Here is a 126,022-nt window from a genome sequence, read left to right as displayed (position 1 = left end):
TTTGAAATCCCAGGGTTTCCAGTCCGCTGCCCAGTCATCATTTCCATTGGCTCACTCTTTACTGGATTGCCAGGAAGAGGCAAGGAAGATGTGCTGCACCCCACCATGGAGTAACCTGCAGCGCAACCTCCCTCCAGTGCATGATTTCTCTTCTGAGGGACCTGCCAAGGGCAAGACTCATCTGTGTGGGGGACATCTGACCCCTTTGTGGCAGCTTGTCACTAGGCTCCACAAATTCCCCAAGGTTCATCCTCTTCCTTGCTGAGTCTTGCAAAGCTGCTTGGGCTTGCAGGGTGGTCAGGCCAGCTGAAGAGCAGTTGCTTTCTCCTCTTGTCTTTCTCTCCAGCCCACACTCTCTGCTAATATAGGCAGCTCCCTCCTGTGCTGAGGTAATTTCCACAGGGTCAGGAAATATGAAAAGCAGAGAAATGGGAAACTCAGGATCCACTGGGCTCCCCTTGACTCAGCTGAGGGGGCCAAAATACGTGTGAGAGCTGTGGGTGGTCTGAATTTTGGGTGCTTGGTCTGAAGGCTTTGGATATTGGTGTGGATATCCAAGTTGCTTTGAGAAGACTTCAGGCTGAATGAGAAGTGAATTCCTTAAATCTCTCCCCTAGGGTCTCATTGACTTCAGTGGCAGTGAAAATTCTTCCTCAGAGACAACTCAGCAATCTTCATTCATCACATCCTCAGCAACGGTCTGCTATCGAGTTCCCTTTTAAAAGGTTTTTGTGCTGTAATCTGCTAGCTGGTTATTTAACTGGTACTGCTTACAGACCTCTGCTAGTTGTTGCATGTCTTGTAATTTTTAAGGGGTTTTCAGCTCCTTTTCGAAGCGTAAGGAAATGGATGATTAACAAAATTCTTGTCAGTACTTTAGAAGCATTAGTAAATATTGAATAAAGGGCAATCACATTTGTTTTCATGGCAACTGTGAAAGAAAGTAAGACTGCTAGATTAGATGCAATCCTGCTCTTAAAGTCACAATTCTTACACACTGTTTTTTGCACTTTGGTGCAAAAACTTGTGTGTAAGAATGTGTGCTTGTGTGCTTGTAACGAGACAAGTAATTCAGCACTGCAAGAATCCCAACAACTTTGTCTCCAAGCTGGTAATGAACATGGGCCTGGACACGTCCAACTGATTTGTTTGCCTGTGGAAACCATTTTGCACTATTTACAGTCAACGACAGCAATATTCTTCAAATGTTGACTTTGATGCAGTAAACATAAGTGCCACTTCTGCTTTGCTTCCTCTTCTTGCTGTGCCCTAGGCTGGTTATAGCTGTGCTCCTCTTTCTGTTACCTTGTCAGAGACACCCTGCATCTGGAGAAAGGCAAGCGGGGCAGCTCTGTTGGAGAACTTGTCAGTCCTCCAGCAGTTAGTCCATCCCTGTGCCTTGCTGCCCATTCGCATGGCCTCGGGACCTGAGCCAGTGCATTCCCAGCTGGCTGGGGTGCACCTGAGCAGTGCTGATGTCCCTGCAGCAACTGCTCGGAGGACCAGAGCAGTGTGGTTGAAGTGCAGATGCTTGCTGACATAGACGACTAGATTAACTGGTCAACTGGCTAAATATTGGTGGCAAAATAAGTTGTAAAGCTGCCTTGAAGAAGTGGGTCTCAGCCATGTCCCCACTGACTTTTGTGGTGTGCCCTCAAGCCTCATTTCCATTTTCTGGACACCCTCTACTTTCTGCTTTTCTGCTTGTTTGGCAGGAGATGCTGGCCAGTGGGTTGTGGCAGGCTGTCAGAAGTGGATGGAGACCTCCGTTGGATGAACAAAGCCTGCCCATTCTCTGTACAGCCCGAAAACCTTGCAGAAAGCATGGGACACCCAGTCATGGTCCTGTTGCTCATCTTTCAGTCTTCAGGAGATGATTGAAAGTGCACCCCAGGACATACCGCCCTGGAGGCATCGCCGTGAGACTCATGCAGCATGACCAGGGGGTCAGCTCATAGTTTTCAGATGAAGAGCACTCACGGCCATGGATGTGAGTACTCCCTCTAAACCCCTTCTTTTAATGCTTTCTGTTCAGATACATCTGAAACAGGTGTTATAGGGGTACACGGCTCCTGACACTCTCCTCCAGCAAGGCTGGGGGTGTGGGGCAGGTAATCCCCTCCTCTCTGAGGAGCTTCACCCACACATACTCCCTGAATGGTGGCAGGCTGGGCTGTTTGCAGAGGTGGCACGCTGACGATTTTTGCTTCTTGCTGTACACCAGTGAACCCTGGCTGCTTTCCCACTGACATAATGCACCACGCCAGTGGGATGTTGAGGTGACAGGGAGACAGCAGCTGCTGGGGATGACGGTAGAAACAGCTGACTGCTGCCCCAGCCCTGCTGCACAGGAGAGATGCTGGCCAGACAGGTGAGGGGCAGGAGGGGACAAATGCCTCCAAGAAGGAGCTAGGCCACCACGCGCATCTTCCTCCAAGGCCATCTGCCCCTGCTTGTCAAAGGCGATGTCTCCACGCTTTGACGCACGTAGGCAGATGCCAGTGAGGTTTAATCCAGCTGGCTCGGGCACTGGTAGGCAGGGAATTGCTGCCACAACCTTTAATCACCTGAGCAAGTAACATGTGAGCCTGAAAAACTCAGGCTGAAAATGGCGTTGTTGCAGCGAAAGGTAGAGGTTTTGTCCAGTGCTGATCCTGGCTGGCAGCTCCCTTGTGAGGGATGGGCTGCACTGCACATGGTCCTTCAGACTGCTCAGGCCACCCCTGAGGAGGACTCAAGGTCCTGATCTCTGAGGGGCTCCATTCTTGTCTTGAAGGAAGAGGAGCACTCGTCTGGGCCAGGGGAAATCCCGAGAGCCTTGAAGCATGTGGCCAGGTCTGCTCCTCTTCCAGTAGGTCCTACAACAACAGGAATATTGTACAAGAAGGTGACTTAGGTAGAATTGTGGGCTTTCACAGCACACAGGCCCCCATCCCCAACTGAAAATTTGCATAAATACCTTTCCAAGTAACACAGTTTTTCTAAATAGGTCCAAAATCACATGAGAGGCAGGGAGGGGTATTTATGGGAAAGGCAGGTCTGCTACACTGGGAGCTCATGTGAGAAATTGGACTAGTACTGTCCACTAAAGTTAGACCATGAATTTGGAAGGGCCTAGTTGAGGAGGCTCCTTAGCACAGCTGGGTTGACCTTGATGTTTTTAACCTGATGAAGTCAATTCATTCCAAGAAGCAGCTTCTGTGTGTGTAGCAGGGAGAAGAGACCATGAGACCCCATGACACCTCTTCAGAACACTTCCATGTGAGCCTAATGGACAAGAGAGATGGTATAAAGAAGGGTGTTGTTGAAAATTGTAACCCCAAAACCCAAGAGCCACCCTCATTTTGAGAAGGAGTTTGATGAGGTGGAGAGGAGGCAGGGGAGAAGCAAGTTCATTTAGAGTAATCCACTTACAGTCTTCTCCCCTAGTAGCATTCAGAACATTTTCCAGGGGACATTGTTATTCTTACTCTGGCTTTACCCATGGGGAAACTGAGGCACGCAGCAGTAAGGTGGCTGATTCATGGTCAGTGCAAAGCCCAGAGAAGAACCTTGCTCTTTTGGATTCCAGCCAGGTGATCACTACCAGTTAAGTTATAAGTGCTATAAAAATAGCTGTTATGTTCTCTCTATTTAGAAATCCCCATTTCCAGTGGGAAGCAGGTAGAGGGGGAATCGGTAAGCCCTGCTGCTGCTGCTTTTTGTTACTAGCCTGCCTGTCACTTCCCTTTTACCATTTTACATATGGTCACTTGATACCAGCAGCTGCTTTGGGACATCTCTATCTGTCACATCCTTCTTTTTATTTCAGTGTCCAAAGCTTCAGTGCTCCACAAAAAAAAAAAAAAAAAAAAAAAGGCATTAAAAAACCCACCCCTGGTAGCCGAGTTTCCTCCCAGGTTTGGTTCTAAACATGTCACTTTAATGATGTCTAAACTACGCAGTGCTTGATGAGCAAAACATTACTATCTTCTAGCCACATTTGTTTTCCCTGTCTCCCAGAGCATTATAGTCACCCAGGGAGAACTGCGTGTTCTACTTCACTGCTGTAAAGCTATTATGGGTATGAAAAGTTCCCATTAATCTGCTCCACACATGGATGTTTCTGGATAAAGTTCAGTAGCCAGATCCCTCTTTCTTTGTGTGCATCAAACGAAGCAGAAAAATGCCTCCAATTTAAAGACACCAAATGAATAACCAAATAGATGAGATTAATTTTTGTTTAATCCACGTGGGCAGCGAAGCCAATGGCCAGTGTTTGTATGTGGACTTCTCCCAGGAGTTCATTACCAGCCGAGTCTGTAATAAGTTAATGCAGAGATTCCGTGGAAATAGGGGGTTAATTATATGCAGAGGATGTTGGCTAATGTACAGCTTTGAACAACAAAAATAGCCCAAAGTCTTGTGTTTTGGATGTGGAATCAATTAACGAGGTCCACGACATGTACCAGAATTTGTTGAGACAGTTGTTGTACTATAAGGATGCTTTATTATTATTTTTTTTCTAAAAAGCTAAGAAAATAAGTGGATAATGGAAGGCAAGGGACAGAAAGACATGAGACTGGTAATAAAACACTGGACTTTGGCCTGGGGCCAAGGCAAGCTTTTCAATGGGTCTGAAGTTTGGATGACAGCAGAGTTTGAACTGGTTTTCACTAACTGTCCAAAAGGTTATACCGTAATAGACAGAGAGAAGAGGTTGCTTTTAGTTTACCAACTCCCTTCTCTCTGCTGGCAGGAGCGTTATGCTGCTAATATGCCATAGTCATTAGACTGACGGATATCAGCATGTGGCGCGGCGTGCTGCAGATTCAACTCCGAAGCTGAAACATAAAAAATTCTCTGCATTGCTGGTTGGCACAAATCTAATTTTTTCCCCCTTTCCACATCTGGTTCTAATATAAAATGTGTCTTTCTGCTTTTTTTTTTTTTCCTTCTCTTGCCACATCTTTAGAAATGGCTTCTTTCAAAAAAAAATAGAGTGCCCCCCTTTCCCCTATATTTCTAGGTTTTAGAATTAATTGTATGTATGTGTAGTAGTTTAATAGCACAGCTTGGGTACTGAATAGAGCACAGGACTGTGCCTTTGCAAAGGGATGTCGTTTCACAAAAAAAGCAGAGAAAGATGAGATTACTTTTACTTCCCTTCAGTGTTCAGAGCTGTGAAATGCACTTTTGGCTGTTACAACTTTTCAAGGAGCCCCTTAAACAGGTAGAATACAAATTTAAAAGAAAAAGGTCTGACCTATTTTCACACCGTTTCACTTTAGGACAAGCTCTGGCCATGCTCCAGGCATTTCTTAAGTCCCTCAGCTCCCACTGCTTTTTTTCTCACCCCCTTCCCCCAACTTGATTCCTAAAGCCATTAGTTTGTTCCTAGAAATTATCTACTTGTTTGTTGTGTTGGGTTTTGGTTTGTTTTTTGTTTTGTACACAGAAATTTGCAGGCCAAAGCAAACAGTACCTCAGAAAAATGTTGCAAGACAACCCAGTTTTGAGCCAAGTGCCCCTCATAATTTCTCGGCACCTTTGCTAAAGCAGTGGAGGCTGGGGCCGCTGTGTCTCCATAGAAATCACAGCAGGTAAGGTTTGTTTAACTAATTAGTGGTAATCCTGAGCGACTCTGTGGGCTGTAATTTATGGGGTTTCTACCAGGTTCTGTGTTCAGTTCCTCATGAAGAGGATGGACCCCTGGACATTTTAGCATGTGGACTCCTGGAGACTGTCTGGCACGGTCTGGAGATCTCAGAGGAGCCACCCAGGGCGAAGGGACATGGCTTGAGGTTGAGTGCCCCTGCAGTCCTCTGCCCCTGATGGCAGGCCAGCCCCATCGCTGGCCATTGTCCCAAAGGTACTCAGGGGGGATCCAGGATGCAGGCCAGAACAAGGGTGGCATGGACGCCAGTGGGGTTTACAACAGTGTGAGGAGGCTGACTGTACAAGGGACCTTGGTGGGCCATGCTGGAGAAATGGACTTGGTCAGCAGAAATGATGCAGGGACCACCCTGACCTCTCACCTGCTCGCCTGGCTGATTGGGGTTAAAGTGTTACCAGCGAAGGTGTCTGCAGCCTTTACACAGCAGATCTGGTGTGCCATCACCTCCCAGGGGCATCTGGGGACAAGGTCAGAGCAGCAGGAGAAGGTTATTTCTGTGGCAGCTTTTCAGGTAGACTAAAGAAGGGAAAGAGGTGGCAGGAGAGGTCAGGCAGGAGGATATGATAGCCTAGCTGAGATGACCAGCCTCGGGCTGTCAGGTCAATGATGAGACACAGAAGCTGTGGGGCTTGTTAGTCAGGGTCCCAGCCTGCCAAAGGAGCCAACAGTAATGAGTACAGTTTCTTAGATGTTGCATGGGTATGGGCAATGCCTTTATTTTGCCTGTAATACCAGGGATGGCTTCAGGCACTGTGTTACAGGTGCACTAACAATGAACACCGGTATGCAACTCCCCTATGGCCCCCAGTACCCACCAGGTGTTAGAGCAGGAGCAGGCTACATCTGCTCTCTGGATTGCCAAAATTTTGTCTGAAAAGGTATACCCCAAGTACCAGAGCACCACTCAACTCCCTCATTTATATCCTGCAACTGGTTCAGTTAGGGTCATAACCAAGTGAAATGGGAACGTCCAGCCCCATTCATGCTGTAAGTGTAAGAAAACAGCAGATTTTTTGTTTCCTGAATCATCTGGGGAGTGTCATAAGAGAGAGAGTCTGTACTGTCTCTGGATCTGTCGTTTTTAGTTCTTCCTTGTTTGGGACTGCTTCAGGATAGGGCAACCTGCTGCTGACACAGCTGAGCAGTGCCATGTCCCATGCCTTCGACTCAGCTGAAACTCTTCACAGAGCAAGAATGGATGATGGCAGCCTAATTCCTCTGTGACCAGTGTGAGCAAGGAAGTATAATTATGATAGTTATCACTGGGGGATGTTTCAAAGGGAATGCATGCTAGATACTCTGACTAAGCACTTACTTTTTTTCCATCAAATTACTTCCAGCCCAGCAGCTAGATCTACATACATGATAGCTCAATGAGGTCCTCCAGCTAAGGTCAACTGAGTACCTGCCCCAGGAGAGCAGGCCACAGAGCAGATGCAAGATGCCATGGTGTCACCTCATCCACTCCTTTTCCCTTCTGCTGCAGACCCCCACCCCACTGGCTAGTTGTCAGCATTTTGCCTTGTATAGTTTTAAATGAATCACGCTCCATCTGATTTTACTCTTAAACCACTCGATCATTTCCCTTTTAAAATTCATATTTTTGTTCACACTCAAATAAAAATACATATCAATATTTTATAATTTCTGCAGTGTATCCCCAGGCACAAATTATATTGTAATAATAAACTGGCTAGCTTGTTTTAATAGTTCCTGGCTTTTGGCCTTATGTAACACTGCAGGTGTGATTCTAGTAGCAATACTGTAGGTGTGAATTATTATGTTAGCGTAACAGGCTGTACTTTATTGTGCTTTATTGCTTAATTGGCTTCTTCCATAAGGATTCTGCAGTTGTTACTGGGAAATAATGCCAAGCTTTTCCATGAAAAGAGTGATATTCTTTTTTTGGTGTTTACTAAGGTCAGTCTGATTTCAGTGCATGACTGGGTTTGGGAAATGATGGAAAGATGTCACTAAATGAATTAAGAAAGTGCTTACTTAGTCCTTAATAAAAAGCAGAGCAGGCTAAAAGATGCTCCTTGTTATGTGTAGATACTTGTAGCCCCAAAGAGCCCTTTGGGAAAACAGCTGGCTGAGCTTTCTGGCAAAAGAAGCCCTCTCCCATGTTCGGGGGATTCCCAGGTGGTGGGCAATACCTCTGGGTGCTTACATGCTCTGTGATCTCCTCTTCCCTCTCTGATGGAAGGAGATCAAAGTTGTCTTCACAGCAGCGCACAGGCCCTGATCCCCTTGCCCCGCACGGGGGCACCTGCCTCCCCCAGCCACGCTGACCTGCCCGAAGCAGTGGGGATGCAGGCAGCCCTTCAGAGCACATGCAGGTCCTGCTACTGTGCCTGGGAATCAAAGGGGCAGGGAGAAGTCCCAGGGGTGCTCAGGTGCCCCACAGTCACCTCTGCTGCTTGGAACCTGAGACACCTCCAGTACATGCAGCCACACCGTGATGTGGCGACCAAGGACATTTTTAGATGGTTGGAAATAATGAAAGCTGCTACCCCTGTGAGTCACTCAAATTCCCACCATGTACTCTTACTAGATGATTTCTACCTCTGCTCCCCTGTGCTCCCCAGCAGTGTGCCTGCTCATGCTGCTGAAGTTCATTGTTGGCCTCTCTACTTTGTTTAAGCCTTTTTATGTTTGGAACTGCAGGTTTAGCAGAAGGATCTGTATGTGCTTTCAGCTGGGTGAAATGTTTATGCCTGGCATCTTGTTTGCAGGGACAGTGTGGTAGGTGATTTCCCAGGTGGGACCCTCATCATGCAGAATAGGAAACTTTTGATTTTTCCTTCTTGTAATGGTATTTTCCAAAACTATTAATGAAAAGAAGAGCTTTATTCTATAGCAAGAGCTATAGAATATGAACGCAGATCTAGATTTTGAAGGTGCAGGGTTTTGCTTGGTGAGGCTGTATGTGTGCTGAATGCTGTCTTGCCTTACCAGGGATTACACTGAAAATTTGCAGAGCTGAAAGCCCAATGAATGCACCATTAACTGTTGGGTTAACAGGAGTTAGCCATGCAACAGACTGTCCTTTTCTATGGCTGAGCCACAAAAAGTGTAGTCCAAAAGTAGACAAAAAGTGTCTTCCTTTTTCCAGGTCTCACCAGGTCTGACCCACAGAGGATGAGTGTGCCTGAGCTGTGTTTGCACTGTCTGCCTGTGAAGAGAGGACTCATCTCAGCCACAAAGGTCTCAGTGGGGTTTGTGCTGAAGTGGGTTTCCACCATCTGGGATCTACGCAAGAGCTACATCATACTCTCTTAGAGATAGGAAAACTTCATAAAGAGAAGACTTTGAATTAGGAATCCACTGTGCATTGCATCATTTATCATCATGATTCACATACCTCCAGTGTTACTACAAATCCGGGCAAAGTGTGAAACGATTCTCTCTCTTATCTTTGAGGAAATGCAACGTGCCCCAACCCTGCTGACTGTGAAAGCCAGCTCTGCCCAGTTTTGGTCCACATAAATTGTCAGGTTTATTGGAAAATCTCAACAAACCTCAACAGCATAATCTACCCAGGTAATTTTGAAGTACTTTGGAAAGCATTCAGTATTTTTTCTTTTCTTTTCACCTTATGCAGCTCCTAGAAACTCATGGAGTTCTGCAGGTACCTACCAAGTTATGAAGGAGCTGGAGGCACTTAAAAAGCTGGAACATGATTAGTAACTGTCAAATTACAGGGAACACTTTAAAATCCCTTAAATCTCTCCCCTTCCCTACTTTGTCCTAGGAACTAGGACATGAGCCTTTAGCTAGGCTGTCTTTCCCTGATGCAGTCTCTTCATTTGTGATGGCAGAGGATCTGAAGCCACAGGCAAGGCATTCAGAAACTTTAGGACAAAGTCCTGACATGGAAAAAAAGGGAGAATAAGTGAGCTGCAGCACAGACAATCACACGAGGGAGTAGCTGGTATGTGCGTGCCAGTGCCAGAGTCCTCAGACTCTTTCATCATGGGAACCACAGCTTGACTGCCAGATAAACCACCTCCTTTTGTATTCACAATTGCAAAATATCTCTGCAGCAGCTCTAGCAATTGCTCAGAGAGAAAATAAATAGAAAAACTTTTCTTGCATCCTTAGCATAACAGGTGTTTTTACAAGAAAATCTCCAAACTAACTGCATTTTTATTTGTCCCTTTGGTATATCTCTGCTCTGTGTCTGAAGCGTTTTCTTTGCCAAGGAGACAGGCAGAGGCAGTGAATTCTTTGCAGACCCCTGACAGTGGTTTTAGGTTTATCAATTTTAAGGTTGTTTTATACATTTCAGTATTGTCTTTTGTTTTAGATTGCATGAAGTGACTATATTTATTTTGTTGCCAGGCTGTCTTTTGCAGAAAAATTTAAGAAGTTTGTTTCTCATTCCTGTTTGCCATGGAGGCCTCAATCTCAGAGCAAATTATAGAAGAAACCCAGAAACAGTTAATCGAATGTTAAGCAAAATGAATGAGGCTTGTACGGTGCCCTGAAGGTCATTAGACTCAAGGTCTGAGCGGCTGCCAAGGGGAGTGAGCTCCAGGGCGGGAGCATTCATCTGAGAAATCCCCGTTGCTGGACGCGGAGGGGGTCGAACCTGGGAGCTGGCTGCAGGCGCCTCCCAGCTGAGCTCAGCTGCCATGGCTGGACGCTGGGTAGGACCTCGTTCCTTCTCATACTCCTGGCCCAGAGAGCTCTGCAAGTGGATGGGAGGGCATGTCCCACCCCATGGAAGGGCAATAGGGACTTGCCTATCACTCCATCTGGCCGGCTGCTTCCTTTACTAACTGTGGAGTGAGCAGGTAGCTCTAAAATCATAAAGACACGCAGTGGCTGGGAGTTAGGGCTGATGAAAGGGCCCATGGACCACTGCTAAAGTGAAAGTCTGGAAGTGGCACAGAGTCAAGGGGTGCAGCAGGCAACGCAGAGCGACTGGTGGTCAGCTACACATCCCCTGAGCCGCTCTCCATCCCACCCACGTCTCTATCTCCCCATCAGAGTGCGGAGGGGCTGCTGGTTTATCTTCCACTTCAGTCCTGTCTCTTTCCAACTTGGAGGTGGAAGCGAAACCACAGCATATGGAAACAGAGAGTCAGAGCATTGTGATGTACGTTCAACTTCAAAGTGTCTTCCAGTGTCTCTTTCTACGTTATAGAAGAATTTTGACTAAATAAAGTCATTATGTGAATATTATTATGTGCAAGGATGAAGATGTATCCGGGTACCTGTGCACTGTTGTTCATGAATGTTAAGCAGTATGTTAAGCCTTCCTATAGATCAGTTTGTGTATCTGTGGGGCAGTCCTGATATTTTATTCCTCATTCGTGCCATAATTGCAGGAATTCTTTATGCCAGTGTAAACACTGATCTCACTGCATGTTGGAATTACAAAGTATATAAGATGAGGAGAGCTGGAATAACAAGAATGTGTATTTTCCGAAAAAGTAGAAGGTTTCTGGAGGAGGAGTTTTCCCAAAGGGAGCTAAGTTTACAGATCTAACTCATTCAGGCGTTTTTGCTTCTGAAGCTGACACACACATGCACAAACACACATGGTCCAGTATCTATTTCATGGACACATTCTTCCCATCTCAGTGTGTAAAGGTCTTGAAAGCAATAGCTACTGGCAGTACCCCAATTCAAAATATCTAATAGGTCCTTTCCAGTTACAAAATCACTAAGGACACATGCCCAAATGAAAGAGGGGCTTAAACTACCTTGCTGTCAGAAGTAATGAAACAAACTGCGTGTCCTTGTGCGCTTGATTTGTGGGTTCTTTGTTTTTTCAGTCTTGGTTTGCTGACTGCAGCTCAAGAATTGTGTTGCTAGAGTGACTTTGCTAATGTCACTCCTGCAAGTTAACTCCAACAGTCTGCAGGACTTTTCAAAATCTAATAATAAACTGCAATGGGTTTTTATTGTTTTCCAAATTTTATGGATTAATAGGCTGCAGGTGGAAGGAAAAAAGGGTAGATTTGATTCTTTGCAAACTACCTCTGACTCCATGGATTTGCTCAGATTTAAGAGGGCATGCCCTGCCCACATACTTAAAGCAGATATTTTGGATCAGCATCAAATGGCCTAACTCTACTGACTTAAACAGCATTTCCAATTTACATCATCTCAGTCGGTGTTTGAACCTGATGTTACGTGTGCAGACATGTAATCAGAGGAGTGACACTACCTCCCTTCAGCTCAACATTTGACCTTCTCTGGGTTTGTGTGTTTGTATGCACTTATGAGTCTAGAGATATGGAAGGACATATCTGAACACAAAATACCTATGCTTTACCATGTTTTCCTGTCTGCTTAGGTCGGAAATCTTAGCTGCAGTAACTATTGGAGAAAACATTCTGATGCAAACAGCCATCGGAGGAAACAAATGCCTTGAAAGCGGTCCTTGTGGTTGACACCTGTTAAGGACATCCTGAATCTCGAGGCTAACAGGAACAGAATTCCTTAGAGGCTGACATGCATTTTCCAGGCCTAAATTTCTGTTAGGAGGTGGGTTTGTTTTGGTTTTTTTTTACATTGGCATCCCTCCTAGCAATTGTCCTGCTGCCTATTCATACTTCTTGGCCTAGAGGAACTCTGTCCAGGCTTTATCTTAGTGGTCTGTATTCCTATGGTCACCAAAACAGTTCAGGCTTATTCTTTTGAACAAAATTAATTATTGTTAGGTTATCTAGGATTTTGACTCAGACACTGTATTTCACTAATAAGCATCGTTTTGAAGACCTTGTGTTTAAAAAGAATTGTTATCTAATGCTTACTGACAGGTTTTGAATCTTATATCCCTGTTGAGATTGATTTCCTGTACATGCCTAATTACTGATGACACAGTAAGATATAAGCTAAAGAGCTATCTTGCAACTGCAAAAAAAAGCTTTAAGCCAAGTTCCCTTTGGGTTAAACAGAAGGAGGCTTCATTTTATTTCATTTAGTAAAGTCACCATGGAAGGATCCTCCTCCAAGAACTTGCAGCAATATAACAAGTGTATACAAAACAAGTCCAGACATCAAACAGGGCAACTCCCAAAATGTCTCTGCATTTGTAAATATGCTTCACATCTGCTCAGCTTTGCAATAAGCATGAAACATAAAACTTGGGATATCTGTCTTATTCATTTGCATGGATGCTAATTCAGGCTGCAGCTTGATGAGATGGAGGCTGCAGCTGCAGCTGGCTCAAGAAAGTGTTTTAAGAAAAAAAAAAAAAACACCCTGAAAAATTGAAGATACTTTTATTAAAAAAAAAAAAAAAAGATCAGTTGCCTCATCCGATTTGCAGTGCAGCTCTATGAATAGTTGTTGGAGCAACTGCCTAAGCACTGCAGTCACTGTTAGCCTTTTCCTGGGATCAGACAACAATCTTTGATCTGAATGATGTTCACTGATGATGAGAATGGGGAGGGCGAAAAGCTTCTGTCCTTTATCCCAGAGTATGTGTGAAAATGGCTGGGGAGTCTTTATTGGGATGTATATTGAAGTTTTGTGTAACCACCACAACTGCGGGCTAGCCTGCTTCAGCAGGTGTACTTTTCCAAATACCTAGTAGAAGATCTTTCAGTGAGAATGGGAGCGTAGTTATATGGATGTAGAGTGCGGCTTATCCCCAAGTTAGATAATATACTTTGTCAGTAAGAAGCAGTTTTGTACCAGCATAGGTACTTGCACAGCAAAGATAGTACTCTTAAAAAAAAATATAGTAGCATCCACATATATTTGGTACATAATTATAATGTGTGTAGAGTATATGAAGAGCAGGTCTGAGACATGTGTGCTGTAAAGTGAGTGGCATGAGATGACCTTCGTTCGTGGCCAGGCACTAAACAAGACTGTTTTAAATGTTAGTGTAATATTGTAGGCACTACACTACTAGTTAATATATCTTCTGGACCCAGCTGCTGGAAGAAGTTTTTGCCCACAGTTGCTTATCACGGTCCCTTCTCTGCAAGTTACATCTCTAAGGTTTACTGGCAGAGCTGCCGATCTGATTTGCCTTGTGCACTTCAGTCAAAATATCTACCTGCACATCTGACTATGAAGAAGAGTGTCTGTCCATAGCCTGAAGCTTTTGGCTTGAGGCAAACCATGTCAAGTACAACAAGAACGAGCTGACCAAGACTGATGTGGACTTTCGAGAGTTTGGGGATCTGAAATTAAAAGAACAGGGTCTTACAATTTTACAAGTTTCTACGCTAATTGAATCATGCCATCGTTGGACTACTTTCACACACTGGTTAGTACAACTATTTCCTCTCTCTCCTCAAGCCAATTTCTAGTCAGATATGCCGGCCAGGCATACTCGTTTCAAAGAAGAAATGCTCTTCTTTGTGTAAAGAATTTACACAATTTTTGTTGTAGAGACTGTAAATCTGTCACTAGTTAAACATATAAAGCACAGTTTCAGGAGTGCTACAACCTCCTGGAAAACCTTGGGCTTCACAATGTATATATTAAATACCATGTAGTGAGCACTCTGTGTGGATGTTGGTGGGGGAGAAAGGGGAAACTAAGGAACATCCTAACATGTAAGGTGATGTCTCCTCCTTAAGCATGTAAAAATGACTTGACCTTCTGTCTCTGGCAAAACTTCACTTTATACGTGCTCTGTGGCTTGTGTCACTCGGCCACGTCCCAACCTTAACTCTAGTGTGGCTACATTTCAGCAGTGTGGTGTGTGTAAGTGTCATGAATTATTATTTATATGACAGCAGTACCTACAGGCTTAAGTGAGAGCTGTAACCCATTGTGTTAGGCACAGAGCAAATACACTGTGAGAGACAGTCTCACTCTGAACATCTTATGGTCTTAAAAGACCGGCAAAAGAGCAGGGAGGGAAAGAGAAACAGAGAGCTGAAAAATTCATCCAGGGTTGCACAGTGTGGAAACAAGGCAGCAGAGTTTCCTGCTAATGGGTGGTGGCTGTTTTCATGCCTTCCCAGCAGCAAATGTTGTGTCACTTAATGCTGTAGAAGGTAACTTTTGGGTCACATCTACACACAGGGCTTTTGCAGGGCAGCTCTGGTGGCTTTTCCCACTGTGACAATCTAAGAGCATTTCTCATCCTGTATGACTGCCGTGTCCTACTGCCAGAGTGACTGTCCTAATGCCTTAGTGAAAAACAGGTACATGTGCCTACATAGTGGTTTTTCTGGGGCAGAATCCAGCCTTTGAGTTTCAAACTGCTTGTATACAGCAGATCATTGATATTGCTGGAGGTGGGCCTTAAGTATCTGGACTCCTAATGCCCACTAAACTCCACTGTATGCTTTGAGCTAAAAGGTGCTGTGCAGAGGATACGTCATATTGTTAATACAGCCAGTTTTCCAAGGGAGCTGTGTGTGAGAGGTTATTTTTGTTCTTTGTTGTTTTCCTAACTCACAAAAATGTCCGATGTTCTTCAGATTACAATAGACTTCATCCGCACTGCTAATGCTTATTTCTATTCATCTCCTTAATAGGATTGAGGGAGCAGTGACTGGTCACCCCCCTGCAATGTCACCATCCTTCCTGAACCTTCTGAGTGACTAGGCTGGTAGGAAATGACGGCAGAGTGCTGACAAGATTAGCACTTCTTAATCTTTAGTGTAAAAAAAACCCAGGACTAACTCATTCTTCAAGCTCCTCAGTGACTAATAGGTGTTTTATCATCCTTTCAATTAGAAAGCATTTATCAGCAATCTTTGCTAGCTCACTGCATGAATTGACCTGTCATTCACAGTCTCAGTCCTTGGAACTGGTAATTAAGTTTAGCAATCTGCCTCAGCAGCTCTGATTGAGATATGTGGTATGTTGCCATGTGAGTAGGCAGATGCTTTGGGTTTTCCTTTCCAAAAGGAAAGGGCTTTGAGAAGAGTGAATTAAGGGTCCCAGCAGATGCCTGGCTTATGTCAGGTACCTGCAACGGTCAAAACCTTGCAAGCAGAGCGTGGTGAGTGGCACGGAGCAACTTCACTGTGCCTGGGGGTGTGCTGCAGAGGGGTGGCACTGGGGCCGACCTGACTACCTCTGGCCCTGGGACTAGAGCAACTTTACTTTCAGTCGGTCAACATAAGGTGGGACCAACACACAGTGCTCTCTAGCCAAGTACTTGCTTAATCTCCAAACTTTCCAGGTTGCCTGCTTTTGGGGCTGTAAAGGAGATCTGTGCTTCATTCTTGATGTTCAGGTATGTCAACCTTGAAGTTTAGGCACAGATATGAAACTCTGACGTCTGGGTACCTCTTTGCATTGAGCAAGGGTTAAAGTAAAGCAATTGCAGTGAAGCATGTTATGTGTGACAAAATCCAGAGATCAAGTACACTGACATAGGTGCTACATCTTCTCTGGTACAGTTCTCCTCAATGCCATCAGAGGACATGTTTGGTTGACAATGTAAACAGCAACAAAAAAGTAAGCGGGTCTTCTGCTGAAGGAAGTTATTTAAGGAGTTAGACCCTACGGAAAAGGGACTGGACTGCTATGTTACCCCATGATTTGCTGAGTTAACTTGAAGGTAACACTAACAATGTCACAGGTATTGCTGACATTGAGGCTGCAGGTCTGGTTTTGTCTTTTGGCCTGTCCAGATATCATTTCATTTTTAAGGTGAGAGGAAATTTGCAGATCACTTACACTGAGACAATACTTCTAGTAAAGGAGCTTTTCCCCCTCCTTGCTTAAATCTTCAGTTGACACTAGTTGATAGAGGCTGATTATCAGTAGCTAGCCCACTGTTATTTTAAGCAAACTTTGCTCTGAAAAGACAGACCTCTTAAAAAAAACCACCCAACCTTCTTTACAACTGCCAGGGGGCACAGAAATGCCAACATCCCCACTACTTGCTCCAAAACCAGGTTCAAGTTGTCTGGTTTGGGGTTTTGGAGGAAACGCGCAATTTGCACAGTTTACTGAACCTCACAGAAGATTTGGATTTGAATTTGTCTGGAGCTGCCCTGAAATATTTCTTACTGTTCCTGAAATATTCTTTACTCTGTTTTACCACAGGAAACATCCTGAGGGGATTTTCTGCTTCTTCTTTTTCCCTCCTTTCACTACATCAGGCTCGTCTCCCTGCTGTCTTAAGGAGACCACCTACAATTTAAAGAAATAAAGACCTCCATGAAAAAATACAGGCAAACCTGATATTTAAGGGTCAGTTCCCTACAATATTTATCTAGTTGTCTGAGCTGGTCTAACCACAGAGGGGGGAAAAAAAAGCATTATCATGTGGTGGCTGGGAGGGTAACCTCTGTTAAAAAACAACAACAAAAACAATACCCAGCAACCTAAAAGTGGTGGGAAAAGTGCCAAGTAGAGGAAAGGAAAAGGACTCCGATATTTATGAGGTATAGCAAATAATAGCACTGGGAGGTAGCACTGCTTACAAAGTATGTGCTTGGTGAAGATAAAGCAGCAGACATACTTTAATTTTGGAGCAGAGAGAAAGGACCTTGCCTAACATAATTTATTTAAGAGGTTTCTCTGTGTTTCTAAGGGGAAGAAGCGGTCCTGGACATGAAAAAAAAAAAAAAAAAGGATGGAGCTTGGGCAGCAAAATATGCTTTCTTCCCTGAAACCACCCAGAGGTTCCTTACATCCTCCTGCTCCCTGAAGATCACGTGTGTTAACTTCAGACCCCAAAAAAAGAGAAGGAAAGAAACCCTTACAATTTGGAGCAAAGGCCGCCTTTCCTCACTGAGGCACTAAGCAGGGACATAAATTACAGGGTATCTGTTTCAGGCCCCTTTCAATATACGGCTCCTATAAGAGCTCCAGAGTAAGATAATCCTCTGGAGATCAGAGGCAGCATGTTATTAGCAGAAGCTCATAGGTTACATTTAGTGGTGTCTAGGGTACCTTTATGCTGAAGTGTTAGTATCAGCTAGAGAGCACATAATCTTCCTCCTGAGTCTAATTATATATTCATTGTGCAGGCAACAGAATATGCATATGTATTTAATTAGTCAAAAGATTATGCTTTAAACCCGCAAAAGCAAGGCAGTAAGAAGTAAGGATGAAAAGTCAAATAGCCCTTAAACTGGTTTTTTATCTAATCGCATCACTGACTGCCTGGGAGCCCCCAAGCCCCAGTGTGAAAGATACTGTAAAAACATTTAAATATAAAGCCATAGTTGAATAAGCTACAGCCAGAGCAAAAACCTAGATCTCTGTTACGTTTAATGGCTGATTGAATTCTTCCTGATTTACACCGGTTCATATGGAAATGGAAATGTGTATGGTTTGTGTCTGCTCAGCCCTTCAGTTGGATCACTTTGGTGGTGTGGGTGAAATACCTTCTGCTGTTTGTAAAAGTAGTTCGTTATCTGCTTTGGAAATTTCTCATTTACATTTTACAGAATATTAGGCAAAGTTCTCAAGGATTTACTTTAAGTTAGGTTAATAGCTTAAATAGGGGATTATATTTAAATATAAACTGTAAAGGCTTCACCCTTGAAAATAATACCATTGTTTTATCTTCTCATCCAAATTATCTTATTTTTTTCATTTTTTTGGTGTGGCAAGTTAACGGGATTTTGCAGGTGCTTTCTGAAATACAATGGTGACATACTTGTTATATAAAGTTACAGCAGTTAAGTTTTTAGCACAGAGCTTGTGGCTAAAGAAGACATCTGGGAATGGGGAGAACGGAGGCACCATTTGTCCTGCCAGTTCACTCGCTGCCTAGCCCTGGATGAGTTTTTTCAGCTGAGATTTTCAGGACTGGTCACTCAGTCCTGAAGCCTGTTGGAGTGGCATTATTTTTTTTAATCCATTGCTGAGTATCGACAGCCCACAAGGAGACTGTGCATCTCCGGTCAGGCGATGCCCCCCGATTCAGGCATCTCCAGGCTCCCAGGGGAGCCTCATGGCCCAGTTGTGCTCTGGGTCAGCCCAGCTTCATGCAGCATTGGCTCTGCTTCTCCCTGTTCAAGTAGTATAATCCCTTCATCTCAGAAACATTTCAGTTGGAGGGACACCTTCAAAGTAGGGCCATTTTCCAAGTTAGATCAGCTTTTCCCCTGGCCAGGACAGGGACCTGCAGATACGGGTTTTCCCAAGGTATGGTGTGCGGTATATGACTTAGTGCAAAAAGAATGCAAGATTGAAAGAAAAAAAATCCATGAAGCAAGCTAAAAAACCATCTCCTAGAATTAGAGGAGTTAAGGGGATTCAGTTCTGCCTTAACAGAGTTCAGACAATTAAAATAAGCCACTGCCATTGAGGATTAATCAGCTCAGTTGGGATGGGTGATAACAAATGTCCTTCAGTGGGCTGTGACCGTGCTGATGGTGCATCCACAGCCTGTCTTTTGGAAGCTGCAGACTTTCCTCAGAGAAGGGTGTCAGAATAAACCTGTTCAGTATCCCCAAACTGAAAATTTATGAAGGTTTCATCCGGGAAAGATAGGACCTCAGTGAAAGCAGAGTAGAAAATAGAGGACCTTTTCATGCTAAGCCCTGTCATACAGTATAGTTATTGTTTTATTTCATACATATAGGCTGGGAGCATTGCCCCATATGGATAGCATGAATCGGGATACAGTGGATTCATTCCTTTAGCAGTTTTTGAAACCATCTCATGCCTGTGTATGCAGCATGTGGAATTTGTCATGCAAAGACTTCTGTTTTTTTAAACACCCTTATAAAGGGTTTCAAAGGGATCTCAAAGAATGCAGGACATTGGGGGACTGATTGCAGATCTCTGTGTAGAGCATGGGACGAGGAGATGCAGCTCCTGAACTGTGGTTACTTGCTCTTGCTACAGACACTAACTGTAGGAAGCGTAGATGGCTGTACCTCCATGGTCTCCTCCCAGCTCTGCAAGTAAATACTAGGTAGGTTTTGACCAGCTGGGCAAACCTGGATCTTCAGAAGTATTTGGATACCTAGCTTGTCTTTGGTACTTTGGTGCAAATAAATGTCCTCCTGCGCTGACTCTTTAATAGAGAAGAGCTGTTCAAGCCAAACTTTCTCCCTTCTTACCCTCTGCAGCTCCCGTCATTTGGAGGTGTAGCTGGGGGCAGAGTTCGTGCCAGTTTGTCTTTTTTTCCTGAGGGTGCAATGACCAGGCTGTGGAAAAGGTGTTCAGAGGGCTGGAGCCATTGTGGCACGACTGGTCTCTTCTTCCCTGGAGCTGGTGGGATATTGAGGAGGAGGGAATGAGACTGCAGTCGTAATTGTAAGCACAATCTCTGGCTATAAATTTGATCAACTGGATGTTTTCTCGTCCTAAAACACCATCTACTTGCTACTGTTTATACTCCATGCCAACCCTTGCACATTCAGGCAAGCCCATGCTACTGGGACACCCATGGTCACAGCCAGAACATGGCCAGTCTTGGGAAACATGTGTGCACAAAGTGACTCCCAGGCACTGACAAACCAAAGCAGGCAGAGGTGGGGAAAAACCAGGGTGTTTTCAGTGGCTTGCCTGTTTCAGATATGCTTCTGCAGCTTAGGGGCTCAGGCTTCGGGGTTTATTTTCTCTCTTTTAAGAATGGGGGAAAAGAAATGGTATAACCAAGCTCTGAGAGGGTTATGCAGGGCCTCGGCTGCACGACCTGACTTTCAGGAGCCTTGACCACTCCTCACCAAAGCTGTCTTTCCAGCTTGGGAGGAAGGTGGCCTCTGTTTTCTTAGCACTTCAGGCTGAATTAACAGAAAATCGTCTGTGGTTCTGGGCACACTACTTCAAGTGATTATGCCACTTATCTTGTACCTAAAGATGGAGGTTTTGAAGACACTTTTTTCTTTTTTTCTTTCAGATGTTAATTTTAAAGTGCAGGAGCCTGAGATCATGGGAAAGTTGCACCAAGTTACCTCAAGGGGCTTTAAATTTTAGTTAGAGTGATGAGGGATACCTTCTGTATCATGTTAGCAAAACTGAAGTTCAGCTGGTACATTTTATGATAAAATTTTTAAAAAAAGGAAAGTCTGTGAACCTTGAGGACAGTATTACAAGCGAAGTGCAACCTTGCAGCTTCCCGTCATGCTCTTTCACTTCACTTTTCCAACCAGTCACGAGAGCTGAAGCAGATGGTGGCCAACTCTCCCCATCTCCCATCGCCCTTGCAGGTCCAGTGCTGTGCATCCTGCTGCGGGGGAGCCATCCCTGGTGTGAGTTTTGCTCCCCGACATGCAAGCACTGGTGGCACTCTGGGCAGTGGATCTGCTGCTGGATGGGCTAGGCGGATGACTCACAAAAGCTGGGTATTTGCCCTGCCGGCAGGCAGCAAAGTGAGCAGTGCTGCTGCGGCAGGGTGAAGTGAGACTCCCAGAGGCAGCCCTTAGTCCGTTGGTGGGAGGATGAGGAGGAGGTGTAAATCACAGCCAGGTTTTCACACAGTAACCTGCAGGCCTTTACCTCTGCACAGTGTTTTGCAATCAGCATGGCGGCCGAGAGATGACTGTGCTCGTACTTGTTTTCCCACCCGGGCTGGCTCAGTCCTTCATGAAAGTCAGTGGGCAGCAGGTTTCTTGGGTAACTGCTGCTTGGTGACACAGAATAAGAAAAAAAACAAATTGGAAAAGATGGGCTGTTGGGTTTTGCCTTGCTCATCCTTAAGGTCTGTGTGCAGGTGTGAAGCACCAAAGGTGAAAATCATAGAATCATGGAATGGTTTGGGTTGGAAGGGACCTTAAAGATCATCTAGTTCCAACCCCCCTTCCATTAGACCAGGTTGCTCAAAGCCCCGTCCAACCTGGCCTTGAACACTGCCAGGGAGGGGGGCAGCCACAACTTCTCTGGGCAACGTGTTTCAGTGCTTCACCACCCTCACAGAAAAGAATTTCTTTCTCCTATCTAATCTAAATCTACCCTCTTTCCATTTAAAACTGTTACCCCTCATTCTGTCACTACGCTTCCTGATAAAGAGTCCCTCCCTACCCTTCCTGTAGGCCCCCTTTAGGTACTGGAAGGCCGCTATAAGGTGTCCCCAGAGTCTTCCCTTCTCTGGGCTGAACAAGCCCAACTCTCCCAGCCTGTCCTCACAGGGGAGGTGCTCCAGCCCCGTGATCATCTTTGTGGCCTCCTCTGGACTTCTCGCTTGAGCAGGTCTATGTCCTTCTTATGCTGGGGGCCTCAGAACTGGGCCCAGTACTCCAGGTGGGGTGTCACAAGAGCAGAGTAGAGGGGGAGAATCACCTCCCTCTACCTGCTGGCCACAAAAGTCACAAAATCTCAGCTAATGCCATTAGCCATTAGCAATGGCTAATGCCGTTGACTTCAGTTTTCTTCCCCTTAATTTTTTATTTTCACTGTTGCAAGATGGGATGGGTCCAGCCTGTGGATGCCTGTATCCCATCGCTCCTTCACAGGATGCTTCCCAGCATCTTTGTTGGAATGAGGATGAGGGCTTCTTATGGGAATGAGGTGTGGCTCAGTCCATGGGACTCGTTACCACCTCTGGCATCGTTTGTGTGCTGAGGGGTGAGCGAAGAGGCTTTTGCAGGAGGAGCACTCACAGCTTGCCACTGCAAAAATCCCAAAGCAAAACAGCAGAAAACTGGCTGGATAAATGCAGAAAGCACTTGGAAATAAATACCCCACAGAGGCGCAGCCAAACTTTTCAAAATCTGTTTAAAGTGATCGGTGACTGAATCCTCCTCCATGTGGGTTGAGCCTTGGGGGGCAGGCTGGCATCCCCTGCGAGATGTGCAGGGGACACAGTGGGTCCCTCTCCTGTCCGGGAGCCTCTCTGGGGCTGTCACATGGAGATGTGACGTGGTACCACTAGCCGGTTGTGCTGGAAGCCAAAAACCTCCCTTCTCAGGGGCTGGAGCAAAGTTGAGGACATTGAGCAAGACGCAGGGCTGAGCCCGGTGTCCCCTGCCATTGGCAGGCGAGGGTGAGGGCATGGCGGGGTTGTGGGAGATGTCGTCCTGCATGCGTCTGCCTTGCTATGCTTTAAAGTGCTAACATGTTTTACGACGCGGTGCAAGCAAAACAAAATAGTGGCTCCTGGCTCCTCGTAACTTGTGTAAATTCCAGATGTGACAATCCTTTTACTGGCAAATGGAGCTGTTTATCCCCACACTCTCCTTGCGTAGAATTAGCTCCCGCTAGGAAGAGCTTGCTGAAAATGTGCCTGCCTTGCTACTAAACGGCTGCATAATTGTCTCTCTGCCCCTTCCCGGAGCTGCACATAAAAAGTGCAATCCAAATTCCTGGGCAAACCATGTAGGGCCCTGGAGAGCACTTCCCACCCCCCTTCAGGAATTGAATGTCATTCCTAAAGGATAATGCAGGATTAGGGCAAGGGGAAAACGAGTGGCTTAAACAGATCCAAACAGCAGCGAGGCTTGGCAAAACACGTCCTTCTTCCCGTCCCTGGCCCTCTCCTTTTTTTTTTTTTTAAATAAAATTTTTCTTTCTTGCAAGGGGAAGGAGGAAAGGGCCTCCAGATTGTGAAACGGGCAGAAGAGGAACAGCGTTAGTTCCCCGAAAGCCCCCAGCCCTGGCGGCAGGGCAGCCCTGCCCACTGCCACATGGCAGCGCACACGGAAAGCCTTCCCGGCCCTTCCCCACTCGTCCTCCCCCACCTCCTCCTCTCCCTGAACACACAGGCGCTAGTTATTAGGGATTAGGTGGAACAGATGCATGTAAGATGCTTACGGCCTTTTCCAGACACAAGGCCACTTTCCAATCAGCTCAGAGGAAACAGGGTAATTAGAAGGAGTCGTGGGCAGGGAGCAGGGGGGAATTAGCCTGTTACCCAACCAGAGACTGCAAGCCCACCTCTTCCCACTCCCCCTCCCTTTTTTCCTTCCCATTCCTCTGCTCACTCTGTGATTTCAAAGCTTTTTATTTTTTCTTTCCCTTTTCCAGGAGGCAGCTGATGCCGGCTGGCTGCTGCCAAACAGGTCAGGCCTCTGCAGCTGAAACTGCCCGTGATGCTTAAGCGGGTGATGAATCAGCTGTGTCCTTTAGAAAAGGCATCCTCTCTTGGACGTGCTGCTGGGATGTCGTGTCCCCCCCCTACTCCCCGTGAGTGTGCTCAGAGCTACTGGCAGATGACAGTGGGTGGGTCAATGAATTTGGGTTAACCCTTCCCCTTCCCCCTCCCCCTCATAAACCAGCTTCACTTGCCGGTGAACTTATTGCCCCTTATGATAGCAGTTATCGATGTCTCTGTGGAGGAGGAGTGCTGGCTTTTGAAGGAAAAGATGCCTTGCTGGTCATTATTAAGGCAGCTCTGGCTTGAGTGTCCTGCAGGCAGAAATTCTGAGTGGGGACAGGCTGGTTTTCACTGTGTCCCTTCCCACTCCCAAAAAAGCCTTGGCTGTTGAGGTTGCTGGAGTGCAACCACTGCAGACTTGGGGCTGCCTCAGGCCTGATGGCACAGGAGATCTTTTTTTTCCAACTCCTTAAAAAGTTATTTGGGTGTGCTTACACTTCAGTGCATGTTCATCCTTGGAGAGATTTAGCTGGGTAAAGTCCTCCAAACGTGGACAGCTGTCCTGTCACCACTAAGCACAGGGCAGCTGTGACAAGGTAATGGTTATCAGGCACTAGTGGCGGTGATTAAGAAGCTGGCTATTGCATTTATTATCATCTCCTCCCACAAGCTCCTGCCTTGCTTGTTTAGCTTCTGAGGCCTGTCTGTACTGCTGTTTATTGGGAGAGCAATGCTGTTCTCTGAGATGTTTGGTTTTAAAACGATCAAAATATCCCCAGGGCATTTCAAAGGAGATATGCTGTGTCACGAAAGACAGTGTTCCCCATGGACGGATTTTTTTCCAAGTGATAGGTCAGTTGGGCAGTAAACACGTGAAGAAGGATTGCCATTACAGATGTAAGTGAGCAGAGAAGAGCTGACCCCAGTTTTGAGGCAAAGAAACCAGCTAGTGTCTGAACTTCTCCAAACAAAGGCGCTGCTCCTCACTGGTGGTACCCTTTTGCACATCCTGCAGATAATTTTCTGAGATTGACATTAACCTCTTCTCATAAGCATACACAAGCACCGAGTGTTGAAATCCACTTGAGAGCTGGATGGAAAATTTCTGACAACGGTTTGCTGTCAGGAAATGCTGGTTCAGCAAGAGGAAAAGATGTCAACTGCAACAGTAAAAAAAGGATCAGAAAGAAGCAGAAAAAAAAAATTATACCATTGAAGATAGTCTCCTGGGGGCTTTTTGAAGCACTGGGTTTTATTTTTCAGTGCTCTGTTTTTATTGTTCATTGACATGTGGGATGGACACAGTCAGAGCAGAGGCTGCACCATCATTTTCCCTGTGGTTTTGCTCAGCAAGTGGCAGGTAACAGCTTCTGTGTACCCAACACATCCTTCCCAGTGCTGCAATAATAGAGGTTTCAATGGTGCAGATGGAGGGGGAGGAACTCTCTCCGATGTCCCATTTTCCTTAAAGGAGAACAAAGTGCTTCTGTGGACCATGACACTCCCATGGAGGCGTGCTGGGGTCTGTCTTGGAGCTGGCTTATCTCCTTCACTGACACCCTGCGCTCCTGGCTGTGTGGGTTAGCTGATGACCTAGTAAAGCCATCGGCTCCCCTAAGGTCTCAGCATATTGCTCATTTATGTACCTCCAGCTACTTAGGTCCAGTAATTCTAAAATGGCATCCTTCCTGAGCATCCAAGTCCTTGCAGGAGTACAAAAATAAATACACAGGACAGGAACAAGACATGGGTGCCCTGGAAGAATAACCTTGTGTTGCATGGTAAGTATGTGTAGTGGAAGTTACTGCTCTGCAGTTTTTTCTGTCTGCTGAATATGTTAGATTGAAAAGTAAATGGACAAAAATATATAGGTTGAAGCAAAAACCTAAACAAAACAATATTCTAGTGCAGTTCTGGAAACAGCCAACCAAAAAAATGCCCCCAGATGCACAGCCTTGCTACCCACCGTGGCTGTTTGGTTAAGAATCGCCCCAACTGGCATTATAAACTGACCATAGTGCTACGCACATTTTAGAGTAAATTGCATAAATAGATTATTACTGTTGGGTAGCGATTAAAATGATTGACTAGTCTAATCTATGTCCTGGTGTGATGCCAGATATCAGAGCTCCGGTTTATGCATTTTCCCCTCCTCCCCATGCTGTTTCTGAAAAGGGACATCTAACGATGGGCTTGTGAGGAAGCCTGGCAGCACATGGGACAGGACTTCCCTAGCCAGTAGCAGGCCACTTGTGCCCTGAATGCCCCTCTGGGAAGTAGAATGGTGAGAGAAGGGGCCTGGTGCTTCCCATCCCTGCTGGTGAACGGGGCCGAGCCTGCGCTGGACTGCGGGTAAATGCACCAGACCAGATGCTCATGCCTAGACCCATGCCGGTGTGTTCCTAGGAAGAAAAGCTAGGAGATTTCTGAGGTTTTCTTTGGTATTTCACATTACGGTGAGGTTCCTGTCTGGGAAGTGATTTTATTCTCCTTTTTCAGTGTTAGAGGATACAGAAGGGAAGCATCATTTTTATGATAATGAGGATGTGTCCTCTGAGATTGTGACTCCCCTTGGCTGGCAAACAAGATGCTGTGACCGGCCTGCCCTGTCTTCTACCTTTCTCTGGGACAGCCAAAGTGACTAGCGCAGTGCTAACATGTAACAGATAGCTTCATGATGCACGTACTGGCAGAACCAACATGTTTTACAGAGGTTAATAAGAGTTTTGTAGCTGTTATTTATTACCAGGACAGGGACCGCCTACACGTGTCCCTATCTCTTATTGCAGTAGCAATGCTTGTCTTGAAAACCTGCTCATCTGCTTTCCCCCAGGCACTTGTCTGCTTTCCCCCTCTTTACAGTTTCTCCAGGCCATGCTGCCCATTTAGCATTTCCCTGAGCTACAGGGGACAGACTGAGCGTCTGGGAATGTGTGCACACATGAGATGACCCAAAACAGCCTGCTTTTTTTTTTCCTGTTACTGGATCACTCAGGTGCTTTTGCTTTGAATCTCCTTCTTTGTTACCTACCAGGGCATTTGCAGCTGGAAGCGTGTCAGGACAGGGACAGTTTGACACAAGCGTGTACACCATGGAGGAGCAGTCTGACCTGCTTACAGGCTCCATGCACTGCTGCTCTAATGACGACGGTGATATTTCATGCATGCTATTGGAAGAAGGAAGTAACTGCAGTAAGCCATGTCTTTATTAATCAGGAGCTGGATTTTTGGGGACCTTCTGCCTGTTTGTTTTCCTCTCCGAGTGACTCGCCCCTTAGCAGGAAGCTTTGCAGCCCTCAGCGTTTGTCAGCCCTGCCGGCGTCTGGCATTTGTCAGTCACTCGAAAGATGGGAGCTCAAGCGAGAGGTTTTTCCAGTTGCCAGATGTTGTCTGTATTTAGGAAGGCTTTTGGTCCCAACCTCAAAGGAGCTGTCAGGGTTCTGGCTGCTGGGCGATGCTCCTGCCAGCCTTGGGGCGAAAGAGGAGACACAGGGTTGTCCAAGTCTCTCGGCTAGATAACGCCTGGATTTCACCTCCAGCACGTGATGCAGCTGTTTTGCAGCTTGTGCATGCAAACGCTGTTGAAATCCAAAGGGGCATGGGAGAAGAGGAAGAAACACTTTATTTCTCCTCTCCCCTCCTCTGCCTGTTCTTGTCATGCTGCCGTTCTCCTCCTCCTGTCCCGCTCCTCAGCTATTTGGCAGAATCACTGCCATTGCAAATGTACGTGACTAATCTGTTACTTGAGGAACAGGGAGGCAGATTCACAGGCACGAATGACCCAGGCTGTCAGGAAGCTGATGGGATTCTCGGCTGGGAAAAGTTTTTTTTTTTTTTCAGAGGGCTGCTCCCCTTGTTAAATGATGAGAGAGAGATACTCATCTGAGTATGAGATGTGATGGATACGATCTCTGTTAAAGAGGTGGCCATCTTCTTCCCAGCCCTAGAGGCAGATGTGCTGCACCAGGATGGCACGTCCCCCCCTCTCCCACCCGGACACGTGGATGCCGTTCCCTCTTGGTGGCATGGTGCCATTAGCTGCGGCGTGCTTGCTTGAGTGCAGAGGCTCTGGAAGGACTGGGTGTGAGATTAGGGCAGATCCTTACTCATTCATCTCCTAACCAGCTCAGGCAGAGGCCCAAGGCTGAGGGACCTGAATTCTCTGACCTGAATACAGCCAGGCGCCTGCGCTGCGAGCCTGGTCCTCCTTCCACCGCTTTGCCTTGCTCTGTTTCAGCTGTGCATCCTTAAGTGATTCAGGGGCTCGGGGCCAGAGGGCTCTCTGCCTCGCCAAGCTGATCCTGAAGAGAAGGGGTGATGTGCCAGGAGGACTGGGAGGTGAATGTCATTTCATCACTGTTCTCTTGGGAGAGGTAGAGGGATCCAGCATGGGAACAACGGGGGTGGGGGGCAGGGGTTAATGAGGAGAAATGGGATAAATTAAAGCAGGGAAAATGGAGGCCAAGTCTTGGGAAAAAACATATGTTTAAATGCTTGCAAGCCAAGAATTATTTGCTAAAAAAAATAAAATAAGTAAATTCCAGAGAATGACTAAATTATTGGACACAGCTCCTAACTAGGTACCTAGAAAATGTATTGAATCAGGCTGTCAGTGTGAATTACTAGCCCAGCTCTGGAAAATATACCCTAGGGAGCACCAGCTTTCCTGGTTTTCCACTGATCATAATGCCAAAGTGAAATCTCCTGAGGCAAAGGGCTTGCACATTAACTAACTTACAGTGCCATCTAGCCCCATCTAAGACATAAGACGTTTATGAGTGGTTGCTAATTTTGTTCCTGTAACCGGGAGGCTGAGTCACTTTAGCTTGAACCCACCTCCTAAGTCATGTGCTTGTGGATGTAAGTGTATCTTGGAGTACATCTGTACGTGCACTGGGATGTATTTTTAAAGACTCGTCTGCGAGTCACAAATGTAAATGCCTGACTGGGAGCCATCCCAGCTGGACAAATCCTACATGTTTTCACAGTCGCTTGATGTGGGGAGAGCAGCTCAGTGTTGCTTAGGCTTGCCTGACACTTTCCATTGATAAGACCTTACTTTGGATGACTTAGAGATTTGCCATCCTGCAACTGCTGGGACTGGGAGTGTTGGGTGCTGGGTGCTTGCTGCGGGCTATTTGCAGAAAGCTTCCCCCAGAGCAGTGTTTGTACAGTTCCCAAGGGTGAGCTATGGACCAATGCACAGGTTTGCTCATTCTGAAAAAAAAAAAAAAAAGGCAAATGTGAAAGCAATAGCGCTGCTGCTACTGTTCATGTTGCAAAACACGGTGGGGGCAGAGGGCAGCTGCTCTGGCTCCTGCTGCACATGGTGTGCTGTGCTTGCATCCCTGCACGCCTCCACCGCAGATGCATCCTCCTCTGAGAGACAGGGCCATGGGACAAGCTCTGGTGACTCACCAGAGGCCATGAAGTGGAGAAAGATGCACCGGGCTCCCCAGTGCAAGGGTTCAGGGCTCCCTGAGGTCTGGCGGAGTCCTAAAGTTGGTGTGTCGGCTCTTTGGGCATCTGCTTTTTGCTTGCGTGGGCTCTGGAGGGCTTCAGGGTGTGCTGCTGGGAGCCATGGGTTTGGTGCAGTGTTGTGGTTTTGAGTCTGCTAAACTGGTGTCAGCCTTTCTTTTCTGCCTTGCAAAAGACTAATGCAGGGAAGCTGGCCAGACTGCCAAAGGTAGCAAAGTAACCTTTTCCTATAGAGGAAAACACCCGTTATCCTAACTGGGCTTGGATTACAAGAGTGTTGTTTTGCACTTTCTCCTTTATGTTTCTTTTTTTCCTTGTGTGCTCGCAGTAATGTCCGTAGCCAGACATATGCTCATGGCCTGGAATGAAGTCGACTGCAATTACATCCTAAGGGAGTCACTCAACGGGGGTTTTGTGCAGGCAGGACGCAGGCTTTGGTGGAGCCTGTCGCTGCTGCACATGTGCTGTTAGACCTCCAAGTGCACTCACCCTGCCTTCAGCTTTGTGGGAATGAGGAGCAGAAGGCTCAGAAATACAACCAGTCTGGTGCACATCTGGAGGCAGTAACATGAGGCAAAGTATACACCTCCTGTACTCAAATGAGGTGTTTTCTTGCATTAACAATTTCAGCACATCAGCACCAAAATGCTGCCTTTTAAACACTTGCGCCCTGTCCCCTGTGCTCCGTGACGGTCTGAACCTTCTCCAAACGTAAAGATGCTTGGAGCTGGGTTGCAGGGTCTGGCCTCTCTCTGCAGTACTTTCGCCTTACTTCCTTTATCTCCAAAAGCAGCAAGAAGCACATGCTGCGGCAACGTAATCATTTAATCCAGGCTGGTGAAACCTGTTCTCCAGATGAACAACTGACAGATCATTTGCTCCGTAGCTCTGCATATGAATGCAATGTTTGTTGGGGCGGCTGGATGTCGGTGCCAGCTTTCCACTCTTGTTTCCAGCAAAGCCAAACAGCAGCCTGACCGTGAATCTGCTTCCAGCTCCTTCCTCCGCTCCCTGCAACACGCTCACTGCAGCGGTGTTAGTCCTGGGGCTCTCCCTCCTCAGCTGCTCCCCGCTGTTGTGGATGCGGTAGGTGCGCAGATACCTGCCAGGAGAAAGCAGTCCTCGGAGGAGCGCAGCAGGCTTGCGGCGCTCAGGATAGGAACTGTTTGCCTGGGGAGGCAGGCGATACCTGAAAGAGTGCAGCCAAAACTAACAAAGGTGTGTTCAGAGATAGATACAGTTTGATCTTTAGCCCCTGATACAAACCTTACTTTGGCTGGGGAGGCTGCTCTGCTATGCCCCTTTGTAAGGGTGTAACAGCCTGGCAGCTTGCTGGGGATGGAGGTGCCAGCAGTGGGTTGCAGGGGGGGCATTTGCTGTTGTCTCCCTTGCAACTGCTGTGAGTTAGAAGGGGTAGGAGAGAGGTGCATCCCCTATTTTAGGCCTCTGAAGTCCTCGTGTCTGAATGCCAGATGTGAGGGGCCAGTGCATGTGTGCAGAGCCAGTGGTTTGTTGTGCATCGTGCAAATGCATGTGCTTACGTAGGTTTTCTGAGTGCCCAGCACTGAAAATCTGTCCTCTCCCAAATGCTGGAGGTACTCCCGGTGGGCAGACTGTCCTGCTCTGCTGCGGGAGGCTGCTAGCCCTTGTTTGCAGCTTCTCTGGTTTCAGCTTCCATCTCTCTTCCAGATTTTGTAATGTGAGAGTAGCCTGGGCTGCTAAGTAACAGCTGACAATCTCACAGCCCAGCCGATGGCTCGGTGGTGGCACACTATCAGGGAGAGGACTCTGATGTGCTCCTGGTGTCAGCCACTGCTCTGACAAACAGCATTAGAAACTTTCCAGGTGAATATGCAATGGGTTTGCAGCTGCCTTCTTTCTTTTTGGCTTAAGGAGCAAGCCCAGACATTGGGCTGAGGCTCTTCCAGGGCCAGTTAATGCCACTCGAATTGCTTGATCTGCTTGTGTTGCCTCTGAGGATGGAGAGCTGAGAGGAACTGCTTGCATTCAGACTGCAATCCAGATCTCTTTAAAATGCCTTTTTCAAGAAGAGCACGTGTTAAATATTTTTGGGGCCAGCACTGTGAGGTTGGCTCAGACTCCAGAAACACTTTCCAAAGCTTGTTGTCCAGATTAGTGTGCTCTAAAAATGCATTGCATCCCCCTGCACTAGCTGCTCCAATCTCCTACCTTGGCCATACAACAGGGTTTTTCTTTCAGCTCAGATGACAGTGGTCTCACACAGCTGGTTGCAGAAGACCTCCTTGCAAGAGCAGCTCTCCTTCTAAGCTTGGTTAGCTTGGCATCATCTGAACTGTGTGAGGCAAGGAGCTTTGAGGCCTCTTGCTCCAACTTTACGGTAACTCCGTTTGCCTGCTGCTTTGGTCTGTCTCCTATCAATAGCTCTAGCTGGTGTAGGTGGTTTTTAATGGACACATTTTATTGCTCACAGATGATGTCAGATTAACAAGCTTTGACATGTGAAGTATCCTGGTCACCTACCAACTGGCAGCTGGTGGGAGCACAAGCACCCTTCTCCCACCCCCCCATGGCTTTGCCAGTGCGGCTGTCCTGGAGCAATCGCCTCTGTGGATGAGTTCAGTGTTCAGTTCAGGGTTTAACCCATCAGCTGGGACTCTAAAATCTATTCCTGCTGCCATGATACTTACTACTGGCTTTACTGTTTTCAGCCGAAGCCTAGTAGAGGTGCTGGAAACCTCACTGGTTGATTTGAACAGGCTTAGGATCCATATTGTTTTAGGATTTGTTGCACATTTGTTTTAGGATTTGTATTTGTTGCACATTGCAACAGCTTCTTTTTCTTTCTTGCTCCCTCTTACGCACCTTCAGTGCCTAGCTCCGTGCTAGACGGAAACCCCGTGGGGCGTTCAGGGAGTGCAGGTCTGGGCTGTGTATCACCCTGTCGCCAGGACTGAGCTGGGAGAGGTCAGTACATGTGCACAGCTGTGAGGAATGCGTGCTTGGCGGGGGGGGGGGGGGGGGGGGCGGGAATGGGATGGGAAGTTTAAAAAGATCGCTGATACTTTATCTTCAGTTTAACATGGCTCAGGTTTGTCAGCAAGACACCACAGTCCTGAAATGTCAAGCCTGAGGCAGAGTTGGGAAGAACATCTTAGAGCGTTGCTGTCTCTGGGACACAGCTTCAGTCGAAGACTCCCCGTTCCTAAAAGCACAAAGATGTCAAAGTGTGATGTTTGCATTTGTTATGTGAAGTCCACTCAGACCTATTCACCCCCCTGCCTTTGCATCATTGTTTGGGGCAAGCATTAACTAATAAGGAAGGGAGTAAATCTTGCTTGAAGTTTTTTTTCTTGCTGCCCCTGTGTACCACACCTAAGCCTCCCCATGGCAGGTGCTAAAGAGGCGAAAGTCAGCGCTCCTGCAAAGCGAGATTAGCAGCACACAAAATGATCTCTCTCCTCCTCATGCACCTCAGAGCCTGGAAACTCCCCCATCTCAGCCGCCTTGCAGCCCAGCTGTCCCAAACCCCAGACAGCAGGGATGGATAGCAGCAGGCTGCTCGTTTCACTGCAGCCCGGGCGATGGAGAAGATAATGGGAAGGATTTCTTGGGACAAGTATGAGCATGAATCCTCTGAAGAAATATTAAGTCTAGTTGCGGTGGGAAAAAAAAAGAAAAATAAAGCAAGCGCACACATACACACAGACACACATGAGTTCGGCCTCATGTAACGTTGGAGGGTTTGGTTGTGTCTGAGTTTTTTCTCAGCTGCTTGTCCTCGGACTCCTCCCAACATGGCCCCACTGCTGGAGCAACAGCTGGAGTGCTGGGGTACACTGCGGTGCTGCCAGCTCTCCTCGCTGCAAATCAAGCCTCGCACTGTGATACTCGGGGATTTCCTTGAAGCCCTCGGGCCTCTCTGCCAGAGTGCTGAGATCGCATGGGAATCTTGGCTTTTGGTGGAAGAAGTAGGGGGGAAGCTAATTAAGAAAAAATGTTTCTAGCACTCATGATTGTGTAGGGAAATTTAAAAATAGGAAATGAGTGTGACCTATAGTAAAATAATAATCAAAAGTGTATTCTACCTTTTTGCCCTGAGCGGGGCTGTGTGAATTGTTCGGATGATGCAGGAGAGAAAATGGAGCTCTGGTCAGGGCTGCAGCCCTCTTACTGCTAAAGAAGAAAGAGCAGTGAAAACTTATTCTGTCACTTTGAATGCTAACTCATAACAGGCAGTGGCTTTAGCTATGGTGAACGATATGGTTGGTGCTTCCTCCTCCTGGCCAAAGTTTACTGCAGTGGTGGTGGTGGTGGCCCAATGGAGGGTATGATGGTCCATGACGGATTAACTCCTAAACCTTAGGATGTCTTGCTAAGTGAGGTGCTATTCCAGTCTATGGAAATCTCAGTCTTGAATTATTATTTCTTTTGAATGTTAGACCCTGCCTGCAAAGATGAAGTTTTTCCTGGCCTTACTTTTCAGTATTGCTGCTATTCTTTCCATCCTCTATTTTCATTGCTTCCACTGTGGGTACAGGGATGTAAGCTTTCAATACCTGCAAGTTTCCATCCTGTTTGTTAGCAGTGCTCTGCATGAAAGGGACCATGGAAAACTGGAGATGCTACAGGTAAGCATCTGAGAAGTAATCCTTGCTTCCTCAATGAGGCAGTGTGTTTTGCATGGTTAGGGCGGCAGAAACAGGACTCATGAGTGACAGAGCAAAAAATCTGCGATTACTATTTGGCAGGAGATACTTAAACTTCGTCAAGCTAGGCAAGTATCTCCATTGTGGTCTCTGACTCACAATTCAAATATGCTGGGAACATTTGAGGGGGCTGGGTCAGTTCTTTAAGCAGTGGGAAAAACAAGGCTTTAATACATCACGGCGTAGCTTTGGGTCTGTGCTCTACTGTTCTGCTTTTCTTTGAGGAAACTGGTGTGGCTGGCAGTGAGGAGAGGGAGGTGTTGTGAAACCACGCACACGCACATGTGATTTTGATCCCTCCTAACAGTGTTTCAGGCTCATTTGACTGCGGTAACTGAGCTGAACCACTTCTGACTTACCCTCCTTAAGGTGGATGGAGACTGAGGCTGTGCGCTGTGGCTGGTGAGAGCTCGGCCTCCACCTCTGTCGCAGCAGTCTGGCTGAGGTATGCAATGCAGAGTTGCTCACGGAGGGGCTCACCGGCCCCTTCCAGCTACCCTGTACCACTCTGTGGACACAAGGCTGTCACAAACTGGCTGGTTAAACCAGGTTTCCAGCTCTGGTGTGTCATCATAAGGGTGGCAAAAAGCAGCCGGCCTGTTCCGGTGAATCAGGCTGTCCGGGCAGGAGGCTTGCCGGCAGCTCAGCTCTCCCTGTTCCTTGCACTGCTGCAGATAAAGCCGTGTAGCAGCCCGGGGGGCGGGGGTGGGGATGTATTTACGCCCTTAATGAAGGTGCTTTCTGCTGATACGGTGCGTTCCTGTGCACGGAGGGGAAGGCAGATATGGCCAGGCATCCTCTCCCAGATCCTGTTGCGAGGGTGAGAGCAACTGCTGGTGGTGGGATTGCTCCTCCATGCTCCTCTGGCTGGAGGTAACCACCTGCTTGGGGATGCTTCTTGGCAAATACAATTGCAAAGTGGGCAGATGCTTTCAGCCTGTGGCTTTGCACCTTCTGCTCCTGGGAGAGGCCAGAGGGAGAACCAGGAAATGGTGCTGGAGGAGTATGGCCAAAAATGAGCAAGACCAGGCGAGGAGCAGCCATATGGCAGACGAGCTGTTGGCTCCATAATTAAGCCGAACGCTCAGGATGCGAGAGGCTTGGCTGTGCTCGGTTCAGAGCCTGGCTTCCTGTGTGTTCCTCCCTGCTATGATTTTGACCAGAAATTCCATTTTTGACCTGAAAAATCTTCCAGATGAAAATTTAATTACAAAAGTGATGTATTCCCACAAGAAGCTTCAGTGTCAGCAAGTAAGCATTTTTTTTTTTAAATGAAAAAAGTCTTATTCACACACAGAGAAAACTGTCTCCCATTGATTCCATGCTGGAGCATTACCCTGGTAAAATCTCTAGTGTTTTGTTTAATAAAAAATTATTACGATTTGCAATTAGCATCCATTAGGCATACAAGTCACAAAAAATTGATACCAACACTGTGGTCCTCCCATACTGGGTACAGTTTATCGGCGAGTTATTAAATCACAACCTACGCTATGCCTGTGATTTATAGAAGGTTACTGGTGGTGGAGAAGTGGGATGAATGAGACGTGGGAGTGTTAACCCAAAGAACAACATTTTCTTTCCTTTTGTGCAACAGATTGCCTGCTTTCTGCACAGCAAAGGTGCAAGCATTTTCCTCCAGCTGATGGGATTTGTAACACGGACTTTATAAATATTTTCCGTATGCAAAGGTCTTTGCTTGCAGTTGTTATTGGTTCCATATTTACTTGGGATCTTTGCATGTGGAGGATGGCTTTTGGCTTGTGAAGAGGAACTTCTCTGAGGCTGGACCGTTTCCCCTCGCACAACGAGTCTCTTCAGGATTGTGTGTAATGCACAGAAAGCTTGCTAGGGGCAAGGTGCTTTTCCGCATAACAGAAAACTTTGCAAGCTCATTAATAAAGGCCAAATAAAATAAAGCTTAGAAAGTCAACATGTTTGAAAAGATATGCTGTTCTGGGAAAGAAGTGGAGATGGGGTGTGAATTTATGTGAACAAAAGAAGCCTAAACTGTAAACTATGATATATCTGTTAGCTCATTAATGCATCTGATGCTGACTAATTCCAGGGGTGTTCCTGCTGCCCAGCAGCAAAAGTGCAAATAAGTGGACAGCTGTGATTTAGTGCCAAATATTTAAACACACCGTGACAATTCAGGCCACCCACACTCTTAAGTAAATACAACTTCTGGAGAGTCATTTCAGACTGGATTGAAGTGCAGAGCAGCCACTTTCACGTAAGTCTAGGCCAAATGGTCTTCAAGTATTTGGGGCCAAACTTTGCCCTCTGTTACACCCTGGGAGCCTGCATTCACTCCACAGAGTTTTCACTATGTAGCTGAGGGCAGAGCTGACTCTTGATGCTAATCTAACTTTTTGTAGCTGGGTAAGTACTATTTTGCATGTAAATGTGAATGTGGAACAGATCTGGACTCGATTAGCTCCTGAGTCCTTGACAAAAAGCCATAATTGTTTATCCAGATGATTTTTCTTTGTCTCTCTTTTATTTTCTCTACACTTTAAAACCAACGTTTTAATGGGCTTGTAAAATAAATACACGAGTGTAGATTACAGTGGTATAAAAGGTGTGAGGAAAGCCCTTCCCTTCTCCTCAGCAGGAGTAAATGCTCACTTGGTGAGCACTTAAGTTGTGCTCTCCAGAGCCTTGGGTGGTGGTGGCTGTGATGGTAGGAGGGAGGGTATTTCCAAGACAATGCTTAGCCCCAGGCTCCCATTACAGATGTGAAGGACCTGCGATATGTATCTTCTTTTCCTGGTAGGTAGTGAAATCTGTGCTGGTGGCAATATCTGGGGCACAGGGTTGTTGGGGGAGGGGCAAAGCAAGGGAATATGAAAAAATATTGTATTTATCAAGGTAATCTAGTCTAGGAGCACAAGTACTAAAACATTTTAATCACAGTCAGATGGTTATGTGTCACTGCAGGGCAAAATTAAGGCTATTTGTATGCCTTGGTTGCATATTGCCACACTTTAAAAAATTTAGATTTATTTTAAGCATAACTTTAACTCTGAATTCCCTGGGTTTGTAATGCCTGATCTGGAAATAAGTGCAACCTCTTTATATTGTACTTCACTCTTAAATTAGGTTTTCCACTTTAGCTCCATTTCTGTTGGCTCGGCAAGAGCATGGGCTGTCATTTCCTGCCCTGCCGGGTTGGCTGTTCAAATGGAGAAGGCGGTCTATCTGAATAAAGGAATACAGCAGTAAAGGCAGTGATGGGAAATGGATAGCACATGCAACAAGCACGTCCAGGGCTGTTGTGTGCACAACTTGGTTATTGCTTTAAGTGTCCATGCCTGGCTATCTCTTGCATGAATGTGTGGATACCCTTGGCGCAGATGCTTTCGTGAGGGGTAGAAGGAATCCACATGGGATCGGAGGTTGAAATTCAGTTTCATGCTGTGGAGGTGATGTGATGCCAACTCCCAGTAAGGCCACTGGAATCAGTGGGATGATGCTTAGCTCACACCAGGCTACCTGTGAGCTCGGCCCGCAGCTCTGGGGCTATGTGCTGCAGCTCTCTGTGTGCCACGATGGAGAGGCTCCCTACAAGGGAAATTATTCCATTTGCCTCCCCACAGGGGAAATTCTGCCTCTTGTGACGGGGAGAGCTGGTGGCTCAGTGAGTTCTAGGGATGGAGTCGGTGCTCCCCGCAGTTTTTACCATGGGTTTCTTCGGACAAGGCTCCTTCTTGATAGAAGGGAAACAGCATTGTCCCTGGAGTACCTCTGCCTCTGCCTTGGCTTCTGCCTCCAGCCATCACGTCCTCCGCCCAGTCCTGAGCCCTGCCCTGCTGGGCTTCTTGTTGCACATCCAGAGACACAGTGCATATGTCCCCTCTCTCCCTCACTCTTCTGTGCATGCTCCCTCACTCTCTCCCTCATTTCCCTCCCCACGCACCCATACCCTACCCCCTGACTAAATTAAAATTGCCCTTTCTTTTGGCAGCTGGCCTTCCCAGGGGCCCAGACTAACAGAAGCCTGAGCCCTGACTCTGCCTGTGCCTTAGCCAGAGCAGAGCAGCTCCTCGCTGACAGATAACATTGCCTTAAAGGAGAAGGTATTTTTTATTTCCCCATCGTGCTCACTCATTTGTTTCCCAGCTCCCGTGGGGAGGGGGATTCTCATGCTGAGACCCACCACCACCCAGTCACTTACTGGGACTTCCCCTCTTCCCTGCAGGCTTGTTCCTGGCTGTGGAGTTCGTCTCTGAGCCAAGCCTCCTGTAATTAATGCAAGCCTTGCTGCTGACTTTCAGTGAGCTTTGGATAAGGCCTTTCCAGGACTTGCAGCTTTCCTCCAGCTCGGTCCTTGCATGCCAAGTGATGAGGGTTCCAGGGCTTCTCCCGCGGGATGGCTCCAGTGCGTGCCTCTCACTGTCAGGAAGCTTTTCCTGCCACTCGGCCTAAATTTTCCCCTTTTCAAATGTCATCCCAGCACTCCTACTTAGCATGCGCTTTCTGTGCTTCTCACTCCCTCTGAGCAGGCTGATGCTTTTCCTTCTCCACTGCCTCAGCTCTTCTGGTTCCTGCTGGCTGTCACCTGTTCTCGCACCCACCTCAGCTTAGCCAGTCCAGGCACATTATCTTACAGCTCATTTCCCTTTATAAATCAAACCTCTCAGCCATCTATTCTTTTTCTTTTTTTTTTCTCCTTTTCCCTCCACCCTGTTACACAGGAGTGATTTTTTGGGTGTCTGTCCCATGGTGCAGAAGATTTTTCTCTCCTGTTTGGGCTGACAAGGTTTCTAGTGTAAAGAGCTGATGTTTCTTTGTCGCTGTAGGCAGCCAACTCTCCGGGTAATGAATGGCTGGGGATGGGTAAATGCACAACCACCTTCAAGCCAGAAGCCCTGGGAGCAGCCCTGGTGGGTACCCCTCAGCCGGTGCTGCTCTTGTGCAGACTCTCCGATGTCAAATATGGGCCAAGCTCCTGATGTCACCTTCCCTTGTGTGGAGGCATGATTGCTCTCCCCTGTTTGTCCTTCTTCTCATGGATTTCACAGATCTGAGGGTACTAACTCTCTACTGAGTTTGGTCTGTGTGGGCAATGGCCTCAAGTTCAGTGGGGACTGGAAGAGTGGCAAGCTCTGCTCCACACTGTGCACGCATGAAATGACTGCATGTGCCTCATTTCTTTATCAAGCCAGGCTGAACGTGCTTCCTTCTGAGGAATAAAGCAGCACCAGAATGGAAAAGAGTAAGTAACGGCTTGCTTTCCCTCCGGAGTCCAACTCAATTGCTACCACAGGACGTGGGTTTGGTTTGGGAGCAGGACTCAGGGCGAAAGGCTGAGCTGCTCTCCTGCTTGCACTGTCACTGGTTTTGTGTTCTTGCTTTGCTGTAGCCAGAAATCAAAGGTTTCACCATGCAAAGCGGCAAACACGACTGTGGAGGTTGCCATGACAGCTCTGAGGAGAAACTGGGTCAGTCCTGCAGCCCGTGGAGGGGACAAGCCGTGGCTGCCTGGTGGTCACCCGTAAGCCCACAGGAGCAAACACATCCCAGCACTTGTTATTGAGCTGTCTGCATTGGTTCTTTATTTCCCAGGAGGAAACAAAAGAGTTGCTAACTTGGTTACCGTTTTAAACTTAGTGCAACTAAAATGGTTGGTTGTAACCCACACCCTGCCATGGCAACAGATTTTTTTTTTTTTGAATGTGCAATGAAAAAAACTTTTCTTGCCCATAAGTAACTCTTCAGAGGAGAAGATGCCGAGAAAGTAGAATTAGGAATGAAATACTGAGGGAACTGGAGATATCAGGCCTGCAGAGTTGAATACAGGATCATTTCAAAGTTGAAAAGAAAGCCAATGCTGGATGCTGAGGATGAGAAGGTGCTTTGGCCAGTGAATTTCCTCAAATAATAGTGGCCTCCATGGGCTTAAGACCAGGTTTAGAAATGCACCATTGTTTTGATGTCACAATAAGTTTTTCAAGACAAAACTGGGTGTTCATTGATTATTGGCCCCTTTGGAGAATGTGGTCACAAGTGTTTCAGTTGACCATGTCTGAGAGCTGAGGAAGAGCTATCCTCTTTTCCATCCATTTACCCTCCTCACCTTCTATATCTTCCCCTCCAGAGTACTATACTGATCTGTTAATTCCCCTTTTCTCCTCCTACTTGCCACTTTCTAGACAGATGACACCAGTGTCTGGGATCTGGATACCCTCCTTGGAGAACAAGAGGGATGGGTGAGGCACATCCACCAGTGCTGTGGTGGAAACTGAAGTCACTGCTGTTCCTTTGGCATCACGTATAATGCTGTCATCTGGTCTCTGTGCAAAGGAAGGACAGACACCAATGCCCTACCTCCTTGCGGGTCATGTATTATCAGTAGTTTCATAACAAAAGATTTTTAGGCTTAAAACAGATGTCATCTACCTGGACTTGTGCAAAGGATTTGACACTGTCCTACATGACATCCTTGTCTCTAAATTGGAGAGATGTGGATTTCACAGATGGACCCATTGGTGGATAAGGAATTGGCTGGATGGTCACACTCAAAGAGTTGCAGCCAACGGCTTGATGTCCAAGTGACAAGCAGTGACGAGTGGCGTTCCTCAGGGGTCAGTGTTGGGACCGGCGCTGTTTAACATCTCTGTTGGTGACATGGACAATGGGATCGAGTGCACCCTCAGCAAGTTTGCTGATGACACCAAGCTGTGTGGTGTGGTCAACACACTGGAGGGAAGGGATGTCATCCAGAGCGACCTTGACAGGCTCGAGAGGTGGGTCTGTGCAAACATCATGAAGTTCAGCAAGGCCAAGTGCAAGGTCCTGCACATGGGTCAAGGCAATCCCAGGCACAGATACAGGCTGGGTGATGAGTGAATTGAGAGCAGCCCTGCGGAGAAGTACTTGGGGGTATTAATGGATGGAAAACTGACTACGAGCCAGCAATGTGTGCTTGCAGCCCAGAAAGCCAACTGTATCCTGGGCTGCATCAAGAGAAGTGTGGCCAGCAGGTCGAGGGAGGTGATTCTCCTCCTCTACTCCACTCTCGTGAGACCCCACCTGAAGTGCTGTGTCCAGCTCTGGGGCTCCCAACATAAGAAGGACACGGACCTGTTGGAGCAGGTCCAGAGGAGGCCACAAAGATGATCAGGGGCTGGAGCACCTCCCCTGTGAGGACAGGCTGAGAGAGTTGGGGTTGTTCAGCCTAGAGAAGAGAAGGCTCTGGGGAGACCTTATAGCAGCCTTCCAGTACCTAAAGGGGGCCTACAGGAAAGGTGGAGAGGGACTCTCCATCAGAGTGTATAGTGATAGGACAAGGGGTAACAGTTTTAAACTGAAAGAGGGTAGATTTAGATTAGATATGAGGAAGAAATTCTTTTCTGTGAGGGTGGTAAGGCACTGGAACAGGTTGCCCAGGGAAGCTGTGGCTGCCCCCTCCCTGGCAGTGTTCAAGGCCAGGTTGGACGGGGCTTTGAGCAACCTGGTCTAGTGGAAGGTGTCCCTGCCCATGGCTGGGGGGTTGGAACTAGATGATCTTTAAGGTCCCTTCCAACCCAAACCATTCTATGATTCTATGATTAACTCCAGCTCTACTTTTGTGTTGATATTGACAGGTAATAGTATGACCCGTCTAACAGTGCGACTATACAATCTGTGGTTATTACCATGTAAAAGACGCTACATACTTCTGTAGAGACTGGGAGATTTTTTTGGGGACTTGCATGCGTGAAATATAAATGAATGCACTGAAGTGCATTTTGTACACACGTGCATGCGTGCGCACGCACACACACAAGCATGGACCCAGTTGCAAGCTCTGCTCTATAAAAGTGTTGTTGATTTTAACGATTTTGCTGCTGCCTTCTGCAGCCTCTTTCCTGTCACAGAGGCAAGGAGCACCAGAGGGTTTGCCCCACAGGGTATCAACAGCTTGTTGCGCTGCATGGCTGGACGGACACTGAGCCTGCTGTCACCTGAGGAGCAGAGTTGCTCCTCTGCTGCTAGCAACCTTGTAGTAGTGACCTGGACCTTAGAAGGAGGTGCTTCTGTTTCTATGTAGATAGCAAATATTACACTGCTGGGATAGCGGTTGAGCTAGGACAGTGAAATGATGACCCTTGTTTGGGCTTGCTGAGCACTACCACCATACAAGTAGTAGTTATTTGGGATCAAACTGGGCTCTGGCTGAATCGGCTGGCACAGAGGCTGGGCTGGGCTCAGGGTCTCTCAAGTTGGGGATGGAGCCCCTCTGAGGCATCAAAACATGCAAATCCTTCCTGCCAGCCTCCTCCCTTCCCAGTTTTCCTTTCTGTCTTGGACATCATCTCCTCTCTTAGTTCATCTGGAAGCATTTCTTTCCAATGTTTCTGGAATCCCAGAAGGGAGCTTAATTGCTTCAGCATCCTAGTCATGCAAAGCGTACCTGGGGTGAGGGATGGCTGAATAACCTCTCATGCACTGAGAGCCATTAGCATTTGAATTAGTGACATGAGGATAACAGGCGATTATCCCATTTAACAGCTGTTGAGTGCTGTTAAAGGGACACCTTCAAGAAGCAGGAACAAAAATGTAGTGAATTTTTCTTTTTTAGTAAGGGTTTCCCTGCCTCTTATGAATACTGACATCCTCTCATGTTTGAAAGTGGTGCAGTTTCCACGGGGACATCTTATAATCTTTAAACCTCTTCCCTGTAGAAAGCTGGAAACCTAAATACACCCACTGTGTGCCAGCAGATGAGAGTGAGAAAGTGGAACTGTCCCTAAACAGAAAGGGAAGCGGTCCTGGGTATTTGGGAGCCAGGCTAAGACAAATGTAAAGGGAAGCAGTCATAAGAAAGCTACAAAAAGCAGCAAAATTAAAGCATCCCCTCTGCCCTGGAGCGCTTTGGCTGTAAGGGACGTGCATCGGACAGGTCTGACTGCCATCTGCCTCTGTGGAAACGTGGCTGTTTCAAGGGGCAGGATGAGCCAGGCACCAGTTAGAGCCCCTGGAGTGGTATAAAGGATGAACAAAAAATCCTCTCCCTGAGGATTTTACTAGATGCAGAGAAGTGCATTTTGGAAGTGTAGGATCTATCATACATATTGCATAAGAAAACCTTTCTGTATGCAGGGCATTTTTTCAAAAGAAGACGTAAGTGAGCAGGAATTATTACAGTTATTAGCGTAGGTGATGCTGCAATACAGATAAACCTCTGTGATGGTCCATGACTTCATTTCTCTTGACAGTGTGTTAAGCAGAAGACAAAATACTGGTCCTTGTCATCACAAGGAAGCGTTGTCTGGGCTCCCGCATCAAAGATGTTAAAACATAACTCCCTGTCTCCCACTTGGAGTCTCAAACATGACTCATTTTGAGGCTCTGCCTTTTACACTAAGCTGAACAAGCTGAGGATGCTGCACTTTCACAAGGATTCATCCTGTGCCAGCTCCCACCAGGGTGCTGCTGGCCGACCTCCCAGCCTTTCAGAAAGTCTGACTGCTCATTCAGGTGTGTTGCTGATGCCCGACCCCCTTTCCGAAAGCTGGCTCAGACTGGGTGCCCTGAGATGTTTGTGGAAAGTTGGCTTCCACGTCCCCCCACACAGCAACATCTCACAGAAAACAGAAATAAACCCTCCAGGCTTTTGTCTTCAGTGGAGAGTGAAGGGCAAATTGAAGTGGCTTTTTAGTTCCCACATGATGCTTTTGGGAGGGCAGAAGTGCCGTGCTGGATCAAGGCACCAGTGCTGAGTATCCAGGGCTTTTGGGCCAAGGCCAAATGCTTCACATGAGACCATTAAAGGTTACGCTGCCTAGAGGGGGACCTTCTTCCCAATCATCATTCAGTGACTAGCATCTTATTATGAAACCTGAGGGCTCAAAGCTAATGGGCAAAGCTATGCTGGCCTGCCTTCCAGGCCCTGTGCTGAGCCCTAAGCTGGTGGCAGGAGGTGTGCCCTGGGGTGGGTTAACCCTTCAGGGTGAGCAAATCAGTTTAAGATGGTGAGGTTGTCCCTGGGACAGAAGTAATGAGAGTGGGCAAACAGAAATATTTCTGTAGCTTTCTCTGTGCAACTGGCTGTTTGGCTTCCTCTAAGCTTGAAGGGGGTAAACCTTTTCTAACAAGCCAGAAGAACCTAAGGGGTAAAAGATTTTTCCACGTCTTTTCCATCTCTTTCAATAACATTTTTGTCATCTCATTCTAGAATCTCTTCTTTCTCTTTCAATAAACATCCTTTGAGATGGGTGCAGTGGCAACCCCCAAGCACAGGTGAGGATATAGAAACATTTATAATGTTAACATCCTTCCTATTATTTCCTCCCTAACTATTTTTACCCTCTGTGATGACCACTTATGGTCTAACTAATGTAAGCGTTATTTCCATACAAAGTAGCAGTAGCAACAAAGATGAAGATACCTGTTTTTAACGTACCTTGTTTCTAGCCTTTTTTATACTATCCTTCCTACATATCTGAACATTAAATCTTCAAATACATGCAAATGGTATTCACTGTGTTGTTACATGTACCTCAAAGCAGATGGTGAGCCAGTACAAACGCTCTCATTTTTACACCTTTAAGCAACATCTGGGGAGCTGGATTAAATTTGTGCCCGGCTTGGGGCTTCACACAGACCTCTGCCTTTCTGGCAAGTGCCTCACAATTGCTGCCAAACTTGACGGTGTTATTTCAGGGTATTTTTCTTCATACAGTATTAATAAAGGAATGTTGACAACACTTCCTCTGCCTCTCTGTGTGCCCCCACCCCCCCCCAAGTAATATTTCCAAAGAGCCATGCCCAGGTTTTGAGCTGTGTGCATTGCTGGTGTCTCAGTCACCTGGGTGTCCTCCTGTTTTTTCCATACGAGGTGGCCCGGTTCAACTGATACTGCAGCATCCCCACCCGCTACACGTGGGCTGTACAGTGAGGCAGATGCAGGGAGCTGGGGGTACCTCAGGATGGAGCCCAGGGCAGAGGGCTGAGCCCTCTTTGCTCACCAACATGGGCAAAGAAGGGGGAAGGACATCTGACTGCTCTGGGACGTGAGCTGAGCCTGTAGAAAGACTCCTTGTGACATTAAACCATCTGAAGGGCCGTTGTTAATCACTGTAAGGAGATCAGGCAGGTCTGTCCTGTAACCAGGGCTAGCAGCAGCCTGTGTGGGACTCAGGTGTCACTGAGGACACCAGGAGCTGCTTTGACTCATCCACACACAGAGCAGGAGGGAGAGGTCAATGGCAGAAGGCCCTTCTGAACCACAGTCTGTTTGAGAGATGTCAAACCCACTTGCCATTGCTGCACAGGGGCAGTGCCTAATCCTGTGGGCATCCTTGCCATGCCATAGCCACTGGCAAGGTGAGGGTCTATGCCAGCCCACAGGCTGTGCCACCAGCTCTTGCGGTTTGTCCTACAGGCTCACTTGTCACTCCTGGACATAGTGTTTGCTTGCTGGCCCTATATGCATCCCCTGCTCAAAGCCTGTGGGGTTAAACGTGTGAGATGGGTGTTGCCAGCAAAAGTGAAACCCACCTGTGAAGTTTCCTTGGGAGAGTCCTCCCTGCTGATGAGTTCAGGAGTGAAGCAGCACTGAAACCTACTCATGTTTCCTTGGGCAACACCCTGGCCCGGGGAAAATCTTCCAGGAGATCACCCTCAAACACTCACACTCAGCCCTCATTGCAAAGCTCTGCCCTTCCGCTTGCCACCCAAGAGCAGAAGATTATTAGGCATAAAGGATTCCTTCACTGAAATTTGACCTGCATGGTGTGGATGTCTTCTTCTGACATCATTGCCGTAGGTCTCCTTTTCAGAGAGAAGTAGATGTACGATGTATCTGACATGTGCTTTGGGATGAGATGAATTGCACCTTCAATACATCTGTTTTTCGAGTGGATCTGACATCTTTGTATGGCCAGATGAATTCCTTCACCTCACAAAGCCACCTTTCTCATCTCTGCAGCCTTCATTGACATTCCTTCCCTGCAGCACCCACATTCTCATCACACTTTCATCATCTTTCCTCTCTTTTTATCACTTTGTTTTTGGAGGCCTCAGCTATGGCTCACTCCTTACCAACTGTGTGATCCTTCTTTCTCCTGCACAGTATTTCATGGCGTCACTCTCCCCTCCTTGGACCCTGTGCTCCTCCACAATGGTGTGGCTTTCTGCCTGTTTTTCTCTGGCATAATATATCGCAATTCCCAATCTTCCTACACACAGATCCTCACAGTCTCTCCTCCCCATGTCCTCTCTTTCTCTCTCTTCCCCTGGGAAGTGGCTTGCTGCCTCTCTGGTCCTTTGGGAAACACCAGTGCTAGTTCCCCCAAGCTCTGCCTGCACAGCAGGCCGTTACCCAGCTTAGCTCCCAGCCAGCTGGTGGACAGATCATCATGGGCAGAAGAAGGAGATTTATTGGAAAGATCTGTAGCTAATGTAACTTGTCATTTTAGAGGGGAAAATGGGCCTTGGGAAGTGCAGTCCTGACACCCTGCAGTCCATACACCTCCCTGGGATTTACTAGGCTTCCTTCTTTCTACATTCCCCACCATGGCCAAGGCCAGCCAGAGGAGTACCCACTGCACGTTCCCTACATCCTTGGCCAAGCACAGGACTCCTCAGGGCCTTTTCTCCAGCAGCTGCTGAGTGCAGGGATCCCTTTACAACCTCATATCCATCACACAGGGGTGGTACGCAGGGTAGGTAGGTAAACTGAAACCCTGCTCTGAAACCCTGGAGCATAATGCACAGCGGTGAGCTCAGCTGGGAAGCTCAGCAAGTTTGGGGCCTGTTCTCCCATCTAGTGTTGGACGTGTTCAGCTGGGGGTGGACCTTCTTTTAAAGTAGCCCTTGGCCCCCAGTGCCCCAACGAGCCTTTTCTCTTCTGCTGCTTCAGACCCAGTGATGGGAACTGCTGAGGAGAGAACGACTTCAGGCCACAGGCTGTTTTCCCTTGTGGCTAAGGAGATGCTGTGTTTATTACCTCCTGCCCTGAGAAAACACAATTCCCCAGGGTGACCGCACTCTGACACTGTCCCACTGTTATAACAATGGCTGACAGAAGCTCTTTCAGCTCTTGGGCAGTATTCAGGCCATTTTGGTAGTGAGATACAACAGAGTAAGGAGACATACAGGTCAGGGAGAGCTGTCTGGGGAAGACGGCAGTGTTTGGGAAGAGGGTGTTTCCCTAGGCATCACCTCAGAGACATTCTGTCATTTATTTCGGATTTAATTAGGGTACCACTGGCAGCACCAATGCAGACTAAGTCTCAGCATGCCAAGTTCAAAAAAACATGTGTCTCCACAGAGGGCACACAAGTTTGAACGCATGGGCATCTGCTGGTTTACCTCCAGACCAGAAAGAGCAGCGCCTATTGTTTCTTTCTGCCATGAGAGACATGGCAAAGGTCTGCAAACAGCCTTGGCGTAGCTGGAGTGTACAGTGAGTACACTCTGGACATCAGTCCTGTGGCTCTCAGCTTGGGGGTGCCAGCACGGCGGTGTTTCTGGAATTGTGGCTCCATTTTGCACTGATCTACAGCTGCCCTGCTCTCAAATGCCCACAGGCATCTGCAGCAGAGAGGAGATAACCCTCCAACGCAGGCATCAGTTGGATGGCGGCGTGCCTTTGACCGAGGGGAAGGGAATGCAGCATCTCCTGGTGACTGAGAAAGCTTGGGTGGTTTTGCACATAGGAAGCTCCTTTAAATGTGTTTCCTCCCACCGGCTGGCCTTTTGTTTTTCAGCCATGCTTGATGCTGGCGTTGGAAAGCTGAACTCCCCAAAAGTGAACTTCCTCTCCTACTATAAACTGACCCTCGGGGGTTGCTATAGTGACTGCAGAGCGGCTAGCGAGCTGTGTAAACACTCCCTCCCGCTTCCCATCACACTGCGCCCGAGAGGCCGGGCCACGGGATGTGTGCAGCAACCTGGATTTTGCAGGCAGTTGTGAAATGCAAACCCAACAATTTCTCTGCTTCCTCCCCACTTCCCCCGCGGGGAGGCAAATGCAGCAGGCTGGTAGCAGGCACGAACACGCCCGTCCCTGACGAATTCGGGCACACGGTGCGGTACTGCAGAAACCAAACCCAGACACTCACCTGGGGAGCTTGAGCAAGATGTGGAAATGTATGGTGCAACTGGATCCTCTGCAACATCTGATTCCTGTGGCCTCGCTAACTGTTGAGCTTCCAGCTGTTGGGGGGAGCAGTTTGGTACACAGCTCCTTCTGTGTAATTAATTGAAACAATCGACTGAGTGTGAAATCCATCGGTTCCTGGGTCTTCACTTTGATGTCAGCTCTTCCTCTTTCATTTTCTCCTTCCTTTTTTTTTAAAAAATGCGTTTCATTTAAGTCTGTAGCTGATTCTCTGAGTCACTTTCCAAATGCTGATGCTTGTGTGTGACTGTATCCATCCCCATAAAACCAGGTCAGGTATTTCAGCAGCAATAGCCTGGGCAACATGCTGAAGCACCCAGGGAGGTGTTTTGCAAGCAGAGTGGGGTATACATCCCCTACGGCCACTGCAGATGTTCTGCCAAAATGGCAGCTACTGCTTAGCCAGGGATTTTGTGAGAGGCGACTGAAACCACCCTGCCAGGAGGAGGTAATCAGCTCTGCTCCCACCATCTCTGATTTCCAGCACCACCAGACCTTCAGACTAATGCAGTCATCAACCCCATCTCATTAACGAGGCCTCCCCTTCCCGGCTGTCCCCACCCCAGCGCCCTGCGGTGCGTGTTGCCCTGCCCTTGTCCACGGCACTGCCCAGCAGTGGCTTGCCTGGAGCCCTCTCCCTCTCCCCATGCCTGCAGCCAGGTCTGGCATAGGCAGGCAGAAGAGTCCTGGCCCCGAGCCACCACACTGAGATGCATCGTGCTGGGTTCACGGTGTGAGTGATGTCTTCAAGAAATAAGGTTGCCGTCCCACCACAACAGACATGTGATTGCTTCAAAAAGCACAAAGCATGTCATCTCAAAGGTCTGTAAAATGATGTCCCTGCTCCGTGCCATCAGGAGGACCCATTCAGAAGTGTCAGGCATCCTGCAAAACACTCGCCCACACCAAGTGCCAATACACACTTCTGTTTTACTATTAAGACACTTCCTGGCATGAGGATGGATGGATTTATGTCATCCCATTTTTATGTGCTTGGGTGTCACTGTCCAAGCTGATCGATAGATACTTTTGATCAGACACCTGGCTATATAGTCTCAGGCTGTGCAGGGGTCTCCTGAATTTTGAGCCTTTCTGCCTCATCCGAGAGCGTACACAACCTCTGTTAGCAAAGATACTGGCAGAGGTGAGAGAGAAGGAGGTTTCTGGAGGAGTGCTTGTCTGTAATCCTAAACATGTCCCTATAATCCCAGCCTGTGACTCAGAGCTGGAGGGATGCAGAGGGTCACTGTGGCCTGCTCATCCACTGCAGTGAGTCATTATGTTACCGTACAATTACACCCCAAAGAGAAAAGGAGCCCTTAAAGCTTCATTCTGATCACTGTGAATGATGGCAACAGGACATGATACACAAAGTACACTAAATCAAAGGCAATTCTGTTATTCAATATGTTACAATACCCGGTCCCTATAGTGTCTCACTTAACAGATGGCAGGAGCTGAGTCTCATTAAACAGGGTTTTCTGAATCACACACAGAGACAACTGAGAGGCAGGCAGAGGCACAAAGCAACACACAGCTTGGAGCACCTTCTAGGTCTCGGTGGGTTTGCACTTCTCCGTTTACACTGTGCCTTCCTCAATACGGCATTCAAAAATAAATCAGCTGAATTAGTCGGCGTGAGTATGTGGTTTTTCCTGCTCTTGTCAAAGGAGCTGCTGGACTCTCCACTGCTGGCTCCGAGAGCACCCCAGCGTTGAGCAGTGCTGCAAGCCTGCCTGCATTTGATGCAGAAAACGTGGTGAAACCGGTAATGTGATAATGACACCGATGCTCCCTTTTTCCCTGGAATTAATGTCACAGAAATAAACTGCCTGCAGATCCCTTATTCATGTAGGGGTTTAGAAAGTGTGAAGTGGGCCACATGCATCTGTGAGCAGCTGGGGGGAAGGGAGGCAGAAGAAAGGAGGACAAGCAAATCAGATCTGCTTTGGTAGTTCTGGGAGCTCAAAGATTGCTGGTCAGATGAGTTTATCAGTTTTCTTCACAAGAAATCTTAAACCAGCTTGGCCCTGATGAGGGATGGGACAGCCTCAAACGATGTGGCATCTGAATTATGTCCGCAGAAGCTGTTATCAACCTGGATGCTTTACAAGTTATTGAAACCTCTACAAACCTCAAGAGACTGGTGTTCTTTTGTGCAATTTTTGATAATTCTGCTTGGAAGATCAAATCTGGGGGCCTCACAGAAAATGGCACCTGGTAGTTCTCCAAGCCCAGCTCTTCAGTGCCAGAGCTGCATCTCAGCTGAATGCCTGGTGTGGCAGGGGGACACAAGTGGGCATCACCTGAAGTCACCTGCAGTCTTGGTGTGAGCACGGCATGTCCTAAGGAAGCCTGAAAGAAGACAGTGCAAGAGAGCTTTCAAGCCTTTCCTGCATCTGGCTGAGATCCAGCCGCAAGTAGTCCGGGGATGCCCTTTCCAGATGTGGACTGACACTGTGGCTGTCCAGGGAAGCTGGAAATTGCCGGGGGAGGGAAAGGGAGACGAGGCGTTATTAGCACAGTTCAGCTTAAAAATGAGGGGAGGTTTGGGAGGCTTCTGCAAGGTCTCCCTGCTGCAGGGAGCATGTTTGTAGAGGTGCCTCCAGGCTGTGGATCGTGAGTGGCCGGTCGGCGCTGCGGTCGGCGGCTGCTGCCTCCCAAAGCCGCAGCAGCATTGTCAAGCTGCAGACGTGCAGAACAGCTCACGCCAAGGCTGCGCACTCACAGGTGATCTTTCGATCTGTACATTTTCCAGCGGAGCTGGCAGCTGCTCCTGTGGTGTGCATGCTTCGCTGGCTATCCAAAGAAGGAACTGGGCGGGCGTTGATCCAGTTGAGGCGGTTTCGAGGAGCGAAGGCAGGAAGGAAAATTACCAACTTTGACATATGTTGCTCCCTGCAGGTCTCTCTTATTATAGCCTGGCGGGACGTCAAGGTGCACAGACACGACTCAGAGCTGTAGCACCCGATGGCTGCTTCATCTCCTGTCCCACCCCTTTCACACAGGCAGGACTGGCAAACCCATTTCTGGCATACCAGGAAATCCTGGTTCTTGCTATTATCAAGGAGGGAGCATGCAGTTATACAACCTCGAGCTGCCATCAGCAAGACCCGCAGGAGGGAGGAGGGGAATAGTTCACTTGGAAAGGAATGCTGCAGTGTAGAGCAGTGGTTTTGACACGCTGGAGTGAAACTTGGCATAGGGGAACAGAGCGAATTCATTTGCCCAGTAGACGTGGCACTTGAGCAAGAGATTAAATGAAATGGCAGTGGAAATCCTGAGAGATCTTAAGAGGTGGCTAGTTAGCATGGGACATGTGTCTGCAGCCCTTAACACTGGTTTCACCATGCTGGGTGTCCATAGCTTTCTAACAACTATTATTTACCTCTCCAGCTCTTTCATCCCACCAGCACACATGAGAAGCCAGCTGTGTGCATAGTCCTACCCAGGGTAGGGCCTCCAACTTGACAAGAAGAAATGAAGACCCAGGGTTCAGTGGCCTGAAGTGTTTGTCAGCCGTTTGCGATGGCAGAAACCTACTTACTTTTCTGAGAATATTTATCCACTCTACCGTGCCAGGAAGAATGTAGTGTGGCATAGCAGCCGTCCAGAACGATGGCAAATATTTGTTCCTGGTAAAAATTTGCTTGCCACATGTCTTCATTTGCAGCATATGTCCTGTCTTGGAGCAGGTGGGGGGGTCTGGGCTGTCCTTCTGAAATGTCCCTCATTAAGGACTGAGTCTTAAAGAGAACACTTATGTGGAAAGGCTGGGAGAAATACACATGTGTATGAAGAAGCATTAGGTGTGCATTGGATTAACAACTTTCATTCTCCCTCCTGACAAGTCCCTGCCAAGGGTTTGACATCTAAACAAAATATGTTAAAACCTTCCTCTTTGCAGATTCTTTCTTCTGGGGCAGGTTCCCCATCGCTTGCTTTCATGCTGTGCTTTCAGCCGTTGTTTTTGTAGTCTGTCAGCACAACCTTGAGAGAAAGGACTTTGGCTGAGAGCTGAACACACAGTACCAGCTGTACTGATTTCCATCTCCTGGTAGCAGTGGACTTTCACACTGTGCCTTCTTTGCCTCCCCCAACTAGGCTGAAATCTCTTGCCAAATTTTCTGCTCTTCTGCATGGCTGAATCAACTCGGCCACGAGAAGTAGCGGGTTTAGGCTCCTGCAGCCCCACTGTCAGGATGGAAGCCCCTTGGCAGGGCTCAGGCAGCCACGTGGGATGAGGGGCTGAAGGCATCAGAGGAATGTTGATGTTCCAACAAACTCAGGGATGAGTGAGGGAAGCTGGAATGCACAAGCAGATCAGAGAAAAGGAGGAAGCGAGCAGAAAAGGGAGATACTGTGTGATAGATGTCAAGGAGAGCAGAAGGGCACTGTAAAACCACACAGGGGATGGACAGGATTTGAAGAATAAGGGCAATAAAAGATGAGGGAGTGTTATAAGTGCCTAACTCTCTGGGGACCTGGTAAGAAATTGGATGTCCCTCCCTCCTCATCTCCAACTTGGACTGTATTTTGAAAAGAAAAAAAACCCAAAAGATATTTTAGTGACTACCTCTTTTTGTTGTGAAACAGACAGGTTTTTGCACTATGATTTCTTTTCTTTGCATTCCTCTGGCTATAGCAGTGAAGTAGATTAAAAACAAAAGCACCATATTTTGCACTTTGTCATGTGTTTTGCTGCCCCATCCTTTTGTCCTTTCTGTGACTCTGGCAAGGAGAGACGCAAAGCAGAGACTTCTCCTCCTTAGCAGGGGTTTTACACTGACTTTGTCACCTGCATAATGCTATGTTGTTACCTGGCAGTTATGATGCTCTTCAGCCTTAAACAAAGGTTTGTATGAAACACAGGCCCTTTGTGTGAATAGAGGGAAATAGGATGAAGAATTTGGGTAGTGCCAGAATAGCACCGTGCCTGGAACAAAGGCTTGGAAGGGTAATGTGGGAAGGGGGACACTCCAGCCTCCTCCTCAAACATTCTCTGGGTACTGGGACGTGATTCAGAAAGTCCTCGTTGTCCTAGTGTTGCTCAGCTGTAAGGTCTCTTCATCCCATCACGTGGCCTGCAGATACCAGTGACCACTGACTCCTTTCACCTGCTTCCCCTTTGCATGCCTCGGAAAAGGATGTAAAACTGTATTTCTACCTGTCTCCTCTCCTGCTGCTGTTTGTCCTTCCAAAGTGTACATAGCACACCTATTTTCTCTGGCAGTGTGTTGATGAACTTTTATTTGTATCCCACGGGACTTGTAAGAATTAGGGTCGGCTTGACATGAGTGGAGTACTATACAGAGATATTTACAGCTGTTTGCAATGCTTGTGTTGAGTATGAGACCAGCAGCAATTAGGATCCAGGCCAGTGCCTTCAGTGAATAATGGCCTTGGTTACTTGGAAATATCAGATGGCTTCTGCTTTATCCAGTTGCTATGAGGAAAAAAAGTTAAGTAAACAAAGAAAAAGAATAAGAGGAGGGAGTGGTGTTTTTTTATTGGCATAGTCAAGAAGGGCAGTCAAAAAGAGAGAAAGAAACTGGAAAACAATACCCTGGGTCTTCTCTTGCAGCCCATAGCACAGAACAGGCATTTTCTTTGTGTGCCTTGATGTTCAATATCCTTCTCCATGAGCACTTTAGGTTCCTGTCCCTCAGAGACCTTCCTTGGAGGCCGGGTTCATTATTTGGGTGCCCAACTGTTAAGATTTGTTTCTAATGCCTAACAGATGATCTTCATCACCACACAGTCCTGAGACCTCATCCCTGTGAAGCACCCTCACGTCTCATGGCCTCCATGGCAGCTGGTGGTACTCAACAGTTTGTCCCTGGGGCCAGCACTCAGCAATCGTCCCTCTTTTGTGAGGTGTGTCTGAATAGTCCACTTGGCTTCCTCTGGGGGTTTGAAGATGAGAGATCCTGAGATGGAAGACTGAGATGAAGATTATTTCTAGAGGTTTTCCAGAGCTGCTATACTGCCTGTTGCATAGATGCCTTCCTCTCCTATAGATAAGGGAGAAATGCTTTCAGATTCCTGGAAATATTTTATTTTTGTCTTTCCTTGGATAAATAAGATAACCTGATGGAACTGATTACACTGTGTTTCTTGGTGTCTAGCTGTGGAAACAGGCACTCAGCTACCTTTGCCAGACCAGCCTTGGAGTTTGTAGTCTTTTACACTTCTCCTGACTGCCAACGTGGGTCCCACCTGGACCCAGAAGCTGTGAGGGTAGCTCCTGCCAGTCGGGGGCCTCCACCTGGATTTTTGGGCTCGTCTCTCTTTTCTGGTGCAGACTAGCCCTGCTCACAGAGGCAGGAACAAGCCTTCCTCAGCATGCTGCGGTTCAGAAATAAAGCGAGCCTATTTTGCCACCCTGCAAGAACCCTTCTGAGGACTCTGAGGTGAGGCAGGACTTCTCCTTGCAGCTTGCTCTCCCTGCCCATAGCAGGGGTTGCCTCCTCTCTCATCATTCCCTGCAGCGGCCCACATTTCCCTCTGGAGGTACAGCCTGTAATGAGATCAAGATGGAGGGGCAGCCTTTTAGCAACCCTTCAGCCTGCTCTAGCAATGGAGGAGGGTTGCCAGTGCACCCGTCAGTGGGACGAGGGCCGGGTCGTCTTGCCTTCTAGCAATGATGGAGCCAGTCCTTCCAGGGCAGTGTACTCTCGCTTGCGATGACACCAAAAAACACTTGGCTCCTTGCAGGCTGCTGGCACACACGGCTCGCTAGAGCACTGGCAAGTTTTTAAGGTTTTGTCAGATGGGAACAGTGGTGGAGAAAAGAAAAGTGAAACCAGATGTTTTTCCTTACAGTTGCTTCATATTCATATGCGGGGGGAGAAGAGGGGCCATAAAAATGTCATAACCCTTGATCCCTGAGGCTCAGCATTATACTCTGCAAAAGCCAGTGCCACAAATCCGCACCTCCGCCTCGGCAGCCGCGGGTCCTGATGGGGCAAGATGGTTGCGATAGCTGCGGGGGGAGAGCCTTTGCATTTGTCAGCATAAACTGGAGGAAAAAGCCTGTTGGAAGTTAACGCTGATAGGCTGCTTTTATGGAATCAGTTATTTTTTCAGATTTCTCTGGGGATGCATCAGTGCTGAGTCCTGAGGCTGACCGGCAAGCTTAGAAATTTGGGATGTGTCTGCACTGCAATCAATCTACCCCGCAGGCTGTGCCGATGGAGCAGAGTTAACTTCATCCTCCCCAGCCCGGGCTCGCCTGTCAGCGCAGCCAGGGCAGAGCAGTGTCGGGGTGAGAACTCACTGCTGAAGCATTCACCTAATTTGCCCGGCGGGGTTTTGCAGCACTTGCTGCCCTGCACTGCTGCAGCTACATGCATCCCTGTCATCTCAAGCAGCCAGCCTGGGTACTGCCGCACTGCAGTGCAGTGCCAGCAGCCGTGTAGAAGAAGTTCTGGTCAGAGGGTCCGGCTGGCACCAGAGGAGAGGTACTAGGAAAAATCTAACTCAAGTAATTTCTTTTTTTTTGTATTGGAGAGTCTGCTTGTTGTAGTCAGAAAACAATCCTGAGGAGTGCCAAGCATCCCCCTTCTAGGGAAATGTGTGCTTGGGTGAATGTGGGGATGGAGGAGAGGAAATGAAAGTTGTGTACACACATGCCTCGAGCCAAACAAGGATTTAAACAGAAAGCAGCTAGGCCTTTTCTGCTCCATACAACAAAGACTGTGATAATGGGATATTTTTTCTCGATATTTCTTGATATTTCCATGCTTAGTTTCTGCCCACACGTCAGCAGCGAGGAAAGGCTTTTCCTAATCTGATGCAGACTGTATGGGTGTGCATCTGTCTTGCAGGGGCTGGGGTGGGAGGTGACTTCAGCCGCCAGCCCAGTCTGAATCTCAAATTCCCTGAAAGGTCAAAAGTGACTAGGTTTAGCCCTATTTTGGGGGGATAAGCTGTGTTACTTCACATAGGATTCAGGTAGTTTGCTGTGCTGAGTAATGTATAGTTACAGCACTACTTGTCCTAATGGGTACCAGAACAGCATGAAAGGTGGGAAGTACATAGAGATGTCAGCAGGCTTAAACTCAGAAGATTTCATTTTGGATCTTGATTCAACCAAAGACTCCTGTGGTTTCTGCGGTCAAATCACGTAAACTAGCTTTTGGAGCTTTCTGCCCATTTGCAAAAGAAGCGAGCTGCCCTTTGTAGTCTCCGCTGGGCCCTGAGATTGCATGCTGTTCAGGTATTACGACAGCATGGTCCAATTGGTTAGAATAATTTTTTAAAATATTTTCATATGGGAGTTAGTCATACTGTAAAATAATTTCATGGAACGACTGCAGTTTTCTTTGACTTTGCAACACATTTTACTCACAAAGTGACTAAGAGTTTAGTCTCTTTGTGACAGGAATTGCAGATGTTTTACCTCACTGCTTGATTTCTCTGCTCCATCACCACACCAAGTGATAGAAAGTTGGAAATATTCGCAAGCTGCCTGGCATTGTCATTACACTACTTATTCGAACGCTGGCACACTGGGCATCCTTGTGCACTGCAGCTATCAAAAAGATTATTCTGTGGGTGACTGTTCTTCCACCAACTTTGTATTGACTGGGATGTTCTCAGACAGACACAGTTCTTCTGGTCCTTCATCACTGATCATGTTTTCTAGACCTCTGTTCTATCTCACGCCTCTCTTCTGGACTCTTTCCAGTTGGTTGGTTTTGAAGCGTTGTGTCCAAAACCATAGAGCAGTCCAGCTCCAGCCTGGCTAGTGCTGGGTGGAAGGATTACTTCACTTGTCCCGAGGGCTTTTCTCCTGTTTATACATCCAGCATGTTGTTTGCCTTTTTCCTAATGGTGTTGCACTGTTGACTGACATTTAGTGTGTGACCCTGATCCTCCCCTGCAGAATGTGTATGAGATGGTGGCATCTCCATCCTGGATTGGGGAACTGCCATATTTCTCCTGGTGTATAGTTCCTTGTACTTGGGCCACTTGAAATGCACTCTCTTTCTCTTTGACCATTTCTTCAGTTTTCCTGTGGTTAATGGAAAGAAACTTTTATGATTGATTCAGATCTTTGATCGATGTTTATTTGGGGGAGGCCAGCTTGGGTGATGGAGTTGTGGTGGGCCAGAGCACCAGGCGACAAAGGCAGATGTTATGGGCAAGACTGAAATGTAATGGCTGACGTTACAATGGTCAGTTGTGAAAATACTGGTTAGCTCTGTCAAGGGATGGGTGTTGCTGACCAGCTTTAGAAGTAATTACAAAAGATTGCCTGTTGTAGAAATGAACATAAGAATAATCTTGCATCTCTCTTTGAGTTAGGGAGTTCGTAATAGCCAGAGGGTGAAGATTTCATGTGCATACCTATTATCTCTTGGCATTTTGCAAAATGACTAAAAACTTCAGCCAGTTTGCGAAATGACTGGTTTCACAATTCAAGAACATAACGTGTGTGCCTTAAAAGGCTACTGTAACTGAAATGGAGCAGTAACTCAACAGCACCTTTGAGTGTTCAGTGAGAGATGAAATTTGTCTAAGGAGAGAGGAGACTGCTCCCTCTGTCAGATATTCTCCCTGTCCCTGTTGCAGCCGAGCACTTTGAAGCCATTAGAGAGGACAGAATGGCCTTTAGACTTCTGTTAACCTGGAAACTCCCCTAGTACTGCTTTTTTTTTGCTGTTGTAAAAACTCTTCCCCTTGCACCCAGCTGTTTCTCCCTGCTCCTTGAGCTTTAGTTCAGTTCAGCAGAACTTCTCCAGGATTAAAAACTGCTCTGTCTGCCATGCAAGTGTTGGGAGAGGAGAGTGATTGCTGGGCAACTGATGAGCTGGGGTGAAACAGTGTTGGGAAAGAGAGCACAATGTTCTTTTCTTTTTATGGAAAGTGATATATTACTATAGACCACAGTAATCCAAGGTCTGCTCTTACTACTTTGTGATTAGCGAACAGGCCCCACTTGTGCTGTACCGACCATTTGTGCAGCTGTGGTAGGCACGAGGATGTCAATTAATCTTGATTTGTGCTATAGGATTACTTCATATGAGAGGAAATTTATTATTGGATTTGGTTTCAGTGTATGTAGATGGACATCACACTATCTTTGCAAGGAAAGCACAGGCCTCTGCTGTGTCAGGCGAGTCACTGGTCCTTGCTGGAACTTCCCTGGCAAATTCCCTCTCTTCTCAGGAGCCCTAACTTGGTCTAAAAGATGGAGCAATCAGCACTCAGTACAAAATGTTTCACAAACTTTGCCCAGTCTGTCCCTGTGTCACACCCATTTTAGGGAAAAGAAAAATAAGGCTTCTGCTCAGCCATATAAATGGTTGCAGTTATTATTTGCATGGCAGCTCAAACTTTGTGAGATGCAGGGCAAACACAGAAACAGGTGAAGCCCTGGTTCTGCATTAGAGAGCACAAAGTCTGCATAGATAAAAAACCCCAAAAAGATAAAAAGATATAGGCAACCACACCCTCAGAGAACAGACGTGTTGTATTTTAATATTCCTTCTACTACCATCCTGAATCAGAGAAAAATGAATTTACCTTCAAAACTGAAAGGCTCAGAGAAATAAATAAACAGCAAACCACGAACATGTTATTTGTCTTACTGGCTGCTTCTGCAAGGTGGTGTTTGTGCAGAAGAACGAAGCTCTTGTCTCTGAGGTGTGATGAAAAAATACGGAACAGTGTGACTTGTGACAAAATCATGAGACCTGCCAAACTGTTTCTCAGTCCAGTGCCCAAGCGTACCTGTTCTCCTTCTCTATCCAACATACCAGCCTCTGCTACACAAAGCCAGGCTCCCCAGGGACCAGACTGCTCTGAAATGGGTGCAAGGCAGCACGTGCCGGCTGATCTAGTCAGTACAGGTCAAAGCAGGGAAGAGGGAGCAGCATGGCCGTCAGCAAAAAACAGTTCAGAGACCTGGAGAACTGGCTGCCTTTGTGAGCCGGGGCTGAAGTCCTCGCTGCTGTGCCTCTGCTGCGATTGCTCCCTGCCTGACCTCGCTCGGCTGCAGCTAGCTCAAGTATGCCAGCCACGCTGATTGTAATGTGGAGAGCACTGTGTGCGAGCCAGGGGAGAAAATAGCTGGGCAGATGGTGCTATATTAAGGAGAGTGTCTCAGAATTGTCTGCTGGGATTCTCCGGGGGCAAGGGCCCGTCTTGGCCTCACTTGCTCTCTGCCTTTCCCAGTGCGTCCTCCTCTTCTGCCCCTTTTCTTCATTATAGATCCTCCCTTGCTGAGGAAGCCATGGGGTGATGCACGGCCCAAGGGGTGCTGCCTCCAGCTAAAATTTGGGGGAAGATGAAACCTGGGTGCACGAAGCATGTGCCCCATCTGTGTTCAAGCAAGCTGGAGGCCGCTCCATTCCCACGCCCCAGTCCAGCTCTCTGCTCCGCCACAGGTCCCAGGGCAGGACCCAAGCAGCAGTATTCTGCAGGGATGGGCTGGCACGGGCGAGGGAGGGCCTCCTAATCTTCCTTGTCAGCAATCAGCTTTCTTCTCTTCAGACTCCATGGGGGAAGGACTTGCAGCAGCATGTTTTTCTTTTTTCCTTTCCCAGCCTCAGCTCCTCTCCTCTCCCCCCTCCCACTGCTCCCAGCCAGTACCAGCCCCGCTCCTCATCCCTGCCAGTTGTCTCTGCCTCCCTCTCAGCTCTCCCCTCTGGTTCCCAGCTAAGCTCCAGTGAGCAGGGCAGCAGGCAGGGGCAGGAGGGGAGGACAGTGACAAGACACAGCTGCTGGCTGCTCTTAGCAGCTCTGAGAGTGGCCCCTAGTGACCAGCAGCGGAGCGGGCTGGGCATGGATGGCTGCATGGCAGGACGGAGGGCACTAGTGTCCCCTCGGGAGGTCAGCCCACACTCCCCCGGGGTCACCGTTTGTAAACAGACAAGACCTGTCTAGTACAGAAAACAAATGGGAGAAGAAAAACGCTTGGGTTGATGGTGCAATTGAGGGGCCTGAAGATTTGTGGCTTTGCACTATTACCCTTAAACTATTTGGTGGCACTAAGACCATTTCCTAGGGCAGGGAGGTCTCAAGAAGGCTGGGCAGAAGTTCCCTTGCCCCATATCCTCCCCATCTCCTCTGGAAAACAGAGTCCACGTGTTGCATGACTTTTCCAGCCCTCTGAAACATCCTAGTGGATAGTATAAAGACAGTAGCTGAAAACACGTGGAACGGTCATCCTTGTTTATCAGTGCAGGCATCTGGTGTTTTCAGGGCTCAGAAAGGAATGGAGCTGTCTGGTCAGATGTGATATGAGCTCCAGTGCGGTATGTCTGGGCTGTGGCTGGGATCCCCAGCCGGTCACTGCAGAAAACTGGACTTCAGAGAAGCCCTGGAATTCCTCTAAGTAATGGATGTTTAGGACCCTACATGTACAGAGAGAAAATTGCCTCCTTTCACCAGTCAGAGCGTGGAAGGATCAAAGATGGAAATACTGGGATTGATCGTCGTGGGTGTCAAAAGGGATGCTGGAAGATAAAGAAGCACAGCAACCACACGGGAACAGTAATGCAGTCACTCAGAGACGGTGCAAAAGACATGTGGGACAGTGGCCATTGTTTGCTCTTTATAGCACACATCTTACTTGGTTAGCTCTTCTGTTGTAAGAATAATTTTACCGTCTGTGAATGGTTTTCATGACACTCCTTTTCCACACAGCCCTTTCACAATGTTTTTTCCATACTCAACTTGACAGGTTTCTAAGTGTAAGATAGTCACAGAAAAAGAATTTTGATTTTTCTGGCTCTTGAACATTTAAAAATCTTGTCCTCAGCTTTGCTCCCAAATATTTTTTTCTAGTTCTTAAAATATGATGCTCCTGGTTTTATATCATGTGCTTCTTCATGTCACTGTTACCGTGTGGTATGTTGCCCCAGCACATCGTGGTCCTCTCAGGATCTAGTTTGTTATTCAAGATGACTCTGTGTCCACGAGGAAAGAGGCAGGCGAGGTCCCTGGCTGCCTGATCCAAAGTGCCAGTGCTTGAGAGAGGGAAATACTAATCTGTTGTAGACAGCAATGTGACATGCCATCTGCACAATGCAGGGCAGTTATGGTCATTCATGTTCAAAAAAGATTGATTCACGCTGGAACAGGTGCAAAGAAAGGCAGCGGGAGGATTAGGGCATTGGAGAGCTGAGGTTATAAAAGTAGACTAAAAGAGTTTGGCTTATTTAGTCCAGCACCATGAAGGCTGAGAGAGGGATATGATCGCTCTCTATAAATACATCCTGGAGGTTAATGCTAAGGAGGAAGAGGAGCTATTTCAGTTAAAGGACAATGCTGACACAAAAGCAAATGGGCATCATAACCTGGCATGTAGAAACTGAGGTGGGAAGTTAGGTGGATGTCAGGCACTGCTGCTGGCAGGGTGAGGGCAGGGGGGCTTGAGCATCTCACAGGGAGGCTGCATTGCTGTGGCTACCTGTGCATGCAGGCTGGGCACAGTAGCCATGGGCTTCAAGACCCTGGCAGAAGACATCTGCCTGAGCCTGTTCGGTGGTGTGCTGGGGAGGTGGCCCAGCAGACCTGCAGCTCCCACTGCGCCTGGACTCTGAGGGCACCGACAGACCCGATGTCCCTGCCTGGACCCCAGGACTCCCCCACGGTCCAAGACCCCCCGTCAGCCCCTGGGGCCATTGGTCCCTGCCCCAGCAACACCCCAGCAGGGCCAGTCTCCATCTCCTCAAAGACCTGCACCTCCTGGCCATGGGCCCACCCGCGGGCCTTGGCCTGTCCCATCCCCAGGGAGATGCCCGATGCCTGGGGCTGGTGCTGCCCTCCCTGGGCCTGCAGGGGCTGTGGGATGGGCCCTCACCAGCCATGTTAGCCCTGCTGCCGGGAGTGAAAAGCATGGGGCCATGCTGATCTCCATGCAGGGCTTTCACCAGCCTGTCGGTTACAATGGCCATAGTAGTCTCAGTTTGCCAACATGGAAAGGGAAGAAGTGCCATTGAGATGGGGAGTGCTGGCACTCACTTTGTTTCGTGGCTGGGAGAGGAGAGGTTTCCCTGTAATAGCTTTGATGGGGGATTTTGGGGTATGGAAGGAGGTGGCTGCCCTGGCCTGCTGCTGGCCATGAGGCCAGGGCCCGGGAGTGCAGCCAGCTCCCCAGGGCTGGTGCTGCAGCAGCACAGGGTGTCCCCGGGAGGCTGTGGACATTTTGTTCCTGGCGCAGAGTGTGGTCGGCCGCTGGAGTTAGCCCATGGCCGAGAAGCTCTCTCTGGGCGTGTCTGTCACTTGAAATCACTCGCATCATGTTGTGCTTCAAATATCTGACTTGGGCTTCAGATCTCGCTGCCTAAAAATGTTGGCAATGCGAGTGGATGAGTGAGTTGCTCTCAGTGATGGGAGCCGAGTGGCTGTTGGCTTGCCAGTCTGGCTTTATTTCCACCCCATGGCATACGCTTGCTGAGAAACTTCACCTTCATATCAGGGGGATGGAGAAGAGCTGCCAGTGAAACTGTGCCTCCTGCTGAAGGGTGCTTGGCTGGAGCAGGAGCCCGGCCTTCCCACCCCAGGAAGATGCTGCTGCATGCTCATGGGATGCTCTGCCTGTACAGTGCTCTGAGCACATCCCACCTTCATCAGGCAGGCCACCCACCTGAGGACCGGGTGACATAAAGCGATGGAGACCATACCTAGCTGGCAGGGTCAGCTTTTATTGCTCCTGGAAATACAAATAACACTGTGGTCACAAGTATCCCAGCTCATGTGTTTTGGGGCTTCCCCCCCAGCTTTTCTATTTTCATTGCTTGAGGCTGAGGGCAGCCCATGGGATGAATATTTCACTCCAGACTTCCATTCAGCTGTTAAGTCAGGATGTTTGCCAGAAATTTAATTCTTTCTTATATCTCCAGGATAATAACTAGGCAGGATGGTGGATGGCTCATTCAGGACGAGACATTACAACACTTTTATTCCTGGCATAGGATGGTATGTGGCTGTACTGCCTGTGGGTAGGTGCTTGGCTAACAGTGCTTCTTTAAGGAGAGATTTTTTTTTTTTTTTTTTAATTAAATCCCTCTTCTCTTGCTTTGCCCAGTGAATTCTGCTGCTCGGGACATCCTGTATCAGAGAGACCCGCCAATGAATGTGTTAGATACCTGCTGCCCTCTAATGGTTGCCTGTCCCTGCGAGCCCTGGGACAGCACAGGTTTTGTGCACTCAGTGAAAGAAATCTGCTTAGCTCAGAGCTTTTTCCTGAGATTTCATAGCATGGGACAAATCTCTGGAGAGAGAGTGTGGAGAGATCTCTTCATTACTCTTCATGGTATAACGTGCCTCTTCCTTTTCCCCGCACTCAGTGCAAACCCCATCTTTTGCTCCTTGCTTCTGCCACATCCCATCCTGCTTTGATTCCTGTTAGGAAGTACTTGCCGTTCCTAACAGCTTTAGATGCGGTTTAGAGGGTAGACAAAGAAGAATAACAACAGTGCAGCTCTTGAACTCCATCAGCTTCCTGCAGACCACAGGAGACCTGCAGAACATGGTCGGAGAGACACTGCTCTGGACTTACCAAACACTTGGAGAGAGTTCACACAGCTCTATTTGTGAAATGCTTTACTGTGGTAATGAAGACACATAGTGTCAACTTCAGCTAGTTCACTACCAGAAGTGTAATAGAGCCTGCTCTGTTCTGAGAAAGCTATCAGTGCCCTGCCTACCTTGTTGACTTAGAGGGATTAAATTTTTTACCAAGAGGGGACCACACGGTTCCCTGCTGAATGGCTTGCTGCTGCTTATCTGCAGGCAAGGTACGGCATGTTGGTCCCTCAGGAGCATTTCCAAAACCAGCATGGGCTCCCTGGGAAGCCTGGTGCTCATTGAGTGTTGTGGAGTTCTTCTGGTTTTCTCCCCCAAACCAAAATCTTTAAGACTGGAGGTACACTGCTGTATTGGAGCAGCACAAGGGAAGCAGTAAGATATCTGGAAGGAATGGTACCGACACAGCCTGCATCTCTTTGCCAAGGAATCTAGCATCCTACTGAGGACTGGAGGCCGTAAACGACAGGGGAAAACAAAAGATGAATTGCAGTTAAGCAGACAAACAAGCACTCTGAGAGCTGTTGGAGGAAAGTTCCAGGGGCTGGAGCGTAACTTCATTCACAGCTTTCTCCCTCTTTTGACTTAACTACTTTTGCTAATTTTGATAACAATCTCAATGAGAATACAGGATCACAACTGTTGTTTCATCACAGTTAGCCAGCTTCAGTGAAAGTTTAATGAAAACAGCAAGGCTACAGTCTTTGATGTTCCCTCTTCTATCCAGCTTGGAAAGAACAGTTTTAGTGCTCTATTTATAAAGTGTATTTTAAATCTGGGTTTGTACGTTTTGGAAGGTGGGGGGGTGAAAGCCTGGCTTCATTCAAATCAGTGGGAGTTTTGCCATGATTTGCATGGGCCAGATTTTCATCCTTGTTTATGTACTTTTGCAGCCAGGCTGAAGAACTATTAGGGTGCCTGGGCCAGAAAAAGAAATCTTGAATCTCAACACTGCTGCAAACAGTTGGGGTAAAAATGCTGGGAAAGTCCCAAGAAAATTGAACTGGCATAGAAGTCATGTGTTTAGCTGGCCATGTTTTGGATGTTTTTTTACTGCTCTCCATTTCCTCTCTCACTGCCTGAACTGAGAATGATGTGCTACAGACCAACCTGATCTGCAGAGAGCTGCAATTCTGACACGTAGCCATCTGCAATGCCTTCACTGGCAGGGGAATGCCAGGTAGCTTTTTAAGATCAGATAATAGGCGGGTGCAAGACAACCAGAAGTCTGAACATACTTAGTAAGCAATGTTCCTGACTAATGTAGGCAGCAGTCGGTTTAACAGCAATCCGCACTTAGTAGCCAAAGTGCTATGGGATGTGCTTGGATCAGGTTTGGGCATGCACCAGGTTAAAAAACTGCTCTGTTAGACTGATTGCTTTTTCTAAGCTGCTATTATAGGTCAGTGCAACACAATGAACTAGGAGCTACATGTGAAAAGGATTTCTAGGTCACATCTCTGTGCCTGTGAATTTGCACCCATGGGGTTTTCAGGTGGTCTTTCTATATCTAGTAGCACTCATCAGCTTCTAAATTCCCCACTCTGTGTCTGTGCAGCAAAGAGCATGTGCAGCTGTTCATTTCATTTGACAAATCCTACACCTCATATTCCAGAATAACAGTCAACATACTTAAAATTTCTATTTTGGGTCGAACAGTGAAACCAATAAGTTGCAGTGTAGTTTTCACCCCAGAAGCTGCACTGAGTTTAGAAATGGCTACATCTGTGCAGCTTCTTCCACTAAAACACTGGGATGTAAGGTGCCGTACAAACTAACCTGAACATCCACACATGTCTGCAACACTTTAAAGCGGTTGTATGATTTTAAACTCATTTAGTTTAATATCGTACCACTCAAGCACAATACCTTGTGTAGCGAAAGTTTCACAGGTACCACCAAGGGTTGTTCTGGACTGTTAGAACAGGCAACTCTTAAGGTAGAGCTTTGAGCTAAAAATAAGTCACTCAGTCCAAGTGTCCACATAAGGTTGTGCTATGCTCCATAGCTTATCTGGAAGCTGTGACTTCAGAGGAACTACACTGAAGAACGCAAGAAGAAAATTTGGTCCCAGGCTCTGGTCTCAGAGCCTCCTGAAGGCCCCAGAAGTGTGATAAGCAAACACTGATGCTTGTTCAGTGCAACACTGTCCCTTCTTTCTACAGGATTTGGCTCAGAAGAATGAGTCAAGTACAGACTAATCTCTGACCTGAACATGATGGCTGAAGAGTTGCTGGACTGGATCCTACAGGACAAAGAAAAGAAAAGAAAAGAAAAGAAAAGAAAAGAAAAGAAAAGAAAAGAAAAGAAAAGAAAAGAAAAGAAAAGAAAAGAAAAGAAAAGAAAAGAAAAGAAAAGAAAAGAAAAGAAAAAGAAAAGAAAAGAAAAGAAAAGAAAAGAAAAGAAAAGAAAAGAAAAAGGGGAAGGGGGGAGGGGGGGAGGGGAAGGGAAGGGAAGGGAAGGGAAGGGAAGGGAAGGGAAGGGAAGGGAAGGGAAGGGAAGGGAAGGGAAGGGAAGGGAAGGGAAGGGAAGGGAAGGGAAGGGAAGGGAAGGGAAGGGAAGGGAAGGGAGGGAAGGAAAGGAAAGGGAAGGAAAGGAAAGGAAAGGAAAGGAAAGGAAAGGAAAGGAAGAAAGGAAAGGAAAGGAAAGGAAAGGAAAGGAAAGGAAAGGAAAGGAAAGGAAAGGAAAGGAAAGGAAAGGAAAGGAAAGGAAAGGAAAGGAAAGGAAAGGAGAAAGGAAAGGAAAGGAAAGGAAAGGAAAGGAAAGGAAAGGAAAGGAAAGGAAAGGAAAGGAAAGGAAAGGAAAGGAAAGGAAAGGAGGACAAACCCAACAGTCCTGCTGACACAGGTTGGATTTTTGCCTGAGGCAGACCTACCAGGTTTGACATTTGGTGAATGAAAAGTGAAATTATTGGGGTGACTTTCCCGTTTTCTTCAAATAAACGTGCCAACATTGCCATCAAAAACAACACTCTGCACAGAACTAGTTTGTCTTCCTCCCCTAGGCAGGACCCACCAGAGAGAATTTTGTCGAATCTTGCCAAGATGCTGGTGGCTGGATATAAACTGGATATAAACAGGGCAAAGGGACAGCCCACAGGCCTTCCCTTGCCCCTACCAGTGGAACAGGGATGGGTGAGATTTCCCTGCTGTTGTTCAGCTGTTGGTTAACAGAAGAAGCTGTTTTCTATTTGGGCTTGCGCTGGTTGAGCAGCCCCATCTGCAGCTGTATCGTGTTACACACTGTTATGCAACCCCATCCTCTCTTGCAAACAATGACAGGAGCAACCTAAATCATGAAACATAAAGACTATAATTAAAGAGGGGAAAGTGCTTATTTTGCATTTGGATACCCACAGCCAATTCAGATTAGCTGAACTAGCAAATCGCTTGGCACAGGCTTAATGAGGATAACATTTGCACTGGACTAAATGATGGTTGTTTTACCCCATTGTCGGCCAAGACAGTAGTGTAACCTGGCTAATGCTGCCATGGCTTGGACAGTTCTCTCTCTTCTCAACAGACAGGGAGATTTACACCACGAACAGGAGGAGCCCTGCAGTCAAAGGCTCTGCCTCAGGTTCTGAAACCATTAGCACCCCTGGGGGAGCTCTGGTCCAGGATGATGCTTCAGGTCTGTTTCTTATGATTGGAAGTTTGCAGGTCTACAAATCTGACAGTAACTGCTCAGACTGTGCCCTGTGCTTCCCTGCCAGGCTTATCCTCTTCACACTGGTTGTGGGATTTATGCATCCACGTAACTTGTTGCTGCAGTTGGCTGTGAAAAGTGGAAGCCCCCAGCCAGGAACTCTGAACTTAAAGAGTGTGCGACTGTGCAAAGCCTCTGAAAGTTTTGGAAAGTGTTTCTGAATTCCCTGCTCCCTCCCTCTCACCTCTTAAAGAAAAAAGAGCCACAGTTTTTAAGATCTGATATTTCTTTCAGATTTTTCTTGCTGGAGGTCTTCCTTGGGGAACCCAGATTAGTAGCTTATGCAGGCATTAATGGAACAGCAGCTGTTTAATGTTAAACAAAGAGAGATTTTCATCCAACTGATTGCTAGATATTTGAGTTAAATAAGAATTAATTAAGAATAAAGGCCCTGACTCCCTTTTAGTTTGCAAATTTTACTCTGGTGAATATCTCCAAGGGACTCAGTTGAGTTTTCTGATTTGTGCCACAGTCATCAGGACTCCAAAAGTTCTAAGTAAGCTGAAAAAAAAAAGGTGAATGTTTTTATGTTGCTGCCTTGGGGACTATGAAACTATATGCTGACTGGATCTTCAGTTGACCCTAGCAATATCTAGTGGGGGGAGGAATAGAAGTTATGTTTAAAAGGTAAAATATGGGGAGATGAATCAGCACAATTTTGATGCTGGTGGCTCCACCCACCTGTTTTAATCATGCATCTTCCCCTTTTTCTTGCTGTAATCATTCTCTGCACATAGTTAGAATTATTTTACAGATCACTGAATGCCAGAAATGATACAAGTTATACTGTCCCAGTATCAGTGGCACCCACATCCTGCTAATTTATATTGGATATGAAGATAATTACCCATGACTTTGGGCAAGTAGGTCAACAGTTTAGTTTATGGAGAGTTCTGCAAAATACTGATGACAAAATGCTATAGCATCTGTACCACAGGTTGCATAGTGAACACTTTCTTCTCCCACTGCTGTCTAAAACCCTGCATTATCCCTTCCCACAGCCATCCCATCACAGTCAAAAGCTTATCTATCTGAAGAGTCAGGCAGCTCTTCAGATGGGAAGACGTTGCATGATATTGAATAACAGCTCCGTTACTCCATGTGCATGCATTTTTCACAGTTAATCTCTCATTCCTTTGCCTCAGTCTCTGAGAGGAAAAGTTCAGGCATCTTAGCGTTGAAAATAGCTCTGTGTTGCCCAGACAGTTAACTAAATTTGAGATGCAACAAGTTATTCCACATCAGCATCATTAAGGCTGGGGATTGTGCTTACCAGAAGGGCGCAATATCACATTTTACTGACTGAAGTAGCAGTCAGACACAAGACACTGCCTCTGCCAACACAACTAGCCAGTTCTCCAGCCCAGGTGTACCTACCCCAGCTTCCTCTCAGAGCCCCACATCCAGAGATGCTTCTTAACCTCCCCAGGTTTTAGGCCCTGCATTTTTTTGTACATCCTGGGATGAGAACCTCAGCAGCCCTAGGCCAGCCTAGCTCTGCTTCTGCTTAGCTTTGCTATAGACTTTGGGCAGGAACCATGATGATTTTACATGCTAACAAGCCCTTAACCGCACTTGCATTTAGATGCCTCCTCCCCTTAGCTGAGCTGAGTTCACAGCATGGGGTTCATCATGTGCCTGAATGTATAGCAGGTGACCAGCCTTACATGCTGATAGAGAGGAGCTTATTTACAGCTGGGATCATTTCCAAGCTATGAGGCCCAACAGAGCCTGAGCAGGTTTGTCTATGGAGGCAGGGTGGGTATTTGCAAAGTGGAGCTAATGGGGTTAATTCAGCACTCCCTTGCCTTTAGGGCTGTCCTAAGTTGCTCACCTGCTTTTAGTCAAGTGATAGTAGCAGCAGGTGGTGCAACCCACCATTTTCATCACCTTTATATTTGGCCCTCTAGCAATTAGGAAAGAGGGTTTGGACTTGATCTCACTAGCAGCTCTTACTTTCCCTTTTTTTTTTTTGGGGGGGGGGGGGGGGGGGGGTAGACAATGAAGTGGCTAGAAACATGGTTCCTGCCCTCTCCCTCATGGAGAGACAGGCTGACCTGATATTCTATCTACAGGAGCTTCCCTGCCTCTGAAGGTACTGTTGCCAGGCAATTTTTAAAGAAGTGTATTATTTATTTTTATTTTTCTAAATATAGTCTTAAGTTCATAGACAGTTGTCCTTTTTTGATTTTATTTTCTTCAAAAAAAAAAAAGCTGCTTTAGGAATACATAGACCTGGACTGATGCTCAGTATCAGAACCTGGCTCTCTATGATGCTGCAAGGGGTACAAGGAGAAACAGCTGCCTATGGACTGCAAAAGAAAGGCTCTGTAGTGGCCAATGGTGTCACCCCTGCAAAGATCCTGGGAAAACTCTTTCCATGGATCACAGTGCCTTGTTGGATGGAGGAACAGTTGGGTATTTGATACATCTGAAGAAGTCACATATTTACAAAGTCAGATGCTGACATCATCACTTGGTAACTCTAGAAGGTTGAATTGTATGTTATGTTGGTGTATTCTTCTTTTTCCTCCATGTCTTCCCTTCCTCTAGGCTACTGGTCTTTTTTCCACTTTAACTTTGTAATGCAAAGCCATTTGAAACAGGTTATTCTCTTTTTTAGCTTTCAGTGACTAGTCAAATTCAAACAGTTAATCCCTTCTATTTATGTTAAATACAAAGGTTCTCTTCTGGCTCAAGTGCTGCTTTGCTGAAGTCTGTCCTTTGCTTTCCCTCTCTATTTTTTTGGAATTAAATTTATAGTTGCCTCTCCACAGAGTATGAAAGTTTCTCTTTATTATTATTTTAAGTAAGAAATATAACTGCCGTGGTGTCCCACTTCCTGGATGACATTGGCAACTTTACGTGTGGCTACTGACATTTCAAGAGAACCATCTTATACAGGCAGTCTGTGTTTGGCTAAATTTAGCAAGCCACGGATCAAGTGGTAAGTATGTTCCACCCTGAAACCTATTTTAGGGAGGAACTCGGCATAGGCACCAAGAGGTTAAAAAGCTGTGTGTGGGAGAAGAGGGAAAAAAAAAAAAAGACAAGAAGCAAAATATTTTGCAAGAATTGTTGCTATGTTCTGAGCTTCAGCTCTTGAACACTGCAGCTCTGAATCACGTTCATTGGGGAAACAGCTGCAGCTGTTTAAGATGCTACTGCTCCTCAGCTGTTTGTTACCTTCCCTTTGCAGGCTGGGGTCTGAGCACAAACCTTCCTCAGCAGCTCAGGCTTAATGTACCAGCTTCTAACCCAGAGCAAATAAGACCCAGGCATGTACCCCTTTCCTCCAACATTGCTGGGGAGCGCAGCAGTCCCTGCAAGAGGGCAGGGGTGGACATGGATATTGTAAGCAGCCACAGCAAGTTTCTGTAATGGGTTTGGAAGGGCTGCATTTATGTGTGCTGTGTGCCTGAGAGTCCTGACTGTACTCTGCTGTCCCAGATCATGAAATATGTTTCTACATATTCAGTTGTGACTGGCTTAGTTAAAATTGTTTTGGAAAATTGAGTTGGCTAAATCACAGAGAAACCATGGTGTAGACATGCTGGTCTGTAATTAATTGATGAGCGCTAACCAGATAAAAACCGGTTGTCAGCTCCCATAAGTGCATTCATATGGGTTTGTGCATGTGTAGCCAAACAGTTCAAACCCAGTTTTGATTCAACTGCTTCTAGACACTGTTTATTCCCTCCTATAAAAGTGTATGTTAGCAAAAATTAGGTGTAATGCTGTCCCAGAACAGAGGTGTACCACTGTGTGCCCATCCTCTCCCTACTGCTAGGGCTGCCCTGCAGTGGGAGATGCAGAGCAGACTGCCTCCCTGGGAGCCCTGCCAGCGGCTGACTCAGGGTGAAGTATCTTGGGGACTGACTGTAATGGATGAGAGCCGCACCCGGGCTGGTTCAGCAGCACACCTGGTGCTGTCTGCTCCGGCAGCAATTGGGAAAGACACTGGTGTTTGCTGGCATAGCCTCCTGACAGTGTGCCTGCAGCTCACCTGGGCTTCAGCCACAAGCAGGCCTGCGAGCTCACACAGCTTTGAGGTCTCATGTTGCCCCAGCCTGTGCGGGTGGGGAGCTGGCACAGTCCCTGTCCTTCTCTGCTGGAAGGAGATGGATGAAACTAGACTGGGGGCAGCTGAGTCACAGGCTGGCTCCTCGCTTACTCTTGGGGCAACTTCTTGCTTGATGATCCAGAGGTATGTTAGAAACAGGAAAGGGACAGCTAGTTTCTAGTGGGGATGCTGGGCTGGGAATCTGGAAGTGTTGGAGATTCCCAGCTGTGCTACTAGCCTCAGCTTTCCCTAGAAACAAAATAGGGCTAATAACTACTCTTACCATGAAGTTCAAGCTCTGGAATACTGAACATTACTTAAGGCAGTATTCATGGGACTATCGCTTGTTTTGTGTTTTTATTAGCAACACTGGCACTTACTAAAATGGGAATAATCTGGGGATCTAACAGCCTCTTTATCATGTAGCTTGCTTGTCTATTCTTTTACTGAGCTTGAGTCAATTGACAAAATAGTTCAGGGTCTTTTGTGTCAGCTGTTAGTACAGTGTGAGAATAAACATGATTAAGAATTTTTTAAAAGTTTTTGTACTGTAGTTGCAGGAGAAAAGAGGGTGTTCCTTTTTTGTTAGGATGCACTACACAGGTCCTTATTATTATTAAATCTTAATACAGAGGTTTTGACCACCCTGAAAGGCATCCTGGCAATGAAGAAACTAATGCAGTAAGTGCTTTTGGTGCCCAAATGTTTAGGAGAGATGAATTCCTAAGCATTCAGTACTCTCTTTCCCCCTGCCCCCCCAAAAGTCATGAGAGTACTTGGTACTCAGCCCTAAAAGCCTCTCTGCAAAACCAGAGAAGGCCATGTTTAGCTTTCTTGGCATTCCTAAAGCTGGAGGAGAAGAGAAAAAAATCCCACCCTGGACCTGAAAGGAAGCACACTTAATTTATCCTGCTCATGGGAGAAGATCAAGTATTTCCTAAGCCCCCAGAAACTCCCCTGAAAAACAGCAGCAACCCAATTTAATAATGATGTTTTTGTGAGCAGCCCTAAAATTTCAACAAAAGACAGAATTAAACCACTGACCTTATCATCACCTTGACCTTATTTAGGGCAATACAGGTTGAAGTAGGGGTTTTCAGATCAGAGTTGTCCTCCTCCATTTTCATTTCTGTGAAAGTGAGCAGAAGTAGAAGGGGTCATTTCAACCCCTGCTTGCAGGACACAGCAGTGATGAAGAGCAGAGAGCAATACTTCAAGGCTGCTTGGAAACAGAAAGAATCTAATCACCACCTTAGTGAAATGGGCTCTTCTCTATTGATTTCTGTGAGGGCTGCTGAAGACACTAATAGACTAAGGTGAAATTGTAAATAGACTAAACCTTGCTGAAACTGGGGTGGAGTAAGAATCTGTGCCCCCTGTTTATGGTAGGAAACAGATAAGGTCCCTAATGGAAGTTGAAAGGTGGAAGTACTGGAGCCCTCCCTGCCCCAAACACACACTCATGACAGGAGGCAGGGGCTTCAGCTGGCTATTGACTTGTCAAATACAAAAGGATTGAGAAGAGCAGGGAAAAAAGATGGTGTCCTTTTAATGATAGAGGAAGGCTGCCTGAACTGTTGCTGAATACACCATCCATTCCTCTGTTTTCCTTCCTGACTCTAAAGTGAGCTACTTGGGGGGAGACAAACAAACCCAACACCCCTCACCCTCCTGACAGTGATTTTTTTTTTAAATCTTTTTTTCAGTATTTTCAGCTTGCTGTGGGATGTCAGGGGTGGTCACACTGGCCTGAGGGAAAAGTACAGCTGTGGATGGGGGTTGTGAGGAGGTAAGAGGCAGTGATCTGAGGGTGATTCTCAGGAAAAAAATATCTTGTGAGTCTTCTGTTGGCAGCCGAAGCTGTTAATGACAATGAATCTGTTTGCAGAGGATGGGCAGCTGTATTAATAGTTGGGATTGACAGGTTTGCTAGTGCACCAGCCTGTTACTGGAGGTGGCTTGGGAGCAGGTACATGTCATGCTCAGCTGTCACCTCTGCAGGTGTAACATCTGGCAAAGAAGGGGTCAGTGTCCCACAGCTGGCAGTGCCCTTGAGTCCTGCAGCCAGAATAGCCAGAGCCACTGTCAAGGTTTGAAGAGGCTTTTAAACAGAGTATGAATTTCAAAAGGTGCCATGAGAATGTGAGCAAATACATTGCTTTGTGTTGTTTGATCTCTGCTGTGTTCCTGGTGGGCGTGGGGACAAAAAAGGAATTTGTGCATTCTTTGTAAGGGATGGAGGGAACACCTCATTCAGCTACCAAATCTGCTTGTACCGCTCCCTATGTTTTTGGCTGCCTGCTGAGGTCAGAAGGGATAACAGTAGCACTGTGCTGGAGTTAGTGTTAACTCTAGTCATGAGGAGGGAGCTCTGTCTTGTCAGCATAGGCTGAAATCATCTCTTACCATGGACACAGATGATATTTAAGCCATTAACACCTCAGTGATAAATATCTCCTCATATGGTAAAGTGCTAGGAAAGTGGCTTTGATAAAAATCAAGATGATTGCTTAACTGGAAACTTTCTATTTTCAAGGCACTTTCACTGTGTTGGTGTATGACACTAGACTTGTGCCAACAAGTAAGGGCCCGGTGGGGCAATTCATAAAGTCTGTGGCCTGGTCCCTGATGCCTGTTTGGAGGGGCCCTCGAAGCAGGCAGTAGGTCGCTTACACTGCTGGTGATAGCTGAGGTGCTGAAGGCCCATCTGTGTTTCATGATGGTCTTTTCTGTATCAGGAGGCCAGGTGTGAGGTCTCTCTGTGGGAGAGGAGGGGCTGCCAGGTCCTCAGGAAAGCTGGCAACTGGGTTAGTTTCCAGAAGAATCAGTACTTGTGGTAGCTCCTCTAATGAATCCCAGGAACTCTTGCAAAATGGTTTGCTCTGGTACCACCAGCCCAGGACCATCCTCCTGATGGCCTTGGTGGAAGCAGGGTGGGTGTGGGGCGGTGTGAATACCTGCAGCAAAGGCAGCATTTCTGAGAGGTGTTGAGCTGACTGCATGTACACAGGTCAGCTCTTCCACCTGTGTGTGGTATGTGATGTTCAGGGAGGATCAGGTGTGTAGTATTCATGTGGTGAGAAGAACTTGTGGCCTGTCTCTAGCTAGAAATTTGGGCACCACTGTCCCAGAGCACGTAGCTTGCAAAATTGGATGGTAGTTTCTACAGTTGCGGTAGAGAAAGGCCAAGTTTCAGGGAGGAAAAAAAGTGGCCATGAGAACTTTTAAATCACTAAAAAAAGACACAGACACTGCAATCTTTGCTATGACTCATCTGGGCTGTTATTTGAAAAAGGAAGGCTGAGCAGTTGTGGACCTCCTTGCTCAAGGGAGCAGCACTCATCTGTGAACTTGTTGTAGTCCTGAAAGCAGAATTGGTGTAGGTGAGCAGTTCCCATGCTGAGCCTCTGACCACTGATTTCCCTCCAACCACGGCCAGATGCAGCTTAGGGAGAGCTAGCAGGTCATGGCTGGCTAGTTTCTTCCCACCTGTTGCTCCCACTGCTGCTAAACAAGTTTGAGAAGTAAAAATCCAGCAAATATGGTCTCGTTGTCATCCTCCTCCTGCAAACAAACAATGAAATGGTTGCAGGAATAGCAGTAATTCCTGGATGATGGGGCTCTGCACTTCAGTGAGTGTTGCAAATGGGGGGTGTCTGCATTATCAAAGTGTGAGTGGAGATAATTTCAGGGCATCTTGGCAATGTTTCTCCCACTTTTGCCTCTGTGAATCTGGAATAAAGTTCAAGCACTGCTGTGAACTGCAGCAGCTTGTTCGGTCACCTCCCTTCAGTGAACAAGCCGTGCTCCCGTGGGGCCTTGCTGGGACATGAAAGTACCGACAGATGAGTTCTGGCAAACCTTGCAGCATTGCTGCCTCCTCCCTGGGGATTAGAGACCCGTTGAGTCCCAGCAGGAAAGAGTATGTCCCCTCGGCTCAGCAAATCTTGGTGCAAGCTGCTGAGGAGGGTAGGCCTGTGCCATTTCACTGTCCATAGGCTGAGCAGTGGGCAGAGGGGTGCTCCTGTCCCTGGCCATTGCTGCTGTTTGCTCAGGGAGCGGGAGTTGGGGCGATAACGTGTCCCTTGTGATAAAGTGCTTTCATTGTTTGCCTGCTGGGTCGGAGCTCGGTAGGTGTTCTGCATTGCTGTGCGTCAAGGGTGTAGGCTGTTTAAAAGAATTTAAAAAAGGGACTTTGAATGGGCTGGGTCCAGGTGGCAGAGGGTTAAAACGAAACAGTTCCGGCAGTCGCTGGAGGGAGAAAGTTGTATAACATCACCTTACATCGAGCAAACATCTCCATCTTAGCTAGCCAGCCCTTTAAAATCTTGATGCGAGAAACACTCGTGCAATCGTAAAGCCATCGTCTAAGGCGCTTTTTTTTTTTAGCCAAGTTTTTGCAATGGTGTATCGCCGTCCTCAAGGCAGGAAAAAAGATTACCGGGGGGAAGTAGGAGGGGGGAAAAAAAAAAAAGACTAGTCTCAAAGCTCAGTAGTTTAACAGTGCCACCTCCTGGATGGCCGTGCAAGGCAGGGATGTCCCAGCTTTGCACTGACGTGTCCAACACTTACTAGTTACCAGCAGTAGCCGTGAGGTCCCCCCGGACTCCCTGCGCAGCGCGGGGCGGTGCGGGGCTGCAGAGGGGAAAATCGGCTGCAGCTTATACCCAGTCAGCGCAGCAGCCAGGAACGGTCTTTGGTGTGCAAAGGCTGGCCCGGGCAGGGTTTTTCCACTTCATGCAAACACCACAAGTCTTCAGTATTTTTCATCTGCATGGAATGAAAAGAAGTTCTGATCTCAACCCCTCTCCCAGGGATGGGGGGGCTCAGAACATAAAACATTTTGATTCATAGTGGGGTGGAACAGATCCTCTTTGGTAAGGTCAGATCAATTGTCCAAATGCTGATATTTAAATTTCATAAAACATTAAAGGCAACAGTTAAAGGTATTTTGAAATGAAAAGCCCCTTCCTATAGCACTGGTGTAAAGCTTCTTCCTTAGGAAAAGGTTGGGGTTCCCGGGGGGTGGGGTGTGTATCTGTTGCCCCATCCTCTAGACCCCTGATCTGTTAACACCAATTAGCACAGGCAGCATGGATGTAGCCAGGCAGCCCTGCTGAGGCTGCACTGGGTGCTGCTGCAAATGCCTGCTGAGCCGGGATGATGCAAGGGCAGCATGGCTGGGCTTCTCCTCAAGATGGGGTGTCAGCTGGAGAGTGAGGGAGGACTTGCCTCGGACTGAGGAGCTGGAGCTTGGGGTGCTGTGGAAAAGGCTGTCCCCTAGGGAGGGCACCAGAATAGGGTCTCAGCTTTGGAGGTTTCCCCACAGGATGGGGTTTGCAGCCTTATTTTTACTGCTGCGCTTGAGTTTCCATGAAGCTGAGTGGGATCCAGGACTGCCTTGCATGTGGGTGGCAGTCCTGCAGCAGTTTAGGCAGCTCTTAACTCCCACGTTGTTTCCCCACTCCTGGCTACACCACTCCTATGACCCTTGCAGAGCCAGTTCAAGAAGACAAACCAGCAGAAAGCACAAGGCAGAGGAGAGCAGCTTTCTGTTGGTGTGGTTTTGTGAACAGGTGTGCAGCAGAGCAGTGTGAACCCAGTGTGGGTGCAAGGGAGGGGATGGGAATGCATAGCTGAGGTAGCATGGGTGCAGTTCCAGTGGCCTTGGTGCTTTGCCCTGGGTGCTGTGTTTGTGATGGTCCCCAGTGCAGCTGGGACGGGCCTTCAGCAGCAGGGTGTGCTTCCTGAGGCACATCAGCTGCTTCAAAGTAATCTCAAGAGCACTTAGAGATGTTTAGGACCTTACAGGCAGCATTTTCCCTCTCCAAGGAAACAATTTATCTTTGCAGAGGTTCCAGTAACAGCATGGGTTTGGGTTTTTTTTCTCTAGATGGTACAAAATATAATCATGCAATACAGTAGACCAACTTTCCAATCTTCTCTCTGTTGTACCACTTTGGCAAGTTCTTTGGATTTATATCTGTATTTCAGTGTTCCCCATCCTCCTCACTTTCATCTCATCCTATGGTGTTTCCTGTGGGTGTAGTTACTACTGAGGAAGCAGGAGCAAGAACATCGTGAAATGACTGTGATGGAAAAACCTGGTAGTGTGGTAGTGCCTCCTGAGCATCACTCCAGCCTGTGGTGGGGCAATGCAGAAACCTCAACAACGCTTTTGATGTGAGGAATGCTGCATCCTGCGACCTCAGCCCTTCAGCTGGACTGAAGGATCTGTGGTATGAGCCAGGCCAGAGAACTGGCTGAGCCTAAAATAAGTAAATAAAGCTACAGCGCAAGTCCAGGGTGTTGACACAACCAGGAATTCCTTCAGCCAGTTTTGCTGCTGAAGCCCCCATATAATCCAGGTACAACTTAAGTTTTGGACTTTCTTCCAAATGGCTCATGATGAGTCATCTTCTTACCAGTTCCTTCTGCTGTGTGACCCCACTGTGGGTCTGAAAGTCTCCTCCATTTAACCCATCCTTTAGCCCCCACCCTTTCTAGACAGTGCTTTGCTCGATCTGGCTGCATCCCCTGACATTAAGCAGATTGTCTTCAGACTCTATTATTTGTTGGTTAGCTCTCTTGCCTGTGTTTCTGGCTTCATCCTAAGTGGAAAGTAAAAACCAGAAAATTTGCAGAGGAAATACCTCTCAGTCCTGATAGTGATATCAGTTGTGTGATTTCAGTCAAGCCAACGTAGAAAAATTTCCCTGAATTGTCATCACAGGTAGACACTAGGATTACTTTTTTGCTACAGAATACTCAGGTATGGTTAAACCCAGAGATATCTAAAAGTCTACTTGAGTCTAAGTTTCTCACCTTTGGGGTTTGTGTCCACATAGCTCTTTTTTGCTGTCCACTGGGAGCAGTTTGCTATTGTGGACACTACTGTATGAGAGAACTCAAAGCAGCAGTGACTTGGAGTTGAAAAAATCCTGCAGTGTTGTTTGCTTGTCACCTTCTGCAGTTGCAGTGCCAATGCTCATTGTGGTAGTGGTTCTAGGCCTGTTTATTTGTACTCATCATCCACAAGGTACTGATGTATTTCTGAACTCTCGTATCTCTTGCTATGTGTTTACCCTTGGAGATGTTGATGAAAGAATTAGGAATGGAAAAGAATTATGTATTCCTGGCTTGGAGCTGCAGTCCCCTAACATCCAGGGAGACCCTGAGTTTGATACCACTTCCCTGTTTCTTAGGGAACAAACCAAGCTATGAATAACAAATACAAGCTCTGGGGCAAAACTATTTTCCATTCATAAAAGTCAACAGTAAAGACTGAGTAGTAATTTCTCGGCCTACTGCAAAGCAATAGGAACTCCGTATTGGGACTAGAAAGCTACTGACTGCTTCTTCCACTTTGGTTGTGCCACAGTTAATAAATTGGTTCAGCGTTGATTTTTATCTAGATACAAAAAAGGTGTCTCCAGCTAAGTGGTGCAGATCAGTGTAGTTTCCAATCTGAGCAGTTTGAACCTGAAAAAATAAAGGCAAACCAAGCCCCTTCTGTTGGCTTATCTTGGCTTTCTGAATGGGAAATAGCTGGGGCATAATTTGAATAAGTAGAAAGTTACGGCATTGTGTTTTGGGCTGAATTAAAACCTATTGCACAGACACTGGAGCTTCTGCTTCAGTGATGATGGGGTGAGAAATCAAATTATAGGATGCCAATAATTTTCCGTGGTCCTGATCCTATAGTTACTTGTGTTTCAGCACCTGAGGGGTCCTGTGGGAGCCCAGGCGGAGCACTGCTTGGAGGGAGGCAGGGCAGAGGGGGTAAAGCACTGTCAGCACAGTGGTGCAAAGGTTGAGGTGGATCTTTGATTTGGGTGCTCTGGTAAAGAGCATCTCAAGCATTCAGTAGGGAAACCTGGTTATGACTCTCTTTCTTCCTGCCCTGGGGCAGCCTGTTGTTTTCTGAACTGATGTTTGTCATGTAGGAGAAGGGGTGAGGTTTTGCAAGGGCCAAGAGAGCATTCTGGATCAAAGTATTTGGCTTTTCAAGGTAAAGCTGCATTAAACTGGGGAGAAGCAAACCAGCAACAACGAAGAATAATCTGTGCATTTTATCACTCTGCTAACCCCAGCTGTAAAATTTACCATAGGAAAGCTAATAAAATGGGAGCCACACAAGCAAACAGAGAGCACAGGATTATCGGCAAACATTTATTTTGGCTCTGGTGGAGCCACTCTCCTGATCAAAGCGGTTGGAGTTTGAACCTCTTTTAAGTTGTTCCCTGCTTGGTCTGGGAGTGCCCTGCTCTTGCACTGATGGCATCAGTATCCTCTGTGCAGCTGAGTGGAAGAAGGAAAGTATCAGTAGGGAGAAAGAAAGTATGTGTGAGGCTGCTTTACTGCAGTGTGAGACAACAGTAGCTTATTTTAGCTTTGCCAGCCACTGCCTGGTTTAGGAAAACAACCTAAGGCTCATTGTATAACTAGATAGTACAGGCATTATCACAGGGCCAACAGGGAATGCTTTACCACCTTGCAGGCTCATGCCTGGCAGACTGAGTAGCTCTGCAATCCTTATCAACAAAATACCCCGCTGGCAGAAATCACCTTGAGCCTCAGGCTGGGCCCTTCGGGAGACTCTGTCTGATCTCTTTGTTCAGGGTTCTCCCCTTCTCCCCCAACTAGAGACGTTTGAATCCCTCTTGGCAATTAGTCTTCTGGCTGAAACGAATGGCTCCTCTCTGATCCTTTCAGACTCCATGGTTGGTGTCTGGTGGGGGGGCTCACCCAGTCTCACTTGCTGGACAAATACTTACCTTCTGGGAGGAGGTAACATGGACAAGGAACGAAGTAGACTCATGGAGAGAGGCAGAGGGAGGTGAAAATTTTAAGGCCTCATGAGCAGGATCTTTCTATGCTAACATCTTGCATCTCACTTTATATGTTAAGAACAGAACAAAGGCAGCTTTATTTCTGACTTTCTTTCCATGGTTTCTTTTCTCACCATTTTTGTCCCTTCTATATTTTTCTTTTTTCTTGTATTCTGTTGGGGAGATTGTTGTAGACAGTGTGCTTGAGTTCAGATTCAGTTTAAGGCCAGCTCCTAATGTGTTTACACTAGAGAGGCAAGAGGGGAGCTGCGCTTGAATCTACCTGCTCTAATACCTTGGCTCTCCTTGCTGGCTGAGAGCAGTGCTGAAGAACCAGAGTGTCCCCTGCCTCAACAGAGAAGTCAGGCTGAGCAGCAAGAGAGCAGACAGCAGCAAGTTAACCCCTTGGGTGTTAGTCTGCAGAGGATTGCTTCATAATACATTTTTTTACAATTTATATTTCTAAATGGCTCTGCATTATCTAGCCAGACCTAGGCCAGAGTAGTTGTTTTTGGGGGCCTCCCTGGAGGTGTGGGTATGAGGGGAAACTGGAGCAATCTGGAAGGCTGGCAGAGCAATCCAAGCAAGACTTTCCCCTCGCTCTCCCGGGGGTCTATATGTGGCTTTCTGTCCTCATATCTGCCACAGCCAGCTCTCTTGCACTGCCTGAGCAAGGTACTGCATCCATCATGTGGGGTCCAGGAAGGCTTTCCTGTTCTAGGCGGGTTGAACGCTGTGGCATGTGCCACGTTAATCTGAGAGCTGCCCTCCAGAGGAGCCCCATCCTGCTGCTGCACAGAAATGAGTCTCTGCAGTGTACAGCCATGTAACAAGGCTGGGTGGGCGAGAGTGAGATCTGTGGGTGGACCTTCATGCTGATCTAGGGGTGTGCTAGTGTGAAGGAGTGGTGGGAGATCTGTTCATGTCTGGCAGTCTTGGACTTTTCCTGCTGAGCTACAGAAGTCTCTGTGACTAGGCTGTGCATGACTTGGTAGAAACACTGTAGTAGCTGTTTTAACTCAGCTTTAACTGATTATTGAGTGTATTTGTCGCACATTGATCATTGTGTTTGCCTGAGCCTTGTGGGACCTCCTGGGGACCAGACTCCCAGCCCATCTGTCTCACTGAAGCATTTATCAGTCCTGGGAAGGTTAGTTCAGAATAATCTGTTAAAGAGACGGGGGTTTATATTCTAGGTGGATTCTTCATCATAGTCTGTTGCATGAGAGCTGAGGGTAAAGAAAGCTTTATGCTTTACCTTCCCAGTGTCCTCTGGGACAAAAAACTTTATTTTTGTTGGAATAACACCCTTTAGATATCCTGTTCCCCTTGCTTCCCTTTCTCATGCTGCAGAACACTATCAAAAGGATAAAATGGAGCCACTCTGGGATTATTTTAGGGCTACACTGGAGAGTGTAGAAGAAGGTGTATGACAAACTTAAACAATGGATCTTTATGCAATGAGTAGCAACTTTCAACATAACAGAAGTGACAGCATAAAGACACTTCCAATTCAGGCAATCTTGCCAGCAAGGGCTGAGAGCCCAGAATCCAGCCGTGGGGTTCACTTGTGCCTCACCCTCCTGACTTCAAGGAGACCTGGCTGGAAATGTGCAGATCCTTATTTTGGCAAAACCCAACAGCCTCCTTGTTCAGGCTGCAAATCCCTGCAGGATATTGCTCTCACCCTTGCACAGCTGAGATATGTTCAGAGCCTGGGTGTTGTTACAGTGCCCTTACTAAGCTTTTTGAGGCTATTTCAGAAAGACAACTGCAGTAGCTGCCAAATGTATTTAAATTCTGGTGTGATAGTGTGAATACACCACAGACCTTCTGGGACAGCAGGGGATTCATTAACTGTGCTGGGATCAATGAAGATGAGCCCTGTTTTTGTTGCTTGACCATGCACAATGGTGTCTGATTAGAAACAGGAATTCAAGGAAGATACCGAGGCATTTCTTAGGCTGAAAGGGCAGAGCCCTTTTTAATTTAGACAGCAGCTGAGACCTTGAGCTGCTAAGCTCTGAATGATTTTTAGACAACAAAGCTCCATGGCTCTGTGGTATAGCAAACATATCTTTCTTCTGCTATGGAGAAAGCTCTAGTTTAAGCCTTGGAGTTTGGGTTTAAGATTTAGTCTTGGCTCCTCAGCTTAATTCCAAGAGAAAAAGGGCAAGCAATTTTTGTGATAGGAAGTCAAATGTTGTTCAGCTGGTCCTGGGATCTGCAATGCCTGTGTGTGAGCTGGGAAGTGAAGGGTCAGTGATGGAAGATCTTGAGAGCCAGAAGTCTGATGCTTTAGAGATTAAATTCCTACTTTTGGGGCAGCTGAGACCCCCTGCAGCAGCTTCTGCTACAGATGTTCTAGGGCAGCCCGTGCACCGTGTGGAGGTGAGGACTGCCTTGTTTGCTGTGGTGGGCCTGGGCGCCCCTCCAGACATGACCCAGGGTATAAGGAGCCTGGCAAAATTTGGCTAAGGGGATCTTGGCTATTATGGGATTGATTTCAAGTAGAAGTGCTTAAACTAGCACTGAGTTTGTTTTTCATCTGGTGAATCTTTCATCAGATAACAGACCAAGAAGCTTGGTGGCAGGAATTTGGATTTTAGTCATGCTTTTATTGTGTGGTTGCAGTAGAACGGAGCTGAGCAAGTGGACTCTTGTGTGAGTGTTGCTGAATGCAGTTTTGTTAGCTTCTCCTTAAGGTATGGCTCTTCTGATCTGGGAATCATGGGGAGAGATGTGAATCTAAAGAGCTACTGACATGAAGAGAAAAAACTGAGTGTGTGTCTGTCCTGTGATACTGTTTTATTAGTTATGAAGATGTAAAACAGCAATGGTGGTAACTTGGATGTACTGCTTCCAAAACTTCATCAGCACTTTAGAGTTGAACCATGATCTGGCGATTGGTGGCCAAAGCTGTGATGAACCCTGCTGGTTTTTCTTTTTTTTTTCTTCCAAATCAGGGTGTACTAGAAATGAGCTGAAACCACAGTGTGTTAAGCATGCTCTATCCCATTTTCTGGCACTTGCTGGTTCATGTTCAACAGCAGTAAGCCTCCCCTCTGTGAGGCCTCAAAGACTTGCTCACCTTTGGGATGGTAGGTGAGAATTTCACTGCATGGGAGGGAAGCAAGGGACTATCCCTTGCCGCTAGCTGTTGGCTGCTCTGCAGCGTTGGTCATCTGTGCAGCAGGGATGTTCTTGCTGCTCAGGAATTTTTGAGTCGCGGCATGTGGGTGTGTAGGATGGAGGTCATGTGTTGGAGCTCCTGTGTGGCCAGCTGTAAGCCACAGCTGCCCTAGCTGTACATGTGGAACCTCTCCAAGATGAGACGTGCAGCCCAATGCTCACTACCATCCTTTGTAAGCCTCTGCTCAGCTCCAGGACCCTCCTGTGGCTCTGATTCCTGCCCATACCTTTCCAAATCAGAACTCAGCCCTATTTCTGATCCTTCCCCATCTTCCAAACAGGTCTCCACACTCCAACCCAATATCCTAATTCTGTGTGCTGCCCTATGCTTGGTTATCTACCTACCCATCATCTATGCCAGCTGCAAAGGCTCCTGGAATGAGAGGGTTTGGGGATGTGCTGCACCTGGGAGTGTAAATTGTGTTTACTTCTCCTGGGGCTTCATGCTCAAAGCAAGGAACAGTTTGTCCTCTGCTAACAGAAAATGTGTGTCAATGTGACTGATATTTCATATAAAAGAGGTGCTCATTTAACTTGTTTCCCTCAATCTTTTTACCCTCCCTTTCCCCCACACTTTAAGCTTTGGATAGATCCTAGAATCACGAGGAAAAATGAGAAAAAATTATTCTTTCATTATAAATTTATTGAGAAGCAAGAAGAGCATATAGCTTAGGTACAGAATGATTCACATATCACTTAAAAGGCATTAAAGAACAAAAAAATCCAGGTAGATTCCAGAAGACTTGAGTGATACAAATCCAGTGACAGGACATGGGTCACTGGAAAAAAGGCATGTTCATCCTATTTGGTCTTTGTTCTGTGCTTATAACAAAATCTATACTGTCTGGAGGCTCCAGATGGGCCCCAGGGAAGATTGAAAATGTTGAGTGCTGTAACTGTATAATATGTGGTACACATGAAAGTCATCTTTAGCTTGTGTTAGAAATGGATACCTCCATAACTTACTGCAAAAAAATGTTTAGGCTCTCGCCTGTTCTACCTCATGCTATTTTCATCCTTAAATGAGAATGTTGGTATTGGATACTTTCTACTTGCAGCTGTATATATTAGAAGCAAAAAGTGGGCTACACTGTGCATTTAGAGATAAAATTGCCACTAGAGGGTCTAGTGACTTCTTGAAAATAGTGAATTATAAAGAGGAATAGCATCAGAACTTCCATGTGGGGATTATTTCCTTCAGAATCATTGTAGCATGCAAGCAGCTCACTTGGCTTGAATAGCTTTGGTAGTCTGTAGCTTTCATGAAATTATTTTTTTGCTAGTAATAATCTAAATAATTTTTCACGGTAAAATCAGCACAAGCGACAGTGACGTGATCTTCATTAGTCAGCTTTGCTGAAATAGTGTAATCTCCCTGTATGAGACAAACACAAAACAAGAGATTAGCCCATCAGTAGTATGTAACTGCTACTGTTTCTATGAGGGAGTCCTCTTCCTAGAAACAGAATAATACTTTTCCCATGAAGTTCCTCCAAAACGTTTCCTGTCCAAATGTTTCAGAACTGGTAAAGGACTTGCCCATATTTTCTGCCAAAATACTTTCATCAGGGATATCAATGCTGACAGTACAAGTTCAAAATTAAAACAGTGCAAGGAGAACAAAATGTTTTGATGCATAAAAATTCCCTTCAGATCTGTGTAACTTCTCATGTTTCTTATGAGCAAGCACAATATGTCTTGTGCTGTTTAGTAACTGGAAGGGGAAGAGGTGCTCAGCTGTCTGGCACTTCTCTTCCTTGGATCTTGTTGTTCAGTGTGTGCACTTATTGATATGAATTTTTGTATGAGCACCTTGGGGGATATGTGTGTACAGATGACTTGATCTGTGATGAATTCCCATGTAATAAAACAAGAAGTAGCCTTAATTTCAAATTGTGTAATTAAAACTAATAATTCAGGCTTTGGGGTGAACTTGTATCATTGAAGTGCAAAAATCTCAACCTTATAGAAGCCATGGCAGCTTTTTGTATTGGTCAAAATTGCTCTTTTCAGACACTTGAAGGAGAAGCACTGGACAGGGAAGGTGACAAGGCTCATCTAACAGATTTGGATGAAGAGGTGAACTAGGTTTCATTCACTCTAGATTATCTGGCACTGCAGTATTTCTATGGTTTCTGGAGTGTGGAGAGGAGCAAAACCTGGGGTAGGAGAGCTTGGCAGCAGTGGCCTCCTGGCTTTGAACCATAGAAAGCTCTTGCCCTGCTTAGAATTCTTTTGGTTGTGGAGTAGAAGGGAGGTGCAGCTAGAATGAGTCAGGTTTCTTGGCATTTGCTTTTTACCATGGGATTTCTAAAGCAATAACTGGCCTGTGTCCTTGCAGAGATGTTCAAGTTAAGTGTAACATCCAAATTTAGAGAAAGGCCCAATGGCAACACAACATGCTCATGGGAATACAGCTTTGTTGTAATTGCTGTACAGACTGTGCAAATGTCCTTTGTGCTGCTCAGATGAGGCTGTTCTTTGTAATGAGCAGATGATGATTGCTGCATGGAGTAACTCCTTATTGCCAGCATGGAAGGATGGCATTATTTGCCTGATTGATTAATTAACAAAAAAGGCTTCTTATTCCCTTTCTCCCAAGCATGTTAATTCTCCAAAACTTATAGTTTCATTCATTGAAGGGAGTTTATAATAACTCGTTTCCATTGCTCATTAGTGATTAGATATTTTTCCTCCTCCAGAATAATTTTTTCCCCATGGGTAGGAATTGTTATTAAGAGGATTGTGAACAGTCTTAGAATTTCTGGCTCCCAATTCAGCTAAGTTGCCCAGAACTGGAGCTTTACTGGTCTGTGTGGATGTTTCTAGGGCTTCCTCTTGGTCTAAAGACCTATTAGTCAGTTTGTCTAGAGCCTTTACTACATAAGTGTCCTCAGTATGTTAGTAAACCTGCTCCTGGAGCAGGATGCTGACTGATGTGAGTTTGGTGAGCTCATATTGAGCTTCCAGTGTGAGAGATCAAAAGGCATTGCTCAACACAACATTGCTAGATGTAGCCTTTAGGGAAGCAGGCTGTATGGGGTAACAGCCTGCATAAAGGGGCCCAGCTCCCTGTGTGAAAGCCTTGGAAAATTAAGGTGTGGTTGCCACTATCACCAAGGGAAGACTGAGACACATGAGATGGTAGCTGTTATGGACGCTCGATCCTCCCAGAAGCCAGGTATCCTTGTTGTCACCTCTGCAGGTCTTGGCAAGCCCAGCTCTCTGGGACTCATGTCGTAGTTCTGTATCCCTGTTTTGATCCTGTCTTCTCCTTTTCCTGCACCTGGACCAAGCCAGTGTTGAGCAGGCCCCAGACCTCATCTTTGAGGCTCTGACATAGGTTTTATGTCTGATGCTCAAGAACTGAGAGCTCATGCTACGCTTCTCTGTGTGAGTGTATCTAAGAAGTGTTTGACTGACCACCTGAACTGTGTGCTTTCACAGTGGTGACTGATCCTTTCTTTACCACATTCTCAACCAGATGCCCTGATCCAGATCTTGCCTTCTCCCCTTCAGTCTCTTCATGTGTGGGGCTAAAAATTCTTTGTTATTTACTGGTCAAATATAGCTTCATTTTGTACCCAGTTAGGAGACACTGGTGTGTTCAGCATTTGAAACCTATTTTGCTTTGCAATGGGATTTGGTTGACCTTCTAGAAGGACATGTAGCTGAGTGTGGAGAACGCTGCTTGTAAAAAGCATCTGTAATGGATGACTAGGAAATTCACAGCAGTGCCTAGAGTACTTCTGTTTTGTCACCTTTCGAAGAAATTATGTTTTTATTTTAAGGCTCTGTAGGTCCAGAGAAAATGTTCTTGGTCCAATAACTTGTACTTTCATTTGCAACCTAGAAGACCTCTGTCTCTAATGCCATGTATGTACAGTGGAACACATACATTTGCAATAGTTATCTAAATTGCCTTTCTTTATAGCCAGTGAGGATGAATGAGCTTTTCCAAATTGTTCAGCTCACTAAGGTGTGAGTTGAATTGCAGCCTTAGTCTCTCGGGAGACCCTTGGAGCTGCTTCTTTTCTATTTTAAGAGTAATAGAGGGTGAGCCTGCTAAAGTATTGTATGGCTGTATGACTCAGTGCTGGTAGAGGGGATTGTCTATCCTGAGAAAACCTGTCTGTCTCTGGATAGTGGTGGCTTTCTAAAGCTTTAAGCAAAGCCACTTGATTTCATTTTGAAAAAGATTAGTTACGTAAACACTATCAGATCCAGTGTGCCAGCTGGGGGAGCTTGCAATATGCTGATGTGATTGCTGGTAGTCCTCTAACCATACCTCATCCAGAAAGCCCTTCTGCTTGGGAGCACAGCTGTGACCAACTTACCTGTGGGATTTCTTTGAATCCCAGTGTGACTGGTCCCTCATAGTAGAGGTGTTCTGAAAAGCAAAAATGGTAATGAGTGCTTAGACATGCAGCACATGAAGAAGGAAACAAGCAGCTGATTGTAGATGCTTTTTTGTAATAGTACTTCAAAGCGTTCCAGTGACAAGTGTTATGGAGCTGCAAAGTGCTCTCTACACAGTCTTGCAACAGACCTCCTGAGAGAAATGTCAGGATGTGTACTGCCTTATGGGGAAAGCTGGGCAGAGCCTGGCCTCAAGAAGGACCTGCAACCCCTGTCTGAGTGGAGGAGCGGGGTATGGCTTTGCGCAACCGGGTAGGCGTTCCTATGTCAGCACACATCCTGCAAATGGGGAAATGAAAAGGGAAGGGGATTGCCAGATGAAAATCGTTTAGCATGATCTATTAAACACCTGCAGCTGCAAAAGCTGAACTATACTGTTTTGGTAACTTTAAGAGAAAGCAATCTGAGCTGAGTGTTTCTGTAGGTGTGGACTTCTGACTGCTTGCTGAACATGACCTTAAAGTATTAAGAACATGTCTATCTCACTGCTGAGGGAGCCTTCACCAAGAAGTTACATGATGTACTAAAGCCATCACAAGTTGTGTTGGTGACTGGAATAGAGCCCAGGAGTTCCACCTTTCAATCCTCATCTCCCTAATCGCAAGGCATGCTTGCTCTTTGCTGTTGAAGAAAGGGCAACTTTGGCATTAATGGACAGAATTAGCAAGCTGTTCTGCAGTTCCTCCTACTTTTTCATAGCTTACTTGGCCAAACTGTGCAGACTTGACTGAAAATAAAATTTGTAGATGTTTCAGTATTTCAGAATTTCTTGCACAACTTGCCCTCCACAAGTTGTGGAAAAGTCTAAGAACTGTTTAAGGATTCTCTTTTGTAGGTGTTGTGAAATATTCTTTACTTTGACAGTGACAGAGGAGTGTTTCATCATATTTATATGAGTATGTGCTGGTATCTTGATGCTTGTCACTTCTAGAGAGTTGTTTTAGTCCAGTCTCACTGTGCTGATTTAAACTGTTTCTTGTGAAAGGTTGCACAAAAGGTTTGTGACATGTTTATGTTGTATGGTCCATCCCACCATGCAGTAGGTATGACTTGGAAGAGAGTTCACAGAAGGTCTCCCCCACACATGCTATGAAATGTTAGTCAATGCTTTGTAACAAACTTGTATAAAAGAATCATGACTGTAAGATAAACTAGGGAAAAGAATAGTAGAAACCTGAAACATCATCAATGTTCTACACCTTTGCATTAATGAGGAGTTTGTTAAACGTAATGCCTTGATGATCCTGGGAGGTGGAGAAGATGCAGAACTTCTCAGTGTTTCCCTGAAAAACCTAATTCCAAAACAGAGACTAGAATACATATGTTTTGGCTTGTCACTCTCAAACTGATCAACTGTGCTGCAGCACTCATACTGTACTCATTTCCCTCTCCATCCCTGGCTGCTTCACCTGGGCGCCAAGAAGTCTTTTGCTTTTCAAAGAGCAGTCGGCATCGCTGCTTGCTTCTGTGCATGAAGCAAGAGTCCTTGAGTCTGACACATCTCCGCTGAAGAGAGCGGTGACTCAAGAATCTTAAAAATACAGTGCAGCCCACTTCTCAGTTCACAACTTTGCTGGAGTCTAAATGGGAGTTAAAGGCACTTGCAGACTGCATGACTTGATGAGTGACTCCCCTGGGACTTGAGCTGTATGTGTGTTGATGTGTGCTAAACCATACTGTGAGCTGCCCCTTCAGGGTGCTATGGACATGCAATGGCATGGCTTATGGTTTTTGTTCAGTAGAGAGCCTTGTTTGACTGTCTCCTTCAGTCGACTGTGAGCCTAGCAAATCTTGGATGGCAACAGAGTGGAGAGGAAACTAGGCTGTAAACAGTCACCCTTCCCAAAATTCCTTCTCCACAAGAGACATGGAAACTCCTCTTGGATCATGTGGCTCGTTAGGGTCTCACCTAGGCTGTCAGAAAGCCATCCAGAACCCTAAACATACAGATGCAGTATTCAAGCTCTGCAAAGCCTATATTTTAAAATGAAGTAGGAGTCATCGGGCCATAAATTTGCTTCTGAAATGATGGCAATGCTAATCTCTCCTTCAGTGTAGGTAGAAGCTATTTTTTTCCCCAACTTTGATGTGGCAAAATAATGATTACATCAGAGCTAGATGAATGCGGTCTTAGGGCTCTGCCTCAGCCCTGAGAAGTTTTCCATGATTGCTCTGATGTGTGGTAGCTATGCCTTTGCTTGGTAACCAGTGGAGTCACTCAGGGCTGTACTATCTTTTAGGGAGCCTCCAACTGTGGAGCTAGGTGCTGTGTGTTCAGTTTGAGATCCATGTTTAACCGCTTTATCTTCAGCATTGCCCTTATTTAGCTCTTTCTAACCAGGGATCGTGCAGTGGTTCACAGTTATTAATCATATGGAGCTATTGGAGCGAGTCCAGTGGAGGGCCACTGATATGATTAAGGGACTGGAACATCTCTTCAGTGAGAAAGTCTGAGGGAGCTGGGACTGTTCAGCCTGGAGAACAGAAAGATTAGGGAAGAGCATATAAATATGTACAAATACCTGAAAGGAGGGTGTAAAGAAGACAGAGCCAGGGCCTTTCCAGTAGTGCCTAGTGATGGGACAAGAAGCAGTGGCTCCAAACTGAAACATAGGAGTTTCCTTCTGAACATCAGGAAAGACTTTTTTTCTGTGAGGGTGACTGAGCACTGGCAGAGGTTGCCCAAAGAGGTTGTGGAATCTCCATCCTTGGATATATTCAAAAACTGCACCTGGACATGGTCCTGGGCAACCAGCTGAAAGTGGCCCTACTTGAGTAGGTGGGAGTTTGACTAAATGACCTTCAGAGGTCCTTTCATAACCTCAGCCATTCTGTGGTTCTGTAACAAGACCTCTAGATAACTCTTGTGGCCTTTCTTGCTTCAAGGAATGGGTGGAGGGAAGGACTATGCTGCTTTGGAGGTATGTCATGATAGAGCAAGGGCAGCTTTCATCTTCAGCTAGTTGAGACCTGCCAGAAAATAATATGCATCCATAGATCTGCTGAATTTCATCATTCATGTTCACTTCAGACCATGGCAACCTCCTCAGTGCCTATGCTGGCTGGATAAGCCTTTTCAAAGCCCATTCAACGTTCCTCTCACATGAGAATTTCTGCTATAATTCCAGAAGTGTAAACATCCTCCAAGGCTTTAAGGACTGTAGTTTATCACAGCATCCTTCATATACATTTTTCTCCATATATTCATACATTTTTGTATTCCTTCATTGAAACAGGATGAACACATCTGCTGCAGTAAGTGTAACTGTCACAAATACTGAGCCTAGCTCATTGAAAGAATTCTGTGGTCTTTTTAGAGCAAGCCCAGATGTAGTTGCAACAAATGCATGAACATTCAGAACAGCATAAATCACAAGTGCATTTTTCCAATTAAAAATTCCTCTATGTCTTTATTGGTCTGTTGGTAAGTTATGGTACCTGTCAAGCATGCTGTAATCAGTGATGTGCTTTCAGTCTACCTTTCATTTTCAGCTCTTTTTCTTAAAGACTTAACTGAAGGTGATTTCTGTAGAGCATCCTGGAAAACATTTCTAATGTACTACTGATCTGAGGTGATTTTGTTGTAGCAGCTTTTCACTGTTGTTTCTACCAGAAGTAACTTAGTCCTTTTCCCTGCCAGTGAGCAGGCCTCTAGTAGCTTCCAGGCTGAAGCAGAGCTTTCAAATGTGTAAGAAAGAACTTCCTGAGGATTACTTCAAGTTACTAGTTACCATTTATCATGAAGATGCTTCTCATTCCTGACAAAACACCTATAATGAAATTCTCACTCCTCTTTCTCAAATCTTCCTTGCACTGAAAAATCTTGATACGTTCTCACACTCTTGTGCTATATAAAGGCCCTGTACATCTGCACCCACCTCTTCCTTTTTCTATGTTTTAAGTCTTTTTAGAACTTAAATGCTCCATGTTGGAGTTCTTCTAGGACACGATCTTGCACCCATGCAACTGACACACAACTTCTGTGAGTTTTAGGGATGCAGGAGTGATCTGAATAACTGCCAGCTATACACGTATAGTTGAGTGAGAAAAACGTATATAAATACATAGCTGGGTGAGAAACATCCACTCTCTTTACTGGGGAGGAAAAAGTGAGATAAAGGGGCTAAGCAAGATGGCACTCTATCAGCCCCAAAGACCTAGCTTTGTGGTATAGCTAGTTTCTCAGACACATGTACCTAAACTCTCAATGTGATACCCAGTTCTGTAATTCATGTTATAGTCTTTACTTCTCTTCACAAATACTATTTTAGAAACTTGCTCACTGTAACACATATTGAAAAAGGCAATAATGTAAAGAATGGAGGTCAGAAGCAAGGGGGGTTTTCTCTATGGTTTGGGAGTGTGCACAAGGAATCGTGCAAGTGCTCTGATGGTGCCTTTATCAGTTGGGCCTGAAAGAAAACTTGTGGACTTGCAGAGGATGCAACTGTCTTGTCAGGAAGCTTCGTTTAAGCCTGCAAGTTGTGGTTGGGACATTGCTAAACATTACCCTGGTAGATCTTTTTCTCTGATTTTGGTGATTGCATAGGGAAATCTGTTAAATCTTATGTAACCATTTTCTTCAGAGGAAATGGGGAATAACCAGCACTTTCTACTAAAAAAGAGGAAGACCTGAGTTCATGTTATGCCACAAAGAATTTAGCAGTTTTGTTGTTATTGTTCTTAAATGGACAGTGGACCATTTCCTTGCAACCTTTGAGCTAACAACTTCACAACAGGCATATAGCTCAAAGAAAAAGATCTTGGAATCCTATTTAGGAGTCCCAGTGAGCAGTGCCAGATGTGACATTTGCTTAACATAAATAGTAAATACTATATGATTATGATGAACGTGAAACCTCCAGCTATATTAAGTCTCCTACAGTATTTCCAGTCATGGTAAAATTGTAGCATTATATGTGAGCAAAGGAAAAAAGCAACCCCAAACACCCAAGACTGCCACATCTGGCACTTGCAAACCTCTCTTTCTTTTAACTTCTGCTCCAGTTATCCTCATGAGTGAGTGGACCAACAAAGCCTGTAGCGGAAGTACGTTCTGTCCCATTTTGGGAGAGGGAGGAACAGGTGGGTTTTTTTGCCTCCTTGTGGAAGGCAAGCAAATTCTGTATGGAACTATACTTAAACTCAGGTCAGGTCTGGCCAGATGTTGGAAATGTTGCCTGTACAACAGGGAAAAGGGGGCTCTGCATGAAAAGCTTCAGTTGAAAGGGCTATCTGCTCCTCTGTACCTTTGCTAGGCTGCATACTTGGCCATTCACAATGTTGTCCTTTCTGTATAGGTATTAGGTCAGATTTAAAGATGTGCTAATATGGCAAATTATGGCTGTGCTGAATTGCCTCAAATTGGTCTTCAGCTTAATTCTGTGTCCTAAAACATGGGTTAGAATCAAATGTCAACTAATTAAGAAATACATTTTCAGTTTGAACCTTAGTCTGAGAAAGTTCACTTCTTTCCCACTGTGACTTAATTGCTAAATAAAACCAGCTACTGAACAAGAGGATGTTTATTAAAAAGTGTGTGGCAGAGGTCCTTGCACTAACTTAGGGATGCTTCTAAATGAAGATATATAGTATGATTTAAACAACCAACTATGGTTTTATATCATAATGTACTTCAATTAGTAGAAACAATCACCTGTCAGTTTAAGATTAAGGGGCTTGGAAACCCCAGGAGGTTTTGGTTTTGTGGCTTAATGTGTGAATAGCAGTTTGTGCTAAGCTTGGGACTGACTCTACTTCTCCTTAATGTATTCTCTAAAGGATGTTATTTAGTACTTCATCAGAATAAGATAGTTTTTCAATAGGTCTGTGGGTGGCTTTTTCCCCCCTTGTAATTCAATTCACAATTGAAGAAACCTCTCAATTTAATTTTTTTTGTCTATTTGGCTTACAGGATTTACATAATTGGTTGCTCATGCAGCATTTCTCTATTATTCTTTGTGATATTTCTATGCTGTGTGAAATGTCTGAGTAATTTTTCCAGAGGCTGTCTTAGCAGTAGTGCTATGCATGGTCTTTAAAGCCATAGCCCTTGCACATGAATTATTGCAGTGTTCTCAGGATGGAGATTCGAGCAAATGGAAGGAAAGCAGAGCTTCTGAAACTAACTGGTGCTCCAATGACTCTGAAACTTCCCTGCAGCTCTACCTGTTTATTTTAAAATCAGCCTAAAGAGATGATAGTGATGAAAGAGGGACCATTTAAGATAAGTGGATATTACAGTCCAGAGGCATGCCCATAGCTCTTCCGGACATACCATGGCTAGCTTTGCACTACTTGGCCTGGGTTGTGGCAGAAGAGACCTTGACAGGTGCCCAGGCTCACCTGGGACCAAAGATGTCTGCTTTCTGTGGGCAGCTAATGTCACTGTAAACCAATTACTGCAAGTCTGCACCGTCTGGCAGTTTGACTGTCATGAACTGAAATCATCTGACTGCCACATAGGCACATGTTGAGCAGAAACAAGATGCAAACTATAGATCGTATCAAATAGCGTCTTAGTCCAAATATCCTTATTCAAGCATTATTCCTCTTAAAGTGAGTTAAGAACTGCCTTTGAGGACAGGAAGTGTTACTTGCTTAATAGCGAAGAACATGTTCAGAACGGCTTGTTTGTTTGCTCAGCCATTTCTTTTACAGAACTGGACTTTATTTTTGACATACTTCTTGCTCACATGACAACCATGTGGCTATAAATAGGGCTTATGAATCTCTTTGCTGTTGGATGGGGTCACATTACCACAGCTACTTTTTATGGACTTTGAAATCCCATGTGTGTGCAATATTCTGTGATTAAAAGAAAAGCAAGCAAACAGGTTAGGGGAAAAAGCAGTCTCTGAAATTAAAATGTCTCTGTCCTACTGTGTTTCTGTCATCCATTAACATGCTGTTGAAGTAAACAGAACATTACGATGTATTGGTGCGTTCAGCAGCACAGCGGGTGCATCCTGCTTGGAGTATTCAGTAGCCATCAAACACTTAGAATGCTACCTAAATTACCTCCTTTCTTCTTTCCACAGAAAATAAGCTTAGAATGACCCGGCTCGCAAAGTGTCTCTGAGTAGGTTAAGACGGTCTTCCCGTTTATGATCAGGTCAACCTTGGCGTACAGTTCCTTGATGCTGTGTCCTACATATAAAGCAGAAAGAGAGCTCAGAAAAAGTGCAAGGGTAAACAGGTTTGCTACTTTATTTTTTTAAAAGATTCCATGTTTTTCCCCTGATATTTAAGCCATTAAATGTTTTTTCTTCACTGAGAACTCCTGATACATAAAAATCCATGCTTCAGGAACAGGTCTCTAAGTCCCTTAAGGGACATAATAGCATATATCTTTATTGTTAAATAAACTATGCCCACAACCATTCTCTGACTCTGAGACAACTGGCATAGTAAATCTCATGTCCCTACATCTAAACTTTCTTTCCTACTGTCCCTAGCAGAGGAACCATATCCAATGGGGCCCTGGGAGCAGCCTGTACCTGCTGCCTGGGAAAACAGTAGCTGGTCCAAGACAAACTTGTGCCAGGGACTGGTATAGCAGCTTGGCAATGCTGGGAGGTTGCCTGCTTGTGCCTGGCTTACTAGCATAAATACAGCCAGTGAGGCTGCTGGATTTAGAAGGAGGTCCTGTACTCCAAATTGTTGGAAAAGTATTTGCAGATGCCTGTAATGTGATTTTGCAAGCTTGTTTAACTTTGCAGCCACCTGAGAACTGATGGTCCCCAGGCAAAAGGGCAGCATGTCTCATGGGAGGGAGACCTTTTTCATGCAAGGAAGCATTCCCAAATGCTAAAAGATACTTGGCACACACACTTATTTTCAGCACCAGGAGCATACAGCAGCGCTCTCATATGTATGCTCCAGTAGTATAGGTTCTAAGTGAGCTTGGGGCCAACAGGGTTGCAAGAAGGTGGCTTTCCTGTGCAAGGATCACAAAGCAAGCTATAGCTAATATTAACTTGTGCACCCAGCCCATTAGCTCAAATGCAGTTCTGCTTTTGACCTTTTATTGCTGATCAGTCAAGTGCTGAAGGCTATAATTTCAGCTAGCACAGGTGGTGAGCTGATGACATGACTGTGTTGCCTCAGGCTAGCACTTCCCCAGCACTCCTCCAGCATGCTTCTCTGCATACCCAGGAGGGGGAGAGAGGTGCCCTCACCTTGCCCTGAGGGAGTCCCTTCAGTCTCCTACCTGCAAGGGTCAGCCTTGGTTATTTGGTGAGCACTGCTGGTGCTGGCACAAGAGTGTGGGTGCTGTAGCTGTCTCATTCAACAAGACTCTCCCCAGAAGACTTAGCTGTGAAGACAAGCTCTAGAGCATCCCCCACCTCGGCTATCCATATGTACAGATGAAGAGGAATAGGGGCTGAGGGCAGATATGACCTGCTTAGGGTGACATACGTAGTCTGAGGCTGAGCCAGTAACAGAACTGACATTTCTGTAGTCCCTCACAGGTTTTGAAATTTCACAGAAATGAAGCCCATTCATATTTATATGAGGTTGTCACCCTTGCTTACTTAATACCAGCACTCACACATGGATTACCTGTTTATGACATGAGACAATATCAATTCACTTACTTAGGACTATTGCACCTCTGATGTTAAAGGTGTGGGTTGTGATATCAGAACAATGGTCAATGCTGAAAGCAAAATCTTGCTGGGGATCTGTTTGGAGACAGAAAGTAGTGGTAGCACGTTGCATTTTTAAGAAGAAACTGACTGTATAGAAGAAAACAATGAAACATAGAAGTGTTATCAAAACCAGACTACATATTCCTTAAAAATTTTCCAAGATGTGCTCAAAGCTCCCATACCCTGTATTTAATGGTTACTTCTGTCCTTCCTGCCACTTCAATTGGAAGCACACTCAGATGATAGTCTACCTGTGGTTAAAACCTGCTGTGTGGGAAAATGAGCTAAATTCAGGGAAATCAAGTTCCCCACAGTGTTGGGTAGTCAATACTCATTCAACAGTGAAGTTTTAGCACAGCTGCTCTTCCCAGGGTCTGCGCGTTGCCATTCCTTCCTCAGCACCGATGAGCAATTGGTTATGATGATGTTTTTTAATTCATTTGTATTGCAAGATGGCCTGGTGAGGCTGATTGGGAAATTGAATCCTGAAGTGGGATGAGAAGTCCAAAAATGAAAATAAAATTGTGTAACTGAGATCCAGCAGTATTTCATGCTGGGTCCACCATCATGTGATATTTCTAACCCAGGAAATATTCTACATTTCTCCCTTTCTGGGAGACTTTAGCAGATCTGGGCTCAGAGGTCAAAGTCAGCTGATGACTGACATGAACATGGCTCTTACAAGTTCCTACAGTACCCCTTTCTCTGCATTAAGCTCCAAAACTCTTGTACAAACATAATTGCTTTCTCCCCACTTCCACCTTCTTCCTTGCTAGCCTCCATGAGACTCTGCTATGCCTGAAGGCTTGTCAATGTGTCACTCTCTGGTGACAGCCGGCAGCAACAACTGACAGCTCAGCTGCCACAACCAACAGCATGTGCAAGTGTTTTCCAGAGCTGTGGCTAGAGGTGAAAGATTTGGCCAGTTCAGAGCATATCATCTTGAGCCTCAAGGCTTGCTTTAGGCATAGGTTTGTCCCTCACAGTGGTTTTCCAGCCAGCCTGTGCATCCAACTTCCTTCTCTGTGGTAAACCAGAGAAGCAACTGCAGCATGTGCAGAAGCAGCCACAGGCTCCCTGGTTTACATAGAACTGGTGGTGACAAAATATAGACTTGGGAATTGAATCTGTTTCTAAGTTATTGTTGCTTGAGGTAATCTTCTCACTGAATCAAAAATAATGGGTTGGGAGAATTTTCCTTTGATGCTGTGGTGAAACTTGGGTCACGAGCATCCTCTGTGAGGCTGAGCTAGCATATTCATAGTCTGACCCTACTTTTGCAGCAGTGCCCCACAGCTGTAGGGGCTGACAGGGACCAAGCCTGGGTGACAAAAGCCTGATTGCTTAGAGGGGAGCATGAAATGAATGAAAGTACTGGGGGAAGCTGGGGGTTCTAACTAAGCCAGGCTCTGTGAGCACATGGATTGTTAGTGTGGTCCAAAAGGAGCTCCGGAGCCCTAAATTCTGGTAAATTAAAAGAACTGTTTAAAGGAGGGAGATAAAAGACATTGATATTTCCCAAAGCTCTGCGTCCCTGTGCTGGATTTTGTCCTCCATACAACTAAAGCAGTCTCTGCAGTTGCATGATGTGCTTGGGACAAAAAGTTAGTGCCTGGAGTTGTTTATCAGCTTAAGTGTGACAAGAGTCAGAGGGTTGTCTTTCCTCCCTTTCTATATTCCTGTCAGTTCTCGCTTTGTTATTGCAGCTTCAGAAGCTGTTGCAGTTGGGTAGCAGAGCAGTTTCCTGCTCCAGCAGGAAAGTGTGTCAAACTTCTCTTTTCTCCGGGACCGTTATGCCTGCTTCCCCTCTGGGCTCTACCACCTCTCAGGGCCTGGTTTCCGCTTTCCTCTGGACTTCTGCAAGAGCTCCTCTCATTTCTGTTTTGCGTGTGGTGCGATGATAAGGTTCAGGAAACAGCTGCTCAGATTCAGAGCAATATGGGCATTGATGCCTGCAAATAGTGCTGGTTGTCAAATGACTAAAATTGTTGGCTCTAACTTCCAGAGGGAACTATGGTCAAAAATGGCACTGCTACTCTTCTCTTTTCAAAGAGACAAGGCTGTGCTTTAGTCAACAAATTAAATCATATTAGGACTAGAAGTTGATTTTTAGGTTCAAAATTTCTCATCAGTAACTGTTTGGATGAAAAGGGGCTGTTCATGAAACCAAGCTTCTCTGGAAAGCATGGACTTCTTACAATGAACCTGTCCCCAGAGTTGTTTTAGTTTGGGTATTTCATGCCTGTTTGTTTTGGGTTTTTTTCTATGGGTTGAGCTCTTTTGCCAGATGATCTATTTCATGGTGTTTCGTAGCCATAGGTGTCTTCTACTGTGCCACTAGTGATGCAGCATAGGACTCCGGTGTATCCAAAGAAGCGTTGTCCCAGAGAGCAAGATCATGTGGAAGCGCTCATACAAGAAATTAAAAGTCTGTGAATTGGAGCACTTGGATTTTGTTGCTGAGAAATGTAAACTTTTCCATTGGCAAAAGAAGCCCCAATTAATTTTCTGACCATCTCCCTCTGGAAATTCAGGCTATGATTTTGCAATCCAACATTTTGGACATTGTGGTGTATGTGGGGGCCTCCTGCTGCAATCAATTGAAAGGATGGCTGTGTTGCTAAAGCTATGGTGCCAGGGAGTTTGGATTCCAAAACATGTAGGCAGAAAGGTTGATGCTAAAAGGAAATTAAAGAAAATTGTGGTTTTTAACAGTTTGATAAGTGAAGATGTCTGTAAATTCAGCTGTGCGCTATAAACTAAGGTAGTGTGTCATACCCCTCTTTCTTTAAACACTGAGGAGTCCCTCGTGTGGCAAAGGCAACTAGAGGCAGTTGCCATTTTTGTGTTTCATCTCAGATGCACAACTGTGAGTCACTGTGTGTCTCTTATGGAGGTTTAATACTTATTCTTCCTTGTTTGCCTTAATCAGAAGTGAGCTGGTTAGACTGAAAAAAATACATGTTATGTCTTTCACATGTGCAGAGCAATAACATTTACCGTTAAATCTCTAAAATACGTGGGGCTGCCCTTCAGCCTTCCACTTCCCTGCAACATTTCATAGTGCACAGTACTGTATGTTCCCAGACTTCCCTCCACCCACTCCCTTCAATCTGCTCCTTCTTCCATAATTAAAGCTAGAAACTCTTCAACTGGTTGCAGAGTTTTGCTTTTCCAGTTCAGCTTTGATATATTACCAACACTTAAAACATTGCTGGAAATTTTGCAAACACGTTGAGGCTTATCAATAAAAATCTGCTCACTGGGGGGAAAAAGGGCGGTTTTTGTGTCTCTGTATCCAGGGCTTGGGCTGCAACATATTTACAGCTAGCATGAAAGGTGCCTGGGAGCAGGATTTTGACTGAAGTTTCTCTCTAGACAGTTCTAAATCTTTCTGGCAACTGCTCTGAGAAACAGGCAAGTCCTCGGCTTTTGTAAACAATCAATGCACTGTAAGATCTCTTAGAGCTGTTATTTGAACTTGATGCTGTAGCTAATGCTCTGCTCTCAACAGCGTCTATCACTGAATGTACAGCTCTTGCTGAAGACTGACTTCCGTAGTACAATCCTGCTTTGCGAGAGGTAACTTTGGGACATACCTGGCATCTTGCCACTGATCACCCCTTACATGGCATAGTGCCAGCTGACCCCATGCATCCCACCTCCCGTTTCACCCTTACCCAAGTACCCTAGTGGAGATCGATTGCTGTATTGGCTTGGTATGTGGTTTTCCTTGCATACAACCTGTAGTGGCACCATAGTGCAAGATTTCAGCCTGGCTTACTGTTGTACTCATAGCGATGAATTTGGCTGGGTTTTTCTAGAAGACTGAGCATACATGCGTGGTACAGCCTAGAAGTTCAGATGAGTTCCTGAACTTTTCTTCCTAGAGTTTCTTTTCCTACTCTTGTTCTTGGCAGCAGATTCATAGGTAAATTAGCTCAGTCATACTTAGTGCTGTATCTGTGTGACCCTCCTGGCTGCAAGCCTTGTACCTTTGATGGAGGTTATTGCCCCAGTAATAGGTACAACAGATGGGAACACACTTTCATGCCTCAGTTACTGCGAGTGTGGGGCCACCAGCTCATGCTCCTGCTGAACATGGCTGTGCACCAAGCCACAGGGCTGTGAGCTGGGTTTGCCCTTACACTCCACAGCCTCCTGCGCTCTGGGAGGTGATCTCCAGCAGGAAGATGAAGCTGGGAATGGTAATGTGCTAACCTGCTATGGCTCTGTCCCTCAGAGCCTGAGCTGCTAGGTAACTAACTGGGCATTACAGAAACTGCATGGCCAGATGGGAAGCACCTGTTATAGGAATTTTGCTGGGCTGCTTTACAACAGCCTCTGTCTTTTATTCTTCTCTCTCCCTCCCCCCATCTTGTTAACTATCCTCTACTGGCTTTACTTTCATCTGAAACTACCCTAAAACCACATTGTTTCCATATGAGCATGAAAATCAGTGGTGTGAATGAATAGCAGCAGCAAGCAGACAAGCTTTGCTTGTAAGAGTCCACATCTGTAAGTCTTGCAGTGGTGAGAAGACTCGCCAAATTGGTAAGCTTTGGGTGTTTCAAAATAACACTTTTAGGAACAGATAAGGCAGAGAATTGAATGGAATGACCTAGCTGCACTTGGCTAGGGTCATACAAGGACAGACTGGTGCTAGAGGAGCTGGAAATTAGCACAAGGAAGAAACATATTTAGTAATTACCCAACACTACTCACCTTCAAAGCTCTTAATTTTATTAAGTCATTAGTTCTTACAACATTCAAGGTGATAAAAGGAGAGGGAAAGAATGAGGAACTGTTTGGGATCTCAGACTTTATGTATTCACTCAACATTTTCCCTTTAATGTCTATTTAAATAAATTAACCTGAATGCTCAAGGTTATATTTGACACTGGAATCTACTTATAAGGTACTGAGGAAGAAGCATCAGGTGAATTAGCAGCAATCTGGTTGTGCATCTAGATTTCTCTGAGCACCTTCAGTTTAATGAACTTCCCTGTGGGCCTGCCTTCACTGCATGCCACTGTCATGTCCAGACATGGCTGGGAGGAGCAGAGTGGCCCCCTGGTCAGGAGGAAACAGAATAAATTGAGACTCATGTTGACTGTGACTAGTTTATCATGAGGATCCTTCATCCCAAGACGCTCACCTCAGACATGACCGGCTCTAGGCTTTTGCCTAGTTCAGACAGGCACTCTGGCCTCCTTTGCAGAAGTCATGATATGTTTTATCTCCTGTACCTTTCTGGCTTGCTTAGGCAACATGGAGGTGAAGGAATAGGGAAGATTACAGCTCATGTATCCTTAATGTCCTGGGGTACAGACTGTGGAAATTCCCCTTTGTAAACAGCACTATCAACCTGTGGTCTCTGAGGTCTGCTTAAACCTGAAGCTCTTGGAGATGTCTAATGGAGCGAATAACTCTGTTTTCTTTCTGATAAAACTTACATGACTATACAAGGAAGCCTGAAGATTTGGTCTCGGTATAATCTATAAGCTAAAAAGCCCCAGAACACTAACAAGAAGAACTTAAAATATGGCTTCAAAAAAAAAAGTGTTTACGCAATATTTAAATCATTTCCACTCCTCTCTCAAGAATACTGAATGCTGGTAATGCAAAGAGCAAATGTACACTACTTTCCAGTGTCTTATGAAATTACTTTAAATAAAGGATGAAGACTGTGTCTCTTGCTATTTCAAATAAAACTCACTGCTGAGTATAACTGATGTCCAAATTTGAAAATATTCAGAAACAGTAACTCAGAAGACTGGTAGCTTCTCCAGACATACTGCTGGGGCACTGACTGCAATAGCAGAAGCACTTTGGGGTTTGAGGATCAGATGCAGGATGGAGGGCTTGGCCTATGAGAAAAGGGCTTGAAGTATGGCAGATGGAGGAGAGAGGAAGAGATTTGCCTGGTACCAAGCTGAGGTCACCCAGCTGCCACCTTTGGCCGTGTAGCTGCTGGTGGCCTGGGCAAGGAGCTGCATGGTGTCATGAGCTGGAGGAAAGCCCCTGTAAAGACAGGAAGTGTGAGGGGGATTAGAGAGAGAAAGTCTTTATTCTTTTGTTCTGTTGGTAAGAAAACACCATGCTGGAGGGCTGTGTTTGGGGACTGAGGTGTCACCAGCATGCATAAAGCAGCCTTGCCAAAGACTTGACCTGAATCTCCCTGCCTTTTCCTGCCTGAACCACCTTTCTTGACAGCAGGCTTGTTAGAGCTGTTTGCCAGGGCTCAAGGGGAGGCCCAGTGTCTGAAGGTTCATGGAGACCTTCCTTTTGCCAGCGGTGGTATTTGGAAAGGGGGGTTTCTGTGTTTTGTGTGGTATGACAAAGCTTTGTCTAAGCCTGTTTGAGAAGACAAAATTGAAAGATGCTGGCTTTGAGAGATAGCACATACAGATCTGTATTTGTATTTAATAATCCTGATTTGTCCCAGTTAACTTGAGAGAGAAAGGAAGGCAGGACAGGCTTCAGCTACAGCAGTGTAACAAGAAAATGCTGCATTAATTTGGGCCCAGCAGGGAATGTATTAGAGAGAGAGAGTCTTTGTTCTTCTGTTCTTGTTGGTAAGAAAACACCATGCACTGCATGAGTAGGATGCATATAGTAACTGCCTGTATTCCTAATCAGATCTGTCTCTCCTCTCTTCATATGTTTTTTTATCATTCTTTATACTGCTCTACTTGAGACAGAGATCTCTGGACATCAGTTCTTGCCAGTATGACTGGGGATTCACAACAAACTTGCCGACTTGTGTCAGAAATAGAACCAAACATTACTAGAAACTGCCCTGCTGTTAGACACATGCCATGCTCTGGGATAGCAGGCTTTACCACTGATTATACAGAACAGTAATCAGCAGCATATAAATGGGCTAAATGTTCCCATTTTCCCAGGATGGGTTGAAATCCACCACAGGAGTGTGGCAGTAAGCTATAATTGGAATGGCATGCTCCCTCTGCTGAGGAAAGTAGCTGGGTTCCTGCCCGCCCGATCATTTGACAGGAGCCATCCATCTTCAGGTGAAGAGGAAGCTGGTGCATTGAATTAATTTGTGGCAGCTTTCAAGATCCTAGATTTTGGCAACTGGAAGTTCTCCTGAGTTTAAAGCGGCATCTGGGACAGATCAGAGGTTTTGGATTTAGTATGTGATGGTTCCATTCAGGGTATTTAGGTCTCTTGTCCCCAATGGCCACTGCTCCTCCCATAAGTTTTAGGTTGCCATAAGCATCCTTGAAGTTGGTGCAGTGATACCAACACACAACGCTGAAGTCCTTTTTGCATTTTTCTAAGGTGTGTTAATTTTTCTTAGATTATTCTGGATATTTTTGCTGATGGATGTTAAATTGGTGAGAGAACCTGATCTCCTGCCTCTATTTTCTTTGGTAAACTGTAAGCATTATAGGGTCCAAGCTATTCTAAGGCCTTGATGACAGCTCTAGATGAGATAATGTGGCAATGTCAAGAAAGCCTAGCAATGCTTCATATGCCTACACAGAAAGCTTTACACTGGGGCACTTATGAGCAACTGTGGTTTGTTCTTGCTCCTGACGTGATGCAGTGAATGTGCCTTTTGATAATTTCTACTTTTATATAATACAGGAAGCTAATCTCAAATTTTCATCAAACTGTTAACATAGCTGTGACTCACCTGTTCAGTATATTAGACTACTCCTTCCATAGAGACTCAAATTTAGAGTGCAGTAGCAAATGACAGTTCTGCCTTGCCCATGGTACGTGACTGTAATGCCACATACAGTTTTCTAGGTATGTCCTATTTGTTTCCAAAGGGGAGAACACCTTTTCCTATGGCTTGCCCTGCAGGCTGTTACCCCTCCTGCTTGCAGTTCTTTAGTGACTCAGTAGCTACAACCAAAGACATGACAAAAGTTAATAGGTAGAAAATGTGTCTGCTAGTTGAGATTTAGCAGCTGGAGATAAGCAGGAGGGGCTGTCATACATAAACAACCATCTTTTACAGTCCATGATGCAGGACCTTCATTGATTTGATGAGGAAACCTCAGAGAACTAAATTAGATGGGAAAATTTAAAGCATGGTAGGAAAACTTCAGCTGAGGGTAATCTCTCCGCTACTAGTCTCAGTGAAAGCATTAACACTGATTTTGCTAAATGGTTCAAAGTCTAGATGCTGAACCTAATGTTACTGCCAGAGTACCTTGGAGGTATGACATTTGTCTCCTGCTCCTCCTTACCATTTACATTTTAAAACACCTCTCTGAAAGAAGAAGTAAAATTAAATCAGAACCACTTTAAGAGGTCACATAGGAAAAGAAAGTTTTGATCCTTTCTAATGAAGCAGAGAATAAAACAGATAAAGTAGTTTTAATTCACAGAGAGACCAAAACTTTAAAAGATTTGCATGTGCACTCATATCTATGTTACCTTGATTCTGATGATAGCTTCTGTTTGTTAGGATCTGGTGCCAGAAATATGCATGTCAGCATCTGGCCTTCTCCCTGGAATAAGTAAGCTATACCAAATGAGTGTAGCAGCAAGGCTATGACACTAAGACAGCTTGGACAGAGCAAACAAACAACAAATGTTTTCAAGTGAAATTCTTAAGTTCTTTGATTGTTTGCCCATTAGCGATCTATGCAACAAAAGATCAGAGGGGAGCTGGTGTCATGTGGCTTTAAATAATTTAGAAGCAGAAGCAATTGCTGGAGACTGCTTGAGGGAAATAAATAAATAAGTCCAAGAGAAGCATCTGGCTCAATCTGTCTGCTAAAAACAACCAAAGAATAATGGAAAAAGAACCTTTTTTTAACAAGTGTCTAGAAGAACATTTGCCCTGAAGATGCATGAGGTGAGAATTTTTTGCAGACTTTTCTTTACCAGCTGAAGCTATCAGACTACTTACATCCTTTAACTAAAGGATCTAAGTGTATGGCCAAGGGGGAAAATGGACCAGTAATGTCAGTTGACATAGAAAACAGGAAGTGATGTGCTGTAAAATTAGTGCTACAGTGATGGCAATTTAGCAGGTTTGTTTACATGTTAATATTGCTGATTGAGCAGGGATGGGTGTTATAGGTCTATTTTTAAAAAAGGAAAAAGAAGGTTTTAAGAGAAATAGTATACTTGATCTTTCAGTATGCAGGAGAAAGGATATGATGGGCTGAGTGTGTGAGGGAGACCCTAGTAAGACTGAGACTATTCAGCATGGACAGACAAATCATCAGAAAATTGTAATGTAACCAGTCTATCAGCCTCCTTTTTCTTTTTTCTTTTTTTTTTTTTTTTTTTAAGCACTGAAAAGTTTCCTTAAAGAAGAATTTAACAGGAGGGTGTCTATACTGTGCTGTCTGAACAGAGCAGTTCTACACCAGAATAACCTTGCTGACTTCAAGGGGGCATTTTAACAGATCCAAATCTGAGCCCACAATTTTAAAGAAAAGCCATACAAATGAGAGTTTCTCTATCTGTAAATACAATCCAGTGCAACCTTGTTCTGAAGTGGGCAGTGCTGCTCTCTCCAACTGTAGCAATGTAGGGTAGGAAAAAGCTTTATAGAAATGACCCTGCTTCAAGTGTGACATAGAGCTATACAAGCAGTCATGGAGCTCAGTGGACAAAAGTTCAGTCTGACTGTGCTCTGTTTAGGAAGAGGCATTGGCATGTAAAAATAATTCTCTAGATGACCACAGGGCCCTGCTTCTTTGTCTAGCAGAAGGCATTAATTAAAGCAAATGGTTACCCATATCCCTAAATATTTCTTATTATTTTTAAATCTGTACATATGCAGATATAAAACTTCACATTTAGGTTCTGGAAGTTGAAATTAATACCAATTGATTGCTCCTTCTCCTGAAATTGCAGCTAACAGCTATTAACCTTGATTCAGATGAAAAAAAGAAGAAAAGGCAAAGTCAGACATGAATTGGGAAATGTGTTTGATAGTAAAAAAATCCCATGTGGTCTGAACAGTGTTTTATAAAGCCGAGGGAATATTTCTCAAGATGTCATCTTCAAATACGACTACTTTGACTCTCCTGAAGATCTCCCTGGAATCCCTGTTATTTACTCCCATGCACAGAAAACAGAGTCCTTAATGGTTGATTCTTTCCAGACCCTTTCTAAGAACATTCTGCCTTATCAGTAACATTTTCTGCGCTGTCAAGAAATCAGTTCCAGGCAGCAGACAGCTCTGAAATATCCCAGGTCCTAATCTAAACGTAGAGCTTTATTTATCACAGAGCATACTGGTCTGGGTTTGCTGGTCGAAACAAAAACAGGCATTCTGAGACACAGATTTGTTGATGTAGGCCCAACTAACATTTAAAGAAAGAGCTGTAAAAATAGTTGGAAAACTATTTTTACAGCTCTTTCTTTAAATGTTAGTTGGTGACTGGTGACTGCAGCAGCAGTCACCTGCTATGAGGAGGGCCCTATTTGAATACTACATTGTAAGAATGTCTTCATGGCTAATTAAGACAATTAAGCTTACATGAATGGTCTAGAAGCAGGTGCTGGTAGACACGTTGAGGAGTTATATTTTGTAGTCTCCGACTGCATTGCACTTTGCACTTTCAGGTGGATGCCTGACACTCGAATAGCACTGGAATCTGCTTGGGGCACTTTGCTACCATTGCCTTTCTGTTCCCAGACAATTGTCTTTTAAAATGTAGCTGGAAAGATCAAAAGAGCTATTACTGTAAAAATCACTGTGAAATTAAAAGGGATAGGAATCAGCCATTTGTGTAGCAGGTTCTTTTCATGTCTCTGCATGGACTTGCCAATTATGGTTCTCTTTTCTCAGTCGGAGATGTTAACCTGTGTTGCTTTTATCTCAGGATTCCTGCCCAGGTTTCTAAAGTGATTTGTGGTCATTTGAGATCTTCTTTCATTTTTGTCACTTGCTCCTGGGAGGAAGAGTGGCACTGATGGGAAACATCTTGCTATTTATAGACTGTCTCAGTGTTATGTCTCCTGTGGTTAATATACAGGAGGCAGCATACTGTCTATTTACTTTACTTTTAGACCACCCGTCTCTCAGTCTGGGTTTCTCACCACGGACTTGCTGCTAAGAATTTTTGTCTGATTTATTTTATTGATCGCTAGGGTCTTGTCTAGCCCTTTCTTTTGATGCATGCCTTGGGGTCCTGGTTACTGAATGTTTCATTTGATGTGGCTGGGTGGGAATGCGGATCTTTTCTATAGGATCCAGAACGTGGAGAGAGGCTGGGGGCTTGATGCATGCCTGTATCTTATGCATTATAGGGGCATGAAGTGGCTAGGAGCAACTGTTTGCAACAGGAAATTGGGACTTGCTCTTGGGTATAGGATATTGCTATGCTTTCTCTGTCTTCAGTTATCCACCTAAGATTGCTACATTTATCACAGTTATGTTAGCTCATAGTTTTGGCTTTAGTCAGATTTTTACTGCATTATAGGAGAGGATCTGATAAACTGCAAAGTAAAAACGAACACTGAGCTCCTTTTGAAATGCTCAGACTGAACTCTATTAATCTGTTGATAGAGGGCATTCAGCTCCAGAAATAAAGTTGTGAAGTACTTGGCTAAAATTCTCTCAACTTCTTTAAACTTTACTTGATTCAACCCTGACTCACTGATAACATCCTAGAGTTTAGAGTAACAATAATAGAAGTGATATCTGATCCTCCTGAAGCCAACAGAGAACCCTTTATCCACGATTTCATACTAGACACCTCACTGTGGCTACTGTGTCCCAAAAATGTGTCATCCTCTGGCATCTTCAGTGGAGCAGGAAATGCCATGGGGAATTTCTCAGACTGGAGGCACATGTGGGGCAGTCTTCCCCTGAAATACCTAAAGAGTAGGGGCAGTTGCCTAGCATTGGCTCTGCATGATGACATTACAAATTTGTCATGAGAAGGTTTTTTGGGAAAGGGTCTTGTCAAACCTAGGCACTAGAATGTCTGTTCCCTCCTGGGTGAGAACAATTGGTGGGACACAGCTAGAGAACAGAGGTATGTTCTGCCCATCTAGATGTGGTTTACAGTGAAATGAAGTGGGGACAAGGCTTGCCCTCTCCTGAAAGAGTGATTGGCACCTTTGGCACTGTTGTGAGCTTGCCAGTGAGCTCAGTAAGAGCAATGCCTTCTCTGAAGGAATGAGACTAGTGTATTTGGATTTATCCTCCCCACCTGTAGATTTTTGGGCTCAGCTCAAAACACCTTATATTTTTCTGCTTTATGCAAGCTACCAGACTATGAGCTAGATCAGCAGAGATGCAGATGGTGCACCCTGGTCTGATGCTACAGGTGTGGTGCCCTCTGGAAAAAGTCAGGGCAGAACATTGCGGCAGCCACAACTGAATCTGTCAAAGCTGTTAAGGGAGTGAGGAATCTGGCTTCAAACAAGGAATCTGATTTAATTCTTGCATCCATCGTTTCCATGTCTGTGTAATCTTCTCATCTCCTATAGCTGTGCTCAGGAGAACAGAAAGCCACTCTCAGTGTTGGGACCTGACCCGTATGATCTCTGGCTTGTGCTTCTTAAACTGTGAATTCCTCCTGAATGAATGTACCTCCCACCTTTCTGTGTGTGGCAAACCAAAGTTAAGTGGCACAAGCTCTAAACAAATGCATTTTATTAGCTAGGCCAGTGGTGCATAGTAAGAAGCAATGCCTGACTGACATGTGCCCAGCAGACAAATTTCATCATGATTTGAACTGACTCAAACTATAGCCTGTGCCTCTGTGTCAAGGCATCTCATGCTAACTGAGACCTGTTAAGAGAACAGAATTAACTCATACAATGAATTCTTACTAAAATAAAGGTAATACCAAAGCTTGTATTCAATATCTAATTAAATATTTTCCTAATGCAGTATACCCATTTATAATATGTGAAGCCTGACTTTAGTCTTCTGGGAGTGGGCCAGTAAAGAATAGCATTACAAATATTTATTTACTTCTCTTGTTCCTCACTGGCTTTATTTTAATGGGTGTGCAAAACCGCATGAAAGCTACAGGGGAGAAAAAGCCCCCTGGGAAACCCTTTGTATCAGGATGAATTGGAAAAACAAACTCTAGGGTGCTCATTTGCCATGAATCGCTTTTCACATCACGTGCGGAAAATGAATGAGGCGTCTGTGAATCTAATTCCCTTTGTCCCAGTTGTAAAGCAGATCAGCACAATAGGAGAGGCACAAGGCCAGCAAAGCAGGAGGTGGAAAGCAGGCACCATTCAGTGAATTCATTTTCAGTCATTCCAGTGCCGCTTGCTCCTTTTCTCTACAGATTTAAAGAACAAACAAAACCCTATGGTTCCTGGGAAATGCCTCTGTTAAGCGCTGCTGCCAAAGTCTCGCTAACCACGGTGGCAATGGTGGAGAACACGAATCCCTCCCACTGTCACGCTGGGTCCCTTGCCACTGCAAGTGGGAGGACAGAAAGCACATCACCACAGCCTTGCCGCACATTAGGAAAACAGCAGATCAGTGTGTTGAAGAGTCTGTGTCCCCGGGGGTAAAAAAGATAAAGATCTAGGGTCTTCCTCTTTTTTTAACCTAACTTCAAGATGAAAATCCTAGTCATCTCTTTCATGCTGAACTGGATTTTTGACAGCAGTTTATTATTCTGAATTAGGTTACATTATTTACTCTTTATTAGCTTTTATCTAAATACAGTTAGATTTGTGTGTGTGTGTGTCAACCAAACCAGCTATGTTTGAAAGACTGAAAATATTCTAGCTGTGCAACCCAGTGCTGGTTGAGAGTGTAACCCTTCCATTCATTGCCTGGTTTATAAGCCTCTCTTACTGCATTAAGAAAAACTTTGTTGCCCAGCTAAGAGAAAAATGGAAATTTTAAAAAATCTCACCACAGCTTTTGTAATGTATTTCCAAGTTGTCCTCTTTGCAGACTGTGTGCGTAGGCCATTCAGTGCTGGTATTGATGTAAAGCAGGACTAAGATCAGAACAAGAGCATCTGATGTCTTCATGGTGGTGGTGGTAGTTTGCAGGATTACTTCTCTGTCTCTTGTGAACCCTCTGTGGAGGGGGGTGTTCCTTTCTCCAAGGGAGATGGGAGTTACTACATTCACGCCTGCAGAAGGGTTAAGTGAGCCAATGCAGCCTTAGTTTACCACAATGTGGTATAAACAAGGGGCTAATCAAAACTGGAGAGTGCTATTTCCGTGTGCTTAGACTTCTGCTTTCTGCTCCATGTTAGTTTAAACTAATGACAAATGAGCTAATCACACCTACTCGCTGCACAGCATAGCCCTGCCTCGGTGCCTGCTGGAACAATGCAGCAAACTGTTTAGTTTTTCTCTCGCTGTCAGTTTCTTCACTTGAAGTCAAAGCATTTGGGTCAAGACTTCAGACAGGCTTATTTAGCCCTTCTGGCTGCAAAACACTGTGATCCAAATCACCCCATCTTAATCACACACAGTCAGACCAAATTTTGCAAGGTGGACAGTTTGGTTTCTATGTTCTTCTTAGTAACAAATCTGTCTGCTAGAGGGAAGAGAAGTGTATCTGATGAAGCTGACACCAAATAAACAAGCCTTGAAACTTTTAGGAATGAATCCTTTCTACTTGACTATGCTAAATCTTGTATTTATGTTCATTTTGTTCAATGGTTTTTAAGAATGTACTATTTAACAGTATACCATCAGGTAAACCCAGACTTAATTTTTTTTTTCTGTCTTCCTGGTTATTTAACTGCCCACTAGCAATACTGTGCACTTGTTATTTGCACTAGGTTTTTTGTTTAAAGCTGTGCTTTATGCAAAAATTAGTGGCTGTTGCAGATGGCAGGGAAGGATCAGTAAGGAAAGGAGGGAGCATTGCTGTATCTCCAGTAAACTTCTCCAATTCAGTTTAAGATCCAGGATTGGAATAGAATTTCAAACTGCAGTTGCCAAAAAAGGTCTTTTCTGGACAGAGCACCAACTGGAAAAAAGCTACAAGTGAAATTCAGCCCTAAAGCAAATGTCTGCAATAGTCTTTTCTGAGCTGGAGACAAGGAGAAATTGGCTCTGTAGCGTGACAGAGTTGGATAAAAGATCACTTTGGCCATCTCAGTCTTTCTTGCTCTGAAGGCTCCGAGTATCATTTGCTCTGCCACTGAGTAAAGTTGAAGAGGGGAAAGCCTATGTACTTTAGTGAACAGGAGAGCACCTAACAAAATAATTAGGAAATAATGCTGAACAATAGAGCTGTTCCTCAGGCAAAATCCTGGCCTGAATGAAGGTAGTAAAAGTAATCCCATGGATTAAAGAGGGAGCCAAGATTTCAGCCATGATGTATTAAATTTAAAAGCCAATTCAATGCAATCCAAGAAACCTTGCTTTGAATAATGAGGCTCAGGCCTGCTTCATGTTTTTGGATACTATCATAATGGTAAGTTTTACATCCAGGGCCAGGGTGAGAATCCAGGCAACTGTCTTTAGGCATGGAACATGTATGAGTCATGGAAAGAGATCTGGGTTGCAGATCTGTCTGGTTTGACTGGACTTTAGTTGTACCCACCTGATAGTTGATGAAAGTGAGAGCAATTGCAAAGGGAATAGTAAGGGAAGACAATGTTTGGGATTACTGTAATACTTTTAAACTAGAATCACATAAAGTGAAAGTCCATTCCCGCTGAGGTCTACAAAGACAGCGAAAATTGGAAATAGCAATTTATTACAAAATGCAAAGTGCTTCAGATCAGGACTGTGAGAACATAAGCTCCACGTTTTTTTTTAGGAATGACATCAACATGGTCCTTCATTTAAAATGTCAGCTTAATGCTCAATAACAATGAACAAAGCAAATCAAATGATAGGGTAAATGCTTCAAAGAGAGACCCACTGGGGTTCACTAAATAAACCAAATCAGGCTCATGACCTCTCCTCAAATGAAAATCATTGGAAGATGGGAAAATATGTGGCAGGAATACCATACATGCTTGCCCTGCTCTTACTCTTCTCTGCATGCCTGCTGGTCCATACTGCTGGGAACAGGTTACTGGGTTAAATGGAGCCTCAGTCTGAACTAGAATGGTTTTACCTGGACACTAGGCTTGTTCTTTACCTCCCCTTCCTTCTGCCCACTCCATCCTGTTGGAACAGTGTTGCAGGTGCTTGCAGCTTTCAAAGTGCTGACTCAAAGTGGTCTTTCATCTTTGCAGAAGCCCTGTGGCAGCTGCTCTGCAGATATCCAGGAGTCTAGGCCTTGCCTTGCAGAGATTTCAGTCTAAGCACAAGCAGACAGCCCAGTGAAGTGGAACAACACTAGACTTTTGGGATACAAGTCTTCCTACTTCACTGAAAACAGGATGGCTGGGGTAGATCTCCTAGTGGAAATGAAATACGACTTTGTAGATGAGCTCAGGAGCTCTGCTACACACAGGCAAGTGCCTGCCCCATTTCCCCGTCTGGTGCATAGATTCTTTCTTGCTCTTTTGAGACAGCTACTTCATCCTTTTTTTTGGCAGTGCTCCTGACACTGACTCAAAATGACAAGTCACAAGATTTTTTTGTGGGTGCGAGGTTGGAATGTATGTCTCAAGTAGTTTTTGGGTAGCCAATGTTCTGAGGGGAAACAGCCACGATAGCTAATGTTTTGGAAAGCTGTGCTGTCACTTCCACTTTGCCCCACCATGTTGTTCTCAGTGGGAAGGGAATTTTACTTTGAGTGGTTCAAGTTTACAACGTGTACTCCAGACACTGTTTCGCCATTTCATTCCCTGTGTAATCCTTGTATCTCCTAGAAAGAGCTTTATTACCAACTCCATCTGTTCTGAGAACTGCTTTCCCTTCAAACAGCCGAAGCCTGTGGGATGAGAAACTACATCTAAACGAAGTGGTATCAGTGCTGGCAGTGGGAATTCTGTTTTGGCAGGTTGTTTAGCTGGCCAACAAGCCTGTTTCTTTATCTGCCTGATCGAAGGCTTTGACCATGGAGATAAGCAGCTAAAAAATGCCTGTAAAGAAAGATATTTACTTAAAGAGGGGCAGTGGCTTCATGTATCTAGAGCACTCTTCACCTTGTTTGGATGCTTCTGCAGTATTAAAGAGTGAAAAACCTATTGTTTATCAAGAAGATTATCTGTAATATAATTGGGAAGAGTAAAAGATATAAGGCTAGCAGACTATTAAGCAGATAAATCTTACATCAATGTCTGTAACTTCTTGGGTTGGCTGATACAAGGCGACTGATACAACTGTATCAGCAAATCACACACCGCCCTCCCCGAGTAGCTTATACCACTAGCCTCTAACACCTACCACTAATAGTACCAGTTTCTTGCAGAAAGTATAGCAATAAAGAGGTCTTTTTGGTTTGTTTTTGTGGTTTGTTTGTTTGGTTTTTTTTTTTTTTTAATTCCATGTTACTTCAGAGTCCAATTCTCCCCTTTTAGATTGCAATGTTGTCATAACTGATTTAACAGACAGCAACATCTATTGATTGAACAACATAGTATTAAGTGCCTAATCATAGATATACTATTAATAGATACACTGTTACCATTAATTTACAATTGTATCATTTTGCACAGTTACAACCAAATATAAAACTAATTCTCATTCCCAGATCTTATAAATCACACCCAACTATTTTATTATAATTGTGTCACCCTTCTCACCCACACTACTTGGTGCCAGAGTGCAATCCTGTTCCTCTTTACTCGCCCCTACTTTTTCAGGCATGGACCTGATGGAGAGTCATGTGGGTTGTCTGCAGGGCTCCCCTTCAGTGTCCTGGTGGGCTTGGGTGCACAGGTAGCTTCAGTGCTGTTTGTAGGTGCCTGCACCTCTACTGTCAGAAGATCCCACCCTCTTTTTTTCTTCACCTGGTATTATGTCTTATTCCTCCTTGTTTCTGTTTCAGGACCCATCCTCTTTGTCCTACCTTTACCAGCTCCCTTTCTTTACCCCAACTCTCTGCAACCAAGCAATTCACCTCTTCCCACCTCCTCCCCCCCTACTCAGTTCTGCTACATCTGTACTCAGATTTGATCTTTCCACCACCTTTAGTCAGGCAACATTGGCCTTACAGGGTATTACTGATTCAGTTGCCAAGGCACAGGCAGCTTCCTAAGACTGCATTCTAAAACTTCCCTACAATTATCTGGTTCATACTGGCAATGCTTTTTTTGCCTTTTCCTTTATTTCATACGCTTACTAAGGCAAATTATTCTACTCTAGCCTTTATTCCTCTACCCACCTTCAATTAATGCAAGTAGTTTCATATCTGAGGTGCAGCCTGCATACCAGAGCAACAAAGCTACGTGGGTTTTTTATGCTGTATTTTGTGCTCACACAGCATCCTTGCCCTTCAATTGTTTTAATTAATCTCTGGGTTCCCTGCAGAGGTTTAGCTAGTCATAAGGCCTGGTGCTCCAGCGGGGCCTCTTGCTCGTGTTCATACAACTGCACCTACACTATGACTTTTGCCAAAATAGTTATGGGTATGTTGTTTTTCCTGTGCTCCTAGCCAAATTGCAAAAATTTCTCAATTGTAGACCTGGATAGTGCCTCACCTGATCTCAGCAATGGGGTTTCCTCTTAAGAGTTTCTTTCATTTAAAGATTTTTTTTCACTCTATTGTGCAGGTCCAGTATAGGTGAGTCCTAACCAAAGTTTAAGTTCGTTCTTTCAGGCCAAAATCTTTTTTTCTTGCCTTTGGCGTCTTTGTGTACACTTGTATCATACAATGAAACATTTCCACAGAGAAAGCTTCACATTCAAAGCTTCACTGATTTTTCTTCCTTTTTCATGCAATTCCATCTGAACAAAAGCTTTCTGCTTCATATTTCACAGTGTGGGTCTCCTGCTAGTGAAAGACAGTGAGTGAAAATTTCTCAGCAAATAGATAAGACTTTTCAGAGGCGATACCTTCACTCTCCATAAAAGTCAACTTTTCCTACTGTGCTTGTAATAGTGTATTTAATATTTTAATTAAAAAAACAACAAGGCCTAGAAATGCAATGCAAGCTAATGTGTTGCCACCACCCCTTTCTAGCTGCATCTGAGAGAAGGTGAGTTTTGTTTTCTGAGATTTTCACAGTGCTGGGGGTGTTTGAAGTGCTGCACTGTTAACAGCATGCCTGATGGGGCTTAAGCACTGCGTCGTAAGCCCTGCAGGAGCAGAGACCAGCGGGGCCTTGATCCCCCGAGGCTTCTCTCTTCCATGGGATGGGAAGGTTTCTGGGACCCACCAGCCCTGTTGGCTGCCAACGCAGCACCTGCTTGGTGGGCACCCAGCTCCTGCAGTCACCCCTTGTCCCTGCAAGTGCTCCAGGACCAAACTGAGAGCTGGGGCTGAGACTGCTGCAAAGTGACAAAATTTGATGTAAGCAGGACTTTCAGGTGGAGCTGCTGTTTCCTGCTTTCTCTGAGCACCATTAAGCTGAGCTTTGAGCCCTGGCATGCTCTCAGCACAAGCCCTCTGTGGCTGTCTAGGATTGGACTGCTGCTCAGGAGTACTTGCTCCTCGTGAAACACTGGTGCTGTTTGTATATTTCATGAGATTTCATGGTTTTATACAGGTCAGCTTTTAATTACTTTGACACCTTAAATAGTAGCAGACTACTATTGTGGATGCGCCCTCCCTGGAAGTGTTCAAGGCCAGGTTGGATGGGGCTTTGAGCAACCTGACCTCGCAAAGGGTGTCACTGCCCAGGGCTGGGGGGGGGTTGGGACTAGATGATCCTTAAGGTCCCTTCCAACACAAACCATTCTATGATTCTACTGTTAGCTACTTTGCTAACTTTAATTTCTCTTTCTAAAATTAAGGTTTCAGGAAAAGGGGGAGTAGTCAGTGGTAAGGAAAAATGGAAAGAAACTTTCTCCTTTTTATAATTTATATTAACAGTTCAGAAAACTATCTAAGTTTGTATGTTGTTACAACTTTTCAGAACTCCATCTGGAGTCTACAGCCTGTGAGACAGGCTAAAGGTTCCTGGTTCGTCTGCTACCAAGTGAGAGCGTGTGCATTTGCACCCACATACACACCTTACGCCACGCAGCTGTAATAGGTATGTGCAAAAGTGAAGCCTTGTACAACTTTCTTCTCGTTACAAGCTAGCCTTTTCCTGGAATAAACTGGTGGACAGTGATGGAGAAAGGGCGGAATTAAGCTGCTGTCATGAAGCAACCATGTTCCTCTGATCCAGAGGAAGACTGGAAAAATGATCAGAGGAGTGAAACACCTCTCCTGTGAGGAAAGGTCGAAAGAATTGGGGTTCAGCCCAGAGAATAGAAGACTCCGTGAAGACCTTATTTCAGCCTTTCAATACTTAAAGGGGTCTTATAAGAAAGATGGGGACAGACTTTCTAATAAGGCCTGTAGTGATAGGACAAGGGGTTTTAAACTAAAAGAGGGTAGATTAAGACTAGATATAAGGATATTCCTATCCTAGATATAAGGATATTCCTACCCCTGGAAACATTCAAGGTCAGATTAGATCAGGATCTGAGCAACCTGATCTAATTGAAGATGTCCCTGCTTATTGCAGGGGGGTTGGACTACTTTTAAAGGTACCCCAAACCATTCTATGATTCTATGAATACTTGTAGATTTTAACATTTGAATCCTTACATTTATAATGTCCAATGTTTCAAAGACTTATATGCAATTTCTGTGTTGTGATTATATAGCATCTTCATATAAAAACATAGAATATTTGTTAAAACTCCATTTAACTCATTTATAAAGTGCTAGAAGAAAAGATGGAAAGATTCTGTTTTTTGGGCTTGTAGACCTATGTTGGTAGTAGAAGCAGCATTTGAAACATAGGTATGAAGTCAATGGGTGGTAACTAGGCAAAAGCAGTTGTCTGGTTTCCAGCTTTCACTTATCAGTATGTTTTTATTGCCCTCAGTTGTACTGCTATGCCAGGGACTCTTCTGCAGCAAGACAAACTCTGTGCTCAGCCCTAAGGAAAGAACTAGGTATGGCCTTTTCTCTTTGGCACCTTCCTTCCATAGGGAAAAAAGTATTGGAGACACAGAAAATGTGTGATCATGGTAAGTTTAGAGCAGGAAGGTGATTTTTATATACTATCCCTCTGCCATTTGTTTGCATGCAGGAAGAAAATGTAGGATGAGTTTGTTCTGGTGCTCTCTGAAGAGGATAGCCACACTTGTGATGTGATTAAGGTGGCACATGTTCATGTACAGAGTGAGCAACTGAGAGTTTGGGATGTTATTCTTGGATGAGTGTTGCCAGATTTGTCAACTCATCCACGGTGTGCACCTTTGAATAAGGTGAGGAAAAGAGGAAAGCAGACAGCACCACTCAGAGCAGAGGCAGTGATACGTGCATACATTATCTGTGGTTTGCATTGCATATTTGTGATGCAAGCGTACACGAGTCTAAGGCTGAAAAGAAATTCTGGCCTTGGAGTCATGTGGTGTCTCAAACCATAGTAGGGGTGGACGTGACAAAACCAGCTTTGGTGCAAAGAGAAAAGCATTCATCTGCTTCTGTATCTTTCCTTGTCGGTTACACCAACCAGTAGCTTTGCAGAGTTATTACTGTGGCAGTTGGGTTTTGAGGTGGGTGGGAATTTTCTAGTGAATACTGTTCTTCTCAGAAAATACCACTTCACTGAGTCCAAAGCTTCTTATGGTAGTGCTGGTACAATGTGGTGGGAATGTGCATACCAGCTGGGGAGTTTCCTCAGCACCAGGAGCAAGCACTGCAGTTAGCAGAAAGCTTCCCTTCCAGAATAGCCTGTATAGGTTGAGGAACTTTTTTACTTCTTGTGAGGCTGGAGTTCAAAGCAAGGACTTGTATGGGGACTTCTCCTGGGCTAACAGACTCTGAGCTGCCATGGGGGTGGCCTCCTTTTGTTCAGATGCTCAGAATGGGAGAAGCTTTGAAACCTCAACCTTCCAAAGTGTGACAAAGGGTGTTTCACGCTGCTGTGCCGTCCCTTCGTTGGACTGCCTCTCAGTGCATGGCAGCAATGTGGTGAGGGACTGCTTTGGTGAGCAACCTTTAGTTAGCTAAAGAAACAAACAGTCTCTGGCTTAGTGTGAACTTGGCAGGTCTCATTATGCTAGGAGTCAATCTCCTGTGTTATTTCATGGCTGCGCTTGTGAGCAGCTCTTTGGCCAGGCAATATGTTTAAACTGGTGTTGAATCAGATCACAGTGGATCGATGGCCTCTATTAAAACCCTACGGCCTTCCTGAATGGACTGAATTTGTTTGCCAACATTGTGGTGCTGGTGTGCAACTCTGGATCAATGCAGATCAGTGCTGGTTAGGCAGTAAGGAATGGTACACCAGGACAGTTGAACTGAGACATGGTGTCAGCTTTTGTAACTCTAGTGGAAATGGGTGTTTCTTCACCCTGGCTAATGGAGTTTCCTCTTTGTTGGTGGAGAAGTGACTTTCTCTGTAGAATAAGATCAGTTTGGTGCCTGAAAAATGCTCAGTGGTGTCCAGGCACTTGTTTCATAATACACCCTAGGACCTTGTGACAGAGTAGACTCAGCAAAGGACTAGTTAACGTTTAATGTAAGGAACAGAGTTTCTGGCCCTACAGACAAATTCTGTTTACAGGTGACTCAACAGGGAAGGAAGTGATATCTCAATATCAAGTATCTATAACCAAATGCACACAGTGGAATGGTGTGAAGTTTTGTGGTTGCACAAGTATTGTGTTGGGGGACTCAGCAACTCAGCAGGGTTTTGGATTGTATAATCATCCACACGAAGGGATGAGTGTCCAAAATAGCTCCCCTTGTGTTTCTGGATCACCTAGTACTGATAGTCTTTCTCCCCTGAAACGATCCAGTTGACTTCCACACAGGCCTGACATGAAATCTTTAAAAATGTTCTTGTAATCATGTGCTGGCAGGTATGTAAAGAAATGTCTGTTCACTGAGAGCACTGTAAAAGGGAGAGCAATCGAACGTGGAGGTCTCTTACCAGCAACAGACACTATGGACAAGTAGCTAGGCCCTTCCAGGCAAGAAAGCAGGGCTTAAATTAGGCAAGAATTTTGGATTTCATTGACCTACTTTGCCATTTTCTCCGTTTTGGTACCTGACCATTCCCTAACCTATATTTGTCCTCTCCTTTGACTGACAGGTGGTGAGGTTGGATTTGTTTGGATGCATGGAAAAAAGGAAGCAAAGGAACTACAGCTGAAGGAAGACTAACTTTAGACTGGTTTCTGATGGATTTTAGGAGTGAATTTCAGACTGGTCAGTCTACTGCCAAGAAGTTGTGAGTCTGCAAATGAATTTCATAGCTGCTGCTGATGTTCTCCCAGCTACATTCTTCCAGAAGAAGTGTGTCTGCTAAGGGATTTTGCAGTTGGTCCCTGAGTTTATCCTGCTGTTCCTAGACTGTAGAAACACAAGGTTTCTGAGTGTCCATTTGTCATCAGCATGATGCCAACTATGAGAATGCAGGGAGGTCACTTTCTTGGTGGCTTCCACTGTTGTTTCAAATGCTGCTTCAGTGGAAACTGTCACTCCTGTGTCAAGCATTACTGTAATTGTGCAGGGAGAGCTTGGCTGCTGCAACTGAATCTAAGTCTGACAGGAGGGAGCAGAGCCTGCTACAGGCTTCTCCTTCCGGGGTGGCGGGGAAGGACATGCTACATCCATCCCTTTCTCAGGTCCTCAGGGGACAGAGCTGGTACAGAGATGGCTTCAGCTGAGGTGGGGGGGTTCAGACTTGCCGAAATCTGAGTTCTCTGCTCAGTCTCCCGAGGGTGCCAGTGCAGTGAGCTGTTCTCTACCCTGCTACCTCAGCCAGGCGCTCCAGCAGGCACAGGTTGGTGTGGATTACATCTGATGTGAGGGTGGGATAGAGCTGAGTGCAATCTGTGACAGGAATTTGCCAACAAGGCAGCAATTATAGCTATGGGATTACATGTGTGAAGGGCCATGCAACTTCTCTAACGTTTCTAGAGAGAATGACAGGAGCCATTTTAGGATGAGACTGCTACTCCCTGCTCTGTGTCAGAGGTGGGACAGCAGGGATCCTTTCTTAGTGGTATGAGAAGATTAAGAAGTCCAGAAGCAGACAATTGTAATCTGGCATTACCCCTGGTCACTTCTGAGACAAAACAGTGAGAAAAGCATCATCTTTGGTCCAGGTCCTGGCCTGATACCACATTACAATGCCGACAATGCTACCATGCCTCTTCAGGAAGCCAAAATTGCTTTTTTTAGTAAGAATTTCTTAGGGATGGGGCAAGTAATATATTAGGGTAGGCTGCTTTTTCTCAATGGATATTCAGAGAGCATCATCTGGGAGAGCTTCCAGCTCATTCTAGCTTCTGTTTCCTCAGTAGAAGTCAGTATGGATCAGAGCCACAAGGTATTTCTAGTATGCAGATTGCCAGAGATCTAAAATTAATGTATGGACCTTCTTGTCCCAAGAGACCAGTGTGTGGCTATGAATAGCTTTCTTCAGAAAAACCTATCTGTCTTTGCATGGTAGCTTTCCCTCCCAGGTAGGCAAATACAGAATTTCTGAGTTAGCAAGGACACAACAGTTTGGACTAGCTAAACCCAATTTGGATGTTGCTGACATGAAAAAGTGGGATTTTTTTAGAGTTTCCTCTGGCAGAGAAGTTTCACGAGCAGTCTTGGTCAAAGCCTGTCTGAAACCGTTTCCTAGCAGAAACGTGCTCATCTTTCCTCCCACTTCTGTTGCAAACTCTTCCAGAGGATTCGTGGTGGTGTGAAGGAGAAATTGCATTGGTTTTGAGGACTGTTTGCTGTGAGCACCCCAGCCTGAGCTCTGTGCTGGCTGGAAAGAATGACGTGAGGAAATAGGATTGCAGAGCCTGGGGAGAAGCTTTGCAGACCACCTGGCCTTCAGATTCCTGGCACTGCTCAAACTTGTCTCTGTAGGAAATCCATGTTCCAAGTCAAGCTCAGGTCACATGAGAAAATGAATTTGGCAGGAATATTATGAGTCCCTACTGATCTGCCAACAAATCCACCCCAAGCATCTTGCTCTATGGCTCTGTGCTTAGAATAGAGCAGCACAACTGACAGCCCAGCATAGAAAAAAATGTACTTACAGAAGTGCCTGGAGGTGGCTTCTGCAGGCTTTCCCATGAACCAACACTGCTGCAAGCTGACTTTCCTTAGCACTGCATTTTCCTTTTACAGAAAAATAAAAGGCAAGGGCTGAGGGAGGGCTTGAAAGCAAAGAGAATTAAGGTGGCAGGAAAAAAGATATTCCCCCTTCTTAGTTTTCTGTGTTCCTACTGTCCTAGGAAGACTTCAGTTCTCCTGGGTGCTGTTTAGTCACTCAAAAAATGTACAAATGTAGAGACAATTCATACTTCTGTGCCCACCTGACCTCCTCTGACATCATTAGTAGCAACTGGTGAGATGTTGCCGTATGCATTTAAGTGGTGGTTTGTGCATTGTTTTTCCCAAAATATCTCAGCTTCAGAGCAAGGTGCATAAAGAAAACGAAATTCAGAATGACTCTGGCACAATTATAGTAGAAATAAGCAGCTATCAAGCTTAATGCAGATGCCATGATGGGAAATATAATCTCATTTCCTCTTCTTTTTTTTCCTGTCTTTTGCGTTAGGTGCTCCGTTATCATCTTTATGTGGGATATTCAGAAATTTCATTGCATTGAGCATATCTAGGAATTGGGAGATCTCTTTTTTACAGAAGGCAGAGACTTTTGAGATGGGCTATCAATAACTTGCAATGCTTTAACATCCCTTCAAGGTGACTGGATGATGCGCTTTGTACAGAAGTGCCCCTTGGGGCAGTATAGCTGGAAATGTGGGACTTCCTGTTCAGACCACAAATTTCTGAAAATTAGAGGCCTGAAATTAGATATGTAAATCGATCCTTCTATATGCATAAGCACAAACATAACTGTGGAAGGTCCTGATTTTCACGGTTGCTGCTGTAAGATCTCACTGTGGGCACTCAAGGCTGAAACTCTGAGCTGTGGTGTTTCCTAGAGGGAACTGGGTAGCCACATGTTTGTTTTCCTTTAAATTGGTGAACATGACTGTATATGTGTTTATTTACATACTTATTTCTATATCTTATATAAATGTAAGGCATATAATATTTATCTTCTATAAGTAGATGTACCTATGTATAAACAAATAAAAATATGAACAACTAAATATAAATTCTTATAAATAAGCATTTCTATTTAAACGACCAAAGTTCTGCTAGGAGGCAATTAGAAATACCTAATTATTCACTGGAGTGGAGAACACCCTGAAGAAAAATCTTTTAAAATCTAGATATGAGAAAAGCAACTGAGACTTGATGGCATAGGTCCTTCCCTTTCGTAGTCATGCAAATAGTGTAGGTATGGCTGTAGTCACTGCAGCACTGTGGGTGAAACAGTATTTTGTTTTCCTTCAGATTGTCTCATCCAGGGCTCTCCTGTCTTTACGATCATAAGTGAGGATGACAGGCAGGACTCCGAGGGCAGAGGTCGGGATGTGCCTGAGGTCTGGATTCTGGGAGCTGAATTCTCATCTGTTACCTTTATGTGTGTTGGGACTGTATCTGCTCCGTGACTCTGAGGTGGTGGAAGGGGCTCTGGCTCGTTAGTGGGAAATGCTTCTGCTCCCAGTTTGCACTAACCTAATATGTGAGCAGCAAGAGGAGGGCGGCAAAGATGCTGAAGGAGCCGTTGTTTCAAAGGCAGTCTTTGGTGAAAGAGCACCTGCTTGAGGCTGAAAGAGGCATCCTCCTCCTTCCCTATGCAGGCAGGGGGAGGTGGATGCCAGCAGTGGCTCAAAGGGAGTTTCTACACTGGGGATAGTTTTCAAGGTGAAAACATCCATTTGCCAGTGCCCCCAGAATTTGAAGAGGCTGAGGGAGGGAATCAAGACTTGTACTTTGTTCAGGCGAGCACTCTGGGTGCCAGAGCAGATAACCTGTTAACCAGTCAGTTAAACGATGTAGTTAAAGCTGAGATACCTAGGGCTGTCAGCAATGGAAAGGACAAGATATAAAAGACTTGCGCAGCAGGGGGGGAAGCACCACACTGGAAATGTCCCCTTAAGGCTTTGCCTGGATGTGCCTTGCTGTCACTGAAGCTTTCTCTCACAATTTTGGACTCGGATGGTCCCAGGAGGGGCTGTGGGCCCTCGCTGCTTGGCGGGTTGGATGGGGAGGAGAGCGGAGGGATGGCCGGGGCCGGCTGGAGGTGCCCGGGGACTCCGCACATCCATTTCCAGGCGAGCCACCGGATGGTGCTGTTCGCCCAAGTTCCCGGCCGCGGCGGGCCTGCGCGGAGAGCTGCCTCATCACGAGGCGTTTAATTAATAAATAAATGATAAAAAAAGGCCTGCATCGCCCACCTGGCTCTGGTGGTGGGAGCTCACCTTTCTGTGAGGCCCCAGGGCAACAACAGATGGGTTATTGTGATTTATTTTTTTTTTTAGCTCGATTTCAAGAAAGTGCCTTGGAAAAGGTCTGGGGGAGGCCAGGCTGGGGTGCCTCCGCATTTTGTGGAGGCTGACGATGGCTTGCTAGGTTTTCCCAATTTATTTTGCATTCTTCTCACAACTTCCATTGTGGAGCTTTCCCATATGAGGATTAACCATCACAAGCGGTGCAGTGCAGCGCTGGCAACCTCCCTGGAAATCACGTATCCTGAATAATGATGAGAGCTGAAAGCAGGACAGAAAATCCACCCTTCTGCTCCCTAAATCAGCACCGGGTAACACTACCCCAGCCAAAGGGCAGCTCTTAGCAACACCCCCCACTCCCACAGTCTGCCCCCCTTGGAAACCTGGTTCCCCCTCTGCAGGGGCTCTCATCAAAACATGCAGGCAAGCCAAGAAATGTGAACTGTGGGGATGCTCCTGCCCAGCACCAGGAGCCCATTGGGAGGGCCAGGCTCCCCGTTTGCTCTGGAGGGTGCAAGCTTGTGTTTGCCATCTTAGGGGTCAAGCCCCACAGTTAAGGATATGTGGGGAGAACAAAACAGCTCACCTTCCTGCCTTGTCTGGTTCATTTTCTGATTGTGACAGAGGGTAGGGAGTAAAATTTAGCCCAGGTTGTCCCACTCACTCCCGCCACAGGCAGCACCGCCAGTGGGTCCCTCTGAAGCGAACAGGCTGGCTCCTCATTTGTTTCTCATTGTCAGGATGATGAGTCCAACTAGATTTCTTTCTGTTTGTGTTTGCTGCTTGTCTGTGCTGACAAAACATGCGTAGTTTGTAGCTCCCTCGCTTCAGCTGGCTGCTGTTCCATTTTAATGCGAGGCGCTTTGTCGGAGGTCATTTACTCAGTATGTTGCTGGGCCATTTACAAATATGAGCTGATGAATATTTCATCGCTGTTCACCAGGAATTCTGTTGAAGTGTAGAGCTTCATGGCAGTGAGTCAGTACGTGATGCACTCAACCTAAAATTGTTTCCTTGCTGCATCTCTCGTCAGATGTGCTAATTGCTGACGTTGAGGAGGTAAAGTTGGTGAAAGGGGGAGGAATACATATATGTATTAATGTAATAATACTCTTTATCTCACCTTGATTCTACTTAGATATCCCTTGAATCAGCGCTGCTCAGGGAAGGGACTCTTTCGATGAAATAGCAAGAGCAGCCATCTCTTTCCATTCGCTCTAAGAGCAATACCCAGGCTGGCTTTCCTTCCCGCAGTGCCACACCTCCAGGAGGGAGGCTCTGCTGGACTCAGAGACTCCCTCTTCAGCACCAGAAAGAGTGAGTACTTGCAGCGGAGTAGGTGGTGAGACCAATTTATCTTGCTGCAAAACATCCTTGTGGAAGCAGGGCACAGTGTGCAGTGGACGCATGCTGGTGTTAATGCCTGCTGGAGACTGCAAAGAGCCTGGAGCAATAGTTCTGCAGAGGGAGACCTAAGCCATTTGTCTCAGAGTCCAGTGATGATTCAGGCACCAGCATCATTAGGTATTTTATTGCTGAGCCAACTAGGGAAAACGGAAGCTAGGATAGAGTACCAAGGTTGACAGCAGGGGTCTGTAAAGGTAGTTTACACAGTAGCTGCCAGCTGAGAGGGAGGATGGTGTTGTACCATGACAGTGGAGTGGCAGCAGAAAGTCCCAGCTGGATGGTGCAGATGTGCTGGTGGCAGTGCCTCCCGCCTCACCTGCTGACTGGGGAAAAGCCAGTGGGAAGGTGTTCTCATGTTACGATGTTGTTTATGCCACTGTAAAACAGTTTGTATTGAACTCCTGGATTTTCTGGACTGTGTGGCTTTCATGGTGAATGATGTCTCACTCTGATAACTAGTGCTATGGAGAGTGTTAGGGCATGCTGTGTTTCACTAATGGCAAAATAATCCAACCAAAGAGGTCCTATAACCATCCAAGCTTCTTCAGCCTTCTCTTTGGTGGTCCTGAAGTCGAGCTCTGGGGGTCTGCCAGTAACAAAGGTTATTGTAACTATGTCAGACCAGAAAAGGGAAAGGAAACCATGCGTACCTGGAAGTCATGTTTTCCTGCATGTTCAGAAGCTTCTCTCTACTGCCCAGACCACAGGGATGGGCTGCAAAACGTGCCTGCTCTTCATTTACTGCTGGCTGGTCATCTGGTGCCTCAGAGTAAAGGAGAGAAGCTATGAATATATCAAATTCGGTAGCTATTGGGGAAGTAGGGGGTCATCTTGACAGATGCAGAGGAGAAAGGTTGGTAGTTTGGAAGTAGGCTCCACAACTCTTCTGAGGGCAGAAAATGAGAGAGTCTCCTTTTCTTTTCACTTTTCCATCTCAGCTTGCTCTACGTTACACAGTTCATGCAGCTCTTAATATTGCAGTTTGTCTGGCACAGCATGTGCTTATGCAACAGGCCATCCCATGCTGCACCATAAGTAAGGTCCTGC

General features: G+C 45.8%; 1 protein-coding gene and 3 long non-coding RNA genes across 6 annotated transcripts; 3 read left to right on the top strand and 1 right to left on the bottom strand.

Annotated features, from left to right (window-relative positions):
- Window positions 1-4,714: 4,714 nt before the first annotated feature.
- Window positions 4,715-10,846, top strand: LOC141933559 (uncharacterized). Of its 2 annotated transcripts, XR_012626125.1 has the most exons (3): window positions 4,715-5,582; window positions 8,772-9,199; window positions 10,001-10,846. It is a non-coding gene; the product is annotated as an uncharacterized LOC141933559 (long non-coding RNA). The 2 variants fall into 2 exon arrangements; XR_012626124.1 differs by having other exon boundaries at window positions 8,772-10,846.
- A 23,328-nt stretch (window positions 10,847-34,174) lies between these two features.
- On the top strand, window positions 34,175-35,636 carry LOC141933555 (uncharacterized). Its single transcript, XR_012626122.1, has 2 exons — window positions 34,175-34,576; window positions 35,301-35,636. It is a non-coding gene; the product is annotated as an uncharacterized LOC141933555 (long non-coding RNA).
- Window positions 35,637-53,801: 18,165 nt separating this feature from the next.
- Window positions 53,802-65,780, top strand: LOC141924750 (uncharacterized). The gene is made up of 2 exons (XR_012623654.1): window positions 53,802-55,305; window positions 65,528-65,780. It is a non-coding gene; the product is annotated as an uncharacterized LOC141924750 (long non-coding RNA).
- A 17,998-nt stretch (window positions 65,781-83,778) lies between these two features.
- On the bottom strand, window positions 83,779-110,368 carry LY86 (lymphocyte antigen 86). Of its 2 annotated transcripts, XM_074848298.1 has the most exons (5): window positions 110,071-110,365; window positions 96,176-96,262; window positions 94,596-94,724; window positions 87,494-87,546; window positions 83,779-84,531 (listed from the first exon to the last, which is right to left on the bottom strand). In XM_074848298.1, exons 1-5 carry the CDS (start codon window positions 110,189-110,191, stop codon window positions 84,436-84,438), a joined length of 486 nt encoding a protein of 161 aa, XP_074704399.1. In that variant the 5' UTR covers window positions 110,192-110,365; the 3' UTR covers window positions 83,779-84,435. The 2 variants fall into 2 exon arrangements, with proteins under 2 accessions (XP_074704399.1, XP_074704406.1); XM_074848305.1 differs by lacking the exon at window positions 96,176-96,262 and having other exon boundaries at window positions 110,071-110,368.
- Between the last annotated feature and the right edge of the window lie 15,654 nt (window positions 110,369-126,022).

The sequence above is a fragment of the Strix aluco genome, chromosome 1, assembly GCF_031877795.1.
Source record: "Strix aluco isolate bStrAlu1 chromosome 1, bStrAlu1.hap1, whole genome shotgun sequence".
Classification (NCBI taxonomy): domain Eukaryota; kingdom Metazoa; phylum Chordata; class Aves; order Strigiformes; family Strigidae; genus Strix; species Strix aluco.
This window is presented reverse-complemented; position numbering and strand designations above follow the sequence as displayed.

Excerpts from the sequence above, each read along its gene's own strand:
- LY86 (XM_074848298.1), bottom strand. The coding sequence starts at position 110,191 with ATGAAGACATCAGATGCTCTTGTTCTGATCTTAGTCCTGCTTTACATC. Across the intron at positions 96,263-110,070 it reads AATACATTACAAAAGCTGTG|ATCCCCAGCAAGATTTTGCT; the intron begins GTGAGATTTTTT and ends GTCTCCAAACAG. Across the intron at positions 84,532-87,493 it reads GATTCAAAGAAATCCCACAG|GGAGATTACACTATTTCAGC; the intron begins GTAAGTTGGTCA and ends TGTCTCATACAG.